At 43.8% G+C, this 114,766-nt stretch overlaps 3 protein-coding genes and 1 pseudogene across 5 annotated transcripts; 1 reads left to right on the top strand and 3 right to left on the bottom strand.

Annotated features, from left to right (window-relative positions):
• Positions 1-4,917: 4,917 nt before the first annotated feature.
• Positions 4,918-40,894, bottom strand: LOC100446733 (uncharacterized). The gene is given in 12 exon segments (XM_063727235.1): positions 4,918-5,013; positions 5,015-5,283; positions 5,356-5,672; positions 5,709-5,924; positions 6,064-6,152; positions 6,532-6,624; positions 7,130-7,187; positions 8,926-8,966; positions 9,056-9,094; positions 23,557-23,691; positions 24,995-25,114; positions 40,889-40,894. Coding segments are annotated over 12 exon segments (1,479 nt in total).
• On the top strand, positions 40,893-41,302 carry LOC112135156 (small ribosomal subunit protein eS12-like; annotated as a pseudogene).
• Positions 41,303-53,003: 11,701 nt separating this feature from the next.
• LOC100442206 (pulmonary surfactant-associated protein A2) lies at positions 53,004-57,022 on the bottom strand. 3 transcript variants are annotated; one of them, XM_024254114.3, is made up of 5 exons: positions 56,826-57,022; positions 56,463-56,657; positions 56,037-56,156; positions 55,206-55,283; positions 53,004-54,737 (listed from the first exon to the last, which is right to left on the bottom strand). In XM_024254114.3, exons 1-5 carry the CDS (start codon positions 56,830-56,832, stop codon positions 54,361-54,363), a joined length of 777 nt encoding a protein of 258 aa, XP_024109882.3. In that variant the 5' UTR covers positions 56,833-57,022; the 3' UTR covers positions 53,004-54,360. The 3 variants fall into 3 exon arrangements, with proteins under 3 accessions (XP_024109882.3, XP_009243697.4, XP_009243700.4); XM_009245422.4 differs by having other exon boundaries at positions 54,361-54,737; positions 56,463-56,660; positions 56,822-56,840; XM_009245425.4 differs by having other exon boundaries at positions 54,361-54,737; positions 56,037-56,096; positions 56,550-56,660; positions 56,822-56,840.
• A 25,167-nt stretch (positions 57,023-82,189) lies between these two features.
• LOC100441836 (mannose-binding protein A-like) lies at positions 82,190-90,544 on the bottom strand. The gene is given in 7 exon segments (XM_063727234.1): positions 82,190-82,563; positions 83,238-83,312; positions 84,162-84,278; positions 84,701-84,930; positions 86,030-86,149; positions 86,941-87,043; positions 90,430-90,544. Coding segments are annotated over 7 exon segments (1,134 nt in total).
• Positions 90,545-114,766: the final 24,222 nt, after the last annotated feature.

The following is a 114,766-nucleotide window of genomic DNA, read 5'->3' as shown; positions in this document are numbered from 1 at the left end:
GTCTGAACACCCTGCATTGAGATGCTTCCTTTGTCTCATTCTCTATTTCTGTATGGATTTCTGTCTACATCTGGACTTGCTCTTCTATTTATCTGTCTGTCCATACATACACGTTTACTACACTGTTTTAATAATTGAAGCTTTATAACTGAATTGCCTTTAATAAATGGTACCAGCTCCAATACCAATTATAGCACAAAACGTGGTCCCCTGTATTAGGTATCTGAGAGCAAGATGGATGTTCTGGATGCTCAAGCTGAGTTTCTTTCCCTATGCCAGGCCTCCTCTTTACTCTTAGAGAAAGGTACCCAATTTTATAGATACAGAAAGTGAGGTGAGGTCAAGGAAGTTCAGTCCCCAACTGTGCCAGCTCTGAATTTTGCAGGGTTTAGGAACACCCAGCCTCATATGCCCATTTGTGGATGAGAAAACTGGTTCTGGGTGGAGATAGAGACATGTGGAGAAGATAGATCTGATGATGCATTATCACTCAACCACTCACTCATTCACCACTTCTCATTCACCCCAGCACAGACTGACCGTGTGCTCAGGCCAAGCCCTGCATTGGGGCAGGGAAGGGGCTGCTCCATCCCCTGGGGTCTCACAGTGGGCTGGAGGGAAAGGCGAGGAAGCACTGAGGGACAGGAGGATGTGACTCTGGTGGGAATAGAGGGAGGAACGGGGCAGTGGGTGCCCACAGTGGGGCCTCATGGTCTTAGCCTGGGCCCCCCTTCCAATGCTGAAAGTAGGGCGTGTGCCCAGGACTTTGCAGCAGGAGGATTATTTCGAAAAGTGAATCCAGGGAGCAGAGTGAGGGTCTGAGAAAGTAACGGAAGAGAAAAAAGCTAAGGGTTTACTGTAGAGATGACCACATTGAAGGCAACTGAGGCTTAACCCAGTGTGATCTCTAGGACAGCATCTAGAAAGTGCATCACGGCCAGGTGCGGTGGCTCACGCCTGTAATTCCAGCACCTTGGGAGGCTGAGGCAGGCAGATCACCCAAGGTCAGGAGTCTGAGACCAGCCTGACCAATATGGTGAAATCGCATCTCTACTAAAAATACAAAAATTAGCTGGGCATGGTAACCAGTGCCTGTAATCCCAGCTACTCGGGAGGCTGAGGTGGGAGAATTGCTTGAATCCTGGAGGTGGAGGTGGCAGTGAACCCAGATCGTGCCCCTGCACTCCAGCCTGGGTGACAGAGCAAGACACTGTCTTAAGAAAAAAAAAAAAGAAAGAAGGAAAGAAAGTGCATCAGACTGTGCATGTCTCTCTCTCAGTGAAAAAGGGAGAAGCATTTAACTCCACGTTCCTGTCTCCATTGGTTGAGGGCTGTCCTGTGGGAACAGGGCAGCAGTCCACCAGGAATGCATGGATCTGGTGACAGCCAGCATGCAAGGACTGTTTGCCAGAGCTGTGGCTGGAATCTGGAGCCAGGTGAGAACAGATGAGGCTGGACTAAGGGGCTCAGCCTGGTTCCCAGGTATGGGACTTGACGGCCACCTAGCTGGCCAGGATGGGAAATGCAGCAGGGACTAGGGCAGCAAGGGAGGCTTCTCGGGGTCCCCACCCCACAGAGGAGGCAAACCTGAGACAAGGCAGCCCTTTACCCTGGAAGTCCCTGCTTCAGGGACAGACCCAGAGGCTACACACAGCAACCCAGCCACAAGGGAGGCCTATGTGTCCCCATGTGATGGGCTTTCAAGGCCCCAAGGAGGTCACAGCCTTGGAGTGCAAGAACTCCTCCTGGCTCCTGTGCCGCCTCCACCTCCTGCAGGCTCACCGCTTTGTTCCCTGCTTTTTCTTTCTCTGCTTCTCTCTGCCTCCCTCTTTGTCCTTCCTTTGTCTCTTTCTGTGACCCTGTCTTCAACAACTCTTTCCCTTCCTCTATTGTGCTGTTTCTCTGTGATTCTCTCCAGGCCCCTCTGCCTGTCTCAGTCCTCTCCATCTCTCTTGTTTCCTCTGTCTTCATTCCTCTCTTCTCTTTTACTCTCTGCCTTTCTCTCGGTATGTGGATCACTGGCCAGGTCTCTGGACATCTCCCTCCCTCCAGCTCCCTTGATTCTCACTGTGGGTCCTTCTGTCTTTGTCTCTTCCAGCTTTCCTTTTCTCCCCCTGGGCCCAAATCAACTTCTCTCCATGACTCCATCCTCCCATCTCCATCTCTCTCTCTCCTCACCCTCCACCTTCTCTCTCTCTCCCTTCTCTCTTTCTGTCACTGTTTCAACCCCTCTCTCTCTATCCTCCTTGTCTTTCTCCTTCTCTCTGTCCTTCCCCTCCCTGTCTCATCCCTTCTCTCTCATCTTCTCTCTGCCTGTCCCGTCCTCTGACTGACCTCACCCCTGCGTTCTTTACTCCTCTCCAGTCCTGCTCAGTGAGCCTCTCACCACCGATCTCTGCCTGTCACACAATTTAAAAATTACAGGAAGACTGTGGGGGGCACAGGACTTATGGAGAAATGTCTACACCCAGCTCAACTTCCCTTAGAGCCGCCTGGAGTTTGTGCTACTGGGGGCAGCTGGCTCAGTGGGGAATGGGCTCTGACAAACCCTGAGTCTCTGCGAGGCTCCTCACGGGCTCCACAGCCGCTGCTGGGCCCTTCTATTCCCTGTCAGAAGTTGGCCACCTCATGGGGATGTATTCCTGTCTATCTGCTCACAAGGCACCACTGGCAGTCACTAGGAGCACAGTGACTCTTTCTAGAATGAATGAGCACAACCTCCACCCATGGCTGGATACAGGATATTCCCCCACCCCAGAAGTCCCCCTCGGGCCCTTCCCAGTCAACACTACCCAAAGGGTAACCCTGCTTCTGTGTCCAGCAAAGCAGTATCTGCCTGAGTTTGAATAGTGTATGAGGAGTCACACCTGGTATACCCTGGGGTGTGAACTGGTCCTCCAGGAAGTGGATACCCAGAAAGATAGGACTGCAAATGTTTCTTAAGGGAAACACTGGAAATGAGAGAGACAGGAGGGAGCACGGGGCATGGAGCATCAAATATGGTGGAGACTTTTCCAAGATATCATGGCACAGGAGACTCTTCAAATTTCAAAATTATCCTGTAAGGTGAAAAGATTTCGGTTTATTTCCAGGTGACCTTCTTTTGCCCAATATACATTTTGTCTTCTATGAAGTATCTGTGCCCCTGCTGAATACTTCTGTGTGTGGCCATATCTGTGTCTGTATGTCATGGAGAATAATTATCCACGGATCGCAGATATAAATCTCAGAGTTTAACTGTGTATGCATTTTTAGGATCTTTTCATCTCGTAAGGATCTGAATTCTAATCTTGGAGACAGGGGCTTTCCCTTATCTTTTGAAAGAGAAACTGGAAATCCCAGAGCCTGAGCTGCTACACCCTAAGGTTTATTAAATGAACTTCAATGGACATCTTTTGCTGATCTTCTGAGTGGAAATATTTTCATTTAACCAGCGGGAGGGGTGAGGCTCTACCATCTACCAGCTATTTTGCAAGATGTTTTCCTTATGAGCCTGGTCTCCCTGTCGTCACCATGACCTCATAATCGCATCATTCCCAGCTCATTTCTGAGAGAGCTGGGGCTCTGAGTTCTACTGAGAGTTGGTGTCTGGGCTTAGGCAGCAAAGACACAGGGAAGGGGAAGCATTTTGCATGCCAAGGTAGGGAGATGCAAAGCTGAGAGTTGTGGGTGGGAAGGAGAGGGTGCTGGGGATCAGAGGAGGTCAGAGCAGCTCAGGATTGGCTTTGAGTTTCCGGCCAGAATCGGCCTCATTCTGAAGACCAAGGCCGCAGCTCCACTGAACCAGACCCATCCTCATTGTTAGTCTCCTTAGGCCATGAAAACTCAGGGAGACAGGTTCCCCTGACAGAACCAAGTTAAAATTTTCAGACCTCTAGGCATTCATTCACCCTGATCCAGAGCCTTCACACATCCAGGGAAAGAATCCTCTTCCTACCGATAATGGACTAAAGGCTGTAGGGCAACAAGGAAGTGCTGGGGAGAATTCCCTGTGCACACTGTGCTATCTGAGCTCCCATGGCAGCTCTGTGTGGCCCTCACGCAGCCTCCACGCTCCTGCTCACGCTGCTTGCCTGGCTAGGAGCAGCCTTCCAGAGCCACTTGAGTTCAACAACCCACGATGTGACACCTCCCCGCTTCAGCTTTCTCTTCCACAGCCTGCTGTTTACTCCCAGGAGATTCTGTCTCCTCCTTCTGCACCCTGTGTCCCTTCACTTGTGCTTCCATTGGGGTGGTCAGAAGTTCTGTGCCCTTCAGTGTGGGTCTCTCTGCTGCAGGACACAGGATGCCCTGCCAGTCAGGGATGGGTCTCATCCCTCACAGAGCTGGCCATATGGCCCAGGTTCCACACAAGCCTGCAAAGCTTGTATTTCTAGCTTCTATAAACAATCTCTGGCTGGGCACAGTGGCTCACACTTATAATCTTGGCACTTTGGGAGGCCAAAGGGGGCAGATGGCATGGCTCCAGGAGCTTGAGGCCAGCCTGAGCAACCTGGTGAAACATGGTCTCTACAAAAAGTAAAACAAAAAAACATTAGCCAAGCGTGGTGTTGCACACCTGTAGTCCCAGCCACTCTGGAGGCTGAGGTGGAAGGATCACCTGGGCCCTAGAGGCAGAGGTTGTGGTGAGCCAGGAGTGCACCCCTGCACCCCAGCCTGGGTGACAGAGTGAGACTCTGTCCCCCACCAAAATAAAATAAATAAAAAACTCTTTCCTCATCTACAGAAGATACCTGCTGCCAAGGTCATAATGAGGAAATAATGCAACTGACTTGTAGTCTCAGAAACTTGAGCAAAGTGACCACATCCTCAGCCAGTGCTACCCTCATATTGCAAAGCCCTGCAGTACAATCTGTGACATTTCTATTCATTCAAAAAAGGAAAGATGAATCCATTTTGCAACTTAGTTCATACTGTTCAGATAAACATATCAAGTGGTACATGTGGAGGTGGTGGTTGAGGTCTTACAGGCCACGATGGGTAGAGGAGCTGGTTGAGGTCCTGGAGGAGTTGGTTCAGATAGCAGAGGCCAGCCAAGCGGAGGAGGTGGCAGATGTACTAGAGGAGACCCTGGTGGAGGAGGTGGCTGAAGTCCCAGGGACCACAAGTGGAGATTATTGAAGTAGCCGAGGAGATTCATGTGAAGGTGGTTGTTGAGGGGCCAGAGGCCACCCAGGTAGAAGGGGTGGCTGAGGATCCACAGGTTACTAAGTGGAGATGTAGTCAGAGGTCCCAGAGGCCTCACAGAACAAAAAGGTGAATGATGTCCCAGAGGAAAGGCAGCTATAAAAGATGGATGAGGTCCCGGAGGCCAGAAACATGCAGAAGATGGATAAGGGCCGGGAGGACAAGAGCTGCAGGAGGTGGATGAGGTCCTGGAGGACAGACACAATTTGCAGGTGAATGAGGTCCCAGAAGACCTATAGCTGCAGGAGGTGGATGAGGTCCCAGAGGACCAACAGCTGCAGGAGGTAGATGAGGTCCCAGAGGACCTAGTGGTGCAGGAGATGGATGAGGTCCGAGAGGACCACCAGCTGCAGGAGGTGGATGAGGTCCCAGAAGACCTACAGCTGCAGAAGGTGGATGAGGTCCCAGAAGACCTACAGCTGCAGGAGGTGGATGAGGTCCCAGAGGACCAACAGCTGCAGGAGGTGGATGAGGTCCCAGAAGACCTACCACTGCAGGAGGTGGATGAGGTCCCAGAGAACCTACCACTGCAGGAAGTGGATGAGGTCCCAGAGGACCACCAGCTGCAGGAGGTGGATGAGGTCCCAGAGGACTGACAGCTGCAGGTAGATGAGGTCCAGGAGGACTGACAGCTGCAGGAGGTGGATGAGGTCCTGGAGGACTGACAGCTGCAGGAGGTGGATGAGGTCCTGGAAGACAGATAGCTGCAGGTAGATGAGGTCCGGAAGGACTGACAGCTGCAGGAGGTGGATGAGGTCCCAGAGGACTGACAGCTGCAGGTGGATGAGGTCCCGGAGGACTGACAGCTGCAGGAGGTGGATGAGGTCTTGGAGGACTGACAGCTGCAGGAGGTGGATGAGGTCCTAGAGGACTGACAGCTGCAGGTGGATGAGGTCTGAGAGGACTGACAGCTGCAGGTGGATGAGGTCTGGGAGGACTGACCGCTGCAGGAGCCGGATGAGGCCCTGGAGAACAATCGAGTGGAGGAGGTGGTTGAGTTTTCAGGGGACTCTCTACTGCAGGAGGTGGCTGAGTTCCCAGAGGACAGTCGAGTGGAGGTGCTTGAGTTCCCAGAGGACACTCCAGTGGAGGAGTTTGTTGAGGTCCCAGAAAACCTTCAGATGGAGGGAGTGTTTGAGTTCCCAGACAACACCCAGGTAGAGGAGGCGGCTGGCAGCCCATCAATGGTCCTGAAGGGCCAGTCATGAGATCGGGCAAGTAGGGCCATTCTGAGAAACGATGAGGCTTCCCTGCAGCCACATTGACCTGCAAGTCAGGAGGAGAAAATGTTTTGAAATATATGAATATGATGGACAAAAACACCAAAACCAACATAAGCTGCACCTCATGCCGCAGGTGATAGTCCCTTGCACCTTTCCCTCCTCCGGGTTTCAAAATGGCAGCATCAATGCCATAAAGTCTCCCTTCAACTGAGTCCTGCCAACAGCAGGGGAGTGAAGAAAAGTCGTGGGGACAAACTGCTATCCCCACACGCCACTCTGTCTGCAAATGTACGCAGGCTGGGGGCCTGTCCCTAGGAAGACAGAGTCACAACCCAGTAATAAAGAAGCATGTTTCTGACACAGGGGTGTCTATGTCTATCCTCATTCCTCCCTCACCATCATCACCGGAGCATGTTCCTTGCATCAGATAAACAGAGAGAAAGAGAAGCATGAAAAGCCCATTGTCCACACATGAGTCGCAGCTACTCTTGAGAATGGCCTCCAGGCTTTTCATGTGCTGTCTCTGATTCTCAGAAATCTGCAAGGTCAGTGTGACCACCTTGCTCCAAATCTAAGAAAATAGAGGCTCCAGAGGAAGGAGAAATTTCACCTAGCATCACACAGCTTGCAAGAAGCAGAGTGGAAGTCGATTCCAGCTCTGCCTGCAAGACCCTCTCGTCCCCCTTCTGCTTCCCTTCTTGACAAAGGGTCTTCCCTACTTTGGAGGCGCCATCCATGGGCGCAAAGAGCTCTGGGGAGATGGGGATTCCTGAAGAGCTGCAGGGGAACTGAGAGAGGGTTTTCTGATGGAATAATCTTACATAGAGATATCAGTTTGGCACGGTTATCGTATTTCTTTAACTTCTAGGTAATACCAAATTTTAAGTGCGCTATGACATAAAGAATAATTTTGTCCATGGAAAAATGAGGTGGGAATTCTCAACAACAGAAGTTTTAAAAATATATTTAATTTCAAGTGTACAAGTCCCATCATGTGTGATCAGAGGATTCAGCAGCTGTCGAAGACACAGAGGCCACACAAGAACCTGCTTAGTTGAGCATCATTTAAGGCCTTCACTGGGAATTGTCCCTGTAGGTAATGAGTGACATTCACTCTCCACTACCTCACAGCCAGGGCACATTTTCTATTAAAATATGGAACCTCTGACACTTAGAATATTAGCTCAAGGGCAACACTGGGTGAGGGTGGGGGCGTTTTTGCTCAACACAGTTAACAACAGAGATGGGACTGTGATGAATTATGGCATTGACTTTGCCAAAGAACATTCAAAATTGCACAAAACACATATTAATGTTGGATCAATGAGTTTAACTTCTGGGATTACGGTGGATATTCTGAAGGTTAATCACTTACCTTATAACAGAAAAGAAAATCACAGCAAAAAAAAAGGAAACCCCACATATTTTGGAAAGGGGACCCCACACCATCTTGAGTAAAAGGGATCGGTCAGAGTCTACTGGGCCGTAAGACCTACCGCAGTGGAGTTCAATGGCATCCTCTTATGTTATTTCTGGAAACAGAACAGTGACAGCTGTGCAGCCCTTGGCCCTTAAGCATTTATGGCTTCTGGAGGTGCCACCAAAGATGAACAGCTCGAAATGGAGAAGCCTGATAAGTTCATGGGGAAGACTTTGCTTTCAAAAAAGTCCAGATAGAAAAGGCACCACAGAACCCAGAGAGCAGAGGACAGGCCAGGAGAGGGCGCTGTAGGAAAAGACAAAAGTGTCCTGAAATAGGCAGAGGGAAAATGACCCCAGCATTTACCTTTGTCTTCTCTGTTTTCTGGCTATATCTTCTGATTCTTTAAGAAAAGAAGAAATATTGATCCATGAGGACATAGCCAGAAAATTTCTGCTCTCATCAGCCTTATGGCTCCCATTCTAAAATGTTATTAGTGTTACTTTTCCCAAATAATAATTAAAAAAAATAAAGCCTTCCCACTGACTCAAGGTTGGAAGGGGAGCTGACCCATTTGCCTTCTAGGCTCATCCCCTCAGTTAAAAGTAACCAAGACATCTGGGTGGAACGATGTCCACAGTCAATGGAGGGGCCTGAGCTCCTCTATTCACAGGGGACCAGCCAAGAGTCATTCAGCTGTGGCACGTGAGAAAAACAGGGTCCTGCCACCCAGTGGGATAACTGTTCTCTTTAGTAAGTTCTTGGAACTGTTTCCAGGAAACATTTTTACCAACCCAAGCCCTCACCCCAGAAAAGAGAAGCAGGGTGTGTGGATTGTGGAGCAGAAGTTAAGCGGCTGCCTTCCCAGTGAGCTCCTACCTCTCCAGAAAGAGTTCTCTAGCCCTGGCTGTCCCTGGGCTGCCTCCTGACTCATGTGTCTCTCCGGCACTCCCTGCTTTTCCATCATTTCCTGTCTTGAAGGCAGAGAAAGAGTTGACTTGTAGAAGAATTAAAACACTATTTTCTTTACTAGACAGTCAAAGCTTCATCTTAAAACAAAAAAATCCTTAAAATTTGTCCATCATAATTACCTACCTGTGCTGCTTGTAGGCAGCCTTCCTCTCTGCCATCTCCCTCTGCAAGGATTGGGCACAGAGCTATGGGGAGAAAAATACATCCATGTCCTGACTTGGCCGAAAAGCAAGGGAAAAAAGAACAAACTTACCCAGTTGTTGAGGGCCTTTCTTGCAGCAGAAGGGGCGATCTGAAAAAGCCAACACATGAGAAAGTGTATGTTGACAGATTCTAGGGGCAGTGGCATCGTCTTGATGAGCTTAAGGATCCTGCAACTGCAGGAAGGAAGGCTCCTTGCCTCTCATTTGTAGGAGTCCTCTACCGACCGCCGCAGCTCTTGTCTGTCTTGAATCATTTTTCTGTGGTTTAGAATTACTTTCATCAGACAAAGCATCATCTTTAGTATGATTTTAAATAATCTGCCATGTTCCTGTTGTCCTCACAATTGTACCCTTACACAATCTATCTATACTTAGAAAATGTATTTCACATGGCTATAAAAGCACAGTATGAACAAAGCTGTTGCTGTAATGCTTCCTCCTCTTTTACTTAATGCCTGCTGGGTTCTGACTTGACAATTTCCTTACCCATTTTCAGTATGTCCCTAATTCATGCTTCATTGGGCATCTTTTATCATAAAGCTCTATTCTCCTGGAATTAATATCCTTGCCATATTTCACAGGGCAGAAACAGCTGAGCTTATAAACAGGCACAGTCCTTTTGAAGGATGGCTTGATCCTACAACAACACACTTTCCTAAGGATGATGACAACTCACATCACCCCTAGAACGGCTGGTATGAACCGAGTTTCCACACAGTCTGGCTGGCATTGCAGTCAGGAGATGTTTAGCTACTTCACATGTTTTGAACACTAGTAAATCTTAAGGTACTTGTGTTCCCTTGTGTGAATTCTCTCTCTCTCTCTAGGTATCTCTTCTGACCATTTGTTTCCACTTCTGTGTTAACTGGGTCTAAACATTGTACAAAGATTTAAAACAAAACACTCCACCAGCGCTTCCCCAAGAGGCTAGTGTCAGTTTCTGAACCCACTTGCAGGTGGGTATTTTTTCTAGAGCCAATTTCATGGTTTCTTCCACCTCTGACAGCCGCCTCTTTTCTTCTCGCTCATGTTCTTTCATTCTCAGCTTCTTGAGTAGAGAAGGGAGAGAAATGCATGCACATGATCCACTGGCCTGTGTGGGATTCCTTCCAACATCTGAAGGCCATGATTCAAAGGTCCCCTGACAGCCTTCCCATAAATGAACCAACTGATCCTCACAACTGGAGGGAGAATTAACACCTTCCATGGAGGGACAAAGAAAAAGCACACTCTGGCCTGCTGGCAAGTCACCTGTCGTTTCCAGCTCATCTTCATCGCTCTGTATTCCTACTCTTCAGTAAATATGAACTATTAAAAGCTCCTATGAGATGCGCTATGTGTGCTTCTGGGGTCAGTCTTGCGCCGGACACAGCGAAAGCTCATTTAATTCAGTGTGGAAAACGAGACCTCACCAGCTCATCACAACTAAACCCGTAAGGACGGAGCAGGGGATCACTCCTCGTCTGACTCCTCCCACAGGGAGACCTGATTCTCCATCAGAGGCTGATGCCAGAACCCAGACAATCAGCCTCAGAGAGATCTCTCCAGGACATGCTGTCATTAGCCCTGTGGTTCACTACTGCACATGTCCATGATTCAGGACTGGAACTCTTCTCATCGACTTTAAAGATCCTGGTTGAGAGAAAAGGCCAATCTGGGTGCTGGGGGCATCTACTGAATTGGAAATGATCGAATGGCTCTTTAGTCAGGGTGTTATGTCCTGAAAACAGGTGACAACTGCAAACCATCCTCTGGTGTCAAGTGACTTTAACAAGGTTTGTTTCACAGAGACTGAGGGCAGAAAAAGGAAATGGCCTGAAAAGGTGGGTTTGCTGTGTTGCCCTCACACTACTTGATTCATGGTTCTGATTCTAAAAATCTCACTAGATACTTGATTTCATATGAAAGACGTGTAAAATGCCAAGAACTCTAGGAAACGGGGGCAAAAATACTTCAAAGAGAAAGTTCATGCACTTGTTTCTGACCACCCAGGGCACCCTTCAGCACATGCTGTCTCGAGTGGCCTGAAGCAAGGAGTGTCTTGTGAGGTGCAGAGGATACAATGGGAGCAGGGTCCTGTCCCCACCCTAAAGGAGTTCACAGTTTAATGCAAATGAGAAGCCAGTGAGGACATCACTACTCCTGCTGTGCACTTGGGAACTAGAAACACAAAACCTGAATCTGGAGGGAAGCTAAGGAAGCATTCTGCTCTGGAGTAGACATGAGTGCATGTGAAGCTTCTGATCTCCCATGAGAGCAATGGGGACATGGGGCAGAATCTAAAACCCATGACTGAAAGCATCAAATTGCTAAAATGGCAATAAAGAGACATGAGGCCAAGATGGAGAAGAAGGAACCCAGGACGAAGGTCAGCCTCACATTTGGGGCTCATTTCCCTGAGTTTCATCACTGAATTCCAGAAGGGACTAACTGAGATGCAAAGAAGCAGAGTAGCTTTTGCACCATGTGGAGGATTAGATGGAAAACAAGTCGATTGAGGGTCTGTTAGTGAAGGTGACCCCTACTGAAGTCCACTGGTTTTGGTTGGGACCCAGAAGAGTCACATGCCAGGAATAGAGGTGGACAGGAAGTACCCTGACTTTTGTAGGGACTGAACCTCACTGATAACCTCAATTGCTGATGGTATGGAGGGTGTCTAGGTGTGCTAGGACCCCTGCCCATTCCCCAGAAATAGACGCCCATCTTTTCTGCAGCAAGATAACATGCTAGTAGGCCTCAATTCATTGCTAAATATTTTTAACAAGTATCTTACATTTAGCCAAAAAGACTAGTCATGTGGCAGGAAAAATACAATGTCATATGACCAAAAGCTAAAAGACTGTGAAAATGAATCCAGAGGTGACCCAAGCATTGAATTTAACAATGCCAGTACCTGGACTTCCGCTTCCCCCTAAAACATTACAATCAAGAATGTAGGAAGGAAAAGGAAATATGCAGATTAATCAAGCAGGAAGGACAAGCTCAGTTTTGTACCCACTGAATTTGCCACAAATATTGTGGAAAATATTCTCAGGGACATTGCAGTTGTCTACTTTGGTTGGCACATGGTTCATACAACAGTATTTGTGTCAGTGAACATCTTACTCTTCCTCGGCAGTCTTTCTTTACCCAAAGATTTCGCAATGACTGTCGACCTTCATCGTCACCTTTTGGACTTCAGCTTGCACTTTAGCTTCCGTAGATCTCCATGATGTAGAGAAGTATTTTAGGTCCATTTTAATTCCTGGAAAGGATAAAATCCTTCTATTTGTGTGCATACAAGTGGACCTGAGCACTTGGTTAGGGTGTAGAGAAGAGAAGGGGAGAAACCTGAGGGCCAGAAGCTGTTCTTTCCCTTAAAAGGGCAAACTCATTTCCACACTATAGGGACTCCAACAGATAGCATACCTTCCTGGCTATGGCTATTGGACCTCCAGGCTTTCCCCTGTAAATCTGTGGTTCTCTCATTGACATTTCGTGACTTTAAGACAGACTTGAGAAAAGACATCTAGGAAACAATAATTGAACAATGATGTGAATATACTTCACACAACTGAACTGTACATTTCAACAAGGTTAAGACAGTAATTATCACGTTATACATATTTTACCACAGGTTAAAATGTTTCACAGGTTGAAAAGAAAGCAACTACCTTCAGTTCTCTGAGTTCAAGAATTTGTAACATTTCACCCCCTGCTCCTTCCTGATCTTCTGCAGAGCATCTTTTTTCTGTCCATGCTCTACTCAGAGCCCACTTTCCGTTCCCTGACACCAGCTTCACTGAGGCTGGTTGGAACCTAACACAAAACATTCTCAGTAATGACTGAATTCCCACAAAGAATTCCATATAGATGGCGTATGAGTTGAATCTTCTAAGACATGAAATATTTGTTCTCTTCTTGGCTAATATGCAATGCAAATCCTGTTGCAGATGTGCGTCAAATACCTCTGAAATTCCTGACGTATTCAATGAAATAACATCTTTAAAGTTCTTTATGGAATTTTTTTTTTCTGATTTCTTCACATAGGCTAGAAGAAAAAGAACACACGCTAGGAGTTCGATAGAAGCAATGGGTGATCTAAAAAGATGAAAGAACAACCATACGCCCCACAGCTACTGCTAGATTTTATGGGGAAAGCAGCTGGCCCAGTTTGCAGCTAGGAGAAATGTCAAACACGTGAAGAAATGAGAAGCAAATTAACACTGTGAGGCATGAACGTTTCATGGCACCCACGATGTCCCGGTTTGTGAGATAATGGGATAGAGGAGTAGATAACAAGGAGAAAGATGAGAAGGTGCAAAGTGGTTCAAGTCAAACAGCTCAACTGAACTTTTCTTAATGGAATATTTAAAAAGTGGTACATTAAAAAACTTCCCCCAATTCACATCAAAAATTCCCTCTTCAGGACTAAGTTGGGTAGAGACTGTTCAATGTACCTAGATATCTTCAGAACTCATATATTTTCTGTTTTCTATGTATCTTGAAGGGCAGTGCCAAATGATGTGTAATTATCTAGGTTGTAAAAATAAAACATAATCCCTCTTCCCTTGAGGATAAAAAAGCATTGTGGTATTAGCACTTTTTTCTTGGATCATTGTTCAGAAGATGTTTAAGCCCCTAGATACCCAAACTTTTACTGTCATAAACAGCAAGAGAAAACGTAGAGCTCGATTTACTCAATGGACAAAAATGCTCAAAAGCCAAATTATGGCACAATTTAGCAGCCATATTCTTACCCAGTACAGACTTTTGATATACTGATCCCTCTCCAGTGGCAACCGAGAACATGTACTTTGAATGATGCCATTCGAAATGACCACTCATTACCCAGCCCAGACACACTTTTCATTGATTCTTCGGAGGGCAGTTCCAGGAGATTCTCTGGGGCTTTCTCTGCATCATGAGACACAGTGCAGTTCTGCCCTTCACCTTCCTGCAGTTTGTCACCTCTTCCTCATGATCTCAGAGGAATTTTGTCTCAGGCCAACTGTTTGTTCCTTGGGCTCTTTCATTTCCCCTAAAAATCATTTGCTGCCCTGCCTACATCTCCATCTCCCTTTTCCCTGAGAAGAGGGTGCTCGCTAAGCATCAATCATCTGGCCCTTCTTGCAGTCTCATATTTTGGCTGGCTCCCGTATTTATGCCTGTTAATAAGGCTCTATGTTTTCCTTCTCCTGTTAAGCTGTCTGTTGTTAGTACATTGCTGCAGTGAAACTTTAGAGAGGAGAGTGGAAGCTTTCCTTCCACCCATACAATAGAACTATAAAGCAGAAAAGTTTAGAAAGAATTTCGTATTTAAGTGCTGAAACTTTATACTTCAGTTTTTGATAAAGAGCAGAGGGGTTAAAAAAAATGTATTTTTGACCAAAAGCTCCGTTGACATTCTATTAAACAAACACAAACCTATTTAATTTTTTAATTAAATAGGTTTAATTAAAAATTTAAAAAATTTTAAAAAATCTGCCATAATTTAAATGGCAGATTTTTCATAATGCTTAGGCTAATAAATCATTTCCTGATTTTTTAAATAAAACCCAATATTCATAATGAAGTCCAGAACCACAAATTGTTTTAAATAATTTCTTATTTATGATTACAAGTCCACCTCTAGGGGAAGTTAGTGTACTCACACCAAGGCTAGTTTTCCAGAAGAAAATGGCAAGTGTAGAAATTCCCAGGGATGCAACAATAATAATAAGCATCCAAGGAATTCCAAAAAAGTCAGGCCCAGGATGAAAATGCCCAGGCAGAAAATTGACTATATAGAATAATAGTAGTTGACATAATGAGAAGGCTCAATGACATTTACAATATTTCAGTTACAAAGAATCATCCTTAGAAATCCTTAACCTCCTCCAAGCAGTAACCACACCCCTCAGATATCCCCAGGCGATTCCACTGCTTCAGGAAAGATTGGAAATTTCCAGTCTCATGTTACTTGCATGGATGGTAGTGTATTTAGGCATGCAAATGTGGAGTGTCTTTTTTCTTGGTCTGAAGCAGGGATATCCAATCTTTTGGCTTCCCTGGGCTATATTAGAAGAAGAATTGTCTTGTGCCACACATAAAATACACTAACAATAGCTGATGAGAAAAAAAAATCACAAAAAAAATCTCAGAATGTTTTAAGAAAGTTTACAAATTTGTGTTGGGCTGCATTCAGAAAAGCTGTCCTGGGTTGAATACACTCTGCCACCCATGGGTTGGACAAACTAGGTATAAAGTAATTATCTTTAAAGTCATTTACTTATTTTTTAGATTGAAATATAACATTGAATGTATTTATCATGTATCACATGATAAAGGAATCTCTCTGGATCCCACTTCTCTCTTGAATTACATGAATCTTTTCAATTTAAAGAATATAAGTAAAAAAATACAATTAAGAGATGACTTCATTCAGAAATAAGTATCAAATTTTAGTGCTGAAAAATAACCAAGGTGGAGGGTGGGTGCGGTGGCTCATGCCTGTAATCTCAGCACTTTGGGAGGCTGAGGTGGGTGGATTACCTGAGGTCAAGAGTTTGTGACCAGCCTGGCCAACATGGAGAAACCCCATCTCTACTAAAACATACAAAAATTCTCTGGGTATGGTGGCAGGTGCCTGTAATCTCAGCTAATTGGGAGGCTGAGGAGGCTGAGGCAGAAGAATCGCTTGAACCCAGGAGGCACAGGTTGTGGTGAGCCAAGACCACCCAGCTGCACTCCAGTCTGGGCAACAAGAGGAAACTCTGTCTCAAAACAATAAATAAATATTTAGAAATTTGTGTTACATTATTTGTAATATATAAAAAAATATGTCCACACTGTATGATGAAAGAATGAGAAAAATATAAGAAAAAAGTCTTAAAGTTATAGATGTAAATATGACATAAAGATATGTTTATATCTATGCAAAACTGAGAGTGGACAGCTGCTATAATAATAATACCTGGAAAAGTTATAGATGAAAATATGACATAAAGATATGTTTATATCTATGCAAAACTGAGAGTGGACAGCTGCTATAATAATAATACCTGGGTTATATTCCAACAAAAATAATCACAGATGGTTGTTTAGCCCAAGTTTCTAAAATCAGTGTTCACTTTGCTGCTGACACAGCGCACATCACGTCAGATTTTTAAAGCCAAAAAGAATTTGCATAAGAAAGTCTTTTTGGAATTATGATTAAAACTGTGAGAACTGAATTTAGTTAAAAATACAACACCGGCCGGGCGGGATAGCTCACGCCTGTAGTCCCAGCACTTTGGAAGGCCGAGGCGGGAGGATCACGAGGTCAATAGATCGAGACCATCTTGGCCAACATGGTGAAACCCCGTCTGTACTAAAAATACAAAAATTAGCTGAGCATGATGGCATACACCTGTAGTCCCAGCTACTAGGGAGACTGAGGCAGGAGAATCACTTGAACCTGGGAGGCGGAAGTTGCAGTGAGCCGAGATAGCTCCACTGCACTCCAGCCTGGCGACAGAGCAAGACTCCATCCCCCCCAAAAAAAACCCACCAAATAACCAGTAACAAGAGTTCACCTTCATATTTTAGAGCATTGCACCTAAAGCAATCAGTAGCAACCTTGGAAATCTGCATGGAAAACAATATAAATGTTCTGGAATGTATGGCCACCACCACAAAAGGCACACATACTATTTTACAAGCACTAGATTTACAAGTATTAGGAGAGAAAATAAATTCAAAATGTAATTCAGACCAATCCACACACCAAGACTCAGTTTTGTGCAAATAAAACCTCTTTAGAAAGCAGACTTTGACCTCTGTAGCACTTTTGTCTTCAGCCTCACAGTGGAGGTGAATGCAGCCTGGGCTCCTGGGAGGGATGCACTGTCCCTAAGGAGCCTCTGTCTGAAAGAGAGTGGGAGCTCTGGGCATAATGGTTAAAGATGTGGATCAAACGCACAAGAAGGATAAAGGCCATCTTGTCATTGACCAGGAACTCATCCCCCGTCTTGGGCACTCTTGTCACACTTGACAACTATCTGGTTGTAGGTTATCAGTAGTGGGCTCCTACCTAGATTAGGTGCAATGGGGCCAGTAAAAGCTTAGGTTCTGACAGTCGACGGCCATGAGCAAGGGCGAAAGTAGAAAATGCAATGAGGAAAATGTATCCAAGTCTTCAAAGGTGAAGTAGGGAAAGAGAGTTTAACTGATCTATGAAAATGCAGCCAGGTAAAGGGGAAACAATTCCAGCAAAGATTCTCGACCCATTTCCTCCTTCGTAGCCTCAAAAGAAACAATAGATTCTTTGATTGGAGGGATTCATGTGGGGTGATTCTGCCTCGATGCAGTGGTTGCTCCACATCACTAGACTTTCCAATCCCTTCCTCAGAATCTGGTGCATGCCGGTCAGAACAAATATTCTCATCTCCATAAAGCACCCTCTCCTGAGTGTAGTGGAGAGGTTTTATAATGTGAGGGTGAAAACTTTCAAAGTAGAAACCTGTCATTTCTTTATAGTTGGACAACCATAAGCACTTTAAGGCCCTTTCTGGTTTGGGTAAATCAATGATCTGCACAAGACACATTTTACAAAACAAAGGACAATACAGTTCTCATTCACATCCTGGTCATGTCACTCCTAGTGACTCCTGCATTGCAAACATCCCAGCAGGGAGCAGCCCTTTATTCTTTCATCTGATGAGCTTCTTGGGCTCCCATACACTGATTGGACACAGACGCCCTGGAGGCAGCTCCCAAGAGCAGAAGACACGGATGACCCAGAAGTTCCTAAAAAGTCATCAAACCAGATGACATAAAACTCAACTTACATTTCACTTTTGTTTTGTTTTGTTTTGTGTGAGACAAAGGTCTCACTGTCACTCAGGTTGGAGTGCAGTAGGGCGATCTTGGCCCACTGCAATCTCCAACTCCTGGGCCCAAGCAATCCTCACACCTCAGCTTCTCCATTAGCTGGGACTACAGGCACGGGCCACCAGGTCCGCCTAATTTTTTTTTTTTTTTTTTTTTAATTTCTGTTAGAGACGGGGTTTCTCTATGATGCCCAGGCTGGTCTCAAACTCCCAGACTCAAGCGATCTGCCCCTCTTGGTTCCCCCAAAATGCTGGGATTGCATGAGTGAGCTGTGCAATTTCGGGCCGCATGACACAGCCCAAGGAAAAGGAAGAAACCCCGCGGGTCCAGCATCTACTCACATGGCTGGATTGGTGGTTGGGAAACCCCAGCAGGAGGAGGCAAAAGAGCAGTCACCTCACTCGCATGGCGTCCTCTCAGGGCGCCCTGAAGCGGCCAGGACAGAGGTGGGGTGACTTAGGGTTGGGGGAAGGAAGGGGAAGGGGATGGGGCGGGATCGAAGTTGGGGAGGGGGAGGGGAGAGGTGCGAGGGGAGGGAAGGGGAGGGAAGAGGAAAGGAGGGAAGGAGGGCTGTTGGACACCTGGAGGAGGAGGAGGAGAAAGGTGTCTGGGAAAGGATCCGGTTCAAACTAAATCCTCAAGCATTGGTGGGAGGCTCAGCTACAGGTCAGGGGCAAAGTCGATCAGCGGAGTAGCAGGAGGCGCGGGGCAGAAGAGCAGGAGTCTCAGGAGCAGTTGGAGGGAGACTCTCGTTTCCGCTAACCCTTCTCCAGTCTGGGCGCTGCCTAAGCAACCCTGGGGATTCATACTCCCTCTCCACCAATCCCTGGCCTTGGTACGTGGTGCCTCACTGTGGACATTTCACGTGTGGGGGTGTTCTTCCAACTCCCCCTCCCCCACCTGAGCCCCCCAAACGCCATCCTAAGGACAGGTCCTCTCTGGAACCCTTGCAGACCTTCTGATTTCTGGTCTTCCCCAACCCAGCTTCCTGTCCCTGCTTCTGGGCCGCTCTTTCCTTCTTGAGCTCTCAGAGTTCCTCGTGGTCAATCCTGGCTGCAAAACATGAAAAACAAATGATGGCAGGAAGAACCTCATAGACAAGCAGAGTGGGAGGCTCCACAGCCCCCTCTCAGGAATTCATATACTAAGCAACAAAACACCAGTAGGATGTAGAAGGTCCAAATACTAAACCATCTCCATCACATCCATGTAGCCATGCAGCCATCATCCTTGTATATTGGGAAAAAATGTTGGAGAGACATTCATTTTAAGCACACATGGTACATTTACAAAAATTAACCCTACTTATTTTGTTCATCAAGCAAATCTCAATCATTTCAGAGAAATCAAATCACATGGCATGTTTCTGATCATATAATTATGCTAGAAGTCAATGATAAAAAGCTAACCACAAATTCTCATATGCTTGGAAATTCAAAGTGCCCTTATAAGTAAGATACAAACATAAAAAATAATCCAAAATGAAACAAGACTGCCTTTGCAATCAATGATAAGATTATAATATGGCAATAAAATGTCTCCATCTGGCCTGAGAATTCCACTTGCGGCACAAGGTTGTGTGGTCTTAAATCATCCTCATCCACCTAGATATTTTAACATCTGAAATGGGGTAATGATGTCACTTATCTATGTCATCTTACTGTCTGTGAGCGTGGACTTTAAATTTCGATCCCTAATGAGGGAAAGAAAACCAAGCTGACTCTCATGATTGACCTCCCAGGGATGTCCAAGGAATCTGTGTATTTCAAGAGACAAAGTTCATCAGCTTCTCTCCGGGGGATTTGGCTGCAATATCCAGAGGGCTTTGCAGCACCAGGAGTGATGGATGGGGAGTGTCAAGCAGGTGGGCAGGACCCAGGGGCCTGGTGACTAGGAGAGACACCCCAACTGGCCATCAGCTTTCCTGGTCTTGTCCTCAGCTAAATTTCCCAAAGGCCTTCTTCTGCCTGATCACACACAGTGTGCCCAAACTCACTCAGGCCTCTGGCAGCCTAAAACCACTGCTTTAAATCCCTTCACCATTTATGATGACACAAGGTTATTGTAAACAGGAAATATTGGAAATATTCTATCACCATTGTAAATGGAAAGCCAATGCTTTTACCATAAATAAAAAGAAACCCTAAGAAACAAGCAAAACAAAACAAAAACAGGGACAACAAAACAATGGAATTAAATTCTATTTGTGTGCTGTCACCTGCATAAAGAGCCCCAGATTTGGGTTGTCTTGGTTGTAAAAGGAAAGACCAAGTAAGGGGAGTTGAAGTCAGATTAGCCTAAAAGTGAATGGGAGACCCGTGATGTCCATGAAGTGTTGCAGGGTCACTTTGATTATAGCCCAAGCAGAGAGAGGGAAAGGAAGGAGAAGCGAACAGAGTTTGGGCCCTCGGACAAGGAGAAGTCATTCATGTAACCAGGAAACACCTCCCCAAAGCCAGAGTCAACCTCCCTTGCAGGCGGGCCCCTCATGGTCCCCTGGAGGCTTAGCCAGGAGACCTTGGCAGGACGAGGCACCTTGGGTGACCAGCTGTGCAACCCTGGGCTGGATTCCTTCTGCACAACAGGAGTGCTAATGGCTGTGTGCAAAGAATGTCAGAAGACAGCAGGAAGTGGTTGAGCAGCTGTATACCTGAGCATTGTAACCTCCCAGGGGCATCTTTCTTCCCAGAACTGGCACCTTGGGAGGTCCTTGGCCACTAAAGGCAGTGATGATGATAACAGCAGCCCCTCTTGTTACCACTGTGCTAAGCATAGCACTTTGCAGGCATCATCTCCTGAGATCCTGAAGTACCATCACTGTCCCTTTGCACAGATGGGGACCTAGGTTCAGAGTGGTTGGAGGAGGGTATGTATCCAGGCAGAGAAACAGATCTGGGGGAACTTGATTCTTGGAGGGTACATTAGGAGAAGGGACAGCTGGGTCTGGAGACTCCCCAGGAAGATGGGGCCACAGAGATGCTTTGCCCAGGACCCAGCGTTGCCGTGGTCAGCCCTGCTCAGATGAGGTCCAACCAGGTGGCTGTGTTCCCAGCCCAGCACCTCCACCTGTGAGTGAGGGTCGGTCATTGCTGTGATGATGGGGATATATCATAGAATGTTCCTCATAGCATTATTGTGAGGCAGAGAGTGCCAGCCCACTCAGGCACAGGACATGGTCCTGGGGGCACATCTGTCTTTCTCTCTTGACCTCTAGATCTACTAAGCACCATGCAACACCCCCACTCTAAGCGCATACCCAGACAGGGTCCCCCGCCCAACCCTGGCCTCTCTCTGGCATCTCAGGGCCCAGGCACAGCCCTTCTGTAGGCCCTGGAAGGGGCACATCCCCAGCCCTGGGTTTGAAACCTGGAAAATACCTTCTTCCAAGAGAGCTCAGGAGGGCCAGGTCATGCCTGGGTCTGTTCTCTCCGCTGGCCCCAGGAGTGCCCTCTGGAGTGCCACCTCTGGTTGTACTGTGGGCTGGGGTCTGGGAGTGTGTGCATGTTTGGGTGTGTAAATCTGCATGTATGCATCTGTGCGTCTGAGTGTCTGTGTCTGTGATTATATCTCTGTGTAGCTGTCTCTGGGTGGCTCTGTGTTTTTCTCTATCTTTGTATGCATTTGGGTGTCCTTTCTTCCTGAATGAGTGTGTGTTGGTTGTGCAAATTTGTGTTTGTGTTTCTAATTGTGTAATGTGCGTGTCTCTGGCATGTGTGCCCCCTGTGGGAGTGTCTGTGTATACCTGGCTTCTGTATCTTTGTGTATGTGTTGAGGTGTGTGCATGTGAATTTGCTTCTCCTTTGGGTGTCCCTGATTGTGTTTGTATTTGTGTGTTTATGTTTCGTGTAGTGTCTGTGCTCTACATCTGATTCTCTGCCTGTAGGTCTGTGCCAGTGTGTGAATGTGTGTGCAAGCACGTGTGCACGTGGGTGTCCATTGTGTGTAGAGTCAGCCCTGTGGGGCTGTGTCTCATGGTCCTGTGTATCTGTGTCCTCCTGGTGTGTGTGTGTGCCTGTCCCTGGGCCATACTCCTGAGTGCCCAGGTGAAGCTGGGGCGGTTCTGTGCCTCTGTGTCTCTGTGTTTGTGGTATGTGTTTATCTCCCTGTGAGTTTCTGGGTTTGTGCACCTCGGAAGTTGGCAGTCACAGAGAGGCCTCTCCAATGCTGACCTCCAGGGGTAGGTGAGAAGAGGACAGTATGTGCTTCTCTCATCCCCAGGCAGGGCCTTTTCTGCCCCTGCTTTTCTGAGCCTCTGGTAGCCCCCTGGTGGTCCCTCTTAGGCCCCAAGGAGGGATGGCATTAAGGGTCAGGTCACAGGACTCCAGGCCAGGAGTGTGAGGAGGACTCTGGGTCACCGGAGAGAGTTATACTGAAAGAAGGAAGATTGTCTGTGGGGGTGGGATTCCGGGCTGGAGGGAGCCTGGGCCCTGGGAGGGTGAATGAGTGGGGTCCTCTAGGAAGGGCTTGGGGACAGCTCCTGGGTCACTCGGAAGGTCTGATGTGTAGATGCCTACAGGGGATAGGTAGGGGCAGGGGTCCTAGGCCCCAGGCAGGGCTAGAGGAGTGCTGGGTGCCCAGAGGCTGAGGCCCTCACTCACACATGCCAGGTTTAGGCTGGGGCACACGTGCACATGGACACTACTGGGGGACACAAAGGACCATTGGGTGGGGGAGGCAGAGGTGGTCTGGCAGGCAAATATAGTCCCCAAGCCAAGGCTGACCACTCTGGATATCTGCCCTGCCCTGGCCTTCCTGGGGCCTCACTCCAGGGCACAGGCAGGTGCCTGGAGCCACATGGGGCACACCTCCTGGACCCCTGTGTCCTGGCCATTGAAGGGTGCTTAGGGCTACCCTGAGAAACTGGTGCCAGGAGGGAGAATCTGGTCCCAAGATATTTCAGATTGTGGATTGGGGAGAACTACAGAGGGAGGGCATTTAACATAGGTTCATTCCCAGAATAAATGCTCCACACAGGGTATTGTTGAAATTACTATTTTATTACCTGGAACTCCAATCTGTGTACTCACCTGGGAAATTCTAAAGAGACAGGGAAGACTTGGAGGAAGCAGAGTAACTGAATGTAACTTAAAATAACAAAAACAGTCCGGGTGCAGTGGCTTACACCTGAAATCCCAGCATTTTGAAATGCTGAGGCGGGTGGATCACCTGAGGCCAGGAGTTCAAGACCAGCCTGGCCAACATGGTGAAACTCTATTTCTACTAAAAATACAAAAATTAGCTGGGCGTGGTGGCGGGCACCTGCAGTCCCAGCTACTCAGGAGGCTGAGATGGGAGAAGGGCTTGAACCCGGGAGGCGGAGGTTGCAGTGAGCCAGGATTGCGCCACCACACTCCAGCCTGGGCAACAAGAATGAAACTCTGTCTCAAAAAAAAAAAAAAAAGAAAAGAAAGAAAAAGAAAAAGAAAAGAAAAACATTGGAATTGTGGCACTCCTGATACTTTTCCAAATCAACCCTCTCAATGTCTCATCATCACCCCGCCCTAGTGGGGAGACTGAAGTGGCCAGGGATTTGCGGAAGGTGCCAGTTGGTTCCGAGTTCACTGCTAATTACATCTGACCAAGCTCCTTTTCTGAAGTTCACCTTGTTTAATCTTTCCAGTGACAGTTTTTGGCAGCTCCGGAACAAACTCCATCTGGTTAAGTATAAGGGAAATCCACAGTGACTTAGTCCTGTTGTCATTTCCTACCAATTCCCTACCCTCCTCCTCTGCCCCTCCACAGTCTCCCACACAGGCTGACACCATATGGTGGCCTTAATGGAATCCACCGAGTGTGTCAGGTTCTCCCCTTGACCCTTTGAAGGTAGATGTAGCCATGTGATGTGACTCAGGAGCTGTGAGTGGAAGTGAAGCGTGTCACCTCAAGACAGAAGAGTTGGGAGCCACTGAGACTGGCCACCCTCTCCTCCATCTCTTAGAGAAGTTGAAATGTGGAGGCTGCTCCTTTATCCTGTTGGTGGATGAGGGGATGTGAAGCACAAGGCCCAGCAGAGCCATGGTGGACGTGCAGCATGAGCAGGATAAGAACCTTCAGTGTTGTAAATTTCCATTGTCTGGGGCTGTCCACTGTACCTACAGTGATATCTAGCCCATCATAGCAGGCATGCACCATCTATTTCATGCTCTGTGAAGCAGACTAGCCTACCCTCAGAACATGAACTTGTTGTCAGACACACACAGGCTTCAGTTTCAGCCCTGCCTCTTAATGACTGCAACCTCGGGCATTTGACTTTGTGTCTCTGAGCCTCCGTTTTGTTTTTGTAAAATGGTTTGCTATGCTATCTCAGGTGGAGGAGAGGATTTAATGAAATTAAAATCCATGTAAAGCTTTGAGCCCAGGGCCTGGCACACACAGTGAGTACTCAATCAATGTTAGCCATGTAGCTTCATAATGTGTATTGACTGTCAATACTCAGACAATGCAGCAAAGTATTACAAAGAAGGAAGTGTTAACTTCTTGGCATATGTATCTCTTTGCACTTTATTTTCAAACAGATGGGATAATGCCACGTATACTTTTTCACAGTACGCTTTTTTCTCTTAATATGTGTTGAGATATATGTTAAATATATAAAAAACTGAATCATTATTTTAAATTGCAGGATTATATTCAATTTTATGAAAATCTTATTTCTTTATTGTTTGACTTTTTGTAGGTTGCACAAGGCATTGAATTAACCATATCAGAATGCATTGCATTTATAAAGATAAATATCATTCTATTAATTTTTGTTATATGTATGTATATATATTTTGAGTTGCAAAACAGAGCATATTTCTTCCTATGAATCATGTTAGAAAAAGTTTGGAAGCTGCTGATTTGGATGTTTTTTCTAATTTTTACAGGATTATAAATAACCTTTTTAAAAATATCCTTGGGCTCTTGGCTGATTTTTGTCTTTAGGTTAACATGCCAGCAATGATTCCTTTTGGATTTCTGACACAAGATAGCAATTTCCATCCAAATAAGCCAACTATGCCATCCCATCCCTAAATCAAATTCCTTCTTCTGCAGAAGAAAAAGCCAGTACTGTGACTGCCTAAGCTTCCCCCTGCACAGCCACCCTATGAGACATGGGGCAGGAGCACTGGCAGCTGTTCAGGGGCACCAGACCCCTTCCATCTGCCCTCACTCACCTTCCTTGGGGACTTGCATGAGACTGTCACTGACTTTACATGCTGCTGCAGCTCCTTGGTCAGCTGGTCCTTGTCACGCGACAGAAACTGTGGGGTCAGGACAATAAACACCTTCACCACCTGCAGAACGAGGGCAGAGGCTTATGGTGAGTGTCAATCTATTACATAGCTTAAAAAGTCAATATTGGTGGGGTGCAGTGGCTCACACCTGTAATCCCAGCACTTGGGGAGGCTGAGGTGGGCAGATCACTGGAAGTCAGGAGTTCAAGACCAGCTTGACTAACATGGTAAAACCCGATCTCTACCAAAAATATAAAAATTGACTGGGTGTGGTAGTGCACACCTGTAGTCCCAGCTACTTGGGAGGCTGAGGTGGGAGAATTGCTTGAGCCCAAGAGGCAGAGGTTGCATGAGCTGAGATCGTACCATTGCAGCCCATCCTGGGCTACAAGAGTGAAACTCTGTCTCAAAAAAATAAAATAAAATAAAATAACAAGAAAATATACAGAATTTCACCAAATACCTGGACTTTATTTTTTAAGGATTAAAAAGATATATAGAATTGAGAAAAATAACAGAAATTAAAAACCCAATAGATGGATTTATCAGCAAATTAGACAAAACAGAAGAGAGGATTAGAGAAGTGGAAGTTAGGTTAGTAGAAAACACTGAAATTGAAGGTTAGAGAGAGAGAAAAAAATGGGAAATATAGGAAAGTTAACAAGAGACACGGAACATATCAGACGGGTCTAACTTGTGAGGAATTAGAGTCCCAGAACCAGGAAAGGAAGTGGAATAGTACCTCTATTTAAAGAGAAAATGGGGTTGGGTGCAGTGGCTCACGCCTGTAATCCCAGCACTTTGGGAGGCCAAGGTGGGCAGATCACTTGAGGTCAGGAGTTTGAGACCAGACTGGACCAGACTGAGACCAGTTTCTACCTCCTCGGTAACAGGAGGTAGAGAGCGCCTCTACTAAAAATACAAAAATTATCTGGGCATGGTGGTGGGCACCTGTAGTTCCAGCTACTCTGGAGGCTGAGGCAGGAGAATTGCTTGAACTCGGGAGGCGAAGGTTGCAGTGAGCCAAGATCGCACCACTGCACTCCAGTCTGGACGACAGAGTGAGACTCTGTCTCAAAAAACATAAATAAATAGGCCGGGCACGGTGGCTCACGCCTGTAATCCCAGCACTGTGGGAGGCCGAGATGGGTGGATCATGAGGTCAGGAGATTGAACCCTTCCTGTCTAACACGGTGAAACCCCGTCTCTACTATAAATACAAAAAATTAGCTGGGCGTGGTTGCGGGCGCCTGTAGTCCCAGCTATTTGGGAGGCTGAGGCAGGAGAATGGCGTGAACTCAGAAGGCGATGTTTGCAGTGAGCCAAGATCGCACCACTGCACTCCAGCCTGGGTGACAGAGACTCCGTCTCAACAACAACAACAAAAACAAACCAAAAATAAATAAATAAATAAAAATAAAAGGACATTTTTAAAAAGAGAAAATGTTCCCCCACAAATCTCAAAACAAATAAAAGACATTAATTCACAGACAGGAATCTCTACAAATCCTAAGCAGGCAAACAGAAAAAAAATCGTGATTAAATTACTAAAAAAAAGGTAAAAGGAAACATTCAAAAGCAGCCAGAGAAAAAAAAGACATATTACTTTCAAAGAAACAACAATAAGTAGGAGAAGGACTTTTCATCAGAAACTACAGAAGCCAGAAACCCATGGAATGACATTTTTCATGTTGAAATGAAAAAAATCTGCCAACATAAAATTCTACCTACTGAAATATACTTCAAAAATAGAAGTGTAGGGTTCTAGAAAATGGCAGCAATGATGATGACGTCACTTTTAAATCTCCCCTCATCATCACATACCAACAGAGTAACTAGATAACAAAACCAAAAACTCATGGACAATACAACACAACTACATGATAAAATCCTAGCAGAAATGAAACAAGACTTCCAGCAAGACTCATCAGGAAAAAAAGACATAATGTCCAATTTTGAGAACAAAAAGAAGATATCAATTAAATCCTACAGATATTAAAAATAAAAGAATATTATAAACAACTTTATGTCAATAAACTTGACAGCTAGATGAAACTGACAAATTTCCTCAAAAGACACAAATTACAAAATCCAAATTATCCTATATCTATTAAAGAAATTAAGGCAAAGAGAATCTACAGCTAAGTTATTAGAATGGATAAGAAGATTTAGGCCTGGTGCAGTGGCTCATGCCTGTAATCCCAGCACTTTGGGAGTCCGAGGTGGGAGGATTGCTTGAGCTTAGGAGTTCGAGACCAGCCTGGGCAACATGGTGAAAGACCATCTCAATTTTTTTTTTTTTTTAAAGAATGGATAAGAATATTCAGCAAGAATGTGGGATGCAAAATATAAAAATCATTCTCACTTCTAGCAGCCACAAACAGAAAAGACAAATTTTGAAAAGATAAATTTTGAAAAGATACCATTTATGGTTGCAATAAAGGATACAAAATGCCTAAAAATAAATTTAACAAAAGTTGTGTAAGTGGAAAAAATTATATATCTTTATGAAAGCTATTGAGGAGGCCAGGCGTGGTGGCTCACGCCTATAATCCCAGCACTTTAGGAGGCCCAGGCGGGTGGATCACCAGAGGTCAGGAATTCGAGTCCAGCGTGGTCAACTTGGGGAAACCCCGTATCTACTAAAAATACAAAATTAGCTGGGCGTGCTGGCATGTGCCTGTAATCTTAGTTACTGGGGAGGCTGAGGCAGGAGAACCTCTTAGAACCCGGGAGGCAGAGGTTGCAGTGAGCCGAGGTCGTGCCATTGCACTTTAGCCTGGGCAACAAAATGAGACTCTGTCTCAAAAACAAAACAAAGCAAAACAAAAAACAACAAGAACAAGAGAAAAATATTAAAGAATTCTTAGGCAAAAGAGACACAGGCCATATTCTAGCTTTTATTTGAAGTTCAGGAGTACACGTGCAGGTTTGTTATATAGGTAAACTCTTGTCATGGGAGTTTGTTGTACAGATTATTTCATCACCTAGATATTAATTAAGCCCAGTACCCACTAGTTATTCTTTCTGCTTCTCTCCCTCCTCCCACCCTCCATCTTCCCATAGGCCCCAGAGTCTGTTGTTCCCCTCTATGCATCCATGTGTGCTCATTATTTGTCTCTCACTTATACATGAGAACATGCAGTGTTTGGTTTTCTGTTCCTGCATTAGTTTGAAAAGGATAGGGCCATATTCATAGATTGGGATATTCAGTCTTTTGAAGATGTCAGTCTCCCAACTGATTTATAGCTACAACATGTACTATAATTCAAACAAATCCTAACAGCTTTTTTTTTTTTTTTTTTGATACAGAGTCTTGCTCTGTGGCCCAGGATATAATGAAAAGGTGTGATCTCAGCTCTGCAACCTCCGCCTCCCAGGTTCAAGTGATTCTCCTGTCTCCTGCCTCAGTCTCCATAGTAGCTGGGAGTACAGGCTCACGCCACCACGCCTGGCTAATTTTTTTATTTTTGGTAGAGACAGGGTTTCCCCATTTTGGCCAGGCTGGTCTCGAACTCCTGACCTCAGGTGATCCACCCGCCTCAGCCTCCCAAAGTGCTGGGATTACAGGAGTGAGCCTGTAATGAAATTTGATAATCTATTTTAAATCTTATTTGAAAGAGCCAAAAGCCAAGATACTCTTGAAGAATAAGATGAGGAAGTTACTTTAGCAGATATCTAGCAGATAACTAGGAAGCTATAGTAATTAAGACAGACTGGTTTACACAATTACACCATGATAGAGAAGTTAAATAATGACACAAAATAAAGAAGCCAGAAACCAACTCTCTTATACATAGAAATTGGATTCATGACTGAATTGTAACTGCAGACCTGTGAAGAAATGATGGGCTCTTCAATAAGTAGTTCCAGGAAAAATTGTTATCCTTATGGGGGAAAAGGGAAATCAGAGCTCTACCTCATACCATAGAAAAAATTTGATTTTGAATACTTTAAAGTGAAAAATTAAACTGTAAAAATTTTAGAAGAAAATATCAATTATGAGAATGATTTTTTTTTTTTTTTTTTTTTTTTTTTGGAGACAGAGTCTCCCTCTGTCACCCAGGCTGGGGTGCAGTGGTGTGATCTCGGCTCACTGCAACCTCCGCCTCCTGGATTCAAGTGATTCTCCTGCCTAGGCCTCCCAAGTAGCTGGGATTACAGGCACCCACCACCACACCTGGCCAATTTTTGTATTTTTAGTGGAGACGGGGTTTCATCATGTTGGCCAGGCTGGTCTTAAACTCCTGACCTCAAGTGATCCACCCAGCTCAGCCTCCCAAAGTGGTGGGATTACAGGCATGAGCCACTGCGCCCTGCCTTCCAAGAATGATTTTTTTAAGCTCAGAAGGTGAAATAAATACAGAAAAATGCTGATGAATACAACTACTGTGTTTGTTTGCTAGTGCTACACAACCAATCCTCAAATTTAGCAGCTTAAAGCCATCTGTTAGCTTGTGGATCTGTAGGCCAGAGGGCCAGGTGTGGTGTGGCTGGGCTTTCCACTTGGGGCCTTGCCAGCTTCAATCAAGGTGCCGGCAGGGCTGTGTTCTCACCTGGAGCCCTGAGTCCTCTTTCACGCTCACATGCTTGTGATAGGTTCATCTCCCTAAAGTTGTAGGATGGAGGTCTCGGGGTCCTTGTCTGGGTCCTTGTTGGCTATCAGGCAGGACCTGCTCTTAGTTCCTGAAGGGCATCTGCACATAGCCTCCTCCATCTTCAAAGTCAGCCTTGGCCAGGCACAGTGACTCACTCACCGCCTATAATCCCAGCACTCTGGGAGGCCAAGGCATGTGGATCACTTGAGGTCAGGAGTTTGAGACCAGCCTAGCCAACATGGCGAAACTCTGTCTCTACAAAAAAATACAAAAATTAGCTGGGAGTGGTGGTACGTGCCTATAGTCCCAGCTACGCAGGAGGCTGAGGCACGAGAATCACTTGAACCTGGGAGGCAGAGGTTGCAGTGAGTGGAGATTGCACCAGTGCACTCCAGCCTGGGCCGCAGAGTGAGACCCTGTCTCAAAAACAAACAAAGAAACAAACAAACAAAAAACTAAAAACGCCAGCCAGATTTGCTTGCCAAGTTTTTAGTGCAGTTTGAAACTCTCTGAAGTTTTCTGTCTCTGGTCCGTAGACCCCAGATTGAAGGGATCATGTGATGAGGTTGGGCCCACCTAGATAATCTCCCTTTTGATTAACTCACATGCAACAAATTAGTAATCCTAGTTACACCTGCAAAATTTCTTTTGCCATATATGCAGCATGATCACAGAAGTGACATCCTGCTATATTCACAGGTCCTGTCCACTCTTCAGGGGGACATCTTAAAAGGGTGAGGGTCGTGAGAATTCTGCCTACCACAGTTATATTATAATTAAAAACTTCTATTCTTCAAATGACACTATAAGAAAGTAAAAGGGCAAGCTACAGAATGGGATGTAAGATTTACAATACACATAATTGATAAGGGAGTTGTTTCTAGAATATATATTTAATTAATTTATTTAGAGATGATGTTTCACTCTGTCACCCATGCTGGACTGTAGTAGTGCAATCGTAGCTCACTGTGGTTTTGACCTCCTAGGCTCAAGTGATCCTCCAACCTCCACCTCCGAAGTAGCTGGGACTACAGGCACATGACACATGCTCAGCTAATTTTTATATTTTTTGTAGAGACGGGGGTCACACTATGTTTCCCAGGCTAGTCTCGGACTCTTGGGTTCAAACAATCCTCTCCCCTCAGCCTCTCAAAGTGCTGGTATTACAGGTATGAGCCACTGCATCTGGCAAAGAATGTATATTTTAAATCTTACATATTAAAAAGAAAAAAGATCATAGAAAAAGAGACAAATGAAATAAACATATTTTCACCAAAAAAACTCAAAATAGCAACACTTGTATGAATGCATATGTATTTTTTTCTTTATTTTACTTATTTATTTTTTTGGGATGGAGTCTTGCTCTGTGGCCCAGGCTGGAGAGTGCAGTGGCGTGATCTCGACTCACTGCAATCTCCGCTTCCTGGGTTCAACTGACTCTTTTGCCTCAGCCTCCCGAGTAGCTGAGATTACAGGTGTATGCTACCACACCAAGCTAATTTTTGTATTTTTAGTAGAGACAGGGTTTCACTATGTTGGCCAGGCTGGTCTCAAACTCCTGACCTCAGGTGATCCGCCCATCTTAGCCTCCCAAAGTGTTGGGATTACAGGCGTGAACCACCGCACCCAGCCATGTGTATTTTTAATTGTGGAAAAATTTGGTGTCCAGTGCTTGGTCTTCCCTGCTCTGGGAGGCCCAGGTGGCTCTGCCACAGCCTGTGTTACTCTGTGACCTATAGGTACTGGGAGATCCACAGGGAAGACACTGGGACATCCTAGAAGCTGGGAAATGAAAAGAAGAGTGAAGAATGCAACCACACATGAATGGATGGTCTTTTCCATAACAATGCCTGCCTCTCAGGCTCCAATTCCAAAGAGAATCATTTACAGGTTAATTTCTGTCTCCTGGGTTGATCATTCTCCCTAATCATCACTTGCTGCCCCTCAAAGGAATTGTCTACATTCCCTATCTCCTCTTTACCCTGTGAAAAAGGGTATGTCAGCTTCTGTACCCCATTGGGAGGTTGGGAAATCACTGACTCTCCCCTCCCCCATACATTAATACATCTGTATGCCTTTTCTTCTATTAAAAATAAGTGAGAACTCAGTAAGACACCATTTTACCCCACTGTATTAGCAAACCTTTAAAAATCTGACAATCTCAAGCCTTTCCAGTGAATCATAGTGTTACTGGTGGCAAATCCCTAGGGGGCTGCAGCAACCTCAATTCTTGCGTCCTCAGCAGAAAGAATTTGACCAACAGCATAATAAGGCAGAATGAGAGACTGAGGCAAGTTTTAGAGCAGAAGTGAAAGTTTATTAAAAAACTAGGCTGGGCTCGGTGGCACATGCCTGTAATCCTAGCACTTTGGGAGGCCGAGGCGAGCAGATTACATGAGGTCAGAAGTTTGAGACCAGTCTGGCCAACATGGTGAAACCCCATCTCAACTAAAAACACACACACAAAAAATTAGCTGGGCATGGTGGCGGGTACCTGTAATCCCAGCTACTCATGAGGCTGAGGCAGGAGAATCACTTGAATACGGGAGGCAGAGTTTGCAGTGAGCTGAGATTGCGCCGCTGCACTCCAGCCTGGGCAGCAGAGCAAGACTCCCTCTCAAAACAACAATAACAACAACAAACTTTAGAGCGGGACCAAGAGGAAGTAAAGTACACTTGGAAGAGGGCCAGGGGGCGACTTGAGAGATCAAGTGCACTGTTTGACCTTTGACTTGGGGTTTTATCTGTTGACATAGTTCCAGGGTTTTACATCCCTTCTCCCCTGATTCTCCCCTGGGGGTGGGCTGTCCACGTGTGCAGTGGTCTGCTAGCAGTTGGGTGGTGAGCATGCAGTGTGTTTACTGGAGTTGTGTGCATGTTCATTTGAGGCATTCTTCCCCTACCAGGTGAATGTCCCTGGAAGTTAAACTCCACCATTTTGCCTCTTAGTGTGCATGCTTGAGCCCACTCTCCCAACTCCTGAGATCTTATCGGGAAGCGGCTGATCACCAGTTTCAAGTTTGTTGTATCTAATAGGAGACAGCCTTTCCCTGGTGCAGTCTGCGACCCGTTATTAGAGACAGTTTAACAATCGCCTGATGGTTGGTGACATTACTGGTGGGGGGGGTGGGGGTCGAGCCCTCTCCTGCCCTGCTCATGCCTGACTAGCTACCTGTAACAATAGGAACTCAGATACTTTTGACACGAGTTTAAATTAGTGCAACCTCTGTGGATAACAAATCGTGATGATCTATAAAGTTGGAAATGTACACCCTCTACAATCCAAGAGTTTCATCCCTGGGTATGTAATTGACAGAAATGCATGCATGGCTGGTTACAGTGGCTCATGCCTGTAATCTCAGAACTTTAGGAGGCTGAGGCGGGAGGATTACTTGATCCCAGGAGTTCGAAATCAGCCTGGGCAATGTGTCAAAATCTCGCCTCTACAAAAAGATACGAAAATTAGTCAGGCATGGTGGTACGTGCTTGTAGTCTCAGCTACTCAAGAGGCTGAGGGGGGAGGAGCAATTGAACCCAGAAAGTCAAAGCTGCAAGGAGCTGTGATCATGCCACTGCACCCCTGCCTGGGTGACAGTCTCAGGGTCTTTTGAGACAGACCCTGTCTCAAAAACAAAACAAAACAAACAAACAAAAAAGAAATGCATGCACATGGATGTCCAAGCCAGAAAAACAAATCTGGAGACGATGGGAAATAATTTAAATGTCCATCAACAGTAGAATGTTGTAAACAAAATATACAATAATGTGTAAATAAATTATACAATAAAGGTAATTATATGGTTCTTTCTTAAAGTTGGTGGATCCTACAACACAGGTGTTTGTTTCACTCTTCCTTCAAGAAGTCTTTCCAACTCCTCTGTCCCTTCCCTTGACCAGAAGTCAGAGGTGGACAGGTGCTTAAAGATCAGGAACTCACCCCTCAGCTTCACAAACAAGGGGACGAGGGAAGGAGACACATGTCAGGGCTTCCCTTGAAACCCTCCTCTTTGTCTGCATAGGACGCCCTCCTCTTTTCCTTCTCAGTAACTGTCTGTCAACATCCTCTTCATCTTTTAAGGCCCTTCCTCGGGATCCTTAGAGGGCACCCTGGTCCATCTACCTGTTGAGAAAACTGAAGTTCAGAGAGGTTGAAGGGTGAACTTAAGGCATACAGTCATTGAGAGGCAGCCTTGGCTCTCTAGAATCTGTGCTCTCTTTATCAGCAACATCCAGTGCTAATTTATGTCTGTACCCATGGCACACTTGAAGACAGTTCCTTATAGACAGGAGGTGCTCAGTAAATGCCACCTCCTCCATCCGGGTCTTTACTGAGTTTAAACAAGAGCTTTATAAAACTGTTTATTTTGATGCTGCTAACATAGAAAATGACCGGCAGATGGCAGCATTTAGCTTTCCTAGCTCTCAACTTTGCAATTGCCGGTTTAAGGCGAGAAAAGTTGGTTTTTCTTTTCCATTCTCCAAACTCTGCTTGTTGTCAGTGCCTGCCAAATGCCCACTGCTCCCATTGGAAGCATCAACCTACTACCCCCTTGCTGAAAAAGCATCTTGAGCATCTGCAGAAGCTCCAGTTTGAGACCTGGTGGCAGGAGGGGGTACATGGACATGCAATGAGAATATAAATGCTTTTTTTTTTTTTTTTGAGATGGAGTCTCACTCTGTCACCCAGGCTGGTGTAGAATGGTGCAGTCTCAGCTCACTGCAACCCCTGCCTCGTGAGTTCAAGCGATTCTTCTGCCTCAGCCTCGTGCTTAACTGAGATTACGCATGCCCACCACCATGCCTGGCTAATTTTTGTATTTTTAGTAGAGATGAGGTTTTACCATGTTGGCCAGGCTGGTCTTGAACTCCTGACCCTCAGGTGATCCTCCCACCTTGGCCTCCCAAAGTGCTGGGATTACAGGCGTGAGCCACGGCGACCAGCCAAACATGAAAGCTTTTCCTCTCCACAGAGCCCAATGAAATGCTGATTCTCACCACAGCCCTGGGATACCATGGGATGCAAAGGCATCTTAGGGCTCTGCTTCTCAGCTGGGGAAGGACTCCAAAAGGCAAGGTGATGAGCTCAAATTCACAACAAGTTCAGATTTTCTGATTTGCAACTCTGTGCACTTTCCTGCATTAGTTCTCTACGGTGAAATCTACCCTGAAGGCATGTTCTGCCTATATGTGTGGAAAGGAGGCCAGAAAGTTTTTTAAAAACCAAAATGCGCACATGTACCATAAAACCTAAAGTATAATAATAATAATAATAATAATAATAATAATAATAATAATAAAAGAAAAAAAAATTCTGAAAAAAAAAAAAACCAAAATGCTACATGGTAAATAATAAAGGAACAGCAGAGAAAAGAGTGTTGGGGCTCAGAGGAGCAGACTGCACAATTCAGGGCTGGGGCAGGTGAGAAATTATGGAGTCAGAAAAGAGCTGTTGAAAACAGGGGAGCTCTCACCCTTAAAAGAGTCAAGATATACACAAGAAAAGGAGCAATTGTGGAAATTCTAGATCAGGATGGCAAACATATGGCTTGGGGCTGCTACTCTCTTTCACCCTACCCTGTCACCCGGCCCCCATGTCCATGACAGACATCAATAATCAATCATGGGATTCTTTCCCCTTGATCTCAGGGCCTGACCAGAATCCACTGTGCACAGTGCGCCAGGCTTCCTCTACCAACTTGTAGGAGATGGCACCAGAGGAAGCCTGTTGCTCCTCCTCACCCTGCCCTATTGCTTCCCTGGTGGCCACAATTTATTGTGCACTTCCTGTGTGCCAGGAGTTGTGCTGAGCTCTTTACACACACCTTCCATTTAATTCACTTACCATATTCTTGGGAGTTAGGCATCCTTCTGTTTTACACATAAGGAAAATGGGGCAGAGAAGTGTTAAAAGCCTCATAATGCAGAGCCAGGATTCAAATCCAAGCCCACCTGTCTCCAAAGCCCAGCCTGGGAAACTGCTAGATAGGTGGGATAAGCCAGTATGGAAGAAGGCCTGTGGTTGGGGCCTTGTTTAGGCCTGAAGATCAAGACTAACTAGGCTGGAGCCTGAGGTCCAGAGAACGGAGGACACTAAAGATGCTTTTGTTTGTTCATTCATTCCTCAACCCACGTTTATTAAGTCCCTGCTACATGCCAGACACTTTGTAGATGCTGGGGGTACAGTGGTCAAACAAGAGAGACAGAACACCTCACCCGCAATCAGGGGAGACTAACAAATAAGCCAGTCAAATGCATTCTATGTCAGGTGATGTATGTGCTAAGGGGAAAAATGAAGGCTAGAGAGTGGTGGAGAGAGCCACATAGAGCTATATGCAGACTCAGGCCTAGGAGAAAAGGGAAGGGATGACTCAGGGGCCTGAGATTCTTGGAGTGACTGATGCATATTGAGGTAAAGGCCCTAAGGAGTTGGGTCCTGATGCTCTCAGGGAAAATAACGCTGGTGGGGGGTGTCTGTGGTGGGGGAGGAAGGAGGGATTGCCAGGAACACATGGAGTTCCAGGGGCCTTCTTCACTCTGACAATGACAATGTGGCCGAGGGAGGGGGCAGTCTTACCCAGAATACTCCTAGCTCCTGGGCTTTCTCGTTACTCTGGCAGATGTGGGATGGAGGCAGAAAGTCCCACTCATGCGTCATACATTTTTTGAGAATATAATGAAATAAATTTCGCCAGGTGCAGTGACTCAAGCCTGTAATCCCAGCACTTTGGGAGGCCGAGGCAGGTGAGTCACCTGAGGTCAGGAGTTTGAGACTAGCCTGGCCAACATGGTGAAACCCCATCTCTACTAAAAATATAAAAATTAGCTGGGCGTGGCCTGTAGTCCTAGCTACTTGGGAGCCTGAGGCAGGAGAATTGCTTGACTCTGGGAGGCGGAGGTTTCAGTGAGCCAAGATCACTCCACTTCACTCCAGCCTGGGCAACAGAGTGAGACTCTGTTTCAAAATACAATAAAATGAAATAAAATAAAATAAAATAAAAGCATGACATGTTAAAAAAAAAAAAATACCGGGCTTGGTGGCTCCTGCCTGTAATCCCAGCACTTTGGGAGGCTGAAGCAGGTGGGTCACCTGAGGTCAGGAGTTCAAGACCAGCCTGACTTACATGGTGAAACCTCATCTCTACTAAAAATACAAAAATTAGCTAGGTGTGGTGGCAGGCGCCTGTAATCCCAGCTACTCGGGAGGCTGAGGTAGGAGAATTGCTTCAACCCAGGAGGCGGAGGTTGCGGTGAGCTGAGATGGTGCCACTGTACTTCAGCCTGGGCGACAAAAGCGAAACTCCATCTCAAAAATAAATAAAAAATAAATAAATAATTTCATTCCTCTGCCCACTGCCAGTATCCAGCCCCGCTAATGAGGCTGGGGTGAGGTGGGGGTTAACTTTTTAGCACCTGGGCCCTTACGTCCAGCAGGGCCACAAACAGAGTATTTTTGTGCCAGTAACAGTAGAAAATATGGCAACTGGTGTTTGCCACTATCAATGAGGAACTTGGAGTTTCATTGAAGGAGCAAAATTGTAACCACCCAAGGGGTTCACCTTGCCTGCTGCCTCGACAGAGCCAATTGATCAAGACAGGGGACTTGCAATAGAAGAAGAGTAATTCACGCAGAGCCGGCTGTGCGGGAGACTGGAGTTTTATTATCACCCAAATCAGTCTCCTCGAGAATTCGGGGAGCAGAATTTTTAAGCATAACTTGGTGGGGGGAAGCCAGTGAGCCAGGGGTGCTGCTTGGTCAGGGATGAAATCATAGGGAGTCGAAGCTGTCTTCTTGCGCTGAGTCAGTTCCTGAGTGGGGCCACAAGATCAGACGAGCCAGTTTATCCATCTGTGTGGTGCCAGCTGATCCAGCAAGTGCAGGGTCTGCAAAATATCTCAAGCACTGATCTTAGAAGCAGTTTAGGGAGGGTTAGAATCTTGTAGCCTCCAACTGCATGACTCCTAAACCATAATTTCTAATCCTGTAGCTAATGTTAGTCTAGTCCCCAGACAAGAAGGAGGTTTGCGATGGGAAAGGGCTGTTACCGTCTTTGTTTAAACTATAACTACAAACTAAGTTTCTCCCAAAGTTAGTTCAGCCTACGCCCAGGAATGAACAAAGACAGCTTGGAGGTTAGAAACAAGATGTAGTCGATTAAGTTAGCTCTCTTTCACTATTTCAGTCATAATTTTGCAAAGGCGGTTTCAAAATGACTATCCATGAGTTTGTAAAATAACCCAGGATGCCGTTGTTCATAGCACACAGCCTACTGTGTGTCTAAGCTGATAATCAGCTAGACTTTGGGGAGAGAAAAATGCCAAAAGAAAATGGCCTTGCCCTGCTAGAGCGTCTTCAGGTCTCCCTTTGGATGCATGAGCAATATGGAAGGGAATGGAGAAGGAGGAGAAAGAAAAGTCACCCTCCATAATTGGGACAGGGTTCGGAACTCTTGCAGCCAATTCTTTCATGCTGCCTGGCCCCACCTGCCCCGGAGACTTCTGGTGCTTAATGGAGGCTTTCTTGTGGCTGCCCTGGAACTATGAATGGGCCTGCCTTGGATAATTTTCCCTCCAGGCACTCTCTACCTGGGGTCTGTGAACACCCTCGAAGTAGTATCCACCATGAATTGTGTGAATAATTACACATATGTGCACATGCATGAATACACGGACCCATGCATATGTGTTCACAGCGTTCTTCAGATGTGCCCATGATATCTATGCCAGTTACAACTTATTACTTCTCAGCTCCATATTCACCCACTAATACCTGCTCTGTGATAATGGACAGGATTCCCATGAGCATTTCTCCTCTACACTGAGCATAAATGTGAAGCTTTCTCAGTGGAGGGTGCTGAGAGAACAGTGCAGGTGAAAGGAGCTTCTCTTCCTGGGTCTGGCTGGTGTGAGGAGATCCAGTGGTACTCTGCTCCAGTCATGTGCCCAGAAGGTCCCAGGCAACTAGTCTTGGCCTGGCATGGTGATCACCCTCTTAGTATCCTCCCAACACAGGCACACACGATCCATGCCTTCTGTCCATACTGGAGACCCAATCATTCTACATGCTCATATACTCAACCCAGCAGTGTGGCTCGCATGGCCTGTGGAGGTTTGTTTCCTGCTTGTCCAATAATTGCAACCAGCTCTAGACCATGCAACCCAGCAAATCTCTCTGCCATGTAGGGGGCTGCAATGATACCTTCTCCAACAATGTCTGATCTCCAGCCTGAGGAGGGGGCCCCATTCCAAGCTTGTCCTTCTTGGGTACTGTTCTCCAGCTGTAGGGAGAGTAGCCCTATAAGGTTCTCTTTACATCATATAGTTGCTCTTTTATCATAGCTGAATAATTCTTTATATTAAACTTCCACTGCATAAATCACTTGTGGTTTCTATCTCTTGATTGGAACCAGTCTCATACAGTACTTGTGGCCCCCAAAATATTGAGATCCACCATACCTAGTCCCGGGTAAAACAAAATATAAAAACTCTCAGCTCATTGCCTAGCACATAGAACACAATCCATTTAAGTAGCTGTTACTACCATGTGTTGGAGATGGAGGTCAGTTGCCGCATAGGGTCGGCAGCTCTGCAGAATCACCTTAGATGTTCCCTCTTGCCTGTTTAGCTTGAGCTGCATTCTTTCTGGTATAGCAGTAAAATAACAAGTAGCTAAAGCTATCACTTATGGAGCACACACTTCATCTCAAACAATGGGCCATGAGTTTTGTATGCACTATTTGCCCCATTTTGCAGTTGTAAAAGATGAAGATTAATGAAGTTGGAAACTTGCCCAAGTTTTCACAGTTGACCCTGGAAGAGCTGGAATTTGAACCCAGGTGTATCCAATTCCAAAAAACCAAAGTCTTCACCACCACAATATATGTCTTCGTAGCATTTATTTCTGAGTCAAGCTCTGTGCTAAATGGTTCACAGTGGTTATGTAATGTGTTTCCTGTCACAGCTGTGTTTGTAAGCAGTGATTTGTTCCTGTTTTATAGATAAAGAGACTAAATGTCTCAACCAAGGCCTCTCAGTTAGTGAGAGGTGGAGACAGGATTAGAAACTTGCCCCCGACTCCAGAGCCCACACTGCTAATGTCTAGTATACTGCTTCCCTGGCTCAAATAATAGAAGTGATCTTTGGGGTGTGAATGTACCTACCCCTGGGGACTGTGATGGCTGAAACAATGGAAAGCACATGGCATTTGACTCACATGCAGTTCCTGCTGCTCCCAACAATGCCATCCATGTGTGTTAATAAAGGATACAGAGCTGGTGAGGAGAAGCATGTAGGTATAGGAGCAGGTGTGCCATGTCATCACCCTAATGTACCTAACCCTAATCCCAATCCTAACCCTCAGGGGCAGTGATGGCCTACCGGCACCTGCATTAGGCTGGTTTGGAGGATCCATGTTCATCGCCAACCCTCCTCTAGGGAGGGGGTTCCCTGACACTCAACATCTAGATCTGCCCATGGCAGATCGAGCCACTACGGCATCTTGCCTATATCCCATGCTCTGATTCCACCTCACCAACTGTGCCAACCCAAGTGATTAGCCCTCTTTGTGTGGGCTCATGGTTGTTCACTGATTTGGCTCTAAGACCCTAGCTGCTAAAGGGGAGAGGGATATATGACACATTATGAGATCCAGAATATTTGCAGGTTGCTAAGAAAAAGCACAACTATTCCAGATACTGAGGACCAAAGAGCATATTCTCCTCTAGGTGTTCATAGAGAGGCTTTATAGAGAAGCCACATCCTCAACAATATCCCTGCAACAGATAGGGATCAATGTTCAAAATCATGATTGTATAATGTGTATCATTTCCCTCAACCAAAGCACAAAGCATTAAAAGTCATTCTTCAAGGAGTCAGTGGGAAGCAGTCAAGCTCACAGGTTCATGGCTCTGGTTAAATTGGTAATAGATTTAAGAATATTTGTCCAGAGGATCAAATACAACACGTACTCTGTAGGCACTTATCCATGAGTAGCATTTCTCTTAGCCAAGCTTTTGAAAAGTATAGTGTGGCTCTGAGGTTGAGATTCTACTTGGAATGCTGGAACTTTCCATTGCCAATTAAGAGACGAGCCATATACCTTAATAACAAACTGAGCTGTGGCTTGGAATAGATCCTTTTATGAAAACTCATGCACCAGAAAGAACATTCCTCTCTTTCCCTGCTGCCACCAAGTTGTGTGGAGGTGGAGGCTTGAGATAGGGCTTCACCTGTAACCCACCGTCATGGTCGAGGAAGGCATTGCTGCTGGAGGTGTAATGGACATTAATACTGCTTTACAAGAAGTGCTGAAGACCGCCCTCATCCATGATGGCCTAGCATGTGTAATTTGCGAAGCTTCCAAAGCCTTAGACAAGCACTAAGCCCACCATTGTGTGCTTGCATCCAACTGTGATAAGCCTATGTGTGTCAAGTTGGTGGAGGCCTTTGTGCTGAATACCAAATCAAACTAATCAAGGGTGATGACAACAAGAAACTAGGGGAATGGGAAGGCCCCTGTACAACTGACAGAGAGGGGTAACCCTGTAAAGTGGTTGGTTGCAGTTGTGTAGTAGTTAAGGACTATGGAAGGAGTCTCAGGCCAAGAGTACTTGGACTTCTTGCATTTGAAGAGTACTTCAAATGCAAGAAATGAAGAAATAAATCTTTGCCTCACACATGGAAAGAGAAGAAAAAATGAAAGAAAGAGAAAGAAAGAAAGAAAGAAAGAAGAAAGAAAAAAGAAAGGAAGGAAGGAAAGAAAGAAAGAACAAACGAACGAACGAAAGAAAGAGAAAGAAAGAAAGTATATTTCTGAAGAGAAGGCCAACCCACATCCCCTCCAAAGTGCGTGAAGGGAGTCCCTGCAGGCAGAGCCAAGATTCTCTTCCGGAGGAAATTTGAGAGTTCCCTAACAAGGCAATGAATGAGTGACTGATTCCCCACAATTCCGCATCATAAAATGCAACAGCAATAAAAATTAGCCCAGAAAAAAATGTAAAGCAGGCATGTAACCATATATCCTGTGTGGCTACACATACACATATGCGCTTGCACACACACACACACACACACACACGCTTGCAGCACATCTGATTTTGAGCAATAAGCCCTGTTAAAACTGGTTGAGAGAGAACTCCAGTTGCTATCAGATCTCTAGCTGGAATGGCTTGTCAGAATGTGGTACCCCAGTGGGAGACAGAACCCAGGAGAAAAAGCAGGTTTAGAGAGAAAAAGTTCATTTCTTGACATGATAAATTTGAGTTACCCAAAGTAACTAAATAAAATGATTTATTGTTTATTATTATTTCCTATAAATCTCCCTAAAGTTGGAGGATTTCCATTAAAATGATTATTTCTGATCCAGATTTGGTAGCCCTTGTTTCTGGAGGTCATTAGATAGCAGTATTCATTGTCTACTAAAACTACTCCTAGTCCATGATACCCACATCAGGTTATTTGCATCTGAGAGAATGCTTGACCTTCTGTGCTCCAGTGCAGAGCAGGGTGGCAGGGCCCTACCATATGCAACAACCTGCAGGGCACAGATACTGATCCTTTGAAGCTGATGCTGGTCAGTAGCCTGCACTGTGCCTAACAGTTGTGCGGGTCCGTAGGAAACAAACTAATGGGCTATCTCAATGTGGTTTCAAGTTAAAAATAAAAGGATCCAGGACACATCTTTGTTTTACCCAACTGGAAATTACAAGAAGGATAGTTCATATTTTTTGCTTATATATTGTATCAAAGGCTGGAAAAGGATCAAGAAAAGTCACAAACCATTTAATATGATTTTTGGCAGGCATTGTCACACGATCATATAAATTATAACAGTTGACTGTGTTCCCAGTCTGTGAGCTGTGAATATAGGTCAGGCTTGCAAATTATTAAGCAAAGCCATGCAAACGGACGTTGCTTGCACATGCTAGAATAGGACGACTAACTCATTCTGGTTTGGCAGAGATTTTTCTTATTTTAGTACTTGTCTTAATCCATTAAGTGTTGTTATAGAAGAATAGCTGAGGCTGGGGAATTTATAAAGAAAAGAGGTTTATTTGGCTCACAGTTCTGCAGGCTGGGAAATTCAAAAAGTATGGTGTCAGCATCTGCTCAGATTCTGGTGGAGGCTTTTTGTGCTATGTCATAACATGGTGGAAAATCTCAATGGTGAGTGGACACGTGGGAAGAGACAAAACCCGAGGGGCATCCTGGCTTTACAACAACCCATTCCTGCAGGAACATTCCCATGAGAACTAAATCCAGTCTCTTGAGAGAGCTGCAGTGCACCAAGTCATTCATGAGGGATCTGCCCCCATGACCCAAACACCTCCCACCAGGCACACCTCCCAACACTGCCACGTTGGGGATCAAAGTTCAACATGAGTTTTGGTGGGGACAAAATCAAACCATAGTAGTACTGACTGTCCCATGTCCTGTGAAACCTCTCGGTCCCTGGCAAGCCAGGAAGGTTGGTCACCCTTGCTGGAGGTCTTCCTCCCAGGTGATGACCCTTAGCTGTGTATTCACATTTGGGGGTGAGGCACAAAACACTGACTGCAGTCTCTGCAGGGGAGCGGAGCTTGTTGACTGATGGAGCTCACCACAGAGTGTCTGAGCATCAGGTCAGCTCCTCATTGAGGAAACCAGCACACATCAGCCACTGGAGGCCCTTTGTCTGGGACGTTCCTTTTCTCCACAAATGAATCCTCCGGACTCTGGCCTGTAGATTGTAAATTAGGTTGCTCACTCTCTGGGGACTGGGGTCCCATCATTCAATATGTAGACTGTGGCTTAATCCTTGTGTTTAAACTTGACCTTACCTCCTCCTCCCAAACCTGTGTGGCTCAGACCTCCCATTCTGCAGTTTCTTCAGTTCAATTTAAATGACAAATAACTCTCCTTTCTCACCTGGGTGGAGGAGACCCCTGGCTGAAGAGGGTAGAGAAAGTGGCCTAGAGTTCCCACTTATGCCCCTGTTTTCCTGTTTACAGCCTCACACTGTACCTCACCTTTTTAAGTGTGGATCCTTTCTGAGTCTCTGGGGGTGAAGTAGGGAGAATCTGTTGGCTTCTTCTTATTTTCTCCCTCTGGGGCATCCAAGTGAGAACACGCACCATTCTGCCAAATTACCACTCCTTTGTATACTATCTCCAAAATATGTGTCGAAATTCTTGGTTGCTGTTTTCTCCTCTCTTGTCCCTATTATTCTTGAAGGATTTTACCTGTGCTCTTCCTCTACTGCCATTTTATTAGGATTTGGGGAGGGAGAGGAAATAAATTTGTGTTGCGAATCAACCATGTTTCATTGGACATCCATTTCTCTAGCAGTCTCTTTTTTGGTAACACCCAGTGGGTGGATGTTGGCACTTCTGGAACTATCTTCCATGTCTATTATCTTTTCTTTTCTTTTCTACCTTCTATTTATTTATCCAAGTCTGCTGTTTTCAGGGAGGATTCCAATCTTTCAGTTCACTAATCAGCTCTTCAGCTGCATACATTCCACTCCATAGTTCATCCACTCAGGTGGTTTTATTTGTTTAAACTATGAATTTTTTTTTGTTTTTTATTCCCATGATCAGTAATATAAAATGAACACATTGTTCACCTCTAACATCCCTAATTGATTCTTTTCCATCTTTTCTTATTTGAGAATATTCATTATACTTACTTCAAAGCACATTACTGGTTGTCTATTTGTTCTGTTTTATCTTCAGATCTGGAGCCAGACAGCTGAGGTTAATCTGTGGCTTCTCATGTTAAGCTATGTGACTTTGGATGAAGTTACTTAATCACTTGACACTTTAGTTTCTTCATTTGTAAAATGGCAATAAAAATAGTCCTACCTTAAACTCTTATAAGGTAGGACTCTTGTAAGGTATTCATGTGTCTATTGCAAACATAAAATAGTCCCACTTTATGTCTGCAATAGTGCCTGACACATAAACACTCAGTAAATATTAGCTATGGTTATTATGTTTCCTCAGGTGGAAGTCTCCCTTTCATGGTGGTGCTTCTCAAATGATATTTTTTGACAGTGAACTCATCTTTACCCATGAGATTTTCTGCAAGAAATCTGCTGACCTAGCTTGCTGTGAGGGAGGGCTGGAAATCGCTGGATGAGCTTGTGCTCCATGTTGCTTTCAAGGAGAGTGCAGAACAGGCAGAGGCACCATCAGGTGGACCAGCTGTGCTCTCACAGCTGGTCTTTGGGATGTGGCTGCTACTTAACTCTTCCTTGGCTTTGCCAGCCATATGGGGCCCTGTCCTGTCTTTCATTCCCTAACACAGCTCATACCAGGAGACAGACATCTGTCCTGGTCATCTTGTCTGCCGGGGTGGGGTTGAGGGAGATATTCAGGGTCAATTCATCTAGCTCCTTCCACGGGGATACTTGTTTAACCCTCTGTCAGTAGCCCTTTGGTCCTGTCTTGTTCCAGGCATTCACCACCTCTGGGCATGGAATGCCTTGTTGCTGCTCCCACTGCTGTAATATATACTGTAGTATATACACGCAAGGATACATGTAGTGTGTCCTTGGCTGCTGCTCATGAGCTGGGCTGCAGTATCAAATCAGATCCTGTCTGTTTTTGGCTTCTCAGAAACGTGTCAGTGCTTCTGATTCTCTGGACATTTCCTGTTAACTTTTTGAGAACACTGATTTTTTTTCTTCCCTGTCATTTCTGGAGGATGGGCCTGGGTGGAGAGATGGCAGCATGTGCTCAGTCCACTATCGTGAAAAGGGAAGTCAGAGAATGTATAGAAAAGATAAGAAGTAAGCAGAATCTTGGAGAATGAGTAGGAGCAGCCAAAGTGAAAAGAGGAGAAAATGCCATCGTAGGCTGGGGAGATGGCCTGAGCGAAGGTGTGCAGACAGGAGACCACAGGGTAGGGTGAGGGGACACAAGCAATGCAATGTTTCGAGAGAGGCAAGACTTGTAAGGGAGAAGCAGGGCATGATAGTCTTATGTATCAGGTTAAGGGGTTTAACTTTATTCTGGAGACCCTCTGATGGTTTAAGAAAGTGACATAGGCTGGGTGCAGCGGCTCATGCCTATAATCTCAGCACTTTGGGAGGCTGAGGTGGGAGAATCGCTTGAGCCCAGGAGTTCAAGACCAGCCTGGGCAACATACTGAGACTCTTAAAAAAAAAAAGGAAAGAAAGAAAGTGACAAAGTCAGATGTGCATCTTGTCTACTGTGGAAGTTAGATTTGAGGGGGTGAGACTAGGGCCAAGAAGATCAGTTAGAAAGCTCTTGCAGAAGTCCAGGCTAGAAACTACAAGTGCCTGAAAATTACCACAGCAGTATGTAAGGGATGGAGACAAGGAGTCAGATTCAACAAATATTCAGGAAGCAAAATCTATAGATAAGGAGGATTTTCTAATACTGTTTTCTTTAGATAGCATAGAAAGATACTTCAACCTTCTTCCACTGTGACCATATGCTTCTTTTCTTTTCTTTTCTTTTTAATTGCATTTTCTGCTTAAGTCGGCCATATGCTTTTTAAAAATTTGCAGAAGTTATTTTGACTGCAGATAGTTAATCCCATTGGTACTAGCATGTAAATTTTTATGACTATAGTCAAAGTTGAAAATATTTCTATCAAGTTTCATATATGAGCTATAAGATTACTGGGCATTTTAAGTTTTCTGTGCAGTATCTAATCTTAATAATTCTTGAATTGATAGAAGCATTATCCAGTTTGTCATAGATGGTCTTGTTGTAATAGTAGATTGAGTTTTATGTTGTCTTTGTAGATGTTAGTATTTCATATCAAGTTATAAAATTTAATCTTTCTTAGTGTGCACATCTAGAACTTGTGGACTTTGTCGGGATAAAATATATCAGACAAGCTAAGATGTAATCAGATACAGTGAGATGTGTAAGACATTTCATTTCACACAAAAGCATACTTCTATTTGCAATACTCCTCTAGTTCTGCCTTACTACACAGGAGCTCTAACAAAATACATTTACTGAAATTGCTCAAAAAAGACGTATTTATATGTCTGTGTTATAAGTGTATATATTGCACTATTGAGTATATTCTCTACAGGAGAGAACTTCCATTTTAAATAGGCATGGATGTGAACACCCTTACATGCTTAAAACTCCATACATATGATGGGGGAGAGAGTTTTCCATAGACTAGTTTCTGGCTCCATACTTGTTTCTCCTCCACTGCTGACATATTTCTGAAAACAGGTGCTGGGGAAATTTTTATTATTTAGATATCATCTCCGACCCTGCTGGCTGAATCAGAACAATATTCCTGGAAGCCATTCCTATGCTGGAAGTCTAGCAGTAATGCAACCACACATAGAAGTGACCGTAAACTACATAAAGCTGTCTCATCCCTAGCCAGATCCTAAAAATACCTATGACCACTCCAACATGAGGGGCATGAGGAGCAATGAGATGGAGGGGAAATCAGAGTGGAAAGAGTCAGCCATCTTAACTACAGTCAAGTGCTGCACGAGGACTTTTCAGTCAATGACAGACCATATGAGACCATGATGGTCAGGCAGGGGCACATGACAGGCCGGCAGCAGGGGCAGGAAGGACTAGCAGCTCTTCCCTGACTAGCAGCTGGGGTTCTGCCTCCACCTGCCTCCCCAGGACAGAAGCCAGATGAGCTGGACCATGATGGTCCCTTCAGATTATCATACTATATTTTTCCTGTACCTTTTCTGTGGTTAGGTATGTTTAGATAGACAAGTACTCGCCATTGTGTTACAATTGCCTAGCATATTCTGTACTGTAACACGCTGCAATGGCTCATAGCCTAGAAGCAATAGGCTATACCAGGCAGCCTAGGCATATAGTAGGCTCTACCATCTAGTTTTGTGTAAGTACACCTGATGACGTTTGCACAACAACAAAGTCACACAAGGATGCATTTCTCAGAATGCATCCCTGTCGTTAAGCAATGCATGACTGCATTTGCCCTTAAAATAGCTTACTTTTGCAAAGTCTGTAAAAACATATTACCATCTCAAACATTGCTAAAGCCTCTCCCACCATGGCCTTGTAAGGAGCCCATGCAAGCAAAGGGCTCTGCAGTTTACTGGTGAATCCTTCTCTATTGACAGCATTTGAAAAATGATTCTGGCAGACAGAAATCCATTTGCTATCAGATCTCTACCTGGAATGGCTTGTCAGAATGTGGTACCCCAGTGGGAGACAGAACCCAGGAGAAAAAGCAGGTTTAGAGAGAAAAAGTTCATTTCTTGACATGATAAATTTGAGCTTTTGAGGGCTATCCTGGCAAAGGTACTAGTAGGCCGGTATTTATTGATACATCTGTAATTCTAGTACCACCCTCCTATTAAAGAAAATTCAAACAATCTAAAGGAATGCAGGGAAAGAGAAAAAAGAAACAACAAGAAAGCATATTGTACATGATACTCAAAATTTCAGCCACTGGTGTGGCCTGTTTGCTGACTAGTTAGAATCTCGGAAAAGGTCCTAGAGGGTCTCCCTGTGACAAGCATTAACCATTTTTTGCCAGATCAGAGGAAGGTCAGGGTTGGGGGCACTGTGGAGGTCTCAGGGGAGCGGCTATTTACCAAGAAGGATGGAAGAATTCCAACTTGTAATAATTTATAGGGTTTTACCGATGTGTTCTAGAGCCTGCTGCTGGTTGTGTGGCCACATGGCTGGAGATAGAGTCCCAGCTCTGGCAGAGGAGGAGGCCTGGGTTGGGTTTGCAGGGGCTGAGTTCCTCTAGCTCAGGCCATATAGGTAGCACAAATTCAATTTTTTATATCTACATTAATACTTACAATTTTTATGTTAACGCAGTCCCCTATACAACCAAGTGTTTTCAGTCACAGTTGTTTCAGATGAGTGTTTATTTGAAGCTGGAGCCTTTATTTGCTCATAGTCACTGTCTCCTGACAAATAATCCTCCAGCACTCACCTAACAGGTCCTCTGAAATTAGTAGACTTGAAAGCATCAGTAACACACCAGTTGGTTTCAGAAGACCCTACCTACAGTTGGGAATCTGACAGGTGCATGATGTGGACTCTCCACAGGGCTCACAGGTCAAGGAACACGTGCTCCCCACCAGCAGAAGGCAGGCACTGGACTGGTGCATGCGGAGTGGGACCCTGTTGCCTTGTAGGCGTGGGACATTTCAGCATGGGTCAAGTGTTCCCCACACCAGTCCCTCTGCCAGGGCCTCACCTGGATCACCCTAATTTATTGTCTTTTCAGCTCAATGAGGTAGATACTGTTGGCATCCCCTGGTTACAGACCGGAATCTGAGGCTCCAAGAGGTTTAGGGACGTGCCCAATGGCCTGCCCATGCTGGAGTCCCTCTGTCTTCTCCAGAGCCTACCCTTGCCCCCTGCACTGCTGCCCGGTGTCCTTGTCCATGTCAGAGTCTGCTGTCCCCTCCTTACTGTGTGCTTCCCGCTTCTAGGCTGGCACAAGGTAGGTACTTGGGAAATACTGGCGAAAGTTGGAAGAAATGAATGAATGAAGGAATGAAGTCTACATGGTTGAGGAGGCTGGGTGGCACAGGCTTAGGCCATATTTTGGAATAGTTGAGCCTTCTTGAAATCTAATATCTGCCCCCACTTGACGGTTTCACACAATTCCTTAAATTGTGACTATAGCGAAAAAAGAGATGACCAATCCTGAGGTGATGATTTCCCTTAATAGCCCCTTGAGATATGACCCCAAAGGCTCAGCTGGAGCTGCAGGGAGATGCCAACCGCATTGTTCACTGCCAGCCTGTAGGCCCAGAAGGGGGTGTTGGCAGAGAAGGAACCTCCCAGCCCAGGAGTCAGACTTTCCACTGGGAGCAGCCTGGGAAGCTTGCAGTCAGCTGAAAGTTCTCTCCCAACACAGTGTATGTGGCAGATGTGTTCCCTAACTCCCGCAAGGTGACTTCAGAGCAGCTGATCTGGCTTCTGTCCTGGGAAGGCAGCTGGAGGCAGAACCCCAACTGTTAGCCAGGGAAGAGCTGCTAGCCCTTCCTGTCCCTGCTGCCTGCCAGCCCTATGCCTCTGTCTGAGCACAGCTTTGTCTGGAGAGCCTAAGCCCTGGTGGGGCTTTGTGCGTGTGGTTCTAAAGGTGTCTGAAGCCCACTGCCCCAGAGAGAGACAGACACCATGAGAAGCTCCTCTGCCCAAGGCACCATTCCTGCTTTGACAGATACTCACACTCCAGAAGGCTTGTCGGATGCGTGCCAGCCACATTTGGTCCTTTCCTTTGCTCCGGTCCCTTTGTCTTACCTTGCCATCCTCCCTATTTATTCATGGAAACACCGCTGGAAGCTCCCAGGAGAAGACTCACGCTAGGATAGGTGGATGCAGGGCAGCTGCAGTAGGTGGAAATGAAGCAAACCCAGAAGATTCCTAACCCCAGGCTCCTGGATGTCCTGCTGAGGGGAGGGCCAGAGTGTGTTTGAAATACCAGCCTCATTCGTGCTCATACACAGCATGCTTCAGTGGCCCTGCTCACCATACACCATACACCATCCACAGAGCTCAGGAAAGACTTCACATTCATTCGTGAGCCCAAAGGCATTGGGGTACAAGTCTGATGGGGTACAAGCTAAATATTGTCACATGCCACTAACCATAGGAAGTGTCTCCTGCCTCACCCAAAGCCTCTGCTTGTCCAGGCCCCTACAGGTAGGGTTGCCAGGTAAAATGCGGAGCACCCTGAGGAATGTGAACTTCAGATAAACATTGAATACATTTTTGGAATAAGTGTGTCCCAAATACTGCATACGACTCACTGAATAAACTACCTGTGTATCTGATATTCAAATTAACTGGGCGGCCTATATTTTTCTTTTCTTTTTCTTTTTTTTCTTTTTTTTTTTTATTTTTTTTGAGACAGTCTCACACTGTCACCCGGGCTGGAGTGCAGTGGCACCATCTCGGCTCATTGCAACCTCCGCCTCCCAGGTTCAAGTGATTCTCCTTGCCTCAGCCTCCCAAGTAGCTGGGATTACAGGCACCTACCACCATGCCCCGCTATTTTTTTTAATATTTTTAGTACAGACAGAGTTTCACTATGTTGGTCAGGCTGGTCTCAAAATCCTGACCTCGTGATCCACCCGCCTTGGCCTCCCAAAGTGCTGAGGTTACAGGCATGAACCACTGCACCCGGCCTATATTTTTATTTTTTAACCCAGCAACCCTAACATTACTGAGCTATCACCGGTGCAGATAATTGAGGAATAACTAATAGCTATTGTCCATGACTCATTCTTTGGTTCCATAGGCTTCTAACTAAAAAAAAAAAAAAATCTTACCTGGACTATTACATAATTACATCTGTTCAGGGAAGTCCCCCAGCATCTACTCCTGCAGATCTCAGGCACATCTTTGGTGTATCCACCAGAATGATCTTTCTATGCGAAAAATATGACAAGGTTAGGCCTAAATTCAATATTCCTTTACAGTTTCCTGTGTCTCTCATGGAGAACAAAAACAAAACCTTACTGTGTTCACAAAGGCTTTGTCCCTGGAGCCCTCCACAACCCTCCTGCCTCACCATGGTTCGCCGTAGGTTTCATGGCAGATGAGAAAGAGCGAACCAGAGAATGTCAGTGTGTGTTCACATCCCAGGCCCAAGATGGGAGGAGGGAAGGGGTGCCCCGCTCAGTCCCTTCTTCTCCCTCCTTAACTGAGCTCCTGTGGTGGAGCTATGAAATGAGATGGAAAAAATATAAATGTCATAAAAGGACAGATCAAATTTCCATCCTTTGTAAATATATCTATTTATCTATAAAATATAAAAGAATCACTGGCTGGGCAAGGTGGCTTATGCCTGTAATCCCTGCACTTTGGGAGGCCGAGGCAGGAGGATCACTTAAGGTCAGTTCAAGATCAGCCAGGCCAACATGGTGAAACTCTGTCTCTGCTAAAAATACAAAAATTAGCCAGGTGTGGTGGCACACACCTGTAATCCCAGCTACTTGGGAGGCTGAGGCAGGAAAATCACTTGAACCTGGGAGGCAGAGGTTCCAGTGAGCCAAGATTGTGCCACCACACTCCAGCCCAGGCAGCAAAGAGAGACTGTGTCTCAAAAATAGAAATAAAAAAATAAAAGAATCAATTATCTTAGAAGTATTAATATTAGGAAAAAAATGAGAATGCTAAAAGATGGTTGGGTATAAGATGAATAAAAAATAAATCAAGAGTTTTTCTCATAAACCAGCAATAATTAATTTAAAATATGATAAAATAGTAACAATAGCAAATAAATGCATAAAGAAAGTAAAAATAATCCTCACAAGAAATGAGAAGACATAAATTTTCAGAGTCTTAATGTATTTACTTATGAAGCTTGGAATACACGCGGTCCTGGATTTATGGGAGTTTGACTTACAATTTATAGACTTTACATTTGTCCAAAAGTGATGTGAATTCAGGAGGAGCCACACTTCAAGTACACATACAACCATTCATTCATGAGATAGTCGTGAGATAGTCAGCACCCTATTATAAAATAGACCTTGTGTTAAATAATTTTGCCTAACTGCAGGCTAACATAGGGTTCTGGGCATGGTTAAAGTAGTCTAGGCTCAGCTATGATGTTTGGTATGTTAGATGTATTAAATGCATTTTCCATTTAAGATACCATTTTGCAATGTGTTTATCAGGACCTAACCATATCATAAGTTGAGGAACATCTGTACATGCTTCTCCTTGTTTTTCTCTTAATTTAGGGGAAGGCTCAGTAATGTGTGTGCTGGGTCCCAAGCACATGTGGAATGGTGACCAGATTAAAAATTATCATTCAGAAAAGAATCAGAAATTATTCCCCTCATTCTCATCTGATTTTGTGGGTTTTGATCCAGAGCTTCTCTCTGCCCAAGAAAAGCAGTAAATCCACGAGACAGAGTGTTCGCAGGTGTGAGGGTGGGAGGAGTGGGAGCCTTTCTGGAGGTGGGACACATATGTGGCTGCCTCCTCAAGCAACCGGGGACATTGTCACAATCCTGCACAGCCCTGGGGTATGGGGGAGTGGTCCCATTTCGAGCCGACATGAGACTAGGATGGCTCACTGAGGCCTGAACTGAGCCCTGAGTGCCAACATTACTGCTGGGCTGCAGAAATCATTCAGGCGGCTGCACAGAGGACAGAAGGCATTATATCCCCACCCACAAGTGGACCACATGGATTGAAGATGCCCATGTGTTCTTCCAAATGGTGTCTGTGGCTCCCCATCCCCCTGCAGCATCATAAGGAGGAGAGCAGTTTGCCCCTCTCATCAAACAAAGAAAGCACATCCTGAGATTGAATTTTCCAATCTTGAGGAAAGTAGGGGCTCAGAGCCAGAGTTCATCTGATTTACAAAAACAGAAATGTGATGTTTCTTGGAACCAAAGCTATGGAAACTCATGTGAACACATTCACGATTTATTATGCTTAAATCATCTTTATTCAGCTCAGGGGTGGGGTGGCTGGGAGCATGAACTTCAGGTCCAGGAAGATGGGTTTGGATCCAGCCTTTGCCATTTGCTCTCTGGAATAATACTTAAAACATTTAACTCCTCTAAGCTTCAGTGTCCTTATAAAAAATGGGGTAAACAATACTGGTCCCATGAAATTGTGTGAAGATTGAATAGTACATAATAAACTGTATTAAAAGGGCTTGTCAAGGTGTGTGGCACATGGTATGTGCTCGTTCAATAGCCTTTGTGTGTAGTAATGGTTCTGGTAGTAATTTTGCTAGCTGGAGAGATGGTAATAATTGTGACAGCAACAAGTATTTTTATTCCCATTTCACAGATGAAGATATAGGCTCAGTGAAAATAAATAAATATCCCCAAGAGTCACCGGGTACCGTGCCCACCCCAAGACACATCCTAAGACCTGGCACATGTTAATTTTAATGATTATCTGGGTGAATGGATTAATAAAAGGGGAAAGTGGAGCCGGTGGTGTGGGGGGTGATGTGAATGCCCACCGAGGTCTGAAGTGGGGTGCAGATTTGTTCATCAGCAGAAAGTTACTCGGGTCATGTCTGCAGTGGGGGGCTCTTCCCTAGAGGCCTAGGCCGGCTGCCTCCAGGTCAGGGGGCTGAGTTGGCATCCAAAGACTCAAAGGAGTGAATCATACATGTCAGTCACAGGGTTGCCTTGGGCACCACCGTGCTGGGGCACCGCTGGGCCCTCTGACCACCTGGAGAGCCTGACCAGGCCTGCTACAGAGACCTCAGAGTGCCAGAGAATCTATACTGTGTCCTTAGCTCCACACAGTCAGGGCTTCCCTGAAGTCTGCCTCTCTCTGTCATTATGCTTGGCCAGGACTGCTCATCCTGATGGCACTGGGCAGGCAGTGGGCTGCAGAGGGAGAGCTGAGGGGACCAGGAGGCAGGTACTCTGTGTGACTTCGGAGGGTCTTTCTACCCCAAGACCTCACTGCTGCCATCTTTAAGTGAAGAAACTGGACCAGATGGGGAATAAGGAGGGCTCCATCTCATGCCGAAGGCCAAGGCTGGGAGTGGCTGCCTGGGGTGCAGTGCTGGGAGGGTTTGCAAGGGGAGTGTCAAGGCTGGTCAGTGATTATGGGGAAGAGTCAGGGCCCATCAGGGGAATGAAGTGGCTAAGGGTGCCTCTAGCCCTAATAGCCACAAGTGAATTCTGTTGAAAGGGAGTTCTAGCATCTCACAGACCAAGTGGATCCTGGGGATGGAAACCGAAGGCCAGACAGGATCCTCCCTGTCCCATGGCCTAAATTCCTCTCAGAACTCACAGATGGTCAGTCGATACTGCAGGCAGTTCCTGTCATTCCACTGCCCGTCTGTGTACATCTCCACACATTGCTCTTTTCCCCGACCTGCGGGCTCCCCTCGGTACCAGTTGGTGTAGTTTACAGGGGTCCCGTCTGAGTAGCGGAAATCTCCAGGGCTTGGGCCCTCAGTCAGGCCCACATAGGCATACGTATTGTACTTCTTCACGAAGCTTGCAATGGCCTCATTTTCCTCTGGATTCCTTGGGACAGCAATGCGGCCGCCTGCTCTGGCACATGCCTCCTGAATGGCATCAAAAGTGACGGACTGCCCATTGGTGGAGAAGACCTTCTCTCCTACTGTCATTATGGAGCCCTGCAGACTAAGGGCTGAGAGCACAGGAGTCCGGGTCAGGCCACTGACCACTTTGTCTCTAAGCCACCTCCCTCACCTGGGGTCTCTGCTACCAGATTCTCCCCAGTCTCTCCATCTCTGCCTCTCTCTGTGTCTTCTCTTCCTCTTCCAATTGCAGTTTTCTAAATTCACTTTTAGAGTCTTCTCCATTTATTCATTCACCTAAGTAACAATTACTTATTGCCAGAAATGGTGCAATTTCCTGGGATTCAGTGGAAAGCAAGACAGGCAGAGAACTTGCTTTCTTATGAAATGGGAAGTGAATTGTGTCTGCTTTTGTCTCCTCTGGGCCATTCAAAGACATCAGAAAAGCAAGCATCATTCCTTTCCCCAAGACCTGCATGTGCACGCTTGTTTGTCATCTCTATTCTAGAAGCTGGTGCTGAGAATGAGGGGAATTTGTGGGAAACTCCTACCCTGTGAGGCCCACGGGGTCCCCTTACCTCCCCTTGTCTGCAGGATTTGATGTCTGAAGTCGTGGAGTGTGGCTTGGAGCTCCTCATCTAGATGAGCTGGAAGCCCTGTGGAGAGCGCCCCATACAGAAAGAGGGGCAGGCCAGTGAAGACCCCCACTTGCTGCCACGTAGGCGTTTTGCCATCTGCAATCCTGGAACTCTGCCCATTCATTGCTGCTAGGCACTGCCTAGGCCCCAGGCTCAGAGGGTCCACGAGATTCCAGTGTGTCTCCACACCCCGTGGTCCCCCATTCTTTAGTGAAGCCTTGCCCCTGCTGCGATCCCCACCCCTTGTCCTCTTTCCTGCTCTGTCCCTCGAGGGGCTCTGTCTGCCCGCCTCTGTGGGGCAAGTCCCTCTCCCACACCCTCCACCAAGGGCAAGCATGATGCTCTCTGCACTGCCCTGATGGACTTACTTACCGCTCTGAGCTTCAAAGTTCCCCTCTGTCTGTGGGGCTCCTGGTCACACCATCTGCCTGGATGCCTGGTCCGCATTCACCCTTCAGACTTCCCCCAGCAACTCCATCCCAGGATGTGCCTTCCCTGCCTCCCAGTGCTGTCCCTCGTCTCACACCTGACTCAGTGTGTCCTCATCGGCGGTCATGAGGCATGGAGGACTTCCCACACCTGCCCTTCCCTGAATTGTGACTACACTCCCCAGACACCTCAGCTTTCTCCCTCAAATTCATATTCTCTTACTTAGGTTGAGCCAAATGCCCTTGGGGAACCTGTAGGGTTTGTCTGATCCCCATCACCCCTGTGTAACTTCAGGGTCGCTGTGCCCATGTTTCCACTGCCCACCTGCCCCACCCTGCTCACCTGGAGGGCCCCTCTCCCCAGGCTCTCCCTTCTCTCCATGCTTTCCAGGGACACCAGGGGCTCCAGGCAGCCCATCATTCCCAGGAGGACATGGCATTTCTCCAGGTGGACCCATGGGGCCTGCAGAGAAAAGAGACATGGATGTGTGGGATCAGTCACCCACAACTGGTTGGAGCTAGTGAGACTCGACGCCCATTATCACTGGGGCTGGCTCAGCTATCACTCCGTGGGCACTATGAGGACAGACTCTCCAGGATGCGCCATCGTAAGGGCCCCAGGAACCCACCAGCCCTGCAGGCTGAAGTCCCACCCAGCTTACTACAGCCCCCAGCTCACTATGGCCCACAGCCTAGGGGCCTGGACAGATGGGCCTCCTGAAAAGGGGTCTGTGTCCCTCAGCTGAGGGTGGGGTCTCCAGCACAGTACCTGGAGGGCCAGGGTCTCCTTTGACACCATCTCTCCCGTCCCTGCCTGGCAGGCCATGGGATCCAGGAGTGCCGGGGATACCGGGGCTTCCAACACAAATGTCCTTCACTTCGCACGCAGCACCAGAGGCTGCCGTCAAGGTGAGGGTGAGGGCCAGAGGGCACAGCCACATGGCTCTGGCTCCAGCTGCTGCTCCTGCAGGAGGGATGGCCATGAGCCCATCTGCCACTTCTGCCAACATCTCCCCCACTGTGCTCTGTCAGGACTCAGGAAGCTGGGCAGAGCCCGAGAGGCAGGGCGGGCGAGACCAGAGTGCTGGGAAGACCCGAAGCGCCCGGGAAAATTCCCAGCATCATCTGGCACCTGGCATGGCCTCATGCTTCAGGCCTCTGGCTGGAGGTTGTGGGGTCTCCAGGCTGCTGAGGAGGAGGAAGAGTAAGGAGCTCTGGGGAGCCCGGGGACCTGGGCTCCAGTGCAGTCTCCTCTCTGTCAGTGCCTCACTATGTTACTCTGGGAAACTGGCTTCACCTCTCTGACTTCAGCTGAATCTTCCGTGCTCTGCAGAAAACCTGCCCTGTCCTGCCCAGGCTGTTAGGAGGAAGGATGAGGTCACTCACTCACTGACTCACTCCATCTGTCCCTCATATGCCCAGTTACCTTCTTTTCAGGCTCCAAGAAATCAGCGACCTGAGAATGAAAAGAGATGAATGGGGCCCACAGCCTGGGCCCTTCAAGGTGATGATCAGGGGGGTGATGACCCTCTCACAGTCAGTGATGAGGTCTTCCTTCCTCTTGGGGTCTGTTCTCCCACTCCCCCCGCTTAGGCCCTGCTGAACCCTGTAGGGATGGATCTGGCCAAAGAAGGTAACAAATATGAGGATCTTTGCATGTCACCTATGTTGACTGTGCTGTGAAACACCTCCCAGTGGAAAATGGGGAGTTGCCCTCCTTCCCAGCCTGGGCCTTGGTCAGGCCTGTGGCTGCTGGGCTGGTCCTCTCTGCCTGCAATCTTCAAGCTAGAGAACACCCAGGGGATGGGGCTAAACTCACCCACACACAGAACCTCCAGCTGCTTGGGTCTCTGCCTCCAAGTCAGAGGGTAAGGTAGACAGCAGCATTTATAGGTGTGGGGGCTGCCAGGCTTCCTCCCCACTCCTGAGAGCCCTACCACAAAACCTGTGCTCCAGGCAGGAAATGGGCATGGTGTTTACACAGCACGTTTCCCCAAGAGCACTCAGGCTGGAGGATCTCAAAGGACCCTTGAGGGGAGCACAGAACCTGCCAAAGAGGAACTCCAGGTCTGTAAGAAGAGAAATCCCCCCCTTGGCTGAGGTCACCCACCCTGTCCCTAGCAAGCTCCTTAGCAGTGAAAGCCGAGAGCCCTTACACAGGCACTAAGGAAGCCCCATTGGGTTCCTGGTTTAGATTCAGACAATGAAGAAGTCACTGCTCCAGCTGAGGTTGGTCAGGTTGATCCAGGCCAACTTGTCTGCCCTGTGACCTGGCTCAGCCCTGAGCCCCAGGCCCCCCCACCAGCCTGTGTCCCTGGAGCCTGCAGCCGAGTTGGTGGGCACATGGGCAGAGTAGCAGGCAAATATGCTGCACGTTCCACTTCCCTCTGCCCTAGCCAGTTCAGCTGGAGGAGTCAGGGCAGCACCTGGAATGTCACGGGAGAGCTGCAGTTTCTGTCTTTGGTAGAACATCACTTTGGGTGATGTCTGGCAACCTGCAGTGTTGATTATGCTAAGTGTCCCAGTGATATATGAAGCCCTAGTTGTTGAGGTCCTGGTTCAAGCATCTGGATTAGGAGGGAATCTCCAACTGTGGAGGTGGTAATGATGGGAACCAAGACAGGAAAATCTCCCCTGGCTTATTTGGAATTGGTTTGAAAAATCCCAAACCATTGTCGAGTCTGGAGCTCTTCCAGGGAGTGGAAGCTCAGCCAATGGACCCCACTCCCAGGAGCAGGAGGCTGGGCAGTGCCAATTTGTAGCACGGAGTCTTTCAGCTGCCCCAGTGCTGTCTGCCACACCATGTGGTGGGTACTAGGCCAGGTATGGAATGGGGGAGTCAGGCCAGTGCAGGGTGGGGGCAGGTGGGGCACAGCTCCAGCAACTTGGCTGTGGGGAGGCAGGGCTGTTTTGCAGGTGATGAGCAGGAACAGAGGCCAACTCAGATGTGCAGGGCCTTGTGGTTGGCAGGGCAGGGCGTGGCTTTAGGGGAAAGGCACACCTGAGTTTTGACCCAGAGCTGTCACTTATTAACCAGGTGGCCTTGGTCAGTTTCATTTTTCATTTTATTATTCTGAAACAACATCAAAATTACAGAAAAATTGCCAGTATGATACGACTTTTTTTTCCCTGAACCTATGAGAGTAGGTTGTCAACATGAAACCCCGACACCCCAATACTTTAACGTGTTTTTCACGCAAAGGCATTTTCGCATTATAACCATAATCAAGAAATTAACAGGGATAAAATAACTCCAAATAGCCTTCAGGCCCTATGCAAAATGTACCCAATGCCCCAATAGTGTCCTTTATAGCAAAGGATTCGTTTCTGAGCCATGTGCCTTATTCGGTTGTCGTGCTTCTCCAGGGTCCTGAAACCCACAAAGTCCCTCTGTCTTCCCTTCACCTTCATGACCTGAACACAGTGTGAAGCTCACAGGAGAGTTACTGTGTAAAATGCCCCTCACTTTGTTTGTTTGTTTGTTTGTTTGTATTGCCTTACAGTTAGATTCAGGTTCTGTAACTTCGGCAGAAATACCACGGACACCCGGCTGCGCTCTTCTCCCATTCTACCCGGCGGCATGTGACTTTAGTTTGCCCCAAGACTGAGGATGTTCGTGTTGATCATTTAATTAAGGTGGTGGGTGTCACAATTCGCCACTGCAAATTTATTCTTTTTCTGGTTTTAATCAGTGACTATGTTGTGGGGACGCACTTTGGGACTGTTGTAAATATCCCATCCCTCATCACGCCATCTTTGTTGCCCATTGGTTGATTTGTAGCAATGTGGACTCGTGAGCGAGGCTTGCCACTGACCGCCAGGGGGAGCCATGCACTCGCCTCCGGGCTGCAAGGGACACTATCCGAGTTTGATGTTGAGACAGGTACAGTTTACCAGCACGTGGCACCAGCAAATCTAAAGAATGTCGTTAAGAAGCACAAGTTTGTCATTCTTAGCACTAAGAATTGCCGCAGTTCCTGCTGAGTTCCGAGTGTCCCTGCCAGGCCACTCAGCGGCGTCCACAGCCTCCTCCCCCTGCTTAGGCCCCATTGCCCCCGCCGGTCCACTCTCCTTCAGTGCCCTTCTCACTCTCCTCGGGGCTTCATCCCCCATGTTGGGCCACCTCCCTCTGCGGGGACATCCTCTTCACACTGCCAGGCCCTGGGTGCCCACGCGAAGCCACCTCAGAGTCCACAGTCTCACTGCACTCCGAGTCCCACTCCCTGTGGCAGGACCCCCTCCTCACCCAGTGTGACTGAAACCAGGAAGACGACGCTTTCCCACATGGGCAAGGTAAGACTGAAGGGGCACAGAGTGGGAGCCATGCACCGCCCTAAGGACAGCCCACGGGGGTCTCTGCAGATTCGAGACCTCTCTCTTAGTGCTCAAGGGACTTTTTCCTTCCCCGTTCTCCAGCTGCACTGGGTGCTAGCAGTGGGAAGAGCCTGTCTGTGGCTGCAAGAAGTTTCCCGTAGTTTTGGATCATCGCAGCACTCTATGAGGCGTACAGAGGGTAAGTAAATCCCCATTCCATACTTCAGTCAACTGAGGCTGACAGGGGTTACATGGATTGCCAAAATTACCTAGAAATCCTCTTTCCAGCTCAGTCCTCTGCTAGAACCTTCCCAGAGTCAGAGGGATGTGCTTAATCTACCTGTACCTGGAGACAAAGAGATGCATAAATTGATTTACTAATTATGGATATATTTCAATATCACTTCTACTGTCAGAATCTAAGGGGCAGCTCAGCCACATTAAGGGAATGGAAATTGACGCTTCTTTTCCTTGATGCAGCCAGCAAACTAAGCAAATATGTATGTATGTATTATAAATATATGTACACACATATATTGTGTGCTGTATATTTACACACATATCTATATTACTTTGGCACATCTAATAAATGTCACTGCATTCTTAAAAAGCATAACACAATAAATCTATTACCTAGAAATGACATATTTTAATTTTCATCAACACAGCCCTCTCACCTCTCTACCCTGAGCATTTTGAGTCTTCCAAACCCCAGAGAAACATGTCATGTTTTATTCAGGCTTTGAGGAGAGGGAGACAGTTTTTCCCATTCTGTGCCTTGGAGGAATTGAAACTGGCAGATGGCAGCAACTATCTCCAGTGAAATAGGCTCAGGAAAACACACGTGCACACACACACACACACACACACACACACTGACTTTGCATCACTAAGACCATACTGCAGATACTCTTCTACAATAAGTGTTTTCTCTTACATACCCCAGCCATATTTTCAGATTGACACATAGGGATATAACTGTAACTATAATCTTTTCTTGGGGTTTGCTTGTTTTTAATTTGGGTGATTTATTCTTTACTCTTTTCAATTTTAAAAAATTTCTTATTTTTAATGGACACATAATTTTATATATACATGGGATATAGTGAGATATTTTGATACATGTATGCAATAATCAATGATCAAATCAGGGTAAGTTGCATACCCATCACCCCAAAAGTGTATCAATATTTAGTGATAAGAACATTCACAGTCTTCTCTTTTACCTCTTTGAAAGTATGTAATGAGTTATTGTTGACTATGGTCACCCTCCAGTGCTCTAGAAGGCTAGAACTTATTGCTCTTGTCTAGCTATGATCTTTTATCCATTGACCAAGCTCTCCCCATCCTTCATTCTCTTGGTCTTCCCAGCCTCTAGTGTGCTCTGTTCTACTGTTTACTTCTGTGAGATTAACTTTATTTTTAGCTTCCACATATGTGTGAGAAGATGCTGTGTTTAACTTTCTCTTCCTGGCTTTATTTCACTTAGCATGATGGTTCATCCGTGTTGCCATGAATGACAGGATTTCATTCTTACTTAGGGCCGGACAGTATTTCATTGTGTATAGTTATCGCATTTTCTTTATCCGTCCATTGGTAGACACTTAATTTTATTCCACCTTTGGCTATTGTGAATAGTACTACAGTAAACATGGGAGTGCAGATACTTCTTGAACATACTGCGTTCCTTTCCTCTGAATATATTCCTTTGAATACTGAGTAGTGGAATTGTTAGATCATATGGTCTTTCTATTTTTCATTTTTTGGAGGAATCTCCACTCTGTTTTCCATAATGACTGTACTACTTTACATTTCCGCCAACAGTGTATAAGAGTTCACTTTTCTCTGCACCCTTGCCAGTATTTATCAGTTACTGTCTTATTAATAAGAGACAGTCTACCTGGGGTGAGATATCTCATTGTGGTTTGATTGACATTTTCCTTAGGAGTAATAGTATTGAGAATTCTTATTTTTATATTATATCTATTATTTTCTTTTAGACACGGTCTTGCTCTGTCACCCAGGACAGAGTGCAGTGACACAATCTCAGCTCACTGCAGCCTTCACCTCCTGGACTCAAGCAATCCTCCCAACTCAGCCTCCTGAGTAGCTGACACTATAGGCATACACCACCATGCCCAGATAACTTTTTATTTTTGTAAGCATGAAATCTCACTATGTTTCCTAGGCTGATCTCAAACTCCTGGGCTCATACCAGCTTCCCACTTCAGCCTCCCAAATTATTGGGATTACAGGCAAGAGCCACCGTGCCTGGCCAAGCATTTTTAATATACTTGTTGACAATTTATATGTCTTCTTTCGAGACATGTCTGTTCAGATCATTTGCCCATTTTAAAATTGTATTATTTGGATTTTTTTGCTGTGGACTTGTTTGAGTTCCTTGTGTATACAGGATATTAACTCCTTATTGGATTAATAGTTGCAAATATTTTCTCCAATTCTGCGGGTTTTCTCTTCACACTGTTGTTTGTTTTCTCTGCAGATGCTTTTTAGTTTGATATAATCCCATTTGTTTATTTTCGCTTTTGTTGCCTGTGCTTTTGAGGTCTTTCATAAAATCTTCACCCAAACCAGTGTCCTGAGGCACTTCTCCTGTGTTTATTTCTAGTAGTTTCATAGTTTCGGGACTTACATTTAAGTCTTTAGACCATTTTGTGTTGATTTTTTGTATGTGTGAGAGAGAGGAGTCCAGTTGCATTCTTCTGCATATGAATATCCAGTTTCCCCAGCATCATTTATTGAACAGACTGTTCTTTCCCCCAAGAACAGACTGTTCTTGATGCCTTTGTCAAAAATCAGTTGACTATAAATATGCGAATTTATTTCTGTGTTCTCTATTGTGTTCCATTGCTCTATGTGTTTATAACAGCACCATGCTGTTTTGGTTATCATAGATTTGTAGTACATTTTGAAGTCAGGTCGTGTGATGCCTCCAGCTTTTCGCTTTTTGCTTAGTGTTGCCTTTACTATTTGGTGTCTTTTTATGGTTCCATACAAATTTTATAATTGTTCATTCTCATTCTGTGAAGAATGTCGTTAGTATTTTAATAGGCATGGCATTAAATCTGTAGATCACTTTGGGTAGTATGGTTATTTTAACAATACTGATTCTTCCAATCCATGAACATGAGATGTCTTTTCACTTTTTTGTATCCTCTTCAGTTTTTTCTTCAGTGTTTTATAGCTTTCATAGTAGAGATCTTTCACTCCCTGGTTACATTTATTCCTAGGTATTTTATACTTTGTAGCCATTGTAAACGGGATTGACTTCTTGATTTCTTTCTCACGTAGTTCTTCTTGATGTATACAAATGCTGTTGATTTTTGTATGTTGATTTGGTATCCTGCAACTTTACTGGATTCATTTATCAGTTCTAAGAGTGTTTTTGTGAAGTCTTTAGGATGTTGTCTTTTTAAGATCATGCTGTCTGCAAATAGAGACAATTTGATTTCTTCCTTTCCAATTTGGATACCCTTTATTTTTTTCCCATGATTAATTACTCTGGCTAGGACTTCCTTAACTATCTTGAATAAGAGTAGTGGGCTGGGTGCAGTGGCTCACGCCTGTAATCCCAGGACTTTGGGAGGCCAAGGCGGGAAGATCACCTGAGGTCAGGAGTTGGAGACCAGCTTGGCCAACATGGTGAAACCCCGTCTCTACTAAAAATACAAAAAAATTAGCCAGGCATGGTGGTGGGTGCCTGTAATCCCAGTACTTGGGAAGCTGAGGCAGGAGAATCACTTGAACATGGGAGGCGGAGGTTGCAGTGAGCTGAGATCACACCACTGCACCACTGCACTCCAGCCTGGGTGACAGAGCAAGACTCCGTCTCAAAAAAAAAAAAAAAAAAAAAAAAAAAAGAGTGGTGAAAGTGGGCAACCTTGTCTTGCTCAAATTATTAGCGGAAAACTTTCAAATTTTCTCCATTCAGTACGATGGTAGCTGTTGATTTTTTTTGTATATGGCCTTTATTGTGTTGAGGTACTTGGTTTATACACCTAATTTGTTGAGGGTTTTTATGATGAAGGGATGTTAAATTTTGTCAAATATTTTTTCTGCATTTATTGAGATGATCATGAGAGGTGACACCGTGCTGGCAGTCCTCACAGCCCTCGCTCGCTCTTGGCGCCTCCTCTGCCTGGGCTTCCATTTTGGCGGCACTTGAGGAGGCCTTCAGCCCACCGCTGCACTGTGGGAGCCCCTTTCGGGGCTGGCCAAGGCCGCAGCCCACTCCCTCAGCTTGCGGGGAGGTATGGAGGGAGAGGCGCGAGCAGGAACCGGGGTTTTGTGCGGCGCTTGCGGGCCAGCTGGAGTTCCGGGTGGGCGTGAGCTTGGCGGGCCCCGCACTTGGAGCAGCCGGCCGGCCCTGCCAGCCCTGGGCAATGAGGGACTTAGCACCCGGGCCAGCGGCTGTGGAGGGTATACTGGGTCGCCCAGCAGTGCCAGCCCACCGGCGCTGCGCTCGATTTCTCGTCGGGCCTTAGCTGCTTTCCCGAGGGGCAGGCCTCGGGACTGCAGCCTGCCATGCCTGAGCCTTCCCACGCCTCCGTGGGTTCCTGTGCAGCTCCACCCTCCCCGACGAGCGCCACCCCCTGCTCCATGGCGCCCAGTCCCATCGACCACCCAAGGGCTGAGGAGTGCCAGCACACGGCGCGGGACTGGCAGGCAGCTCCACCTGCAGCCCCGTGCGGGATCCACTAGATGAAGCCAGCTGGACTCCTGAGTCTGGTGAGGACGTGGAGAGTCTTTATATCTAGCTTAGGGAATGTAAACACACCAATCGGCACTCTGTATTTAGCTCAAGGTCTGTGAGCGCACCAATAGACACTCTGTAGCTAGCTGCCCTGGTGGGGCCTTGGAGAACCTTTATGTCTAGCTCAGGGATTGTAAACACACCGATCGGCCCTCTGTATTTAGCTCAAGGTCTGTGAGTGCACCAATCGACACTCTGTAGCTAGCTGCTCTGGTGGGGCCTTGGAGAACCTTTATTTCTAGCTCAGGGATTGTAAACACACCAATCGGCACTCTGTATTTAGCTCAAGGTCTGTGAGTGCACCAATCGACACTCTGTAGCTAGCTGCCCTGGTGGGGCCTTGGAGAACCTTTATGTCTAGCTCAGGGATTGTAAACACACCAATCTGCACTCTGTATCTAGCTCAAGGTTTGTGAGCACACCAATCAGCACCCTGTGTTTAGCTCAAGGTTTGTGAGTGCACCAATCGATACTCTGTATCTAGCTGCTCTGGTGGGGCCTTGGAGAACCTGTGTGTCGAAACTCTGTATCTAGCTAATCTGATGGGGACATGGAGAACCTTTGTACCTAGCTCAGGGATTGTAAATGCACCAATCAGCACCCTGTCAAATCAGGCCACTCAGCTCTATCAAGCAGCAGGATGTGGGTGGGGCCAGATAAGAGAATAAAAGCAGGCTGCCCGAGCCAGCACTGGCAACCCGCTCGGGTCCCCTTCCACACTGTGGAAGCTTTGTTCTTTCGCTTTTCGCAATAAATCTTGCTACTGCTCACTTTTTGGGTCCATGCTGCTTTTATGAGCTGTAACCATAACACTCACCGCGAAGATCTGCAGCCTTCACTCCTGAACCCAGCGAGACCACGAGCCCACCGGGAGGAACGAACAACTCCAGACACACTGCCTTAAGAGCTGTAACACTCACCGCAAAGGTCTGCAGCTTCACTCCTGAGCCAGCGAGACTACGAACCCACCAGAAGGAAGAAACTCCGAACACATCCGAACATCAGAAGGAACAAACTGCAGACACGCCACCTTAAGAGCTGTAACGCTCACCGCGAGGGTCCGCGCCTTCATTCTTGAAGTCAGTGAGACCAAGAACCCACCAATTCCGGACACAATCATATGTTTTCTTCTTCATTCCATTGATGTAATGTATCACACTTATTGATTTATATATGTTGAACCATCCTTGCATCCCTGAGATGAATCCCACTTGATGATGATTGTATTTTGGATGTGCTGCTGGATTCTGTTTGCTAGTATTTTGTTGAGGATTTTTGTATCTCTGTTCATCAGAGATATTAGCTTGTACTGTTCTTGTTGTTGTTGTTGTGTTTATGTCTGGTTTTGCTGTCAGGATATCAGGATAATGCTGGCCCCATAAAATGAGATTGGAAGAATTTCCTTCTCTTCAATTTTTTGGAATAGCTTGAAAAGAATTGGTGTTTTTTGTTCTTTAAAACTTTGGCAGAATTCAGCAGTGAAGGCATCCAGTCATGGACTTTTCTTTGATGGTAGACTTTTTATTATTGATTCAATATTGTTCCTAGTAATTGGTATGTTCAGGTTTTCTATTTCTTCCTGGTTCAGTCTTGGTAGGTTGTATGTGTCCAGGAATTCATCCATTTCCCCTAGATTTTCTCATTTGTTGACATAAGTTGTTTATAATAATGTTTAATGATCGTTTGTATTTCTATGGTATCAATTGTAAGTCTCCTTTTTTGTTTCTCATTTTTACTCATGTCAGTCTTCTCTCTTATTTTTTTAGTTAGTCTACCTAATGGTTTGTCAATTTTGTTTATCTGTTCAAAATACCAACGTTTCAGCCCGGTATAGTGGCTCATGCCTGTAATCCCAGCACTGAGGCCAAGGCAGGAGGATCACTTGAGGCCAGGAGTTTGAGACCACCCTGGGCAATAAAAAAAATACTACATCTTTTAAAAAAGAAACAAAAAAAATCTTAGCTGGGTGTGGTGGCACATGCCTGTATTCCCAGCTGCTCAGAAGAATGAGGATCTCTGGCGCTTATGAGCTGGAGGCAACAGTGAGCCATGACAGAGGCACTGCACTCCATCCTGGGTGACAGAGCAAGATGCTATCCCCAGAAAAACACAAAAACAAACAAACAAACAAAAACCTTCCCAACTTTTCATTTTATTGATCTCTAGTCTGTTTGTTGTTTATTTCTGCTCTGATTTTTAAAATTTCCTTCTACTAATTTTGGATTTGGCTCTTTTTCTTGCTTTTCTAGTTCTTTAAGGGGCATTATTAACTTTTTTTTTAAATATCATCTACTTTTTTGATGTAGGCATGCAGTGCTATAAATTTCCCTCTTAGTAATGATTTTGGTATATCCCATAGGTTTTGATATGTTGTGTTTGTATTTTTGTTTCTTTCAAGGAACTTTTTAATTTCCTTCTTAATTTTTTTATTCACTCATTGGTCTTTCAGAAGCATATTGTTTAATTTCTATGTATTTGTTCAGTTTCCAAAGTTCCTATTGTTATTGCTTTCTTGTTTTATTCCACTGTGGTCATAAAAGGTAATTGAAATGATTGTGATTTTTTAAAATTCATTGAGACTTGCTTTGTGGCCTAACATATGGTCTATCCTGGAGAATGTTCTATGTGCTGATGAAAAGAATGAGTATTCTGTAACTGTCAGATGAAATGTTCTTCAAATGTCTGTTAGGTCCATTTGTTCTGAAGCACAGATTAAATCCAATGTTTCTTTGTTGATTTTGTGTCTAAGCGATCTATCAATACTGAGAGTGAACTGTTGAAGTCCCCAACAGTTATTGTATTGGAGTCTGTCTCTCCCTTTAGCTCTAATAATATTTGATTTCTATAGTTTGGTTTTCTGGTGTTGGGTGAATGTATCTTTACAATTGTCATATCCTTTTACTAAATCGATCCCTTTGCCATTATATGTGACCTTCCTTGGCTTTTCTCACAGCTTTTGACTTAAAGTACATTTTATCTGAAATAAGTATAGTGACTTCTGCTCACTTTTTATTTCTATTTGCATGAATTTTTTTTCATTCATTTACATTCAGTCTATGCATGTTTTTACAAGTCATGTAAGTTTCTTGCAAGAAGCATATAGTTTGGTCCCATTTTTTTTATCCATTTAGCCAGTCTATATTTTTTAATTGAGTAATTTTGTCTGTTTACATTCAAGGTTATTGTTGTTAAGTGAGGATTACTCTTGTGATTTAAACAGTTGTTTTCTGATTATTTTGTCTCTTCTTAGTTACTTCTCTTATTGTTTATCTTCATAGTTTGTTGGTTTTCTGTAGTGATAAATTTTGATTGCTTTCTCTTTCTCATTTGTATGTTTTCTCTACCAATGAATTTTATACTTTCACATGTTTTCATGAAGGTAGTTATTTTTCCTTCACTTCCAGGTATAGGAGTCCCTTAAGGAATTTTTATAAGGCTAGTCTAGTAGTGATGAATTTTCTCTAGTTTTGCTTGCCTGGGAAAGTCTTTATTTCTCTTTCTTCTCTGAAAAATAGCTTTGCTGGGTGTAGTATTCTTTTCTGACAGTTTTTTTTCCAACACTTTGAAAATTATCTTATTCTCTCCTGACTGCTAAGGTTTATTCTAAGAAACCTGCTGTTAATCTAATAGGGATTCCCTTATTGCGACTTAACACATTTTTCTTACTGCTTTGACTATCTTTGACTTTTGACAGTTTATTTACAATGAGCTTCAGTGAAAACGTTTTTGGATTGAATCTATCCAAACTCCTGGAAAACATTATGCTTTAGGCTTTGAGGAGAGGCAGCCAGCTTTCCTCATTCTGCCACCTTGGAGGAATTGAAATTCTCAGGTGGCAGCAAATGTCTCCAAAGAAATAGACTCAGAAATTCTCTCTCTCTCTTACTTTGCACCAAAAAGATCATACTGCAGATACTCTTCTACAACTAGTGTTACATACCTCAGACATCCAGACATCTATTCAAATTCTGCAATTAGTGATTTCCTTTACATCCCTCAGGCATCTTTTCAGATGAACACATATAGACCTAATTATAACTACACTCTTTTCTTGGGGGTTGCTTGTTTTTAATTTTGGCAATGTATTCTTCACTATCTTTTTAACTTTTTGGAAAAACTTGTGCACCATAATAAACAAAAAGGATAACAGATAAGTTTACATTTCAATGAGTTGTTACAAACTAAAACCTATAAAACTACCAACCAGTCAGAAAGTAAACTTTGCCAGCACCACAGAGACCTTCTGGTATGGTCAGTTTCTATGCCCTCTCTCTTCCCTATAGGAACTCATTGTTCTAACCTCTGTTGCCATTGATTAGTTTCCCTGTTCTTGAAATTTATATAAAGGACATACTTATACACTAAGGAATTTTGGGGTCTGGCTACTTTGGATCACCATTGTATGTGTGAGATTGATCTATGTTGTTGCACACGGCAATAGTGTGTTCATTGCTGACCAATATTCTACTAGATGAATATATGACAACTGGTTCTTTACTATGGTGTTGACAGACAGTGATTATTTCCAGTTTCAATTTAGTATGTATAATGCTGATGTGAACATTCTTGTATATAAAGCTGTCAGGTTATGAGGTTTTCGTATGTTAAAATATTAAAGTATTAAAGTATATTCTGGTTGGGATTCCAAGATGGCCAAATAGGAACAGCTCTGGTCTGCAGCTCTCAGTGTGATCGAGAGAGAAGACGGGTGATTTCTGCATTTCCAACTGAGGTAAGTGGGTCATCTCACTGGGACTGGTCGGAAAGCAGGTGCAGCCCATGGAGGGTGAGCCGAAGCAGGGCGGGGCATTGCCTCACCTGGGAAGTGCAGGAGGTTGGGGGATTTCCCTTTCCTAGCCAAGGGAAGCCATGACAGATTGTACTGGAAAAATTGGGAAACTGCCACCTAAACACTGTGCTTTTCCAATGGTCTTAGCAAATGGCACACCAGGAGATTATATCCCACACTTGGCTCAGTGGGTCCCATGCCTACGGAGCCTTGCCACTGCTAGTCCCAGATAGAACTGCGAGGTGGCAAGCCTGGCTGGGGGAGGGGCGTCTACCATTGCTGAGGCTTGAGTAGGTAAACAAAGCAGCCAGGAAGCTCGAACTAGGTGGAGCCCACTGCAGCTCAACGAGGACAGCCTACCTCTGTAGACTCCGCCTCTGGGGGCATGACACAGTGGAACAAAAGGCAGCAAAAACCTCTGCAGACTTAAACGTCCCTGTCTGACAGCTCTGAAGAGAGCAGTGGTTCTCTCAGCATGGTGTTTGAGCTCTGAAAATGGACAGACAGCCTCCTCAAGTGGGTCCCTGACCCCCACATAGCCTAACTTGGAGACACCTCCCAGTAGGAGCCAACTGACACCTCAAACAGGTGGGTGCCCCTCTGAGACAAAGCTTCCAGAGGAAGGATTGGGCAGCAATATTTGCTGTTCTGCAATATTTGCTGTTCACCTCTCCTGGTGAAACCCAGGCAAACAGGGTATGGAGTGGACCTCCAGCAAACTCCAACAGATCTGCAGCTAAGGGACCTGACTGTTAGAAGGAAAACTAACAAACAGAAAGGAATAGCATCAACATCAACAGAAAGGACATCCACACAAAACCCCATCTGTAGGTCACCATCATCAAAGGCCAAAGGTAGATAAAACCACAAAGATGGGGAGAAACCAGATCAGAAAAGCTGAAAATTCTAAAAACCAGAGTGCCCCTTCTTCTCCAAAGGATTGCAGCTCCTCACCCACAACAGAACAAAGCAGGACAGAGAATGACTTTGATGAGTTGACAGAAGTAAGCTTCAGAAAGTTGGTAATAACAAACTTCTCCGAGCTAAAGGAGGATGTTCAAACCCATCACAAGGAAGCTAAAAACTTGAAAAAAGATTAGATGAATGGCTAAGTAGAATAAACAGTGTAGAGAAGATCTTAAATAAGCTGATGGAGCTGAAAACCATGGCACGAGAACTATGTGACGCATGCACAAGCTTCAGTAGCCGATTCAATCAAGTGGAAGAAAGGGTATCAGTGATTGAAGATCAAATTAATGAAATGAGAAGAGAAGTTTAGAGAAAAAAGAGTAAAAAGAAATGAACAAAGCCCCCAAGAAATATGGGACCATGTAAAAAGACCAAATCTACATCTCACTGGTGTACCTGAAAGTGATGGGGAGAATGGAAACAAGTTAGAAAACGCTCTTCAGGATATTATCCAGGAGAACGTCCCCAACCTAGCAAGGCAGGCCAACATTCAAATTCAGGAAATACAGAGAACACCACAAAGATACTCCTTGAGAAAAGCAACCCCAAGACACATATTTGTCAGATTCACCAAGGTTGAAATAAAGGAAAAAATGTTAAGGGCAGCCAGAGAGAAAGGTCAGGTTACCCACAAAGGGAAGCCCATCAGACTAACAGAGGATCTCTCGGCAGAAACCCTTCAAGCCAGAAGGGAGTGGGGGCCAATATTCAACATTCTTATAGAAAAGAATTTTCAACCCAGAATTTCATATCCAGCCAAACTAAGCTTCATAAGTGTAGGAAAAATAAAGTCCTTTACAGACAAGCAAATGCTGAGAGATTTTGTCACCACCAGGACTGCCTTACAAGAGCTCCTGAAGGAAGCACTAAAAATGGAAAGGAACAACCAGTACCACCCACTACAAAACATGCCAAATTGTAAAGACCATCAATGCTAGAAAGAAACTGCATCAAGTAATGGGCAAAATAGCCAGCTAACATCATGGCTAAATGCTCCAATTAAAAGACACAGACTGGCAATTTGGATAAAGAGTCAAGAACCATCAGTGTGCTGTGTTCAGGAGATCCATCTCACATGCAGAGATGCACGTAGACTCAAAATAAAGGGATGGAGGAAGATCTACCAAGCAAATGGAAAGCAAAAAAAAAAAAAAAAAAAAGCAGGGGTTGCAATCTTAGTCTCTGATAAAACAGACTTTAAACCAACAAAGATCAAAAGAGACAAAGAGGGCCATTACATAATGGTAAAGGGAATAATTCAACAAGAAGAGCTAACTACCCGAAATATATATGTGCCCAACACAGGAGCACCTAGATTCATAAAGCAAGTCCTGAGATACCTACAAAGAGACTTAGACTCCCACACAATAATAATAATAGGAGACTTTAACACCCCACTGTCAATATTAGACAGATCAATGAGACAGAAGGTTAACAAGGATATCCAGGACTTGAACTCAGTTCTACACCAAGCAGACCTAATAGACATCTACAGAATTCTCCATCCCAAATCAATAGAATATATATTCTTCTCAGCACCACATCACACTTATTCCAAAATTGACCACATAGTTGGAAGTAAAGCACTCCTCAGCAAATGTAAAAGAACAGAAATCACAACAAACTGTCTCTCAGACCACAGTGCAATCAAATTAGAACTCAGGATTAATAAATTCACTCAAAACTGCATGACTACATGGAAACTGAACAACCTGCTCCTGAATGACTACTGGGTAAATAACGAAATGAAGGCAGAAATAAAGATGTTCTTTGAAACCAATGAGAACAAAGACACAACATACCAGAATCTCTGGGACACATTTAAAGTAGTGCGTAGAGGGAAATTTATGGCACTAAATGCCCAGAAGAGAAAGCAGGAAAGATCTAAAATTGACACCCTAACATCACAATTAAAAGAACTAGAGAAGCAAGAGCAAACAAATTCAAAAGCTAGCAGAAGGCAAGAAATAACTAAGATCAGAGCAGAACTGAAGGAGATAGAGACACAAAAAACCCTTCAAAAAATCAGTGAATCCAGGAGCTGGTTTTTTGAAAAGAAGAGCAAAATTGATAGACCACTAACACGACTAATAAAGAAGAAAAGAGAGAAGAATCAAATAGATGCAATAAAAAATGATGAAGGGGATATCACCACCAATCTCACAGAAATGCGAACTACCATCAGAGAATACTATAAATACCTGTACACAAATCAACTAGAAAATCTAGAAGAAATGGATAAATTCCCGGACACATACATCCTCCCAAGACTAAACCAGGAAGAAGTTGAATCTCTGAATAGACCAATAACAGGTTCTGAAATTGAGGCAATAATTAATAGCCTACCAACCAAAAAAAAGTCCAGGACCAGATGGACTCACAGCCAAATTCTGCCAGAGGTACAAAGAGGAACTGGTACGATTCCTTCTGAAACTATTTCAATCAATGGAAAAAGAGGGAATCCTCCCTAACTCATTTTATGAGGCCAGCATCATCCTGATACCAAAGCCTGGCAGAGACACAACAAAAAAAGAGAATTTTAGACCAATATCCCTGAAGAACGCTGATGTGAAAATCCTCAATAAAATACTGGCAAACCGAATCCAGCAGCACATCAAAAAGCTTATCCCCCATGATCAAGTCTGCTTCATCCCTGGGATGCAAGGCTGGTTCAACATATGCAAATCAATAAACATAATCCATCACATAAACAGAACCAAAGACAAAAATCACATGATTATCTCAATAGATGCAGAAAAGGCCTTTAACAAAATTCAACAGCACTTCGTGCTAAAAACTCTCAATAAACTAGGTATTGATGGAATGTATCTCAAAATAATAAGAGCTATTTATGACAAACCCACAGCCAATATCATACTGAATGGGCAAAAACTGGAAGCATTCCCTTTGAAAACTGGCACAAGACAGGGATGCCCTCTCTCACCACTCCTTTCAACATAGTGTTGGAAGTTCTGGCTAGGGCAATCAGGCAAGAGAAAGAAATAAACCATATTTAATTAGGAAAAGAGAAAGTCAAATTGTCCCTGTTTGCAGATGACATGATTGTATATTTAGAAAACCCCATCGTCTCAGCCCAAAATCTTCCTTCAGCTGATAAGCAACTTCAGCAAAGTCTCAGGATACAAAATCAATGTGCAAAAATCACATTCTTAAACACCAATAACAGATAAACAGAGAGCCAAATCATGAGTGAACTCCCATTCAGAATTGCTACAAAGAGAATAAAATACCTAGGAATCCAACTTACAAGGGATGTGAAGGACCTCTTCAAGGAGAACTACAAACCACTGCTCAATGAAATAAAAGAGGACACAAACAAATGGAAGAATATTTCATGCTCATGGATAGGAAGAATCAATATTGTGAAAATGGCATACTGCCCAAGGTAATTTACAGATTCAAGGCCATCCCCATCAAGCTACCAATGACTTTCTTCACAGAATTGGAAAAAACTACTTTAAGTTCATATGGAACCAAAAAAGGGCCCGCGTTCCCAAGTCAATCCTAAGCCAAAAGAACAAAGCTGGAGGCATCATGCTACCTGACTTCAAACTATACTACAAGGCTACAGCAACCAAAACAGCATGGTAATAGTACCAAAACAGAGATATAGATGAATGGAGCAGAACAGAGGCCTCAGAAATAACACCACACATCTACAACCATCTGATCTTTGACAAACCTGACAAAAACAAGAAATGGGGAAAGGATTCCATATGAATAAATGGTGCTGGGAAAACTGGCTAGCCATATGTAGAAAGCTGAAACTGGATCCCTTCCTTACACCTTATACAAAAAATTAATTCAAGATGGATTAAAGACTTAAATGTTAGGCCTCAAACCATAAAAACCCTAGAAGAAATCCTAGGCAATACCATTCAGGACATAGGCATGGGCAAGGATTTCATGTCTAAAACACCAAAAGCAATGGCAACAAAAGCCAAAATAGACAAATGGGATCTAATTAAACTAAAGAGCTTCTGCACAGCAAAAGAAACTACCATCAGAGTGAACAGGCAACCTACAGAATGGGAGAAAATTTTTGCAATCTACCTATCTGACAAAGGGCTAATATCCAGAATCTACAAAGAACTTAAACAAATTTACAAGAAAAAAATCAAACAACCTCATCAACAAGTGGGCAAAGGATATGAACAGACACTTTTCAAAAGAAGACATTTATGCAGCCAACAGACACATGAAAAAATGCTCATCATCAATGGTCATCAGAGAAATGCAAATCAAAACCACAATGAGTTACCATCTCACACCAGTTAGAATGGCGATCATTAAAAAGTCAGGAAACAACAGGTGCTGGACAGGATGTGGAGAAATAGGAATGCTTTTACACTGTTGGTTGGAGTGTAAACCAGTTCATTCATTGTGGAAGACACTGTGGCAATTCCTCAAAGATCTAGAACTAGAAATACCATTTGACCCAGCAGTCCATTACTGGGCATATACCCAAAGGATTATAAATCATGCTACTATAAAGATACATGCACACGTATGTTTATTGCAGCACTATTCACAGTAGCAAAGACTTGGAACCATCCCAAATGTCAATCAATGATAGACTGGATTAAGAAAATGTGGCACATATACACCATGGAATACTATGCAGCCATAAAAAGGGATGAGCTCATGTCCTTTGTAGCAACATGGATGAACCTGGAAACCATCATTCTGAGCAAGCTATCATGAGGACAGAAAACCAAACACCGCATGTTCTCACTCATAGGTGGGAATTGAACAATGAGAACACATGGACACAGGGCGGGGAACATCACATACTGGGGCCTGTCATGGGGTGGGGGGATGGGAGAGGGATAGCATTAGGAGAAATACCTAATGTAAATGACGAGTTAATGGGTGCAGCAAACCAACATGGCACATGTATACATATGTAACAAACCTGCATGTTGTGCACATGTACCCTAGACCTTAAAGTATAGCTTAAAAAAAAGAAAAAATAAAACAAAATAAAATATATTCTGTCAAACTGTTTTTCAAATTCCAACAATTTCTCCTTCTATCAGCAGTATTTGACATTTCCAGTTGCTGTATATTCTTACCAACACTTGTCCATATTTTAAATTTTAGCCAGTTGTTAATCTACACATCCAAAAAACTCAACAAATTTCAAGTAGGATAAACTCAAAGAAATCCACACCTAGATATATCATAATCAAACTTTTGTTCAAATCTTTTACTTTTGTTGAAAGCAAAAGACAATGAGTAAATCTTAAGAATTCTTTTTTTTTTAATTAATTAATTTATTTATTATTATTATACTTTAGGTTTTAGGGTACATGTGCACAATGTGCAGGTTAGTTACATATGTATACATGTGCCATGCTGGTGTGCTGCACCCACTAACTCGTCATCTAGCATTAGATATATCTCCCAATGCTATCCTTCCCCCCTCCCCCCACCCCACAACAGTCCCCAGAGTGTGATGTTCCCCTTCCTGTGTACATGTGTTCTCATTGTTCAATTCCCACCTATGAGTGAGAATATGCAGTGTTTGGTTTTTTGTTCTTGCGATAGTTTACTGAGAATGATGATTTTAAGAATTCTATATAAGGGAAAGAGCATCAGAGTGGCATACTTCTTTATCCAGTAGCACACAGCCTCCAGGGGCCAGACAGGATGAAAGCAACAATAAAGGGTTGAGGTCAGAAGGCTCAGTGTTTCCCACGGATATAGCCCTCTTGCATTAATATTGGTCTCAGGCCTGTAAGGCTGTTTCAAAATTGGAAAATCAATTAATGCAACCCATCACATCAACATGTGAAATAAGGAAAATCACATGATCATATCAGTAGATACAGAAAAAGCATTTGACAAAACCCAAAACTCTCAGTAAACTATGAATAGGGTTTACTACTTAATAAAAAATATCTATTAAAAAAACTTCAGCTGATAGTTAATAGTGAGAAACCCAAAATTTTACCACTAAGATTATGAAAAAGGCAAGTTCATCCCTACTTACAAGTAGTTTTCAACATGTTTCTGAACATGTTTTCAAAATTTTACCACTAAGATTATGAAAAAGGCAAGTTTGTCCCTACTTACAAGTAGTTTTCAACATGTTTCTGAACATGTTTTCAACATGTTTTAGCTAATGCAATAAGACAAAAAATGGAAGTAAGAGGTATATATATTGGGATGGAAGAGAAAACAATGTCTTTGTTCACACATAACATAATGAGTTGTGTAAAAAAATCTTAAACAACCAAGAAAAAAATGGAATTACTAAACAGTTATGGCAGGGTTACAGGATACAAATTTAATACAAAAAATCAATCACTTTTCTATATGCCAGCAATGAACAAGTAAAATTTGAAATTAAAAACACAATACCATTTACATTACCACCCCCAAAATAAAATACTAGGGCAAACATCTAACAAAATATGTATAAGACCTACATAAGGAAAACCACAAAACTCTGATAAAAGGAATCAAAGAAGAGCTCAATAAATGGAGAGATATTCCATGTTCAAAGATAGAATGACTTAATATTGTTAAGATGCCAATTATTTCCAGATTGATTTATAGATTTAATAAAATTTCAAGTTAAATCACAGAAAATTATTTCGGAGGTATTGATAAGCTGATTCTAAAGTGTATGTGGAGAGGCAAAAGACACAGAATAGCCAACACAATATTGAAGAAGAGTAAAGTTGGAGGACTGACACTACCTGACTTCAACACTTACTACACAGGTACAGTAATCAAGATAGTGTAGTATTGGTGAAAATACAGACAAAGAGATCAATGGAACAGGATAAAGAGTCTAGAAATATAACTGCATTAATATCGTAAACTGACCTTTGAGAAAGAAGCAAAGGCAACAAAAGAACAATAGTCTTTTCAACAAATGTTGCTACAACAACTGCACATCTGTATGCCAAAAAGAGTCAATCTAGACATAAAACTTACACCTTTCACAAAAATGAACTCAAAATGAATCATAGACCTAAATGTAAAACACAAAACTAGAAAATTCCTAGAAGATAACAGAGAAGATGTAAATGACCTTGAGTTTGGCAATGACTTCTTAGAAGCAAATGTGAGGCATGATCTATGAAAGAAAGAATAGATAAGCTGGAGTTTGTTAAAATTTAAAAATGTCTGCTTTGCAAAATATATTTCAAGAGAATGAGAACACAAAACTGAGACTCGGAGAAAATATATTTGCAAAATATATATCTGATAAAGAAGTGTTGTATACAAATAACTCCTACAACTCAACAATAAGGACACGACTCGATTAAAATATGGACCAAAGTCCTTAATAGACAACTTACCAAAGAAGATACACAGATGGCACATAAGCACATGAAAAGATGCTCCATATCATGTGTCATCAGGAAAATGCAAACTGAAATAATGAGATACCCCTACATACTTATTAGAACTGCCAAAATTTGGAGCACTGACAATACCAAATGCTGCTAAGGATGTAGAGCAACAGAAACTCATTCATTGATCATGGGAATGTAATATGGCACAGCCACTTTGGAACACGATTTGGTAGTTCCTCATAAAACTAAACACATTCCTGACATATTATCTAGCAATCACATTCCTTGGTATTTATCCAAAGGAGTTGAAAGATTATGCCCACCTAAAAACCTGCACATAAATTTTTATAGCAGCTTTATTCATACTTGCCAAAACTTGGAAGCAACCAAGATGTCCTTCAGTAGGTATACGGATAAATAAACCATAGTACATCCAGACAATAGGAGGTTATTCAGTGCTAAGGATAAATGAGCTATCCAGCCATAAAAATAAATGGAGGAAAACTTAAATGCATATTATCAAATGAAGGAAGCCAATCTGAACAGACTACATACTGTATTATTCAAACTATGACAGTCAGGAAAAGGCAAAACTGTGAAGATAATAAAAAATATCTGTGGTTGCCAGGCATTACAGGAGAGTGAAGGGGGAACAGGCAGAGCACAGAAGATTTTTAGTGCAGTGAAACTCTTCCGTGTGATACTATAATGGTGGATACTGGTCATTACACAATGGTCAAACACATAGAAATGTACAACACCAAGAGTGAACACTAATGCAAACTATGGAAGCTGAGTGATAATGATGTGTCCATGCAAGTTCATCAGTTGCACTAAATGTACTAATCTGGTGGGGGATGTTCATAATGAGGGAGGTTAAGCACATGCAGGGCAGAGGATATATGGAAAATCTCTGCACTTCCCACTTAATTTTGTCATGAACCTATACCTGCTCTAAAAAATAAAGTCTTTTAAAAATAAATAATTAAATAACAAATAAAATAATATCACTTGTATTTCTATTTACTAGTGATGAACACACGAACAACAAAATAAAAATACGATACCATTTACAATCACTTTAAAAATGAAATATCTAGGCGTAACAACAAAACAGGGGCATGTATGCTGAAAACTAGAAAGTGCTGATGCAGGAAATCAAAGATCGAAATAAATGGAGAGACATAATATATTCATGGATTGTAAACAAACACAGTAAATATGTTAATTTCCTCAAGTTGTTATACAGGTTCAATACAATTGCTATCAAAATCCAAACATGATTGTAGATATTGACAAGATTATTCTAAAAAGTATATGGAAAGGCAAGAGAACTACAACAACTAAAACAATCTTTAAAATAATTAATAAAATAAGGGAATTAATCCACCCAATTTTAAGATTTATTATAGAGCTACAGTAATCCAGAGTGTGTTGTATTGTACAACATGGTGACTACAAGAATAAGAATGTATTGTATTCCTGAAAATTGCTAAGAGACTAGATTTTAAGTATGCTCACCAGAAAAGACTGATGAGTATGTAATACCTGTACTAGTTAGCTCCATTTAGCCATTCTACAATGTAGATATATTTCAAAACAACATGTTGTACAAGATAAATACATACAATTTTTGTCAATTAAAATAAAAAATGTTAAAAACCAAATAAAAATACATTACAGATTTCATACAACCACAAAAATGTATCAAAATTATACAAAAGAATACAAAAAGACCAAAAACCATCCATCCCATGTTCAGTGTAAAAAACAAACTCTCCTCAACCTCCATATCCCCTGTGTGAAGGTACACTGATGAAGATTGAGGAGTATATGTAATATACAATGAGGAAATATGTAACATACCACTAAGATTATGAAAAAGGCAAGTTTGTCCCTACTTACAAGTAGTTTTCAACATGTTTCTGAAAGTCTTAGCTAATGCAATAAGACAAAAAATGGAAGTAAGAGGTATATATATTGGGATGGAAGAGAAAACAATGTCTTTGTTCACACATAACATAATGAGTTGTGTAAAAAAATCTTAAACAACCAAGAAAAAAATGGAATTACTAAACAGTTATGGCAGAGTTACAGGATACAAATTTAATACAAAAAATCAATCACTTTTCTATATGCCAGCAATGAACAAGTAACATTTGAAATTAAAAACACAATACCATTTACATTACCACCCCCAAAATAAAATACTAAGGCAAAATAAAATACTAAGGAATATATGTAACATATTTCCTCATACTCTGAATAGGACACCAGTTTCTATTGAGGAGATTGAGGAGTATAGATTAAACAAAGGAAGGGTGCTAAGAACTGAAACATATTTCCTCATACTCTGAATAGGACACCAGTTTCCCTGAAATCAAGTTCTCCACCTCACTGAGAGACAGTTCCAGTAATCCTTTATTAGGGAGATGGGAAAAAAAGACTGTGTGATATTGGCTGCAGGATGGACACTTATATCACTATGACTGAAGGGAGAACCCAGAAACAGACCCACACAAATATGTCCAACATTTTTAACAAAACAGCAAAAGCAATGCAATGGAGATAGCCTTTTCAACAAATGGTACTAAAGTGATTGGACATCCACAGGAATAAAAAGAAAGAAAGGAAGGAAAGGAGGATGAAAAGAAGGAAGGGAGGGAAGGAGGGAGGGAGGAAGGAAGGAATGAAGGAATGAAGGAAGGAAGGAAGGAAAGATGGAAAGCAGGAAGGAAGGAGGCCCAGTGTAGTGGCTAGTGCCTGTAATCTTAGCACTTTGGGAGGCCAAGGTGGGTGGATCACTTGAGGCCAGAAGTTTGAGACCAGCCTGGCCAAGAAAACCCCACCTCTACTACAAAATACAAAAATTAGCCAGACGTGGTGGTGCATGCCTGTAATCCCAGCTAATTGGGAGGCTGAGGCATGAGAATGACTTCAACCCGGGAGGCAGAGGTTGCAATGAGCTAAGATTGTGTCACTGCACTCCAGCCTGGGTGTGGGCAACAGAGTGAGACTGCCAAAAAAAAAAAAAGGAAAGAAGGAAAGAAAGAAAAGGAAGAAAGAAAGAAGGAGGTAGGAAAGAAAGAAGGAAGGAAGGAAAGAAAGAAAGAAAGAAAGAAAGAGGGAGGAAAGAAAGAAGGAAAGAAAGAAAGAAAAGAAAGAGAAAGAGAGAGGAAGGGAAAGGAAAGGAAAGAAAAAAGGAAAAGGAAAGGATAAAGGGAAAGAAAGGAGAAAGAAAGAGAGAGAGAAAGGAAGGAAGGAAAGAGAAAGAAAGAAAGAAGAAAGAGAGAAAGGGAAAGGAAAGGAAAGAAACAAGGAAAAGGAAAGGATAAAGGAAAGGAAAGGAAAAGAGAAAGAAAGAGAAAGAAAGAAAGAAGTGAAGGATGGATGGAGGGAGAAAGAAAGGGAGGGAGACAAGGAGAGAGGGGGACATCAGTCTGAGATTCACATCTTATACAAAAATTAACTCAAAATGGATGATAGACTTGAATTAAAATGTAAAACTATAAAATTTTAGAAAAAATAGTAGAAATGTTTGCAATCTTGGAGTAGGCAAAAAGTCCATATACTTGACATCAAAAGCACAATATATTAAAAGAAGATTGATAAACTGGACTTCACCAAAATGGAAAACCTTTGCTCAGTGAAAGATGCTTTTAAGAGGATGAAGAGACAAGCTACAGACTGTTAAGAAAATATTTACAGATCACATATCCAATGAAGGGCTAGTATCTAGTATGTATAATGAACTCTCAAAACTTAACAGTCAAAAAAAACAGACAATCTAATTAGAAAATGGGCAAAAAATCATTTTTAATTAGTGGAGTATAACATAGTATAAAAATTTTGAATAGATCTTATGTGCAGCCATTGCATTGTTAGTATTTTATAATATTGTGTGGTTTTGGTTCTTGGCGCTGTCTCAATCCCTTCAGGCTGTTATAACAAAATACTGCAAACTGAAGGGCTTAAAAACAACAGAAATGTATTTGTTACAGATCTGGAGGCTGGAAAGTCTGAGAACAAGACGCCAGCAGATGTGGTGTCTTGTGAGGGTCTGCTCTCTGGTTCATAGGTGGCACCTTCTGGCTGTCCTCATAGGGTGTAAGGACTAACTAGCTCTCTGAATCTCTTCTGGGGCTCTAAGAACACTAATCCCAATCATTAGCCTCTGCCCTTGTGGCCTAATTACCTCCCCAAATCCCTGTCTCCTAATATTATCACCTGGAGAGTTAAGATTTCAACATATTAATTTGGAGGGACAGCAGAGAGTTCAGCTGGGAGCCAAGGAGGGGGCCAAGGAACATGCCTCTTCAGGCGGTAAACTCACAGATGGCCAGGAAGCAGGACACGCAGGAGATATCATTCCAGAGCCTGTCCTTCAGGAGAATCACACGGTCCTCCCTTGAGCCGTGGTCATTTGGCTTGTCCTTCTTCCAGTTGCTGTAGGTCAGCCTCCCGCCTGTCACGTGCATGAACTGGCCTTTGTTGGCCCCATCTGTGATATCCATGAAGGCAGTGTCTTTGCCCACATCCTGGATAGCCTTATTCTCCTTGGCATTCTTGGGGGCAGCCACTGTGGCCTAGAGCCCAGCACATAGATTCTTCACTTTGGAGAAAGGCATCTGCTCATCGTTGGTCAAGAAGAACTTCTTCCCAGACATTTTCCCCAAAGAGAAGGCTTGCACTAAAATCACAAATGGTGAGTGAGGTTCGCTGGGTTTGGAGCCCAGCCCAGGACAGTAGGCAAGTAGTCTGAGTTCCCTGGGAAGTCAGACCTCTGAAAAATCACCCTATGCCCAGCAGTTCAGGCCAGAGCCTGGTCAGGAAGCAGGCCTCGGCTGCAGAGCCTGGGAAGGGGCATCCAGACACCTGCAGACAGCCCAGACTCCCCTGGGATATCCCACCTTGAAAAAGCATCTGCTAAAACCTGCCCCAGCACAGGTGCACATAGGGAGACAGTCTTGGGCCTCACTGCAGGCTTGGGCACCAGGATAAGGAAGAGGCAGGGACAGACATCAGAGCACAGTAGATGACAGGGAAGGAGCACAGACTTTGGAGACAACAGATCTCCATCCAACCCTTCCCCTGCCACTTCCAGGCTGTGTGACCTGAAATGAGTCACCAACACTTCCTGCACCTCGGTTTCCTCACCTGTCAATAAAGCAAGTTCAACAACCACAACTGAGGTTGCTGAGGGGATTGCATGAAACCATCTTATGGGAAAATGCCACCCAGCATAGGCCCTGCTGTAGGACAAGTGCTCATGAATTAGTTCCCCTCCCACCTCCTCCAAACCTAGAGTGCGCTGAAGAAAAGAGTGAGAGACAAGAACACATTATGGGCAGAGAGAAAGCTCACGCTTCTTCGTGTGGTCCAGTTCTGATCTCAGGCTCTGTAGCTCTTTCTCTAAGCTGGCCAGCTTAGCCTCAGCAACTGCAAAGCAATAGGGAGAAGGTATTTATGGAGAAGACCTTAAGTTGGAGAGTGGAGCATTTTGAAAAAAACAAAGTGGCTTACTAAGAAGAATGTTTGTTCCAGAAAAATAAGAAAGCAAAAGAAATAAAAGGGGAAAAATGACTATATTTCTGCTTCCTAGCTATATCTCTGCATCCCTTCACAACCTGGAACTTCAGTCTTGGACCCCCGTCTCCACATACGGCTTGCATATTGTCATATTGTAAGAACTCATAAGAAAATACTCAACTCATTACTCTTCTTTCTGAAAACTTTTCTTTGTCATTCATTTTCATTTCTCATTCCAGATACACTTTTTAATACCTTTATTGTTTTGACAGGCTGGTAGACAAATATGAATAAGTGGGTTGTCATTGTTCTTTTGTTCTTACTGAATTTGCTCTATTTTACTCTGAACTAAGTTGCTGTGATGTTCCCTGTCACCCAGGGGTCCTAAGAGGCAGACCATTTTCATGCATTCTTGTGACAGTGGACATAAACCCAACCTCTAAAGGACCTGTTTCCTCCCTGGCACCCCAGAGGTGCACACTGGACTGTTTCCACTGAAGAAAAGCCAGGGCCCATCTGCTAAGGGACCTGATGAGGGAATGGCCCTACGTGGCTTGAACATCTGCACCTGGGCACCTATGGGAGTCTCCTCAGGCCCCAAGTAAAGCTGAGAGGGCCGGGGGTGCTGGCCCAGGAAGCAGAATTGAGCACCTTCCCAGAGGCAGCAGGAGAAGAAGGAGAAGGGGACCTCCCAGCTGACCCACCAGCTCCCCAGGCCCTGGGGCCCTCAGGCCACACATGCTGAGGTATGCCCCTTACCTGAATTGTCCCCATGATCTCCTTTTTGGCTCCTTGGTCCTGGAATTCCAGGAGCCCCTGTGTTTCCTGGGGGCCCCAACTTCCCAGGAGGACCCTGCAAACCTCTGAGCCCTTGATCTGTTGCAAGACAAAGGGAAGATGACCCAGTGGCTGTCACTCATTTTTTTTTCCAAAAAAGCTCAATAATCCATTCATATTCACCCCGGGAACAGCCAGCAAGCTAATGGTGACCCAAAGAAGAAAGACCCCCCATCCTGCATCCCAGGGGAAGGCCTGCACAAAGACCAGCTCCCTAACCAGGTGGGACATCCCTCTGTAGCGACAAGCACACATCCCCAATTCCTGTGTGGAAATATGGGATCCCAGAGAGTCAGCGAGCAGCTTTGTTTTGGAGGCAATGGCATTTTACGGGGATTGTTCTGAGTGTAGCATGGGTCCTGATGAAAGGGGAGCCTCCCGAAGTCTGTACTCAAACCCTCATGTGGAGGAGACTCAAACCCTCTGCTGGAGGTGGAGATTCAGAAAGACACAGACTGAACCTGGATCTCCCTTTTCCTCGTTGGGTCTGTCTCACTCATCTCTGCCTGGGATGCCACTGGGTCTCCAGCGCAGAGCTAGGCAGCTCTCTACATTAGTGTCCTCACCCCATCCTGCACTGCTCCCTCCCAGGCATTTGTCTCCACAGCTAAACACCTCTGAGCCTCCAGAGTCACAGGTTCTTAGGGTAGCTTTCTCTAGATATTTATTTCCAGAAAAAGCATGCATAGATCTTCCACCAGACAAATGCATGCACATACACACACACACACGCACACACACACGTACAGGGACACACACAGATGCATGCGCACATACCTTTGTATCAGTTGAATCGACTACTTCCATTTGTGTTTCGTTTATTGCAGGGCCAGGGTGAGAGACTAAAGACCCCCAGCACTGAGTCACCTCCTTCCTCTCCTCTCATTTAGAACTTTTGTCAAATGTCTTGTTTGGGCATCTCACCAGGCCAGGCACAAGGAGAAGGGGTATTTGCAGATGACTTCAATCCACAGCTGAATGTGGGCATTGGCATCTGCTGCTCCCTCTGCCTGGACATGTCCCTGCATCTTTGCATGCTTAATTGTTGTCACTCAGCTTTCAGCTGAAATATTATCTCTGGAGAAAGGTCTTTGCTAACCTTGTAATTTTAAGTAGTCACTCTGTCAGTGAGTTGTAATTCTCTGTTCTAATTTTCTGCCGATTGTTGCTTCCATGTGGTACTGTTTTGTTTATTTGGTTGCATATTGATTGATCACCCACCCCACCCCTGTAGAATGAGAAGCTCATGAGAACAGGGGTCTTGTTTCCCAGCTGTTGTTTCTCCACCAAGAAGAGTGCCTGGAAACAGAGTCAATGCTCAATAAACATTTATGGAACAAATGAATCCTCCAGGAGTGTGTCCTCAAATCAGCCCTCTTCTCTCCGGCTGGAGCTACCATCTGTGCCCCCTTTACCAGTGATCTCACTTTTCTATTCTCAGTTCACATCTCTATCCCCAGGGTGCAAACCAGGGCTGGGCACACAGGAGGATTGGGTGCGAGGGAGAGGAGAGAGGCAGAGACCTCAAGCAGACACCAGACCATCTGTGCTCATCCAGGCCTGAGTTTCCAGAAGCGTCCAGTTCTTGTCGCCAAAGCCTAGTCAAGCTGCCCAGGTCCCGGATATGATCTTTGATGCTTGCCTTCCTCCAAACTCACACCCATTCTTTGAAACACTTCATGTCACCAAACAGCTTGAGAAGTTTGTTTTTCCCAGGTGGGGAGTGGGGTGGGTCACTTCCCTGTGACTCCGCCTTGTGATAGGCATTTTGGCTTCTCAAGGGTCCTCACCCTTGTGTACTCATGTCATCAGGCCCTGTCCAGCGGCCCTCCCAGTTCCCATTCAGGGGGCCTGCCAGGCACCAAGAGGTGCTTCTGTGGTAAAGAAGATCCCTCTCAAGGCTGTGTCTCCTGATGCCATTGACACAATGTTGAAGAGCCCATAGGCCCAGAGGACAAAGGACTTTCAATTCGCTCAGCAAATAGGCAGACCTCTGAGGAAGGTGGGAATGTGAAACTGACAGATTTGCGTTGAACCAGGATCCTAACTGTGCTGCAGAGTTAGAGAAAGGGTGGTTTGAGCGGAAAGAGGGTAGGCAGGAGGTAAATACACCTAGGAGCAAAGGAACCTGAGAAAGCCTGGATTCTGGAGGGGATGAGATTATCCCCCAAGGATGTGTACCCATAGGTCTGTCCTCTCATAGACCCGGGGATGAATTTATGTTGCTATTATGACTATTACAGAATTCTGCTATTTATGCCAAGATGAAAAATTGTGTTTCCAGTGTCTCAGCGTGGCATGATCTCCCACACTGTGGAGACATAAACGCAGTGGAGAAGAACCACACCCGTAGCCCAGGCACCTCAGTGGTGTCTCAGATGGAGGCCAGGCAGATTTGTGTTCACCATGGGACAATTACCAAATATAGTAGGGGACAAACAGAATGAGAGCTGATAGAAATGATAAGCCTCAGAAATAGCCCTCCAAGGAGTGTGGACCCTACATGACAGATAAATTAATATGCACTTCAAAAGAGGGTATAATGAAGGAATGAATGAAAATTATGTAATTAAATTAATAAACTAGAATTAAAAATAACCATAGAGCTAATAAAATAGAATACTGGTTCTTTGTAAGAGACATAAACTTAGCAGATATGGCCGTGGTAGTTTGGGTTGTTTCCTCCGTGTTGTAAAATTACATCTCAGGCCCTTTGCCATAGGACTTCACAAAGGCTCCCACTAGAGTGTGAGGAGTAAACACTCCAGCCCCTTTGCTGTTTGGTGTGGCCGTGTGACCCTGAGCTGAAACGAAAGGAGCAGCAGCTTAATGTGTGCTTACAGGTTTGCTGCGGCCTTTGTGCTTCTTTCCCAATCATGGGAAGTATGTATCCCTGGAAAGTGATATGGAACAGTCATGAACTCACCTGAAAGTCTGGAGTCCAGCTGACTGCTGCTGAGTCCAGGCTCACTCAGCTGAAATCAGCCAAACCTCAACAAACTGGAAGATCTGGAGCAGAAAATAAAACATTTACTGTTGTAAGCCCTTGAGAGGGAAATTTACTGTTGTGTTAGCTGACTGATACAATATCAATGATTAATAGAAAAGGTATAAGAAATTAACAAATCAGCCCAGGCACAGTGGCTCACACCTGTAATCCCAGCACTTTGGGAGGCTGAGGCAGGCAGATCACCTGAGGTCAGGAGTTCAAGACCAGCCTGGCAAACATGGTGAAACCCCATCTCTACTAGAAATACAAAAATTAACTGGACGTGGTGGTGCACGCCTGTAATCCCAGCTACTTGGGAGGCTGAGGCAGGAGAATTGCTTGAATCCAGGAGGCAAAGTTTGCAGTGAGCCGAGATCATGCCACTGTACTCCAGCCTGGGCTACAGAGCGAGACTCCATCTCGAACAAACAAACGAACAACAACAACAACAAACAAATCAGGAGGAAAAGGGATTATTATACTAGTACAGATGGTACTGACATTATAAAATCATACTACGTAAGGTTAATTGTATAGCAACATATGGAAAATTGGTAAAATATATATTATAAGAAAGTTTAGAATTATTTAAGTTGGCTCAGGAATAACTGATATATGAGAGTAATTGATATATCACTAATCATAAAATATAGAAATGGAAGACAAAAATTAATAACCATACCTCCATCAACAAAATGGTTTTAAGGTGAGTTGTATCAAATCTTCAGAGAAGAAATTACTACTCTCTTATGGAAATGGCTTGTATCCAAAATACTACTTAGCTGAGATGATTAGCTGAACATGTAATTCAGAATGGATAAGGATTGAACAAAACAAGGGAACTTTTAGAATATCTAATTTATAAGCAGAGAGGCAAAAATACAATTTAAAAAATAACTATTAAAAGTGCTGGGATTACAGGCATGAGCCACTGTGCCTGGGCTGATCTGTTAATTTCTTATACCTTTTCTATTAATCATTGATATTGTATCAGTCAGCTAACACAACAGTAAATTTCCCTCTCAAGGGCTTACAACAGTAAAGTCCAGCCCTGTATTCATGGTTAATAGCAGTCTCTGGAATCTGACTTCCTACATTCATTGGCCCAAGAACTAGCTGCATAATATTTGGCAAATCACTTTAACCTCTATATCCCTTGACTTTCTTATTTGTAAATATGGGAGAATAATAGCATCTATAAAATAGGGTTAATAAGTTTAACTAGTATAGTGCCTGGCCCATAGGGTGTGTGATGAACATATATAGCATCAGACCAAGTAGGGCATATCCAAGGAATGCAAGGATGGCACAACATCAAAAAATAAATCAATGCAAATCACTAGTTTAATAAATAGCAGGTTTTATTAAGAGCCTAATTCAGATCCTTGCAATCTTGAAGCTTGAAGCCTGTTCCCAAAACTAATACATGGTCTCAAAATTCTTCATACATTTTTTTCCCAGACTCCTGTAATGCAAACTTTCTAGGGTTGATTTCAAACACAGTCCAAACAAATGATGTTGCCCTCCAGTTTTGTCATTTCACCACTCAGGCCATAGAGTTGTGGCTCAGCTTGAAGCTGTTGCTTCTTGAAGTGAAGGGTGGGCAGTGGCCTACTCTCTTATTTCTTTGCATGTGCAGAGGGTAGAGAGAATGCTGTTGGTGCCAATGGTGGGCAATATCTGCTCACAGGAGGAACCATATGTCAGTAGGTACACTACTGCCTCTCAGCCCACACTGACTGGTTGTTGGGGACCTTTGTGTGACTGATTACAAATGACAGCTCCTTTCAGCAGCTGGTTCTTCAGGAAAGAGACTCTATGATTGCCTCTAGCTGCATGTCCCTTACCCTCACCATTGCACCAGTACACATTTCAGTCCATAATATCTTGTTGCTGGGGTCCCTGAGTTTCAGGAAGCAACTTGCTCATGAGTAGAGTGTGAACCCCAGGCAGCTCCTGTGATACTGGCATTCACACAGCCCCCTAGGAGACTCAAACCATGGTGTTGCAATACACATTGCCCCAGAACACTCCTGCTCACAGCTTTGTCCTTCCTCTTCTTCTCCCCATGCTCCATAAAATCAGTCCATCTGCTGGTTCCAAATGTCAGAATTTTACAAAAGGCAATGATTCCCCATCCTTGACTTACATGACTTAATCAGAGATGTTGAGGTAACCTGAGCATCCCTACTCACAAATATTAGGACGGGCTTAGGACAATCACCTTCCATACCCCAAAAGGAGAGGAGGGGAAGGGATGATTTCCACTGTGAGAGCACAAATGTCACCCAAGGTGGGTCAGCAACCTTCGCTTCTCCTCTCCAGGCCTCCTTTTACTGACAAGAGAATGGGGATTATTAAACCACTTCTGCTGAACAGCCCACTCCTTGCAGGTTCTATGGTGGAGTCCCTGCGGCATTTCTCCAAACTTAAATAATGAGGCACTTACAGCCTCTTATGCTCAGTGGCATGCTCTGGATGCCAATACTACTTGCTTGACACTCTCTTGCCTTGATGTTAACAGACTAAAGAAAATGCTGAAAATTCATCTGCTAAAGTGCAACACACTTTCATAATGAAAACAATCTTAGCTAACTAGAAAAAAGAGGAAACTTTTTTACCTTGACACAAGGTATTTACTAGACACTTAAAACAGGCAACATTTTCAATGGTGATATATTGGAAGTGTTCCTATTACACAATCAGGGCCAAATTCACATTGTACACAAAGAGTCCATTTTCACTGTGTCTCTTCAAAAGCTATAGAGGTTTCTGTCCCCTATATAAAGGTAAGAATTGAGATATTAAAATATAAATGTCATATAGGAACAGAAAAAAATTTCCATCATTTGTAAATACCAACTATATTTATAAAATCTAACAGAATTGAAGATGGCCGAATAGGAACAGCTCCGGTCTGTGGCTCCCAGCAAGATCAATGCAGAAGACAGGTGATTTCTGCATTTCCAACTGAGGTACCTGGTTCATCTCATTAGGACTTGTTGGACAGTGAGTACAGCCCACAGAGGGAGAGCTGAAGCAGGGCAGGGCATCGTCTCACCTAGGAAGCGCAAGGGGTTGGGGGATTTCCCTTTCCTGGCCAAGGGAAGCTGTGACAGACTGTATCTGGAGAAACGGTACACTCCTGACCAAATACTGCACTATTCCCACAGGCTTAGCAACCAGCAGACCAGGAGATACCCTCCTTGACTGGCTCGGCAGGTCCCACCCCCACGGAGCCTTGCTGACTGCTAGTGCAGCAGTCTGAGATGGACCTGTGATGCTGCAGCTGGATGGGGGGAGGGGTGTCTGCCATTACTGAGGCTTGAGTAGCTCACAGTGTAAAGAAAGAGGCCTGGAAGCACAAACTGGGCAGAGCCCATCGCAGCTCAGCAAGGCCTACTGCCTCTATAGATTCCACCTCTTGGGGGCAGGGCATAGTAGAACAAAGGCAACAGACAGCTTCTGCAGACTTAAATGTCCCTGTCTGACAGCTCTGAAGAGAGCGGTGGTTTTCTCACCACAGTGTTTGAGCTCCGAGAACAGACAGATTGCCCCCTCAAGTGGGTCCCTGACCCCCATGTAGCCTGGCTGGGAAACTTCTCCCAGTAGGGGCCAAAAGACACCTCAAACAGGTGGGTGCCCCTCTGAGACAAAGCTTCCAGAGGAAGGATCAGGCAGCAATATTTGCTGTTCTGCAGCCTCCGCTGGTGATACCCAGGCAAACAGGGTCTGGAGTGGACCTCCGGCAAACTCCAACAGACCTGCAGCTGAGGGGTCTGTCTGTTAGAAGGAAAACTAACAAACAGAAAGGAATAGCATCAACATCTACAAAAAGGACATCCACACCAAAACCCATCTGTAGGTCACCAACATCAAAGACCAAAGGCAGATAAAACCACAAAGATGGGGAGAAACCAGAGCAGAAAAGCTGAAAATTCCAAAAAACAGATTGCCTCTTCTCCTCCAAAGGATCACAGCTCCTCACCAGCAAGGGAACAAAACTGGATGAAGAATGAGTTTGATGAGTTGACAGAAGTACCCTTCAGAAGGTCAGTAATAACAAACTTATTCGAGTGAAAGGAGCATGTTCTAACCCATCGCAAGGAAGCTAAAAACCTTGAGAAAAGGTTAGACGAATGGCTAACTAGAATAAACAGTGTAGAGAAGACCTTAAATGACCTGATGGAGCTGAAAACCATGGCACAAGAACTTCTGATGCATGCAAAAGCTTCATTAGCCGATTCGATCAAGTGGAAGAAAGGATATCAGTGATTGAAGATGAAATTTATGAAATAAAGTGAGAAGACAAGATTAGAGAAAAAAGAGTGAAAAGAAACTAACAAAGCCTCCAAGAAATATGGGACCACATGAAAAGGCCAAATATATGTTTGATTAGTGTACTGGAAAGTGACAAGGAGAATGGAACCAAGTTAGAAAACACTCTTCGGGATATTATCTAGGAGAACTTCCCTAACCTAGCAAGACAGGCCAACATTCAAATTCAGGAAATGCAGAGAACACCACAAAGATACTCCTCGAGAAGAGCAACCCCAAGACACATAATTGTCAGATTCACCAAGGTTGAAATGAAGGAAAAAATGTTAAGAGCAGGCAGAGAGAAAGGTCAGATTACCCACAAAGGGAAGCCCATCAGAATAACAGCAGATCTCTCAGCAGAAACCCTACAAGCCAGAAGAGAGTAGGAGCCAATATTCAACATTCTTAAAGAAAAGAATTTTCAGCCCAGAATCTCATATGCAGCCAAATTAAGCTTCGTAAGTGAAGGAGAAATAAAATCCTTTAAAGACAAGCAAATGCTGAGATATTTTGTCACCACCAGGCCTGCCTTACAAGAGCTCCTGAAGGAAGCACTAAACATGGAAAGGAACAACTGGTACCAGCCACTGCAAAAACACGCCAAATGGTAAAGACCATCAATGCTATGAAGAAACTGCATCAATTAATGGGCAAAATAGCCAGCTAACATCATAATGACAGGATCAAATTCAAACATAACAATATTAACCTTAAATGTAAATGTGCTAAATGCCCCAATTAAAAGATACAGACTGGCAAACCAGATAAAGAGTCAAAACTCATCAATGTGCTGTATTCAGGAAACCCATCTCATGTGCAAAGATGCACATAGGCTCAAAATAAAAAGATGGAGGAAGATCTACCAAGCAAATGGAAAGCAAAAAAAGCAGGGGTTGCAATCCTAGTCTCTGATAAAACAGACTTTAAACCAACAAAGATCAAAAGCGACAAAGAAGGCCACTACATAATGGTAAAGGGATCAATTCACCAAGAACCGCTAACTATCCTAAATATATATGCACCCAATACAGGAGCACACAGATTTATAAAGCAATTCCTTAGAGACCTACAAAGAGAGTTAGACTCCCACACAATAATAAGGGGAGACCTTAACACCTCACTGTCAATATTAGACAGATCAATGAGACAGACGGTTAACAAGGATATCCAGGATTTGAACTCACTTCTGGACCAAGCAGACCTAATAGACATCTACAGAACTCTACCCAAAATTAATAGAATATACATTCTTCTCAGCACCACATCACACATATTCTAAAATTGATCACATAAATGGTAGTAAAACACTCCTCAGCAGATGTAAAAGAACAGAAATCACAACAAACTGTCTCTCAGACCACAGTGCAATCAAATTAGAACTCAGGATTAATAAACTCACTCAAAACCGCACAACTACATGGAAACTGACTGAACAACTTGCTCCTGAATGACTACTGGGTAAATAACGAAATGAAGGCAGAAATAAAGATGTTCTTTGAAACCAATGAGAACAAAGACACAATGAACCAGAATCTCTGGGACACATTTAAAGCAGTGTGTAGACGGAAATTTATAACACTAAATGCCCAGAAGAGAAAGCAGGAAAGATCTAAAATTGACACCCTAACATTATGCTGGAGGTATCATGCTACCTGACTTCAAACTATACTACAAGGCTACAGTAACCAAAACAGCATGGTACTGGTACCAAAACAGAGATATAAACCAATGGAACAGAACAGAGCCCTCAGAAATAATGCCACATATCTACAACTATCTGATCTTTGACAAACCTGACAAAAACAAGCAATGGGGAAAGGATTCCCTATTTAATAAATGGTGCTGGGAAAACTGGCTAGTCATATGTAGAAAGCTGAAACTGGATCCCTTCCTTACACCTTATACAAAAATTAATTCAAGATGGATTAAAGATTTAAATGTTAGACCTAAAACCATAAAAACCCTAGAAGAAAACCTAGGCAATACCATTCAGGACATAGGCATGGGCAAGAACTTCATGTCTAAAACACCAAAAGCAATGGCAACAAAAGCCAAAATTGACAAATGGGATCTAACTAAACTAAAGAGCTTCTGCACAGCAAAAGAAACTACCATCAGAGTGAACAGGCAACCTACAGAATGGGAGAAAATTTTCACAACCTACTCATCTGACAAAGGGCTAATATCCAGAATCTACAATGAACTCAAACAAATTTACAAGAAAAAAAAACCCCATCAAAAAGTGGGCGAAGAATATGAATAGATACTTCTCAAAAGAAGACATTTATGCCGCCAAAAGACACATGAAAAAATGCTCATCATCACTGGCCATCAGAGAAATGCAAATCAAAACCACAATGAGATACCATCTCACACCAGTTAGAATGGCGATCAATAAAAAGTTAGGAAACAACAGGTGCTGGAGAGGATGTGAAGAAATAGGAACACTTTTACACTGTTGGTGGGACTGTAAACTAGTTCAACCATTGTGGAAGTCAGTGTGGTGATTCTTCAGGGATCTAGAACTAGAAATACCATTTGACCCAGCAATCCCATTACTGAGTATATACTCAAAGGATTATAAATCATGCTGCTATAAAGACACATGCACACATATGTTTATTGCGGCACTATTCACAATAGCAAAGACTTGGAACCAAGCCAAATGTCCAACAATGATAGAATGGATTAAGAAAATGTGGCACATATACACCATGGAATTCTATGCAGCCATAAAAAATGATGAATTCATGTCCTTTGTAGGGACATGGATGAAGCTGGAAACCATCATTCTCAGCCAACTATTGCAAGGACAAAAAACCAAACACCACATGTTCTCACTCACAGGTGGGAATTGAACAATGAGAACGCATGGACATAGGAAGGGGAACATCACACACCGGGGCCTGTTGTGGGTGGGGAGAGGGGGGAGGGATAGCATTAGGAGATATACCTAATGTTAAATGGCGAGTTACTGGGTGCAGCACACCAACATGGCACATGTATACATATGTAACAAACCTGCACATTGTGCACATGTACCCTAAAACTTAAAGTATAATAATAATAATAAAAGAACTACAGAAGCAAGATCAAACAAATTCAAAAGCTAGCAGAAGGCAAGAAACAACTAAGATCAGAGCAGAACTGAAGGAGATAGGGACACAAAAAACCCTTCAAAAAATCAATGAATCCAGGAGCTGGTTTTTTCAAAAGATCAACAAAATAGATAGACCACTAGCAAGACTAATAAAGAAGAAAAGAGAGAAGAATCAAATAGATGCAATAAAAAATTATAAAACAGATATCACCACCGATCCCACAGAAATACAAACTACCATCAGAGAATACTATAAACACCTCTACACAAATAAACTAGAAAATCTAAAAGAAATAGACAAATTCCTGGACACATACACCCGCCCAAGACTAAACCAGTAAGAAGTTGAATCTCTGAATAGAGCAATAACAGGCTCTGAAATTGAGGGGATAATTAATAGCCTACCAACCAAAAAAAGTCCAGGACCAGACAGATTCACAGCCGAATTCTACCACAGGTACAAAGGGGAGCTAGTACCATTCCTTCTGAAACTATTTCAATCAATAGAAAAAGAGAGAATCCTCCCTAGCTCATTTTATGAGGCCAGCATCATCCTGATACCAAAGCCTGGTAGAGACACACACACACAAAAGAGAATTTTAGGCCAATATCCCTGATGAACATTGATGCAAAAATCCTCAATAAAATACTGGCAAATCGAATCCAGCAGCACATCAAAAAGTTATCCACTATGATCAAGTCGGCTTCATCCCTGGGATGCAAGGCTGGTTCAACATATGCAAATCAATAAAAGTAATCCATCACATAAACAGAACCAATGACAAAAATCACATGTTTATCTCAATAGATTCAGAAAAAGCCTTCAACAAAAAAAGCTCTTCATGCTAAAAACTCTCAATAAACTAGGTATTGATGGAATGTATCTCAAAATAATAAGAGTTATTTATGACAAACCCACAGCCAATATTATACTGAATGGGCAAAAACTGGAAGCATTCCCTTTGAAAAAGAGTTATTTATGACAAACCCACAGCCAATATTATACTGAATGGGCAAAAACTGGAAGCATTCCCTTTGAAAACTGGCACAAGACAAGCTTGCCCTCTCTCAGTACTCCTGTTCAACATAGTGTTGGAAATTCTGGCCAGGGCAATCAGGTAAGAGAAAGAAATAAAGGGTATTCAATTAGGAAAAGAGGAAGTCAAATTGTCTCTGTTTGCAGATGACATGATTGCATATTTAGAAAACCCCATTGTCTCAGCCCAAAATCTCCTTAAGCTGATGAGCAACTTCAGCAAAGTCTCAGGATACAAAATCAATGTGCAAAAATCACAAGCATTCCTATACCTCAATAATAGACAGAAAGCCGAATCATGAGTGAATTCCCATTCACAATTATTACAAAGAGAACAAATACCTAGGAATCCAACTTACAAATGATGTGAAGGACCTCTTCAAGGAGAACTACAAACCACTTCTCAACAAAATAAAAGAGGACACAAACAAATGGAAGAACATTCCATGCTCATGGATAGGAAGAATCAATATCATGAAAATGGACACACTGCCCAAAGTAATTTATAGATTCAATGCTATCCCCATCAAGTTACCACTGACTTTCTTCACAGAATTGGAAAAAACTACTTTAAGTTCATATGGAACAAAAAAAGAGCCGGCATTGCCAAGACAATCCTAAGCAAAAAGAACAAAGCTGGAGGCATCATGCTACCTGACTTCAAACTATACTACAAGGCTACAGTAACCAAAACAGCATGGTACTGGTACCAAAACAATAGACAGACCAATGGAACAGAGCAAAGACTGCAGAAATAACACCACATGTCTACAATCATCTGATCTTTGACATGCCTGACAAAAACAAGCAATGGGGAAAGGATTCCCTATTTAATAAATGGTGCTGGGAAAACTGGCTAGCCATATGTAAAAAGCTGAAACTGGATCCCTTCCTTACACTATACAAAAATTAACTCAAGATAGATTAAAGGCTTAAATATGAGACCTAACACCATGAAAACCCTAGAAGAAATCCTAGGCAATACCATTCAGGATATAGGCATGGACAAAGACTTCATGACTAAAACACCAAAAGCAATGGCAACAAAAGCCAAAATAGACAAATGGGATGGGTGCAGTGCACCAGCATGGCACATGTATACATATGTAACTAACCTGCACATTGCGCACATGTACCCTAAAACCTAAAGTATAATAATAATAAATTTAAAAAAAAATTAAAAAAAATAAAAGATTCTGCATGGCAAAAGAAGCTATCATCAGAGTGAACAGGCAACCTACAGAATGGGAGAAAATTTTTGCAATCTACCCATCTGACAAAGGGCTAGTATCCAGAAACTACAAAGAACTTAAACAAGTTTACAAGAAAAAAACAAACAACCCCATCAAAAAGTGGGCAAAGGATATAAATGCACACTTCTCAAAAGAAGACATTTATGCAGCCAACAGACATATGCAAATATGCTCATCATCACTGGTCATCAGAGAAATGCAAGTCAAAACCACAGTGAGATACTATCTCACACCAGTTAGAATGGGGGAGGCCTCAATAATTTGTGTGCTACATCCTAAGTGCATGCGGAATGGTGATCAGATTAAAATTTTTCATTCATGAAAGACTGAGAAATTGTTCCCCTTATTCTCATTATTTTTCTGAGTGTTGATTCAGAGCTTCCTTCCACCCAAGAAAAGCAATAAATGCCGAAGAAGAGTATTCACAGGTATTGGGGGTGGAGAAGTGGGAGCCTTTCTGGGACAGTGTTACAGGGGAGAAGTGGGAGATGGGACACATATGTAGCTGCCTCCTCAAGCAAGTAGGGACATGGTCTCATTCCTGCACAGCCCTGGGGTATGGGAGTGTGGTCCCATTCCATGCTGACCTGAAATTAGGATGACTCACTGAGGCCTGGGACTGAGCCCTGAGTACCACCATCACTGCTGGGCTGCAGAAATCATTCAGGTGGCTGCGTGGAGGACAGAAGGCATGGTATTCTCACCCACAAATGGACCATGTGGATTCATGATGCCCATGTGTTCTTCCAAATGGTGTCTGTAGCTCCCCATTTCCCTGCACTATCTCAGGGAAGAGAGCAGTTGGTCCCTCCCATCAAACAAAGAAAGCACATCTTGAGATTGAATTTTCCAATCTTGAGGAAAGTGGGGGCTCAGAGCCAGGGTTCATTTGATTTACAAAAATACAGAAATGTGATATTTCTTGGAACCAGAACAGAGGAAACACATATGAACATATTCACTATTTATTACATACATTTAAATCATCTTTGTTCAGCTCAGGGGTGGGGTGGCTGGGAGCATGAGCTTCAGATCCAGGAAGATGGGTTTGGATCCACCTCTGCCACTTGCTCTCTAGAATAATACTCAAAACATTTCACTCCTCCAAGCTTCAGTGTCCTTATAAAAAAAATGGGGAAAACAATACTGGTCCCATGACATTGTGTGAAGATTGAATAATATGTAATAAGCCATATTAGAATTGCTTGTCAAGGTGTGTGGCACAGGGTATGTGCTCAGTCAATAGCCTCTGTGTGTAGTAATGACTCTGATAGTAATTTTGCTAGCTGGGGTAATGGTAATAATTGTGACAGCAACAAGTATTTTATCCCCATTTTATAGATGAAGACATAGGCTCAGGGAAAAAAATCCCCAAGAGTCACCAGTTAGCTTGCCTACCTCAAGACACATCCTAAGACCTGGTCCACTTTAATTTTAATGATTATCTGGGTGAATAGATTAATGAAAGGGGAAAGTGGAGCCAGTGGTGTGGGGGGTGGTGTGAATGCCTACTGAAGTCTGAAGTGGGGTGCAGATTCGTCCATCAGCAGAAAGTTACTTGGATCATGTCTGCAGTGGGGGGCTCTTCCCTAGAGGCCTAGGCCAGCTGCCTTCAGGTCAGGGGCTGAGTTGGCATCCAAAGACTCAAAGGAGAGGAGGAGCCAAGATGGCCGAATAGGAACAGCTCCGGTCTACAGCTCCCAGCGCGAGCGACGCAGAAGACGGGTGATTTCTGCATTTCCATCTGAGGTACCGTGTTCATCTCACTAGGGAGTGCCAGACAGTGGGCGCAGGTCAGTGGGTGAGCGCACCGTGCGCCAGCCGAAGCAGGGGCGAGGCATTGCCTCACTCGGGAAGCGCAAGGGGTCAGGGAGTTCCCCTTCCAGGGGTGACAGATGGCACCTGGAAAATCGGGCCACTCCCACCCGAATACTGTGCTTTTCCGACGGGCTTAGGAAACGGTGCCCCAGGAGAGTATAGCCCGCACCTGGCTCAGAGGGTCCTACGCCCACGGAGTCTCGCTGATTGCTAGCACAGCAGTCTGAGATCAAACAGCAAGTCGGCAGCGAGGCTGGGGGAGGGGCGCCCGCCATTGCCCAGGCTCGCTTAGGTAAACAAAGCAGCCTGGAAGCTCGAACTGGGTGGAGCCCACCACAGCTCAAGGAGGCCTGCCTGCCTCTGTAGGCTCCACCTCTGGGGGCAGGACACAGACAAACAAAAAGACAGCAGTAACCTCTGCAGACTTAAATGTCCCTGTCTGACAGCTGTGAGGAGAGCAGTGGTTCTCCCAGCACGCAGCTGGAGATCTGAGAACGGACTGACTGCCTCCTCAAGTGGGTCCCTGACCCCTGACCCCCGAGCAGCCTAACTGGGAGGCATCCCCCAGCAGGGGCAGACTGACACCTCACACGGCCGGCCAGGTACTCCAACAGACCTGCAGCTGAGGGTTCTGTCTGTTAGAAGGAAAACTAACAGAAAGGACATCCACACCAAAAACCCATCTGTACATCACCATCATCAAAGACCAAAAGTAGATAAAACCACAAAGATGGGGAAAAAACAGAGCAGAAAAACTGGAAACTCTAAAAACCAGAGTACCTCTCCTCCTCCAAAGGAACGCAGTTCCTCACCAGCAACGGAACAAAGCTGGACGGAGAATGACTTTGACGAGCTGAGAGAAGAAGGCTTCAGACGATCAAATTACTCCGAGCTACGGGAGGATATTCAAACCAAAGGCAAAGAAGTTGAAAACTTTGAAAAAAATTTAGAAGAATGTATAACTAGAATAACCAATACAGAGAAGTGCTTAAAGGAGCTGATGGAGCTGAAAACCAAGGCTCGAGAACTATGTGAAGAATGCAAAAGCCTCAGGAGCCGATGCGATCAAATGGAAGAAAGGGTATCAGCCCTGGAAGATGAAATGAATGAAATGAAGCGAGAAGGGAAGTTTAGAGAAAAAAGAATAAAAAGAAACGAGCAAAGCCTCCAAGAAATGTGGGACTATGTGAAAAGACCAAATCTACGTCTGATTGGTGTACCTGAAAGTGACGGGGAGAATGGAAACAAGTTGGAAAACACTCTGCAGGATATTATCCAGGAGAACTTCCCCAATCTAGCAAGGCAGGCCAACATTCAGATTCAGGAAATACAGAGAACGCCACAAAGATACTCCTCGAGAAGAGCAACTCCAAGACACATAATTGTCAGATTCACCAAAGTTGAAATGAAGGAAAAAATGTTAAGGGCAGCCAGAGAGAAAGGTCGGGTTACCATCAAAGGGAAGCCCATCAGACTAACAGCGGATCTCTCGGCAGAAACCCTATAAGCCAGAAGAGAGTGGGGGCCAATATTCAACATTCTTAAAGAAAAGAATTTTCAACCCAGAATTTCATATCCTGCCAAACTAAGCTTCATAAGTGAAGGAGAAATAAAATACTTTACAGACAAGCAAATGCTGAGAGATTTTGTCACCACCAGGCCTGCCCTAAAAGAGCTCCTGAAGGAAGCGCTAAACATGGAAAGGCACAACCGGTACCAGCCACTGCAAAATCATACCGAAATGTAAAGAACATCAAGACTAGGAAGAGACTGCATCAACTAATGAGCAAAATATCCAGCTAACATCATAATGACAGGATCAAATTCACACATAACAATATTAACTGTAAATGTAAATGGACTAAATGCTCCAATTAAAAGACACAGACTGGCAAACTGGATAAAGACTCAAGACCCATCAGTGTGCTGTATTCAGGAAAGCCATCTCACGTGCAGAGACACACATAGGCTCAAAATAAAAGGATGGAGGAAGATCTACCAAGCAAATGGAAAACAAAAAAAGGCAGGGGTTGCAATCCTAGTCTCTGATAAAACAGACTTTAAACCAACAAAGATCAAAAGAGACAAAGAAGGCCATTACATAATGGTAAAGGGATTAATTCAACAAGAAGTGCTAACTATCCTAAATATATATGCACCCAATACAGGAGCACCCACATTCATAAAGCAAGTCCTGAGTGACCTACAAAGAGACTTAGACTCCCACACAATAATAATGGGAGACTTTAACATCCCACTGTCAACATTAGACAGATCAACGAGACAGAAAGTCAACAAGGATACCCAGGAATTGAACTCAGCTCTGCACCAAGCGGACCTAATAGACATCTACAGAACTCTCCACCCCAAATCAACAGAATATACATTTTCTTCAGCACCACACCACACCTATTCCAAAATTGACCATATACTTGGAAGTAAAGCTCTCCTCAATAAATGTAAAAGAACAGAAATTGTAACAAACTGTCTCTCAGATCACAGTGCAATCAAGCTAGAACTCAGGATTAAGAATCTCACTCAAAACCGCTCAACTACGTGGAAACTGAACAACCTGCTCCTGAATGACTACTGGGTACATAACGAAATGAAGGCAGAAATAAAGATGTTCTTTGAAACCAACGAGAACCAAGACACAACATACCAGAATCTCTGGGATGCATTCAAAGCAGTGTGTAGAGGGAAATTTATAGCACTAAATGCCCAGAAGAGAAAGCAGGAAAGATCCAAAATTGACACCCTAACATCACAATTAAAAGAACTAGAAAAGCAAGAGCAAACACATTCAAAAGCTAGCAGAAGGCAAGAAATAACTAAAATCAGAGCAGAACTGAAGGAAATAGAGACACAAAAAACCCTTCAAAAAATCAATGAATCCAGGAGCTGGTTTTTTGAAAGGATCAACAAAATTGATAGACCGCTAGCAAGATTAATAAAGAAAAAAAGAGAGAAGAATCAAATAGATGCAATAAAACATGATAAAGGGGATATCACCACCGATCCCACAGAAATACAAACTACCATCAGAGAATATTACAAACACCTCTATGCAAATAAACTAGAAAATCTGGAAGAAATGGATAAATTCCTCAACACATACACCCTCCCAAGACTAAACCAGGGAGAAGTTGAATCTCTGAATAGACCAATAACAGGAGCTGAAATTGTGGCAATAATCAATAGCTTACCAACCAAAAAAAGTCCAGGTCCAGATGGATTCACAGCCGAATTCTACCAGAGGTACAAGGAGGAGCTGGTACCATTCCTTCTGAAACTATTCCAATCAATAGAAAAAGAGGGAATCCTCCCTAACTCATTTTATGAGGCCAGCATCATCCTGATACCAAAGCCTGGCAGAGACACAACAAAAAAAGAGAATTTTAGACCAATATCCTTGATGAACATTGATGCAAAAATCCTCAATAAAATACTGGCAAACAGAATCCAGCAGCACATCAAAAAGCTTATCCACCATGATCAAGTGGGCTTCATCCCTGGGATGCAAGGCTGGTTCAATATACGCAAATCAATAAATGTAATCCAGCATATAAACAGAACGAAAGACAAAAACCACATGATTATCTCAATAGATGCAGAAAAGGCTTTTGACAAAATTCAACAACCCTTCATGCTAAAAACTCTCAATAAATTAGGAATTGATGGGACGTATCTCAAAATAATAAGAGCTATTTATGACAAACCCACAGCCAATATCATACTGAATGGGCAAAAACTGGAAGCATTCCCTTTGAAAACTGGCACAAGACAGGGATGCCCTCTCTCACCACTTCTATTCAACATAGTGTTGGAAGTTCTGGCCAGGGCAATTAGGCAGGAGAAGGAAATCAAGGGTATTCAATTAGGAAAAGAGGAAGTCAAATTGTCCCTGTTTGCAGATGACATGATAGTATATCTAGAAAACCCCATTGTCTCAGCCCAAAATCTCCTTAAGCTGATAAGCAACTTCAGCAAAGTCTCAGGATACAAAATCAATGTGCAAAAATCACAAGCATTCTTATACATCAATAACAGACAAACAGAGAGCCAAATCATGAGTGAACTCCCATTCACAATTGCTTCAAAGAGAATAAAATACCTAGGAATCCAACTTACAAGGGATGTGAAAGACCTCTTCAAGGAGAACTACAAACCACTGCTCAAGGAAATAAAAGAGGATACAAACAAATGGAAGAACATTCCATGCTCATGGGTAGGAAGAATCAATATCATGAAAATGGCCATCCTTCCCAAGGTAATTTACAGATTCAATGCCATCCCCATCAAGCTACCAATGACTTTCTTCACAGAATTGGAAAAAAACTACTTTAAAGTTCATATGGAACCAAAAAAGAGCCCGCATTGCCAAGTCAATCCTAAGCCAAAAGAACAAAGCTGGAGGCATCACACTACCTGACTTCAAACTATACTACAAGGCTACAGTAACCAAAACAGCATGGTACTGGTACCAAAACAGAGATATAGATCAATGGAACAGAACAGAGCCGTCAGAAATAATGCCACATATCTACAAGTATCTGATCTTTGACAAACCTGACAAAAACAAGAAATGGGGAAAGGATTCCCTATTTAATAAATGGTGCTGGGAAAACTGGCTAGCCATATGTAGAAAGCTGAAACTGGATCCCTTCCTTACACCTTATACAAAAATCAATTCAAGATGGATTAAAGACTTACATGTTAGACCTAAAACCATAAAAACCCTAGAAGAAAACCTAGGCATTACCATTCAGGACATAGGCACGGGCAAGGACTTCATGTCTAAAACACCAAAAGCAATGGCAACAAAAGCCAAAATTGACAAATGAGATCTAATTAAACTCAAGAGCTTCTGCACAGCAAAAGAAACTACCATCAGAGTGAACAGGCAACCTACAAAATGGGAGAAAATTTTCGCAACCTACTCATCTGACAAAGGGCTAATATCCAGAATCTACAATGAACTCCAACAAATTTACAAGAAAAAAACAAACAACCCCATCAAAAAGTGGGCGAAGGACATGAACAGACACTTCTCAAAAGAAGACATTTATGCAGCCAAAAAACACATGAAAAAATGCTCACCGTCACTGGCCATCAGAGAAATGCAAATCAAAACCACAATGAGATACCATCTCACACCAGTTAGAATGGCAATCATTAAAAAGTCAGGAAACAACAGGTGCTGGAGAGGATGTGGAGAAATAGGAACACTTTTACACTGTTGGTGGGACTGTAAACTAGTTCAACCCTTGTGGAAGTCAGTGTGGCGATTCCTCAGGGATCTAGAACTAGAAATTCCATTCGACCCAGCCATCCCATTACTGGGTATATACCCAAAGGACTATAAATCATGCTGCTATAAAGACACATGCACACGTATGTTTATTGCGGCATTATTCACAATAGCAAAGACTTGGAACCAACCCAAATGTCCAACAATGATAGACTGGATTAAGAAAATGTGGCACATATACACCATGGAATACTATGCAGCCATAAAAAATGATGAGTTCACGTCCTTTGTAGGGACATGGATGAAATTGGAAATCATCATTCTCAGTAAACTATCACAAGAACAAAAAACCAAACACCGAATATTCTCACTCATAGGTGGGAATTGAACAATGAGAACACATGGACACAGGAAGGGGAACATCACACTCGGGACTGTTGTGGGGTGGGGGGAGGGGGGAGGGATAGCATTGGGAGATATACCTAATGCTAGATGACGAGTTGGTGGGTGCAGCGCACCAGCATGGCACATGTATACATATGTAACTTACCTGCACATTGCGCACATGTACCATAAAACCTAAAGTATAATAATAATAATAATAATAATAATAATAATAAAAGAAAAAAAAATAAAAATAAAAATAAAAAAAATAATATCTTCTCAAAGTTAAAAAAAAAAAAAAAAGACTCAAAGGAGTGAATCGTACATGGCAGTCACAGGGTTGGCTTGGGACCACCATTCTGGGGCACCACTGGGCCCTCTGACCACCTGGAGAGCCTGACCAGGCCCTGCCACAGAGACTTCAGAGTGCCAGAGAATCTCCACTGTGTCCTTAGCTCCACACAGTCAGGACTTCTCTGAAGTCTGCCTCTCTCTGTCATTATGGTTTGCCAGGACTGCTCATCCTGATGGCACTGGGTTGCAGAGGGAGAGCTAAGGGCACCAGGAGGCAGGCACTGTGTGTGACTTCGGAGGGTCCTTCTACCCCAAGACCTCACTGCTGCCATCTTTAAGTGAAGGAACTGGACCAGATGGGGAATAAGGAGGGTTGCATCTCATGCCAAAGGCAAAGGTTAGGAGTGGCTGCCTGGGGTGCAGTGCTGGGAGGGTTTGCAAGGGGAGTGTCAAGGCTGGTCAGTGATTATGAGGAAGAGTCAGGGCCCATCAGGGGAATGAGGTGGCTAAGGGTGCCTCCAGCTGTAATAGCCACCAGTGAATTCTGTTGAAAGGGAGTTCCAGCATCTCACAAACCAAGTGGAGCTTCAGGATGGAGGCTGAAGGCCAGACAGGATCCTCCCTGTCCCATGGCCTAAATTCCTCTCAGAACTCACAGATGGTCAGTCAGTACTGCAGGCAGCTCCTGTCATTCCACTGTGTACATCTCCAAGCACTTCTCATTGCCCTGACCTATAAGCTCCCCTGGGCACCAGTTCGTGTAGTCCACAGGGGCCCCATCTAGGTAGCAGAAGTCTCCAGGGCTGGGGCCCTTGGCCAGGGCCATGTAGGCATACATGTTGTACTTCTTCAAAAATCTTGCAATGGCCTCGTTTTTCTCTGGACTCCTAGGGACAGCAATGCAGCTGCCTGCTCTGGCACATGCCTCACTAATGGCATCTAAATAGACCGACTGCCTGTTGGTGAAGAAGACCTTCTCTCCCACTGCCAGTATGGAGCCCTGCAGACTGAGGGCTGAGAGCAGAGGAGTCTGGGTCAGGCCTCTGACCACTTTGTCTCTAAGCCACCTCCCTCACCTGGGGTCTCTGCTACCAGATTCTCCCCAGTCTCTCCATCTCTGCCTCTGTGTCTTTTGTCCCTCCCCCAATCCTAGTTTTCCAAATTCTCTTCTAGGCTCTCATCCTTTTATTCATTTATCTATTTAACAATTACTTATTGCCAGAAATGGTGCAATTTTCTGGGATTCAATAGAAAGCAAGATTAGGCAGAGACCTTGCTTTCTTAAGTCATTAGGAGTGGATCGTGTATACTTCTGTCACCTCTGGGCCATTCAGAAACATCAGAAAAGGCAACCATCATTCCTTTCCGAAGACCTGAATGTCCACACGCTTTTCTTCATCAGAAGGATATGAGAACTGTAAATATATATGCACCCAACAGCAGAACACCAAGATAAAAACAAATATTATTAGATGTAAAAGGAGAGACAGACTCCAATACAATAATAATTGGGGACTTCAACAGTTTACTCTCTGCAGTGTTAGATCATTTAGACAGAACATCATCAACAACAAAAAAGTTGGTTTAAACTGTGTTGCAGACCAAATGGTCCTAACAGACATTTGCAGAATATTTCATCTGACAGCTACAGAATACCCGTTCTTCTTATCAGCGTATGGAACATTCTCCAGGATACACTGTTTTAGGCTACAAAGTAAGAATCAATGAATAAAAACATTAAAATGATATCAAGAACCTTTTTTGATCACAATGGAGTAAGAAAGAAATTTAAAAATTTCTCAAAACAAAGGAAAATAGAAACACAACATACCAAAACCTATGGTAGACAACACAAGCAGTGGTAAGAGGGAAATTTATAATGTTACATGCCTACATCAGAAAAGTAGAAAGATTTCAGATAAAAACCTAAAATGCATCTTAAGGAACTAGAAAAGCAAGAAAAAAGCCAAACCCCAAATTAGTAGAAAGAGAGAAATTTTAAAAGTTGGAGCAGAGGCTGGGCGCTGTGGCTCACACCTGTAATCCCAGCACTTTGGGAGGCCACGGTGAGTGGATCACCTGATGTCAGGAGTTTGAGACCAGCCTGATCAACACGTTGAAACCCTGTCTCTACTAAAAATACAAAAAAATTAGCTGGACATGGTGGCGGACACCTGTAATCCCAGCTACTCGGGAGGCTGAGGCAGGAGAATCGCTTGAACCCGGTAAGCAGAGGTTATGGTGAGCCAAGATCGCACCATTGTACTCCAGTCTGGGCAACACAGTGAGACTCCATCTCAAAAAAAAAAAAAAAAAAGGAGTGGAAATAAACAAAAAGTAGACTAAAAAGGCAGTACAAAATATCAACAAAATGAAAAGTTGGGGAATTTTTTGTTTGTGTGTTTGAGACAAGATCTTGCACTATCACCCAGGATGGAGTGCAGTGGCATGATCGTGACTCACTGCAGCCTTCAACTCCTGTGCTCAAGTGATCCTCTTGCCTCAGTCTTCTGAGTAGCTGGTACTACAGGCATGTGTCATCACACAAGGCTAAGATTTTTTTTTAGTTTTTCAAAGACAAGTTTTTGCTGTGTTTCCCAGGCTGGTCTCAAACTCCTGGCCTCAAGTGATACTTCTGCTTCAACCTCAATGCTGGAATTACATGCATGAGCCACCATGCCCAGCTGAAAAGTTGGGTCTTTGAACAAATAAACATAATTCACAAACCATTAGCTAGAAAATGTAAGAAAAAAGAGAGAAGACCTATATAAAAATCAGAAACAAGAAAGGAGACATTATAACTGATACCACAGAAAGACAAAGGATCATTCAAGACTTTTATAAACAACTATATATCAACAAATGGGAAAGCCTAGGGGAAATGGATAAATTTCTGGATTCATACAACCTACTAAGATGAAACCAGGAAGAAATGGAAAGCCTGAACAACTAGAAATGAGTAATGAGGTTTAATCAGTAACAAAAATCTCCCATCAAAGAAAACTCTGGGACTGGATGGCTTCACTGCTGAATTCTACCAAACTTTTAAAGAAGAAATAACACCAATTATTTTCAAGCTATTTAAGAAAATTGAAGGGGAGAAATTCTTCCAAACTCATTCCATGGGGCCACCATTATCCTGATACCAAAACCAGAAAAAGACACAATGAACCAGCGGTTCAGTCTAAGTCCTGCTCCTTGCCACACTGAAAGCCAATCACTGAGACAATGAGCGTTGCCAAGGAAAAGGGCTTCAATTGAGTGTTGCTGCCAAAGGGATGGGCGATCAGTCTCAAGTCCATCTCCCTGACCTGCTAAAATTAGGTTATATAGCATTGAAGAAATGTAACCATGGTGGGAAAACAGGAATCAGGCAGGGCTAAAAAAGAGGAGTGGTCAACAGGAAGCAGGTGGTCAGTTAAGCAGTCATGACAGGTAATAAGTCTGATGTCTCGTCCAAATGCAGTGATCTGGTGAATTTCAACTCCTTGATACTGTCTGGGAGAGCTGATGGTTGTTTTCCCAAGAAAAGAACTCAGATAAGATAAACATAACTTTCTCAAGTTTTTAAGACTTGGAGGATCAGTTTCTATGCTTATTCAAAGAAACCGTAAACATCAACTCGATGAAACAACTGGATAGGTTTTCAGGGTTCAACCTAGGTAAATCAATTAATGTGATACATTTTACATCAACAGAATGAAGGAGAAAACTATATAATCATCTCAACAGATGCAGAAAAAGCATTTGAAAAAATTTAACATCCTTTATCATAAAAATGCTCAACAAATCAGGTGTAGAAGGAATGTATTTCAAAACAGTTAAGGCCATATATGACAAATGCACAGCTACCATCATACTGAATGGGGAAAATTTTAAAGCTTTTCCTCTAAGATCTTGAACAAGACAAGGATGCCCACTTTCACTACTCTTATTCAAGATAGTATTAGAAATTCAAGCCAGGGCAACCAGTCAAGAGAAAGAAATAAAGAGTATCCAAATTGGAAAGGAGGAAATAAAATTATCCCTGTTTGCAGACAACACAATCTTGTATATAGCAAATTCTAAGTACTCCACCAAAAAACTCTTAAATCTAGTAAATGAATTCAGTAAAGTTGCAAAATACAAAATCAACATACAAAAATCAGTAGCATTTCTATAAATCAATAATGGGCTAGCTGAGAAAGAAATCAAAAAATCAATCCCATTTACAATGGCAACAAAAAGTGAAATATCTAGGAGTAAGTTGAACGAAGGAGTGAAGAATCTCTGCTAGGAAAACTATAAAACACTGAAGAAAAAAACTGAAGAGGATACAAAAAAAACAGAAAACACTGAAGAAAAAGAACTGAAGAGGATACAAAAAAATGGAAAGACATCTCCTGTTCAGAGCTTGGAAGAATTAATATTGATAAAAATGACCACACTACCCAAAGTGATCTACAGATTCAATGCCATCCCTATTAAAATACCAATGACATTCTTCACAGAACAAGAAAAAATAATCCTGGACAGGTGTGGTGGCTCACGCCTATAATCCTAGCACTTGGGAGGCTGAGACAGAAGGATTGCTTGAGGTCACGAATTCAAGACCAACCTGGCCAACATAGCAAGACCCCATGTGTTGCAGGAAGTCAGGGACCCCGAACGGAGGGACCGGCTGAAGCCATGGCAAAAGAACATAAATTGTGAAGGTTTCATGGACATTTATTACTTCCCCAATCAATACTCTTGTGATTTCCTATGCCTGTCTTTACTTTAATCTCTTAATCTCGTCATCTTTGTAAATTGAGAATGTATGCCACCTCAGGACCCTGTGATGATTGGGTTAACTGCACAAATTGTTTGTAGAGCATGTGTGTTTGAACAATATGAAATCTGGACACCTTAAGAACAGAGTAACAGCGATTTTCAGGGAACAAGGGAGATAACCTTAAAGTCTGGCTGCCTGTGGGCTGGGCAGGACGGAGCCATATTTCTCTTATTACCAAAAACAGGTAAGATAAATATCACTGAATTATTTCAGTAAGGAATATTAATAATTTACAGCCCTGGGAAAAGAATGCATTCCCGGTGGTGGGGGGGGGGCCTCTAAAATGGCCACCCTGAGAGTGTGTGCCTTATGCAGATGTAGATAGGGATGAAACACGCCCTAGTCTCCTGCAGTGCCCCCAGGCTTGCTAGGATTATGAAATTCCAGCCTGGCGAATTCTACTCAGACCAGTTCTCTGCTCTTGAACTCTGACAATGCGTGCACAGCGGGACATGGAAGTTCATTAGTGATTCTAGTTTTGCCCTGACCTTCTGCCTTGTGATCTTTTGTTGCCCTTGAAGCATGTGATCTTTGTGACCCACACCCTATTCATACACTCCCTCCCTTTTGAAAATTGCTAATAAAAACTTGCTGGTTTTACAGCTCAGGGGGCATCACGGAACCTGCCAACATGTGATGTCTCCCCTGGACACCTAGCTTTAAAAATTTCTCTTTTGTACTCTTTCCCTTTATTTCTCGGATTGGCCGACACTTAGGGAAAATAGACAAGGACTCATGTTGAATTACTGGGGGTGGGTTCCCCTGATACCCATGTTTATTTAAAAAAAATGAAAAAGAAAAAAATCATAAAGTTTGTGTGGAACTATGAAAAGACACCAAGTAGTCAAAGTAATCCTGAGCAAAAAATGAGAAGTTGAAGGCATAACATTATCTGACTTCATAATGTACTACAAATCTATGATAACCAAAACAGCATGGTACTCGTATAAAAACAGATGCATAGACCAATGGAACAGAATAGAGAACACAGAAATAAATTTACATATTTATAGCCAACTGATTTTTGGCAATGGCACCAATAACATACATTGGGGAAAAGGACAATAAATGTTCAATAAACGGTGCTGGGAAAACTGAATATTCATATGCAGAAGAATGAAACTAGACCCCTATCTCTTACACATTAAAAAAAAAACACAAAATGGATTAAAGCCTTAAACATAAGACCCAAAGGTATGAAACTAGTAGGAAAAAGCATAGGAGAAGTGCTTCAGGATTTTGGTCTGGATGAAGATTTTATGGAGAGACCTCAAAAGTACTGGGAACAAAAACCAAAAATAAACCAATATGGTTATATCAAAGTAAAAAACTTCTGCACAGAAAAGAAAACAATCAACTGAGTGAAGAGACGGCCTGCAGAGTGGGAGAAATATTCACAAGCTATCTATCCAATAAAGGATTAATATCCTGAATATACAAGGAACTCAAACAATTCAACAGCAAAACATTCAAATAATCCAATTTAAAAATAGGCAAATGATCTGAACAGACACTTCTCAAAAGAAGACAAATGGCCACATATATAAATGACACTCAATATCACTATTCCTAAGATAAATGCAAATGAAACCAAAATAAATTATCTCACCCCAGGTAGACTGGCTTTTATCAATAAGACAAAAAAGAATAAATACTGGTGTGGGTGCAGAGAAAAAGGAACTCATACACTGTCAGTGGAAATGGAAAGTACTACAGCCATTATGGAAAGCAAAATGAAGTTTTCTCGAAAACCTAAAACTAGAACTATCATATAATCTAGCAATCCCACTACTGGGTATTCAAAGAAAAGGAACCCAGTATGTTAAAGAGGTATCTACCCTCCTATGTTTATTGCAGAGCTATTCATAATAGCCAAGATATGGAATCAACCTAAGTGTCTATCAGTGAATGAATGGATTAAAAAAATGTAGTAACTAAACACAATGGAATACAGTTCATCCATAAGAAAGAATAAAATTCTGCCACTCATAGCAACATGGATGAGCCATTATGTTAAGTGAAATAAAGCCAGGAAAAGAAAATTAAACACAGCATGTTCTCACTCATTTGTGGATGCTAAGAAAACTTAGGTAATCTCATAGAAGTAAATATAGAACAGGAAGTAAACAGTAGAACAGAATATATTAGAGGCTGGGAAGATTAAGGGGAATGAGAAATGGGAAAGGTGGGGCAATGGGTACAAAATTATAGCTAGATAGGAGAAATGAATTGTAGCCTTCTTTAGCACTGTAGGGTGACCATAGCCAACAAAAAAATTATGTATACTTTCAAATAGCTAAAAGAGAGGATTTTGAATGTTATCAACACAAAACAATAAGTTTTTGAGGTGATGGATATGCTGCTTACCTTGATTTCATCATTGCACATTACATACATGTATCAAAATAGTCCACTGTGCCCATACATATGTAAAATAATTGTGTCAAAAATAACATTTTTTAATTAAAAAGATAGTAAAGAATACATTACCAGAAGTAAAAACAAACAAACTCCAAGAAAAGACTATAGTTACAATTATATCCCTATGTGTCAATCTGAAAAGATGGCTGGCATATGTAAGAGAAAACACTAATTGTAGAAGAGTATATGCAGTATGATCTTGTTGGTGCAAAGTAAGAGAATGTGTGTGTGTGTGTCTGCACGTGTGTGTTCCTGAGCCTATTTCTTTGAAGACAGTTGCTGCCACCTGCTAGTTTCAATTCCTCCAAGGTGCAGAATGGGAAAACCTCTCTCCCTCTCCTCAAAACCTCAGTAAAGCATGATGTGTTTCTCTGGGGTTTGGAAGGTTCAAAATGTTCAGGGCATAAATAAGTGTGACAAGGCTATATTGGCAAAAATGAAAATAAAAACAAGTAATGTGATTTTTAAGGCAAATTGGATGCTATTTCTAGGCAACAGAAAGATATTTATAGTGTTATTCTTTTTAAAAATAAAGTGGCATTATTAGAGAGGCATCAATGTAATATATATGTATGTAAATATACGGCACACGATATATGTGTGTGTATACATATGTATATAATGCATACACACATATTTGCTTAGTTTGCTGGCTGCCTCAGGAAAGAAAAGCCTCAATTTCCATCCCCTTCATGTGGTGGAGCTGTTCCTTAGATTCTGACGTCATAAGCGATTTTGAAATATATCCATGATTGGTAAATTAATTTGCGCATTCCCTTGTCTTCATGTACAGGCAGAATAAGCATGTTCCTCTGACTCTGGGACAGTTCTAGCAGAGGACTGAGCTGGAAAGAAGATTTCTGGGTAATTTTGGCAATCCTTGTAACCCCTGTCAGCCTCAGTTGACTAAAGTATGGAATGGGGATTTACTCTCTGTACAACTCAGAGTGCTGTGATGATCCAAAGTGACAGAAAGATCCAGCAGTCACAAACAGCCTCCTCCTACTGCTAGCACCCAGGGCAGCTGGAAAAGGGGGCAGGGGAAGTGTCCCCTGAGCACTAAGAGACAGGCCTCAAATATGCAGAGAAGCCCATGCACTGTCCTTAGTGCCTGTACATGGCCTCCACTCTGCACCCCTTTGAAATGGGAAAGTCCCCTGATCCCCCTCACAGGATGCATGACAGGGGTGTGGCTCACCTGTTTGGTTGCCCCACTGCTCAAACCCCTAGGGGGAACATGCAGATGGGCAGGTGCAGAGGCTGGGGTGAGTGCTTTGGGCTCCAGCCCCACAGTAGAGTCTAGGGATGGGTGCCTGTAACCCTGATGTTACAAAACTCTTTCAGCTTTGCATACACAGGTGGCTTGAGTGTTAATCAGCTCAATGGACCCTCTGCCTTATCCTAAGGGCAGAGGGCCTGTGTGACAGCTTTCTGTATCCGAAGCTTTCACCCAGCATCCTGGAAGAATCAGATCACATGTGGGCTTGAAGGATGAGTGCAAGATTTTATTGAGTGGTGGAGGTGGCTCTCAGTGAGATGGACTGGGGGCTGGAAAGGGAAATGGAGTGGGAAGGTGATCCTCCCTTGGAGGCAGGCCATCCAGTAGCTGGTATCTTCTCCAATCGCCCCTGGGCAAACTCTCCTCAGTGTTCAGATGTTCCTCCTCTTCTCTCTCTCTCTGCCACATCATTCCACTGTCCATCTGCTTGTCTGCTAGTCTGCTGGTCTGCTTCGGGAGCCTGGGGTTCAGGGTTTAGATGGTTGCAGGATAGGGGTTGTGGCAGACCAAAAGGCAACTTTTTGGTCATGAAAACAGAAATGTCATTTCCCATTTAGGGCCACAGGTCTTCAGGCTTGAGGGTGGGGTCTTTTTTGGGGAGTCACCCTTTTTTTACCCAGTGTGTCACTGTCTCCTGTCACTATCATTCCCCTCCTCTGAAGAGGCACATCTAACTGCCTTTAGAATATGGACGATGACCAGTCTTAGCTACTTCCTGCTGACAGGGGGAGTTGTTTTGGGGAAAATGTCAGTCAGATTCCTCCCAGAGGTCTATCTAAGGGTCCCTGACAAAAGGGAGCCATCATCTGAGGCTCTGGTTGCCTGATCATCTTGAGTTTGATGACCTCTAAGTGAGAGAGGAAAAAAAAAGTTTTATAAGGTTAAGTAGGCATGGGTTAAAATTGTGTATTATACAGGGAAAGAATCTAGTGCCAAAGATTACAGAAATAAGAAGTAAAATATACTAATTACCCTGAAAACACTATTGTACCCCATGGTATAGAACAGAACAAAGGTAAGAACAGCAAGCATAGGCAAGACTATAAAGAGGACATACATGAAATGTTAATTAACACTTATCTTTTGTGATTTTTAGTTTGAGTTTCCTGATCTCTTCACAATGGTATTTTGGGTGCTCCTCTAGGTTGAAAGAGGTGACTCTGTTGGCTTCCCAGGCCTTTACTCGAGTATAATGAATCCAAGAGTCTATTCTGGTGAACTTGACCTTCACCACCGTAGGAGTGAAAAGAAGTACAGTGCAAGGTCCCTCCCAACCAGGGCATATTGAGGGAGAAAGGTAAGGAATTACCTTTACCAGTACTAGGTCCCCTGGGTTGAATAGAGGTGGGCCTGGTTCATGGGATTGGGCCTTCAACAGTTGTTTCAGCTCCTGTTGGAAATGAACCAAAGAGGTTATGTGCTTAATTAAAACAAAGGTTTCTTGGTCTAGCAAGAAATCATTCATGAGAAAATGCCATCCATACATAGTCTCAAAGGGACTCAAACCCAGACTTGAAGGAGTGTTTCTGATATATAGCAGGACTATGGAAAGAAGAGTAGTCCAGGGGA

This window comes from Pongo abelii, chromosome 8 (assembly GCF_028885655.2).
Source record: "Pongo abelii isolate AG06213 chromosome 8, NHGRI_mPonAbe1-v2.0_pri, whole genome shotgun sequence".
NCBI classification, from domain to species: Eukaryota; Metazoa; Chordata; class Mammalia; order Primates; family Hominidae; genus Pongo; species Pongo abelii.
This window is presented reverse-complemented; position numbering and strand designations above follow the sequence as displayed.

Excerpts from the sequence above, each read along its gene's own strand:
- LOC100442206 (XM_009245422.4), bottom strand. Across the intron at positions 56,157-56,462 it reads AGGAGACCCTGGCCCTCCAG|GCCCCATGGGTCCACCTGGA; the intron begins GTACTGTGCTGG and ends TTTTCTCTGCAG. Across the intron at positions 54,738-55,205 it reads AATCCTGCAGACAAGGGGAG|CCCTTAGTCTGCAGGGCTCC; the intron begins GTAAGGGGACCC and ends CTGTGCTCTCAG.